We start from the raw sequence: 135800 nt of genomic DNA, 5'->3' as shown, positions 1-135800 counted from the left end.
TCCGGCGTGCACGGCACGTGGTTCTGGTACGTCTCAGAGGTGGTTGCGTATGCCCAACAGGTGATTCCGGACTGTCCGCCACGTGCTTCTGGCACGTCTGAGAGGTGATTCCAACATGCCCGGCAGGTCATTTCGGAGAGTCGACCAAGTGGTTCTGGCGTAGCCCGCAGGTGATTTTGGCGTGTCCGGCAGGTGGTTCCGCCGTGCTCGGCAGGTGGTTCAGGCATGGGCGTCACGTGGTTCCAGTCTGTCCAGGACGTGTTTCCAGCTTCTCCGGCAGGTGGTTCTGGTACGTCTGAGAGGTGGTTCCGCCATGGCTGGCAGGTGATCCCGGACTGTCCCCCAGGTGGTTCTGGCATAGCCAGCAGTTGATATTGGCCTGTCCGGCAGGTGGTTCCAGCGAGTCGAACAGGTGGCTCCGGCGGTCTTGGCAGGTGGTTCCGGTCTGTCCGGTAGGTGTTTCCGGCGTGTCTGGCACGTGCTTCCGGCGCGTCTGAGAGGTGGTTCCGGCATGCGCGGCAGGTGATTCCGTAGTGTCCGACAGGTGGTTCTGGCATACCCGGCAGGTGATTTTGGCGTGTCCGGCAGGTGTTTCTGGCGAGTCGAGCAGGTGGCTCCGGCATCCTCGGCAGGTGCTTCCGGCGTCTCCGGCACTTGGTTCTGGTGTGTCTGAGAGCTGGTTCCGGCATGTCCGGCAGATGATTCCGGAGTGTCCGCCAAGTGGTTCTGGCATACCCAGCAGGTGATTTTGGCGTGTCAGGGAGGTGGTACCGGTGAGTCGAGCAGGTGGTTCCGGCGTGCTCAGCAGGTGGTTCAGGCGGTTCTGGCAGGTGGTATCCGTCTGTTCGGGGTGTGGTTCCAGCATCTCATGAACACGTTTCTGGCACGTCTGAGATGTGGTTCCAGCCAGCCCGACAGGTGTTTCCGCAGTGTCCGCCAAGCGGTTCTGGCGTAGTTGGCAGGTGATTTTGGCATGACTGGTAGGTGGTTCCAGCAAGCCCGGCAGGTGATTCCAAAGTGTTCACCAGCTGGTTGTGGCGTAGCCGGCAGGTGATTTTTGCGTGATCGGCAGGTGGTTCTGGCGAGTCGAGCAGGTGGTTCCGGCGTGCTCGGCTGGTGCTTCCGGGGTCATTGGCACGGGGTTCTGGCATGTCTGAGAGGTGGTTCCTGCATGCCCGGCAAGTGATTCCGGAGTGTTCGCCAAGTGGTTCTGGCATAGTCGGCAGGTGATTTTGGCATGTCCGGCAGGTGGTTCAGGCGAGTTGAGCAGGTGGTTCCAACGTGCTTGGCAGGTGCTTCCGGCGTCTCCGGCACGTGTTTCTGGCACATCTGACAGGTGGTTCCGGCATGCCCGAAAGGTGATTCAGGTCTGTCCGGTAGGTGATTCCAGCCGGCACGGCATGTGGTTCCGGTACGTCTCAGAGGTGGTTGCGCATGCCCACCAGGTGATTCCGGACTGTCCGCCACATGGTTCTGGCACGTCTGAGAGGTGGTTCCGGCATGCCCGGCACGTCATCCCAGAGAGTCCTCCAAGTGGTTCTGGCATAGCACGCAGGTGATTTTGGCGTGTCTTGCAGGTTGTTCCGTCGTGCCTGGCAGGTGGTTCAGGCTTGGCCGGCAGGTGGTTCCAGACTGTCCAGGACGTGTTTCCAGCTTCTCCGGAAGGTGGTTCTGGTACGTCTGAGAGGTGTTTCCGCAATGGCTGGCAGGTTATTCCGGACTGTCCGCCACGTGCTTCTGGCACGTCTGAGAGGTGGTTCCAACAAGCCCGGCAGGTCATTTCGGAGAGTCGTCTAAGTGGTTCTGGCGTAGCCCGCAGGTGATTTTGGCGTGTCCGGCAGGTGGTTCCTCCGTGCTCGGCAGGTGGTTCAGGCATGGCCATCACGTGGTTCCAGTCTGTCCAGGTCGTGTTTCCAGCTTCTCCGGCAGGTGGTTCTGGTACGTCTGAGAGGTGGTTCCGCCATGGCTGGCAGGTGATCCCGGACTGTCCCCCAGGTGGTTCTGGCATAGCCAGCAGTTGATATTGGCCTGTCCGGCAGGTGGTTCCAGCGAGTCGAACAGGTGGCTCCGGCGTGCTCGGCAGGTGGTTCCGGTCTGTCCGGTAGGTGATTCCGGCGTGTCCGGCACGTGCTTCCGGCACGTCTGAGAGGTGGTTCCGGCATGCGCGACAGGTGATTTCGGAGTGTCCGCCAGGTGGTTCTGGCGTACCCGGCAGGTGATTTTGGCGTGTCCGGCAGCTGTTTCTGGCGAGTCGAGCAGGTGGCTCCGGCATGCTCGGCAGGTGCTTCCGGGGTCTCTGGCACGTGGTTCTGGTGTGTCTGAGAGCTGGTTCCGGCATGTCCGGCAGATGATTCCGGAGTGTCCGCCAAGTGGTTCTGGCATACCCGGCTGGTGATTTGGGCATGTCAGGCAGGTGGTTGCGGCGAGTCGAGCAGGTGGCTCTGGCGTGCTCGGCAGGTTGTTCAGACGGGTCTGGCAGGTGTTTTCCATCTGTTCGGGGTGTGGTTCCAGCATCTCATGCACATGGTTCTGGCACGTCTGAGAAGTGGTTCCGTCATGCCCGGCAGGTCATCGCAGAGAGTCCTCCAACTGTTTCTGGCATAGCACGCAGGTGATTTTGGCGTGTCTGGCAGGTTGTTCCGTTGTGCTTGGCAGGTGGTTCAGGCTTGGCCGGCAGGTGGTTCCAGACTGTCCAGGACGTGTTTCCAGCTTCTCCGGCAGGTGGTTCTGCTACGTCTGAGAGGTGGTTCCGCCATGGCTGGCAGGTGATCCCGGACTGTCCCCCAGGTGGTTCTGGCATAGCCAGCAGTTGATATTGGCCTGTCCGGCAGGTGGTTCCAGCGAGTCGAACAGGTGGCTCCGGCGTGCTCGGCAGGTGGTTCCGGTCTGTCCGGTAGGTGTTTCCGGCGTGTCTGGCACGTGCTTCCGGCACGTCTGAGAGGTGGTTCCGGCATGCGCGGCAGGTGATTCCGTAGTGTCCGCCAGGTGGTTCTGGCATACCCGGCAGGTGATTTTGGCGTGTCCGGCAGGTGTTTCTGGCGAGTCGAGCAGGTGGCTCCGGCATGCTCGGCAGGTGCTTCCGGCGTCTCCGGCACTTGGTTCTGGTGTGTCTGAGAGCTGGTTCCGGCATGTCCGGCAGATGATTCCGGAGTGTCCGCCAAGTGGTTCTGGCATACCCAGCAGGTGATATTCGCATGACCGGAAGGTGGTTCCAGCAAGCCCGGCAGGTGATTCCGAAGTGTTCCCCAACTGGTTGTGGCGTAGCCGGCAGGTGATTTTTGCGTGTCCGGCAGGTGGTTCTGGCCATTCGAGCAGGTGGTTCCGGCGTGCTCGGCAGGTGCTTCCGGGGTCATTGGCACGTGGTTCTGGCATATCTGAGAGGTGGTTCAGGCATGCCCGGCAGGTGATTCTGGAGTGTTCGCCAAGTGTTTCCGGCGTAGCCGGCAGGTGATTTTGCATGTCCAGCGGTCGTTCCGGCGGGTGGAGCCGGTGGTTCCGGCGTGTCCGGCAGGTGGTTCCGGTCTGTCCGGCAGGTGGTTCTGTGGTGTCCGGGACGAGGTTCAGTCTGAGAGGCTGTGCCGGCATGCCCCTCACGTGATTCCGGCTTGTCCCCGAAGTGGTGCTGGTGTAGCGGGCAGGTGATTTTGGCGTGTCCGGCAGGTGGTTCAGGCGAGTTGAGCAGGTGGTTGCGATGTGCTGGGCATGTGCTTCCGGCGTCTCTGGCACGTGTTTCTGGCACATCTGACTGGTGGTTCCGGCATGCCCAAAAGTTGATTCCGGTCTGTCCGGTAGGTGGTTCCGGCGTGCACGGCACGTGGTTCTGGTACGTCTCAGAGGTGGTTGCGTATGCCCAACAGGTGATTCCGGACTGTCCGCCACGTGCTTCTGGCACGTCTGAGAGGTGATTCCAACATGCCCGGCAGGTCATTTCGGAGAGTCGACCAAGTGGTTCTGGCGTAGCCCGCAGGTGATTTTGGCGTGTCCGGCAGGTGGTTCCGCCGTGCTCGGCAGGTGGTTCAGGCATGGGCGTCACGTGGTTCCAGTCTGTCCAGGACGTGTTTCCAGCTTCTCCGGCAGGTGGTTCTGGTACGTCTGAGAGGTGGTTCCGCCATGGCTGGCAGGTGATCCCGGACTGTCCCCCAGGTGGTTCTGGCATAGCCAGCAGTTGATATTGGCCTGTCCGGCAGGTGGTTCCAGCGAGTCGAACAGGTGGCTCCGGCGGTCTTGGCAGGTGGTTCCGGTCTGTCCGGTAGGTGTTTCCGGCGTGTCTGGCACGTGCTTCCGGCGCGTCTGAGAGGTGGTTCCGGCATGCGCGGCAGGTGATTCCGTAGTGTCCGACAGGTGGTTCTGGCATACCCGGCAGGTGATTTTGGCGTGTCCGGCAGGTGTTTCTGGCGAGTCGAGCAGGTGGCTCCGGCATCCTCGGCAGGTGCTTCCGGCGTCTCCGGCACTTGGTTCTGGTGTGTCTGAGAGCTGGTTCCGGCATGTCCGGCAGATGATTCCGGAGTGTCCGCCAAGTGGTTCTGGCATACCCAGCAGGTGATTTTGGCGTGTCAGGGAGGTGGTACCGGTGAGTCGAGCAGGTGGTTCCGGCGTGCTCAGCAGGTGGTTCAGGCGGTTCTGGCAGGTGGTATCCGTCTGTTCGGGGTGTGGTTCCAGCATCTCATGAACACGTTTCTGGCACGTCTGAGATGTGGTTCCAGCCAGCCCGACAGGTGTTTCCGCAGTGTCCGCCAAGCGGTTCTGGCGTAGTTGGCAGGTGATTTTGGCATGACTGGTAGGTGGTTCCAGCAAGCCCGGCAGGTGATTCCAAAGTGTTCACCAGCTGGTTGTGGCGTAGCCGGCAGGTGATTTTTGCGTGATCGGCAGGTGGTTCTGGCGAGTCGAGCAGGTGGTTCCGGCGTGCTCGGCTGGTGCTTCCGGGGTCATTGGCACGGGGTTCTGGCATGTCTGAGAGGTGGTTCCTGCATGCCCGGCAAGTGATTCCGGAGTGTTCGCCAAGTGGTTCTGGCATAGTCGGCAGGTGATTTTGGCATGTCCGGCAGGTGGTTCAGGCGAGTTGAGCAGGTGGTTCCAACGTGCTTGGCAGGTGCTTCCGGCGTCTCCGGCACGTGTTTCTGGCACATCTGACAGGTGGTTCCGGCATGCCCGAAAGGTGATTCAGGTCTGTCCGGTAGGTGATTCCAGCCGGCACGGCATGTGGTTCCGGTACGTCTCAGAGGTGGTTGCGCATGCCCACCAGGTGATTCCGGACTGTCCGCCACATGGTTCTGGCACGTCTGAGAGGTGGTTCCGGCATGCCCGGCACGTCATCCCAGAGAGTCCTCCAAGTGGTTCTGGCATAGCACGCAGGTGATTTTGGCGTGTCTTGCAGGTTGTTCCGTCGTGCCTGGCAGGTGGTTCAGGCTTGGCCGGCAGGTGGTTCCAGACTGTCCAGGACGTGTTTCCAGCTTCTCCGGAAGGTGGTTCTGGTACGTCTGAGAGGTGTTTCCGCAATGGCTGGCAGGTTATTCCGGACTGTCCGCCACGTGCTTCTGGCACGTCTGAGAGGTGGTTCCAACAAGCCCGGCAGGTCATTTCGGAGAGTCGTCTAAGTGGTTCTGGCGTAGCCCGCAGGTGATTTTGGCGTGTCCGGCAGGTGGTTCCTCCGTGCTCGGCAGGTGGTTCAGGCATGGCCATCACGTGGTTCCAGTCTGTCCAGGTCGTGTTTCCAGCTTCTCCGGCAGGTGGTTCTGGTACGTCTGAGAGGTGGTTCCGCCATGGCTGGCAGGTGATCCCGGACTGTCCCCCAGGTGGTTCTGGCATAGCCAGCAGTTGATATTGGCCTGTCCGGCAGGTGGTTCCAGCGAGTCGAACAGGTGGCTCCGGCGTGCTCGGCAGGTGGTTCCGGTCTGTCCGGTAGGTGATTCCGGCGTGTCCGGCACGTGCTTCCGGCACGTCTGAGAGGTGGTTCCGGCATGCGCGACAGGTGATTTCGGAGTGTCCGCCAGGTGGTTCTGGCGTACCCGGCAGGTGATTTTGGCGTGTCCGGCAGCTGTTTCTGGCGAGTCGAGCAGGTGGCTCCGGCATGCTCGGCAGGTGCTTCCGGGGTCTCTGGCACGTGGTTCTGGTGTGTCTGAGAGCTGGTTCCGGCATGTCCGGCAGATGATTCCGGAGTGTCCGCCAAGTGGTTCTGGCATACCCGGCTGGTGATTTGGGCATGTCAGGCAGGTGGTTGCGGCGAGTCGAGCAGGTGGCTCTGGCGTGCTCGGCAGGTTGTTCAGACGGGTCTGGCAGGTGTTTTCCATCTGTTCGGGGTGTGGTTCCAGCATCTCATGCACATGGTTCTGGCACGTCTGAGAAGTGGTTCCGTCATGCCCGGCAGGTCATCGCAGAGAGTCCTCCAACTGTTTCTGGCATAGCACGCAGGTGATTTTGGCGTGTCTGGCAGGTTGTTCCGTTGTGCTTGGCAGGTGGTTCAGGCTTGGCCGGCAGGTGGTTCCAGACTGTCCAGGACGTGTTTCCAGCTTCTCCGGCAGGTGGTTCTGCTACGTCTGAGAGGTGGTTCCGCCATGGCTGGCAGGTGATCCCGGACTGTCCCCCAGGTGGTTCTGGCATAGCCAGCAGTTGATATTGGCCTGTCCGGCAGGTGGTTCCAGCGAGTCGAACAGGTGGCTCCGGCGTGCTCGGCAGGTGGTTCCGGTCTGTCCGGTAGGTGATTCCGGCGTGTCCGGCACGTGCTTCCGGCACGTCTGAGAGGTGGTCCCGGCATGCGCGACAGGTGATTTTGGCGTGTCCGGCAGGTGTTTCTGGCGAGTCGAGCAGGTGGCTCCGGCGTGCTCGGCAGGTGCTTCCGGCGTCTCCGGCACTTGGTTCTGGTGTGTCTGAGAGCTGGTTCCGGCATGTCCGGCAGATGATTCGGGAGTGTCCGCCAAGTGGTTCTGGCATACCCGGCTGGTGATTTGGGCATGTCAGGTAGGTGGTTCCGGCGAGTCGAGCAGGTGGCTCCGGCGTGCTCGGCAGGTTGTTCAGACGGGTCTGGCAGGTGTTTTCCGTCTCTTCGGTTTGTGGTTCCAGCATCTCATGCACATGGTTCTGGCTCGTCTGAGATGTGGTTCCGGCCGGCCCGACAGGTGTTTCCACAGTGTCCGCCAAGTGGTACTGGCGTAGTTGGCAGGTGATTTTGGCATGACCGGCATGTGGTTCCAGCAAGCCCGGCAGGTGATTCCGAAGTGTTCCCCAACTGGTTGTGGCGTAGCCGGCAGGTGATTTCTGCGTGTCCGGCAGGTGGTTCTTGCGAGTCGAGCAGGTGGTTCCGCCGTGCTCGGCAGGTGGTTCAGGCATGGCCGTCACGTGGTTCCAGTCTGTCCAGGACGTGTTTCCAGCTTCTCCGGCAGGTGGTTCTGGTACGTCTGAGAGGTGGTTCCGCCATGGCTGGCAGGTGATCCCGGACTGTCCCCCAGGTGGTTCTGGCATAGCCAGCAGTTGATATTGGCCTGTCCGGCAGGTGGTTCCAGCGAGTCGAACAGGTGGCTCCGGCATGCTCGGCAGGTGGTTCCGGTCTGTCCCGTAGGTGATTCCGGCGTGTCCGGCACCTGCTTCCGGCACGTCTGAGAGGTGGTTCCGGCATGCGCGACAGGTGATTTCGGAGTGTCCGCCAGGTGGTTCTGGCGTACCCGGCAGGTGATTCTGGCGTGTCCGGCAGGTGTTTCTGGCGAGTCGAGCAGGTGGCTCCGGCATTCTCGGCAGGTGCTTGCGGCGTCTCCGGCACGTGGTTCTGGTGTGTCTGAGAGCTGGTTCCGGCATGTCCGGCAGATGATTCCGGAGTGCCCGCCAAGTGGTTCTGGCATACCCAGCTGGTGATTTTGGCATGTCAGTTAGGAGGTTCCGGCGAGTCATGCAGGTGGCTCCGGCGTGCTCGGCAGTTTGTTCAGACGGGTCTGGCAGGTGTTTTCCGTCTGTTCGGGGTGTGGTTCCAGCATCTCATGCACATGGTTCTGGCACGTCTGAGATGTGGTTCCGGCCGGCCCGACAGGTGTATCCATAGTGTCCGCCAACTGGTACTGGCGTAGTTGGCAGGTGATTTTGGCATGACCGGCAGGTGGTTCCAACAAGCCCGGCAGGTGATTCCGAAGTGATCCCCAACTGGTTGTGGCGTAGCCGGCAGGTGATTTTTGCGTGTCCGGCAGGTGTTTCTGGCGAGTCGAGCAGGGGGCTCCGGCATGCTCGGCAGGTGCTTCCGGCGTCTCCGGCACGTGGTTCTGGTGTGTCTGAGAGCTGGTTCCGGCATGTCCGGCAGATGATTCCGGAGTGTCCGCCAAGTGGTTCTGGCATACCCGGCTGGTGATTTGGGCATGTCAGGTAGGTGGTTCCGGCGAGTCGAGCAGGTGGTTCCGGCGTGCTCGGCAGGTGCTTCCGGGGTCATTGGCACGTGGTTCTGGCATATCTGAGAGGTGGTTCCGGCATGCCCGGCAGGTGTTTCCGGAGTGTTCGCCAAGTGTTTCCGGCGTAGCCGGCAGGTGATTTTGCATGTCCAGCGGTCGTTCCGGCGGGTCGAGCCGGTGGTTCCGGCGTGTCCGGCAGGTGGTTCCGGTCTGTCCGGCAGGTGGTTCTGTGGTGTCCGGCACGAGGTTCAGTCTGAGAGGCTGTGCCGGCATGCCCCTCACGTGATTCCGGCTTGACCCCGAAGTGGTTCTGGCATACCCGGCAGGTGATTTTGGCGTGTCCGGCAGGTGTTTCTGGCGAGTCGAGCAGGTGGCTCCGGCATGCTCGGCAGGTGCTTCCGGCGTCTCCGGCACTTGGTTCTGGTGTGTCTGAGAGCTGGTTCCGGCATGTCCGGCAGATGATTCCGGAGTGTGCGCCAAGTGGTTCTGGCATACCCAGCAGGTGATTTTGGCGTGTCAGGGAGGTGGTACCGGTGAGTCGAGCAGGTGGTTCCGGCGTGCTCAGCAGGTGGTTCAGGCGGTTCTGGCAGGTGGTATCCGTCTGTTCGGGGTGTGGTTCCAGCATCTCATGAACACGTTTCTCTCACGTCTGAGATGTGGTTCCAGCCGGCCCGACAGGTGTTTCCGCAGTGTCCGCCAAGCGGTTCTGGCGTAGTTGGCAGGTGATTTTGGCATGACTGGCAGGTGGTTCCAGCAAGCCTGGCAGGTGATTCCAAAGTGTTCACCAACTGGTTGTGGCGTAGCCGGCAGGTGATTTTTGCGTGATCGGCAGGTGGTTCTGGCGAGTCGAGCAGGTGGTTCCGGCGTGCTCGGCTGGTGCTTCCGGGGTCATTGGCACGGGGTTCTGGCATGTCTGAGAGGTGGTTCCTGCATGCCCGGCAAGTGATTCCGGAGTGTTCGCCAAGTGGTTCTGGCATAGTCGGCAGGTGATTTTGGCATGTCCGGCAGGTGGTTCAGGCGAGTTGAGCAGGTGGTTCCAACGTGCTTGGCAGGTGCTTCCGGCGTCTCCGGCACGTGTTTCTGGCACATCTGACAGGTGGTTCCGGCATGCCCGAAAGGTGATTCCGGTCTGTCCGGTAGGTGGTTCCAGCCTGCATGGCATGTGGTTCTGGTACGTCTCAGAGGTGGTTGCGCATGCCCAACAGGTGATTCCGGACTGTCCGCCACATGGTTCTGGCACGTCTGAGAGGTGGTTCCGGCATGCCCGGCAGGTCATCCCAGAGAGTCCTCCAAGTGGTTCTGGCATAACACGCAGGTGATTTTGGCGTGTCTGGCAGGTTGTTCCGTTGTGCTTGGCAGGTGGTTCAGGCTTGGCCGGCAGGTGGTTCCAGACTGTCCAGGACGTGTTTCCAGCTTCTCCGGCAGGTGGTTCTGGTACTTCTGAGAGGTGGTTCCGCCATGGCTGGCAGGTGATTCCGGACCGTCCCCCAGGTGGTTCTGGCATAGCCAGCAGTTGATATTGGCCTGTCCGGCAGGTGGTTCCAGCGAGTCGAACAGGTGGCTCCGGCGTGCTCGGCAGGTGGTTCCGGTCTGTCTGGTAGGTGATTCCGGCGTGTCCGGCACGTGCTTCCGGCACGTCTGAGAGGTGGTTCCGGCATGCGCGACAGGTCATTTCGTAGTGTCCGCCAGGTGGTTCTGGCGTACCCGGCAGGTGATTTTGGCGTGTCCGACAGGTGTTTCTGGCGAGTCGAGCAGGTGGCTCCGGCATGCTCGGCAGGTGCTTCCGGCGTCTCCGGCACGTGGTTCTGGTGTGTCTGAGAGCTGGTTCCGGCATGTCCGGCAGATGATTCCGGAGTGTCCGCCAAGTGGTTCTGGCATACCCGGCTGGTGATTTTGGCGTGTCAGGTAGGTGGTTCCGGCGAGTCGAGCAGGTGGCTCCGGCGTGCTCGGCAGTTGTTCAGACGGGTCTGGCATGTGTTTTCCGTCTGTTCAGGGTGTGGTTCCAGCATCTCATGCACATGGTTCTGGCACGTCTGAGATGTGGTTCCGGCCGGCCCGACAGGTGTTTCCACAGTGTCCGCCAAGTGGTACTGGCGTAGTTGGCAGGTGATTTTGGCATGACCGGCAGGTGGTTCCAGCAAGCCCGGCAGGTGATTCCGAAGTTTTCCCCAACTGGTTGTGGCGTAGACGGCAGGTGATTTTTGCGTGTCCGGCATGTGGTTCTGGTGAGTCGAGCAGGTGGTTCCGGCGTGCTCGGCAGGTGCTTCCGGGGTCATTGGCATGTGGTTCTGGCATATCTGAGAGGTGGTTCCGGCATGCCCGGCAGGTGATTCTGGAGTGTTCGCCAAGTGTTTCCAGCGTAGCGGGCAGGTGATTTTGCATGTCCCGCGGTCGTTCCGGCGGGTCGAGCCGGTGGTTCCGGCCTGTCCGGCAGGTGGTTCCGGTCTGTCCGGCAGGTGGTTCTGTGGTGTCCGGCACGAGGTTCAGTCTGAGAGGCTGTGCCGGCATGCCCCTCACGTGATTCCGGCTTTTCCCCGAAGTGGTGCTGGTGTAGCGGGCAGGTGATTTTGGCGTGTCCGGCAGGTGGTTCAGGCGAGTTGAGCAGGTGGTTGCGACGTGCTCGGCAGGTGCTTCCGGCGTCTCCGGCACGTGTTTCTGGCACATCTGACTGGTGGTTCCGGCATGCCCAAAAGTTGAATCCGGTCTGTCCGGTAGGTGGTTCCGGCGTGCACGGCACGTGGTTCTGGTACGTGTCAGAGGTGGTTGCGTATGCCCAACAGGTGATTCCGGACTGTCCGCCACGTGCTTCTGGCACGTCTGAGAGGTGGTTCCAACATGCCCGGCAGGTCATTTCGGAGAGTCGTCCAAGTGGTTCTGGCGTAGCCCGCAGGTGATTTCGGAGTGTCCGCCAGTTGGTTCTGGCGTACCCGGCAGGTGCTTTTGGCGTGTCATACAGGTGTTTCTGGCGAGTCGAGCAGGTGGCTCCGGCATGCTCGGCAGGTGCTTCCGGCGTCTCCGGCACGTGGTTCTGGTGTGTCTGAGAGCTGGTTCCGGCATGTCCGGCAGATGATTCCGGAGTGTCCGCCAAGTGGTTCTGGCATACCCAGCAGGTGATATTCGCATGACCGGAAGGTGGTTCCAGCAAGCCCGGCAGGTGATTCCGAAGTGTTCCCCAACTGGTTGTGGCGTAGCCGGCAGGTGATTTTGGCGTGTCCGGCAGGTGGTTCTGGCGAGTCGAGCAGGTGGTTCCGGCGTGCTCGGCAGGTGCTTCCGGGGTCATTGGCACGTGGTTCTGGCATATCTGAGAGGTGGTTCCGGCATGCCCGGCAGGTGTTTCCGGAGTGTTCGCCAAGTGTTTCCGGCGTAGCCGGCAGGTGATTTTGCATGTCCAGTGGTCGTTGCGGCGGGTCGAGCCGGTGGTACCGGCGTGTCCGGCAGGTGGTTCCGGTCTGTCCGGCAGGTGGTTCTGTGGTGTCCGGCACGAGGTTCAGTCTGAGAGGCTGTGCCGGCATGCCCCTCACGTGATTCCGGCTTGTCCCCGAAGTGGTTCTGGCATACCCGGCAGGTGATTTTGGCGTGTCCGGCAGGTGTTTCTGGCGAGTCGAGCAGGTGGCTCCGGCATTCTCGGCAGGTGCTTCCGGCGTCTCCGGCACTTGGTTCTGGTGTGTCTGAGAGCTGGTTCCGGCATGTCCGGCAGATGATTCCGGAGTGTCCGCCAAGTGGTTCTGGCATACCCAGCAGGTGATTTTGGCGTGTCAGGGAGGTGGTACCGGTGAGTCGAGCAGGTGGTTCCGGCGTGCTCAGCAGGTGGTTCAGGCGGTTCTGGCAGGTGGTATCCGTCTGTTCGGGGTGTGGTTCCAGCATCTCATGAACACGTTTCTGGCACGTCTGAGATGTGGTTCCAGCCGGCCCGACAGGTGTTTCCGCAGTGTCCGCCAAGCGGTTCTGGCGTAGTTGGCAGGTGATTTTGGCATGACTGGCAGGTGGTTCCAGCAAGCCTGGCAGGTGATTCCAAAGTGTTCACCAACTGGTTGTGGCGTAGCCGGCAGGTGATTTTTGTGTGATCGGCAGGTGGTTCTGGCGAGTCGAGCAGGTGGTTCCGGCGTGCTCGGCTGGTGCTTCCGGGGTCATTGGCACGGGGTTCTGGCATGTCTGAGAGGTGGTTCCTGCATGCCCGGCAAGTGATTCCGGAGTGTTCGCCAAGTGGTTCTGGCATAGTCGGCAGGTGATTTTGGCATGTCCGGCAGGTGGTTCAGGTGAGTTGAGCAGGTGGTTCCAACGTGCTTGGCAGGTGCTTCCGGCGTCTCCGGCACGTGTTTCTGGCACATCTGACAGGTGGTTCCGGCATGCCCGAAAGGTGATTCCGGTCTGTCCGGTAGGTGGTTCCAGCCTGCACGGCATGTGGTTCTGGTACGTCTCAGAGGTGGTTGCGCATGCCCAACAGGTGATTCCGGACTGTCCTCCACATGGTTCTGGCACGTCTGAGAGGTGGTTCCGGCATGCCCGGCAGGTCATCCCAGAGAGTCCTCCAAGTGGTTCTGGCATAACACGCAGGTGATTTTGGCGTGTCTGGCAGGTTGTTCCGTTGTGCTTGGCAGGTGGTTCAGGCTTGGCCGGCAGGTGGTTCCAGACTGTCCAGGACGTGTTTCCAGCTTCTCCGGCAGGTGGTTCTGGTACGTCTGAGAGGTGGTTCCGCCATGGCTGGCAGGTGATTCCGGACCGTCCCCCAGGTGGTTCTGGCATAGCCAGCAGTTGATATTGGCCTGTCCGGCAGGTGGTTCCAGCGAGTCGAACAGGTGGCTCCGGCGTGCTCGGCAGGTGGTTCCGGTCTGTCTGGTAGGTGATTCCGGCGTGTCCGGCACATGCTTCCGGCACGTCTGAGAGGTGGTTCCGGCATGCGCGACAGGTCATTTCGTAGTGTCCGCCAGGTGGTTCTGGCGTACCCGGCAGGTGATTTTGGCGTGTCCGACAGGTGTTTCTGGCGAGTCGAGCAGGTGGCTCCGGCATGCTCGGCAGGTGCTTCCGGCGTCTCCGGCACGTGGTTCTGGTGTGTCTGAGAGCTGGTTCCGGCATGTCCGGCAGATGATTCCGGAGTGTCCGCCAAGTGGTTCTGGCATACCCTGCTGGTGATTTGGGCATGTCAGGTAGGTGGTTCCGGCGAGTCGAGCAGGTGGCTCCGGCGTGCTCGGCAGGTTGTTCAGACGGGTCTGGCATGTGTTTTCCGTCTGTTCAGGGTGTGGTTCCAGCATCTCATGCACATGGTTCTGGCTCGTCTGAGATGTGGTTCCGGCCGGCCCGACATGTGTTTCCACAGTGTCCGCCAAGTGGTACTGGCGTAGTTGGCAGGTGATTTTGGCATGACCGGCAGGTGGTTCCAGCAAGCCCGGCAGGTGATTCCGAAGTTTTCCCCAACTGGTTGTGGCGTAGCCGGCAGGTGATTTTTGCGTGTCCGGCAGGTGGTTCTGGCGAGTTGAGCAGGTGGTTCCGGCGTGCTCGGCAGGTGCTTCCGGGGTCATTGGCACGTGGTTCTGGCATATCTGAGAGGTGGTTCCGGCATGCCCGGCAGGTGATTCCGGAGTGTTCGCCAAGTGTTTCCGGCGTAGCCGGCAGGTGATTTTGCATGTCCAGCGGTCGTTCCGGCGGGTCGAGCCGGTGGTTCCGGCGTGTCCGGCAGGTGGTTCCGGTCTGTCCGGCAGGTGGTTCTGTGGTGTCCGGCACGAGGTTCAGTCTGAGAGGCTGTGCCGGCATGCCCCTCACGTGATTCCGGCTTGTCCCCGAAGTGGTGCTGGTGTAGCGGGCAGGTGATTTTGGCGTGTCCGGCAGGTGGTTCAGGCGAGTTGAGCAGGTGGTTGCGACGTGCTCGGCAGGTGCTTCCGGCGTCTCCGGCACGTGTTTCTGGCACATCTGACTGGTGGTTCCGGCATGCCCAAAAGTTGATTCCGGTCTGTCCGGTAGGTGGTTCCGGCGTGCACGGCACGTGGTTTTGGTACGTGTCAGAGGTGGTTGCGTATGCCCAACAGGTGATTCCGGACTGTCCGCCACGTGCTTCTGGCACGTCTGAGAGGTGGTTCCAACATGCCCGGCAGGTCATTTCGGAGAGTCGTCCAAGTGGTTCTGGCGTAGCCCGCAGGTGATTTCGGAGTGTCCGCCAGTTGGTTCTGGCGTACCCGGCAGGTGATTTTGGCGTGTCATACAGGTGTTTCTGGCGAGTCGAGCAGGTGGCTCCGGCATGCTCGGCAGGTGCTTCCGGCGTCTCCGGCACGTGGTTCTGGTGTGTCTGAGAGCTGGTTCCGGCATGTCCGGCAGATGATTCCGGAGTGTCCGCCAAGTGGTTCTGGCATACCCGGCTGGTGATTTGGGCATGTCAGGTAGGTGGTTCCGGCGAGTCGAGCAGGTGCTCCGGCGTGCTCGGAAGGTTGTTCACACGGGTCTGGCAGGTGTTTTCCGTCTGTTCGGGGTGTGGTTCCAGCATCTCATGCACATGGTTCTGGCACGTCTGAGATGTGGTTCCGGCCGGCCCGACAGGTGTTTCCACAGTGTCCGCCAAGTGGTACTGGCGTAGTTGGCAGGTGATTTTGGCATGACCGGCAGGTGGTTCCAGCAAGCCCGGCAGGTGATTCCGAAGTTTTCCCCAACTGGTTGTGGCGTAGCCGGCAGGTGATTTTTGCGTGTCCGGCCGGTGGTTCTGGCGAGTCGAGCAGGTGGTTCCGGCGTGCTCGGCAGGTGCTTCCGGGGTCATTGGCACGTGGTTCTGGCATATCTGAGAGGTGGTTCCGGCATGCCCGGCAGGTGATTCTGGAGTGTTCGCCAAGTGTTTCCGGCGTAGCCAGCAGGTGATTATGCATGTCCAGCGGTCGTTCCGGCGGGTCGAGCCGGTGGTTCCGGCGTGTCCGGCAGGTGGTTCCGGTCTGTCCGGCAGGTGGTTCTGTGGTGTCCGGCACGAGGTTCAGTCTGAGAGGCTGTGCCGGCATGCCCCTCACGTGATTCCGGCTTGTCCCCGAAGTGGTGCTGGTGTAGCGGGCAGGTGATTTTGGTGTGTCCGGCAGGTGGTTCAGGCGAGTTGAGCAGGTGGTTGCGACGTGCTCGGCAGGTGCTTCCGGCGTCTCCGGCACGTGTTTCTGGCACATCTGACTGGTGGTTCCGGCATGCCCAAAAGTTGATTCCGGTCTGTCCGGTAGGTGGTTCCGGCGTGCACGGCACGTGGTTCTGGTACGTGTCAGAGGTGGTTGCCTATGCCCAACAGGTGATTCCGGACTGTCCGCCACGTGCTTCTGGCACGTCTGAGGGGTGGTTCCAACATGCCCGGCAGGTCATTTCGGAGAGTCGTCCAAGTGGTTCTGTGGTAGCCCACAGGCGATTTTGGCGTGTCCGGCAGGTGGTTCCGCCGTGCTCGGCAGGTGGTTCAGGCATGGCCGTCACGTGGTTCCAGTCTGTCCAGGACGTGTTTCCAGCTTCTCCGGCAGGTGGTTCTGGTACGTCTGAGAGGTGGTTCCGCCATGGCTGGCAGGTGATCCCGGACCGTCCCCCAGGTGGTTCTGGCATAGCCAGCAGTTGATATTGGCCTGTCCGGCAGGTGGTTCCAGCGAGTCGAACAGGTGGCTCCGGCGTGCTCGGCAGGTGGTTCCGGTCTGTCCGGTAGGAGATTCCGGCGTTTCCGGCACGTGCTTCCGGCACGTCTGAGAGGTGGTTCCGGCATGCGCGACAGGTGGTTTCGGAGTGTCCGCCAGGTGGTTCTGGCGTATCCGGCAGGTGATTTTGGCGTGTCCGGCAGGTGTTTCTGGCGAGTCGAGCAGGTGGCTCCGGCATGCTCGGCAGGTGCTTCCGGCGTCTCCGGCACTTGGTTCTTGTGTGTCTGAGAGCTGGTTCCGGCATGTCCGACAGATGATTCCGGAGTGTCCGCCAAGTGTTTCTGGCATACCCAGCAGGTGATTTTGGCGTGTCAGGGAGGTGGTACCGGTGAGTCGAGCAGGTGGTTCCGGCGTGCTCAGCAGGTGGTTCAGGCGGTTCTGGCAGGTGGTATCCGTCTGTTCGGGGTGTGGTTCCAGCATCTCATGAACACGTTTCTGGCACGTCTGAGATGTGGTTCCAGCCGGCCCGACAGGTGTTTCCGCAGTGTCCGCCAAGCGGTTCTGGCGTAGTTGGCAGGTGATTTTGGCATGACTGGCAGGTGGTTCCAGCAAGCCTGGCAGGTGATTCCAAAGTGTTCACCAACTGGTTGTGGCGTAGCCGGCAGGTGATTTTTGCGTGATCGGCAGGTGGTTCTGGCGAGTCGAGCAGGTGGTTCCGGCGTGCTCGGCTGGTGCTTCTGGGGTCATTGGCCCGGGGTTCTGGCATGTCTGAGAGGTGGTTCCTGCATGCCCGGCAAGTGATTCCGGAGTGTTCGCCAAGTGGTTCTGGCATAGTCGGCAGGTGATTTTGGCATGTCCGGCAGGTGGTTCAGGCGAGTTGAGCAGGTGGTTCCAACGTGCTTGGCAGGTGCTTCCGGCGTCTCCGGCACGTGTTTCTGGCACATCTGACAGGTGGTTCCGGCATGCCCGGCAGGTGATTCCGGAGTGTTCGCCAAGTGTTTCCGGCGTAGCCGGCAGGTGATTTTGCATGTCCCGCGGTCATTCCGGCGGGTCGAGCCGGTGGTTCAGGCTTGGCCGGCAGGTGGTTCCAGACTGTCCAGGAAGTGTTTCCAGCTTCTCCGGCAGGTGGTTCTGGTACGTCTGAGAGGTGGTTCCGCCATGGCTGGCAGGTGATTCCGGACCGTCCCCCAGGTGGTTCTGGCATAGCCAGCAGTTGATATTGGCCTGTCCGGCAGGTGGTTCCAGCGAGTCGAACAGGTGGCTCCGGCGTGCTCGGCAGGTGGTTCCGGTCTGTCTGGTAGGTGATTCCGGCGTGTCCGGCACGTGCTTCCGGCACGTCTGAGAGGTGGTTCCGGCATGCGCGACAGGTCATTTCGTAGTGTCCGCCAGTTGGTTCTGGCGTACCCGGCAGGTGATTTTGGCGTGTCCGACAGGTGTTTCTGGCGAGTCGAGCAGGTGGCTCCGGCATGCTCGGCAGGTGCTTCCGGCGTCTCCGGCACGTGGTTCTGGTGTGTCTGAGAGCTGGTTCCGGCATGTCCGGCAGATGATTCCGGAGTGTCCGCCAAGTGGTTCTGGCATACCCGGCTGGTGATTTGGGCATGTCAGGGAGGTGGTTCCGGCGAGTCGAGCAGGTGGCTCCGGCGTGCTCGGCAGGTTGTTCAGACGGGTGTGGCAGGTGTTTTCCGTCTGTTCAGGCATCTCATGCACATGGTTCTGGCACGTCTGAGTTGTGGTTCCGGCCGGCCCGACAGGTGTTTCCACAGTGTCCGCCAAGTGGTACTGGCGTAGTTGGCAGGTGATTTTGGCATGACCGGCAGGTGGTTCCAGCAAGCCCGGCAGGTGATTCCAAAGTGTTCCCCAACTGGTTGTGGCGTAGCCGGCAGGTGATTTTGGCGTGTCCGGCAGGTGGTTCTGGCGAGTCGAGCAGGTGGTTCCGGCGTGCTCGGCAGGTGCTTCCGGGGTCATTGGCACGTGGTTCTGGCATATCTGAGAGGTGGTTCTGGCATGCCCGGCAGGTGATTCCGGAGTGTTCGCCAAGTGTTTCCGGCGTAGCCGGCAGGTGATTTTGCATGTCCCGCGGTCGTTCCGGCGGGTCGAGCCGGTGGTTCCGGCGTGTCCGGCAGGTGGTTCCGGTCTGTCCGGCAGGTGGTTCTGTGGTGTCCGGCACGAGGTTCAGTCTGAGAGGCTGTGCCGGCATGCCCCTCACGTGATTCCGGCTTGTCCCCGAAGTGGTGCTGGTGTAGCGGGCAGGTGATTTTGGCGTGTACGGCAGGTGGTTCAGGCGAGTTGAGCAGGTGGTTGCGACGTGCTCCGCAGGTGCTTCCGGCGTCTCCGGCACGTGTTTCTGGCACATCTGACTGGTGGTTCCGGCATGCCAAAAAGTTGATTCCGGTCTGTCCGGTAGGTGGTTCCGGCGTGCACGGCACGTGGTTCTGGTACGTGTCAGAGGTGGTTGCGTATGCCCAACAGGTGATTCCGGACTGTCCGCCACGTGCTTCTGGCAGGTCTGAGAGGTGGTTCCAACGTGCCCGGCAGGTCATTTCGGAGAGTCATCCAAGTGGTTCTGGCGTAGCCCGCAGGTGATTTTGGCGTGTCCGGCAGGTGGTTCCGCCGTGCTCGGCAGGTGGTTCAGGCATGGCCGTCACGTGGTTCCAGTCTGTCCAGGACGTGTTTCCAGCTTCTCCGGCAGGTGGTTCTGGTACGTCTGAGAGGTGGTTCCGCCATGGCTGGCAGGTGATCCCGGACTGTCCCCCAGGTGGTTCTGGCATAGCCAGCAGTTGATATTGGCCTGTCCGGCAGGTGGTTCCAGCGAGTCAAACAGGTGGCTCTGGCGTTCTTGGCAGGTGGTTCCGGTCTGTCCGGTAGGTGTTTCCGGCGTGTCTGACACGTGCTTCCGGCAATGCTGAGAGGTGGTTCCGGCATGCGCGGCAGGTGATTCCGTAGTGTCCGCCAGGTGGTTCTGGCGTACCCGGCAGGTGATTTTGGCGTGTCCGGCAGGTGTTTCTGGCGAGTCGAGCAGGTGGCTCCGGCATGCTCGGCAGGTGCTTCCGGCGTCTCCGGCACTTGGTTCTGGTGTGTCTGAGAGCTGGTTCCGGCATGTCCGGCAGATGATTCCGGAGTATCCGCCATGTGGTTCTGGCATACCCAGCAGGTGATTTTGGCGTGTCAGGGAGGTGGTACCGGTGAGTCGAGCAGGTGGTTCCGGCGTGCTCAGCAGGTGGTTCAGGCGGTTCTGGCAGGTGGTATCCGTCTGTTCGGGGTGTGGTTCCAGCATCTCATGAACACGTTTCTGGCACGTCTGAGATGTGGTTCCAGCCGGCCCGACAGGTGTTTCCGCAGTGTCCGCCAAGCGGTTCTGGCGTAGTTGGCAGGTGATTTTGGCATGACTGGCAGGTGGTTCCAGCAAGCCTGGCAGGTGATTCCAAAGTGTTCACCAACTGGTTGTGGCGTAGCCGGCAGGTGATTTTTGCGTGATCGGCAGGTGGTTCTGGCGAGTCGAGCAGGTGGTTCCGGCGTGCTCGGCTGGTGCTTCCGGGGTCATTGGCACGGGGTTCTGGCATGTCTGAGAGGTGGTTCCTGCATGCCCGGCAAGTGATTCCGGAGTGTTCGCCAAGTGGTTCTGGCATAGTCGGCAGGTGATTTTGGCATGTCCGGCAGGTGGTTCAGGCGAGTTGAGCAGGTGGTTCCAACGTGCTTGGCAGGTGCTTCCGGCGTCTCTGGCACGTGTTTCTGGCACATCTGACAGGTGGTTCCGGCATGCCCGAAAGGTGATTCCGGTCTGTCCGGTAGGTGGTTCCAGCCTGCACGGCATGTGGTTCTGGTACGTCTCAGAGGTGGTTGCGCATGCCCAACAGGTGATTCCGGACTGTCCGCCACATGGTTCTGGCACGTCTGAGAGGTGGTTCCGGCATGCCCGGCAGGTCATCCCAGAGAGTCCTCCAAGTGGTTCTGGCATAACACGCAGGTGATTTTGGCGTGTCTGGCAGGTTGTTCTGTTGTGCTTGGCAGGTGGTTCAGGCTTGGCCGGCAGGTGGTTCCAGACTGTCCAGGACGTGTTTCCAGCTTCTCCGGCAGGTGGTTCTGGTACGTCTGAGAGGTGGTTCCGCCATGACTGGCAGGTGATTCCGGACCGTCCCCCAGGTGGTTCTGGCATAGCCAGCAGTTGATATTGGCCTGTCCGGCAGGTGGTTCCAGCGAGTCGAACAGGTGGCTCCGGCGTGCTCGGCAGGTGGTTGCGGTCTGTCCGGTAGGTGATTCCGGCGTGTCCGGCACGTGCTTCCGGCACGTCTGAGATGTGGTTCCGGCATGCGCGACAGGTGATTTCGGAGTGTCCGCCAGTTGGTTCTGGCGTACCCGGCAGGTGATTTTGCATGTCGAGCGGTCGTTCCGGCGGGTCGAGCCGGTGGTTCCGGCGTGTCCGTCAGGTGGATCCGGTCTGTCCGGCAGGTGGATCTGCGGTGTCCGGCACGAGGTTCAGTCTGAGAGGCTGTGCCGGCATGCCCCTCATGTGATTCCGGCTTGTCCCCGAAGTGGTGCTGGTGTAGCGGGCAGGTGATTTTGGCGTGTCCGGCAGGTGGTTCAGGCGAGTTGAGCAGGTGGTTGCGACGTGCTCGGCAGGTGCTTCCGGCGTCTCCGGCACGTGTTTCTGGCACATCTGACTGGTGGTTCCGGCATGCCCAAAAGTTGATTCCGGTCTGTCCGGTAGGTGGTTCCGGCGTGCACGGCATGTGGTTCTGGTACGTGTCAGAGGTGGTTGCGTATGCCCAACAGGTGATTCCGGACTGTCCGCCACGTGCTTCTGGCACGTCTGAGAGGTGGTTCCAACATGCCCGGCAGGTCATCTCGGAGAGTCGTCCAAGTGGTTCTGGCGTAGCCCGCAGGTGATTTTGGCGTGTCCGGCAGGTGGTTCCGCCGTGCTCGGCAGGTGGTTCAGGCATGGCCGTCACGTGGTTCCAGTCTGTCCAGGACGTGTTTCCAGCTTCTCCGGCAGGTGGTTCTGGTACGTCTGAGAGGTGGTTCCACCATGGCTGGCAGGTGATCCCGGACTGTCCCCCAGGTGGTTCTGGCATAGCCAGCAGTTGATATTGGACTGTCCGGCAGGTGGTTCCAGCGAGTCGAACAGGTGGATCCGGCGTTCTTGGCAGGTGGTTCAGGTCTGTCCGGTAGGTGTTTCCGGCGTGTCTGGCACGTTCTTCCGGCACGTCTGAGAGGTGGTTCCGGTATGCGCAGCAGGTGATTCCGGAGTGTCCGCCAGGTGGTTCTGGCGTACCCGGCAGGTGATTTTGGCGTGTCCGGCAGGTGTTTCTGGCGAGTCGAGCAGGTGGCTCCGGCATGCTCGGCAGGTGCTTCCGGCGTCTGCGGCACTTGGTTCTGGTGTGTCTGAGAGCTGGTTCCGGCATGTCCGGCAGATGACTCCGGAGTGTCCGTCAAGTGGTTCTGGCATACCCAGCAGGTGATTTTGGCGTGTCAGGGAGGTGGTACCGGTGAGTCGAGCAGGTGGTTCCGGCGTGCTCAGCAGGTGGTTCAGGCGGTTATGGCAGGTGGTATCCGTCTGTTCGGGGTGTGGTTCCAGCATCTCATGAACACGTTTCTGGCACCTCTGAGATGTGGTTCCAGCCGGCCCGACAGGTGTTTCCGCAGTGTGTGCCAAGCGGTTCTGGCGTAGTTGGCAGGTGATTTTGGCATGACTGGCAGGTGGTTCCAGCAAGCCCGGCAGGTGATTCCAAAGTGTTCCCGAACTGGTTGTGGCGTAGCCGGCAGGTGATTTTTGCGTGATCGGCAGGTGGTTCTGGCGAGTCGAGCAGGTGGTTCCGGCGTGCTCGGCTGGTGCTTCCGGGGTCATTGGCACGTGGTTCTGGCATATCTGAGAGGTGGTTACGGCATGCCCGGCAGGTGATTCCGGAGTGTTTGCCAAGTGTTTCCGGCGTAGCCGGCAGGTGATTTTGCATGTCCAGCGGTACTTCCGGCGGGTCGAGCCGGTGGTTCCGGCGTGTCCGGCAGGTGGTTCCGGTCTGTCCGGCAGGTGGTTCTGTGGTGTGGGGCACGAGGTTCAGTCTGAGAGGCTGTGCCGGCATGCCCCTCACATGATTCCGGCTTGTCCCCGACGTGGTGCTGGTGTCGCGGGCAGGTGCTTCCGGCGTCTCCGGCACGTGTTTCTGGCACATCTGACTGGTGGTTCCGGCATGCCCGAAAGGTGATTCCGGTCTGTCCGGTAGGTGGTTCCGGCGTGCACGGCACGTGGTTCTGGTACGTGTCAGAGGTGGTTGCGTATGCCCAACAGGTGATTCCGGACTGTCCGCCACGTGCTTCTGGCACGTCTGAGAGGTGGTTCCAACATGCCCGGCAGGTCATTTCGGAGAGTCGTCCAAGTGGTTCTGGCGTAGCCCGCAGGTGATTTTGGCGTGTCCGGCAGGTGGTTCCGCCGTGCTCGGCAGGTGGTTCAGGCATGGCCGTCACGTGGTTCCAGTCTGTCCAGGACGTGTTTCCAGCTTCTCCGGCAGGTGGTTCTGGTACGTCTGAGAGGTGGTTCCGCCATGGCTGGCAGGTGATCCCGGACTGTCCCCCAGGTGGTTCTGGCATAGCCAGCAGTTGATATTGGCCTGTCCGGCAGGTGGTTCCAGCGAGTCGAACAGGTGGCTCCGGCGTGCTCGGCAGGTGGTTCCGGTCTGTCCGGTAGGAGATTCCGGCGTTTCCGGCACGTGCTTCCGGCACGTCTGAGAGGTGGTTCCGGCATGCGCGACAGGTGGTTTCGGAGTGTCCGCCAGGTGGTTCTGGCGTATCCGGCAGGTGATTTTGGCGTGTCCGGCAGGTGTTTCTGGCGAGTCGAGCAGGTGGCTCCGGCATGCTCGGCAGGTGCTTCCGGCGTCTCCGGCACTTGGTTCTGGTGTGTCTGAGAGCTGCTTCCGGCATGTCCGGCAGATGATTCCGGAGTGTCCGCCAAGTGGTTCTGGCATACCCAGCAGGTGATATTCGCATGACCGGAAGGTGGTTCCAGCAAGCCCGGCAGGTGATTCCGAAGTGTTCCCCAACTGGTTGTGGCGTAGCCGGCAGGTGATTTTGGCGTGTCCGGCAGGTGGTTCTGGCGAGTCGAGCAGGTGGTTCCGGCGTGCTCGGCAGGTGCTTCCGGGGTCATTGGCACGTGGTTCTGGCATATCTGAGAGGTGGTTCCGGCATGCCCGGCAGGTGTTTCCGGAGTGTTCGCCAAGTGTTTCCGGCGTAGCCGGCAGGTGATTTTGCATGTCCAGTGGTCGTTGAGGCGGGTCGAGCCGGTGGTACCGGCGTGTCCGGCAGGTGGTTCCGGTCTGTCCGGCAGGTGGTTCTGTGGTGTCCGGCACGAGGTTCAGTCTGAGAGGCTGTGCCGGCATGCCCCTCACGTGATTCCGGCTTGTCCCCGAAGTGGTTCTGGCATACCCGGCAGGTGATTTTGGCGTGTCCGACAGGTGTTTCTGGCGAGTCGAGCAGGTGGCTCCGGCATGCTCGGCAGGTGCTTCCGGCGTCTCCGGCACGTGGTTCTGGTGTGTCTGAGAGCTGGTTCCGGCATGTCCTGCAGATGATTCCGGAGTGTCCGACAAGTGGTTCTGGCATACCCGGCTGGTGATTTGGGCATGTCAGGTAGGTGGTTCCGGCGAGTCGAGCAGGTGGCTCCGGCGTGCTCGGCAGGTTGTCCAGACGGGTCTGGCATGTGTTTTCCGTCTGTTCAGGGTGTGGTTCCAGCATCTCATGCACATGGTTCTGGCTCGTCTGAGATGTGGTTCCGGCCGGCCCGACAGGTGTTTCCACAGTGTCCGCCAAGTGGTACTGGCGTAGTTGGCAGGTGATTTTGGCATGACCGGCAGGTGGTTCCAGCAAGCCCGGCAGGTGATTCCGAAGTTTTCCCCAACTGGTTGTGGCGTAGACGGCAGGTGATTTTTGCGTGTCCGGCAGGTGGTTCTGGCGAGTCGAGCAGGTGGTTCCGGCGTGCTCGGCAGGTGCTTCCGGGGTCATTGGCACGTGGTTCTGGCATATCTGAGAGGTGGTTCCGGCATGCCCGGCAGGTGATTCTGGAGTGTTCGCCAAGTGTTTCCGGCGTAGCGGGCAGGTGATTTTGCATGTCCCGCGGTCGTTCCGGCGGGTCGAGCCGGTGGTTCCGGCGTGTCCGGCAGGTGGTTCCGGTCTGTCCGGCAGGTGGTTCTGTGGTGTCCGGCACGAGGTTCAGTCTGAGAGGCTGTGCCGGCATGCCCCTCACGTGATTCCGGCTTGTCCCCGAAGTGGTGCTGGTGTAGCGGGCAGGTGATTTTGGCGTGTCCGGCAGGTGGTTCAGGCGAGTTGAGCAGGTGGTTGCGACGTGCTCGGCAGGTGCTTCCGGCGTCTCCGGCACGTGTTTCTGGCACATCTGACTGGTGGTTCCGGCATGCCCAAAAGTTGATTCCGGTCTGTCCGGTAGGTGGTTCCGGCGTGCACGGCACGTGGTTCTGGTACGTGTCAGAGGTGGTTGCGTATGCCCAACAGGTGATTCCGGACTGTCCGCCACGTGCTTCTGGCACGTCTGAGAGGTGGTTCCAACATGCCCGGCAGGTCATTTCGGAGAGTCGTCCAAGTGGTTCTGGCGTAGCCCGCAGGTGATTTTGGCGTGTCCGGCAGGTGGTTCCGCCGTGCTCGGCAGTTGGTTCAGGCATGGCCGTCACGTGGTTCCAGTCTGTCCAGGACGTGTTTCCAGCTTCTCCGGCAGGTGGTTCTGGTACGTCTGAGAGGTGGTTCCGCCATGGCTGGCAGGTGATCCCGGACTGTCCCCCAGGTGGTTCTGGCATAGCCAGCAGTTGATATTGGCCTGTCCGGCAGGTGGTTCCAGCGAGTCAAACAGGTGGCTCCGGCGTTCTTGGCAGGTGGTTCCGGTCTGTCCGGTAGGTGTTTCCGGCGTGTTTGGCACGTGCTTCCGGCACGTCTGAGAGGTGGTTCCGGCATGCGCGGCAGGTGATTCCGCAGTGTCCGCCAGGTGGTTCTGGCATACCCGGCAGGTGATTTTGGCGTGTCCGGCAGGTGTTTCTGGCGAGTCGAGCAGGTGGCTCCGGCATGCTCGGCAGGTGCTTCCGGCGTCTCCGGCACTTGGTTCTGGTGTGTCTGAGAGCTGGTTCCGGCATGTCCGGCAGATGATTCCGGAGTGTCCGCCAAGTGGTTCTGGCATACCCAGCAGGTGATATTCGCATGACCGGAAGGTGGTTCCAGCAAGCCCGGCAGGTGATTCCGAAGTGTTCCCCAACTGGTTGTGGCGTAGCCGGCAGGTGATTTTGGCGTGTCCGGCAGGTGGTTCTGGCGAGTCGAGCAGGTGGTTCCGGCGTGCTCGGCAGGTGCTTCCGGGGTCATTGGCACGTGGTTCTGGCATATCTGAGAGGTGGTTCCGGCATGCCCGGCAGGTGTTTCCGGAGTGTTCGCCAAGTGTTTCCGGCGTAGCCGGCAAGTAATTTTGCATGTCCAGCGGTCGTTCCGGCGGGTCGAGCCGGTGGTACCGGCGTGTCCGGCAGGTGGTTCCGGTCTGTCCGGCAGGTGGTTCTGTGGTGTCCGGCACGAGGTTCAGTCTGAGAGGCTGTGCCGGCATGCCCCTCACGTGATTCCGGCTTGTCCCCGAAGTGGTTCTGGCATACCCGGCAGGTGATTTTGGCGTGTCCGGCAGGTGTTTCTGGCGAGTCGAGCAGGTGGCTCCGGCATGCTCGGCAGGTGCTTCCGGCGTCTCCGGCACTTGGTTCTGGTGTGTCTGAGAGCTGGTTCCGGCATGTCCGGCAGATGATTCCGGAGTGTCCGCCAAGTGGTTCTGGCATACCCAGCAGGTGATTTTGGCGTGTCAGGGAGGTGGTACCGGTGAGTCGAGCAGATGTTTCCGGCGTGCTCAGCAGGTGGTTCAGGCGGTTCTGGCAGGTGGTATCCGTCTGTTCGGGGTGTGGTTCCAGCATCTCATGAACACATTTCTGGCACGTCTGAGATGTGGTTCCAGCCGGCCCGACAGGTGTTTCCGCAGTGTCCGCCAAGCGGTTCTGGCATAGTTGGCAGGTGATTTTGGCATGACTGGCAGGTGGTTCCAGCAAGCCTGGCAGGTGATTGCAAAGTGTTCACCATCTGGTTGTGGCGTAGCCGGCAGGTGATTTTTGTGTGATCGGCAGGTGGTTCTGGCGAGTCGAGCAGGTGGTTCCGGCGTGCTCGGCTGGTGCTTCCGGGGTCATTGGCACGGGGTTCTGGCATGTCTGAGAGGTGGTTCCTGCATGCCCGGCAAGTGATTCCGGAGTGTTCGCCAAGTGGTTCTGGCATAGTCGGCAGGTGATTTTGGCATGTCCGGCAGGTGGTTCAGGCGAGTTGAGCAGGTGGTTCCAACGTGCTTGGCAGTTGCTTCCGGCGTCTCCGGCACGTGTTTCTGGCACATCTGACAGGTGGTTCCGGCATGCCCGAAAGGTGATTCCGGTCTGTCCGGTAGGTGGTTCCAGCCTGCACGGCATGTGGTTCTGGTACGTCTCAGAGGTGGTTGCGCATGCCCAACAGGTGATTCCGGACTGTCCGCCACATGGTTCTGGCACGTCTGAGACGTGGTTCCGGCATGCCCGGCAGGTCATCCCAGAGAGTCCTCCAAGTGGTTCTGGCATAACACGCAGGTGATTTTGGCGTGTCTGGCAGGTTGTTCCGCCGTGCTCGGCAGGTGGTTCAGGCATGGGCGTCACGTGGTTCCAGGCTGTCCAGGACGTGTTTCCAGCTTCTCCGGCAGGTGGTTCTGGTACGTCTGAGAGGTGGTTCCGCCATGGCTGGCAGGTGATTCCGGACCGTCCCCCAGGTGGTTCTGGCATAGCCAGCAGTTGATATTGGCCTGTCCGGCAGGTGGTTCCAGCGAGTCGAGCAGGTGGCTCCGGCATGCTCGGCAGGTGCTTCCGGCGTCTCCGGCACTTGGTTCTGGTGTATCTGAGAGCTGGTTCCGGCATGTCCGGCAGATGATTCCGGAGTGTCCGCCAAGTGGTTCTGGCATACCCAGCAGGTGATATTCGCATGACCGGAAGGTGGTTCCAGCAAGCCCGGCAGGTGATTCCGAAGTGTTCCCCAACTGGTTGTGGCGTAGCCGGCAGGTGATTTTGGCGTGTCCGGCAGGTGGTTCTGGCGAGTCGAGCAGGTGGTTCCGGCGTGCTCGGCAGGTGCTTCCGGGGTCATTGGCACGTGGTTCTGGCATATCTGAGAGGTGGTTCCGGCATGCCCGGCAGGTGTTTCCGGAGTGTTCGCCAAGTGTTTCCGGCGTAGCCGGCAAGTGATTTTGCATGTCCAGCGGTCGTTCCGGCGGGTCGAGCCGGTGGTACCGGCGTGTCCGGCAGGTGGTTCCGGTCTGTCCGGCAGGTGGTTCTGTGGTGTCCGGCACGAGGTTCAGTCTGAGAGGCTGTGCCGGCATGCCCCTCACGTGATTCCGGCTTGTCCCCGAAGTGGTTCTGGCATACCCGGCAGGTGATTTTGGCGTGTCCGGCAGGTGTTTCTGGCGAGTCGAGCAGGTGGCTCCGGCATGCTCGGCAGGTGCTTCCGGCGTCTCCGGCACTTGGTTCTGGTGTGTCTGAGAGCTGGTTCCGGCATGTCCGGCAGATGATTCCGGAGTGTCCGCCAAGTGGTTCTGGCATACCCAGCAGGTGATTTTGGCGTGTCAGGGAGGTGGTACCGGTGAGTCGAGCAGGTGGTTCCGGCGTGCTCAGCAGGTGGTTCAGGCGGTTCTGGCAGGTGGTATCCGTCTGTTCGGGGTGTGGTTCCAGCATCTCATGAACACGTTTCTCTCTCGTCTGAGATGTGGTTCCAGCCGGCCCGACAGGTGTTTCCGCAGTGTCCGCCAAGCGGTTCTGGCGTAGTTGGCAGGTGATTTTGGCATGACTGGCAGGTGGTTCCAGCAAGCCTGGCAGGTGATTCCAAAGTGTTCACCAACTGGTTGTGGCGTAGCCGGCAGGTGATTTTTGTGTGATCGGCAGGTGGTTCTGGCGAGTCGAGCAGGTGGTTCCGGCGTGCTCGGCTGGTGCTTCCGGGGTCATTGGCACGGGGTTCTGGCATGTCTGAGAGGTGGTTCCTGCATGCCCGGCAAGTGATTCCGGAGTGTTCGCCAAGTGGTTCTGGCATAGTCGGCAGGTGATTTTGGCATGTCCGGCAGGTGGTTCAGGCGAGTTGAGCAGGTGGTTCCGACGAGCTTGGCAGGTGCTTCCGGCGTCTCCGGCACGTGTTTCTGGCACATCTGACAGGTGGTTCCGGCATGCCCGAAAGGTGATTCCGGTCTGTCCGGTAGGTGGTTCCAGCCTGCACGGCATGTGGTTCTGGTACGTCTCAGAGGTGGTTGCGCATGCCCAACAGGTGATTCCGGACTGTCCGCCACATGGTTCTGGCACGTCTGAGAGGTGGTTCCGGCATGCCCGGCAGGTCATCCCAAAGAGTCCTCCAAGTGGTTCTGGCATAACACGCAGGTGATTTTGGCGTGTCTGGCAGGTTGTTGCGTTGTGCTTGGCAGGTGGTTCAGGCTTGGCCGGCAGGTGGTTCCAGACTGTCCAGGACGTGTTTCCAGCTTCTCCGGCAGGTGGTTCTGCTACGTCTGAGAGGTGGTTCCGCCATGGCTGGCAGGTGATTCCGGACCGTCCCCCAGGTGGTTCTGGCATAGCCAGCAGTTGATATTGGCCTGTCCGGCAGGTGGTTCCAGCGAGTCGAACAGGTGGCTCCGGCGTGCTCGGCAGGTGGTTCCGGTCTGTCCGGTAGGTGATTCCGTCGTGTCCGGCACGTGCTTCCGGCACGTCTGAGAGGTGGTTCCGGCATGCGCGACAGGTGATTTCGGAGTGTCCGCCAGGTGGTTCTGGCGTACCCGGCAGGTGATTTTGGCGTGTCATACAGGTGTTTCTGGCGAGTCGAGCAGGTGGCTCCGGCATGCTCTGCAGGTGCTTCCGGCGTCTCCGGCACGTGGTTCTGGTGTGTCTGAGAGCTGGTTCCGGCATGTCCGGCAGATGATTCCGGAGTGTCCGCCAAGTGGTTCTGGCATACCCGGCTGGTGATTTGGGCATGTCAGGTAGGTGGTTCCGGCGAGTCGAGCAGGTGGCTCCGGCGTGCTCGGCAGGTTTTTCAGACGGGTGTGGCAGGTGTTTTCCGTCTGTTCAGGGTGTGGTTCCAGCATCTCATGCACATGGTTCTGGCACGTCTGAGTTGTGGTTCCGGCCGGCCAGACAGGTGTTTCCACAGTGTCCGCCAAGTGGTACTGGCGTAGTTGGCAGGTGATTTTGGCATGACCGGCAGGTGGTTCCAGCAAGCCCGGCAGGTGATTCCGAAGTTTTCCCCAACTGGTTATGGCGTAGCCGGCAGGTGATTTTTGCGTGTCCGGCAGGTGGTTCTGGCGAGTCGAGCAGGTGGTTCCGGCGTGCTCGGCAGGTGCTTCCGGGGTCATTGGCACGTGGTTCTGGCATATCTGAGAGGTGGTTCCGGCATGCCCGGCAGGTGATTCCAGAGTGTTCGCCAAGTGTTTCCGGCGTAGCCGGCAGGTGATTTTGCATGTCCAGCGGTCGTTCCGGCGGGTCGAGCCGGTGGTTCCGGCGTGTCCGGCAGGTGGTTCCGGTCTGTCCGGCAGGTGGTTCTGTGGTGTCCGGCACGAGGTTCAGTCTGAGAGGCTGTGCCGGCATGCCCCTCACGTGATTCCGGCTTGTCCCCGAAGTGGTGCTGGTGTAGCGGGCAGGTGATTTTGGCGTGTCCGGCAGGTGGTTCAGGCGAGTTGAGCAGGTGGTTCCGACGTGCTCGGCAGGTGCTTCCGGCGTCTCCGGCACGTGTTTCTGGCACATCTGACTGGTGGTTCCGGCATGCCCAAAAGTTGATTCCGGTCTGTCCGGTAGGTGGTTCCGGCGTGCACGGCACGTGGTTCTGGTACGTGTCAGAGGTGGTTGCGTATGCCCAACAGGTGATTCCGGACTGTCCGCCACGTGCTTCTGGCACGTCTGAGAGGTGGTTCCAACATGCCCGGCAGGTCATTTCGGAGAGTCGTCCAAGTGGTTCTGGCGTAGCCCGCAGGTGATTTTGGCGTGTCCGGCAGGTGGTTCCGCCGTGCTCGGCAGGTGGTTCAGGCATGGCCGTCACGTGGTTCCAGTCTGTCCAGGACGTGTTTCCAGCTTCTCCGGCAGGTGGTTCTGGTACGTCTGAGAGGTGGTTCCGCCATGGCTGGCAGGTGATCCCGGACTGTCCCCCAGGTGGTTCTGGCATAGCCAGCAGTTGATATTGGCCTGTCCGGCAGGTGGTTCCAGCGAGTCAAACAGGTGGCTCCGGCGTTCTTGGCAGGTGGTTCCGGTCTGTCCGGTAGGTGTTTCCGGCGTGTCTGGCACGTGCTTCCGGCACGTCTGAGAGGTGGTTCCGGCATGCGCGGCAGGTGATTCCGTAGTGTCCGCCAGGTGGTTCTGGCATACCCGGCAGGTGATTTTGGCGTGTCCGGCAGGTGTTTCTGGCGAGTCGAGCAGGTGGCTCCGGCATGCTCGGCAGGTGCTTCCGGCGTCTCCGGCACTTGGTTCTGGTGTGTCTGAGAGCTGGTTCCGGCATGTCCGGCAGATGATTCCGGAGTGTCCGCCAAGTGGTTCTGGCATACCCAGCAGGTGATATTCGCATGACCGGAAGGTGGTTCCAGCAAGCCCGGCAGGTGATTCCGAAGTGTTCCCCAACTGGTTGTGGCGTAGCCGGCAGGTGATTTTTGCGTGATCGGCAGGTGGTTCTGGCGAGTCGAGCAGGTGGTTCCGGCGTGCTCGGCTGGTGCTTCCGGGGTCATTGGCACGGGGTTCTGGCATGTCTGAGAGGTGGTTCCTGCATGCCCGGCAAGTGATTCCGGAGTGTTCGCCAAGTGGTTCTGGCATAGTCGGCAGGTGATTTTGGCATGTCCGGCAGGTGGTTCAGGCGAGTTGAGCAGGTGGTTCCAACGTGCTTGGCAGGTGCTTCCGGCGTCTCCGGCACGTGTTTCTGGCACATCTGACAGGTGGTTCCGGCATGCCCGAAAGGTGATTCCGGTCTGTCCGGTAGGTGGTTCCAGCCTGCACGGCATGTGGTTCTGGTACGTCTCAGAGGTGGTTGCGCATGCCCAACAGGTGATTCCGGACTGTCCGCCACATGGTTCTGGCACGTCTGAGAGGTGGTTCCGGCATGCCCGGCAGGTCATCCCAGAGAGTCCTCCAAGTGGTTCTGGCATAACACGCAGGTGATTTTGGCGTGTCTGGCAGGTTGTTCCGTTGTGCTTGGCAGGTGGTTCAGGCTTGGCCGGCAGGTGGTTCCAGACTGTCCAGGACGTGTTTCCAGCTTCTCCGGCAGGTGGTTCTGCTACGTCTGAGAGGTGGCTCCGCCATGGCTGGCAGGTGATTCCGGACCGTCCCCCAGGTGGTTCTGGCATAGCCAGCAGTTGATATTGGTCTGTCCGGCAGGTGGTTCCAGCGAGTCGAACAGGTGGCTCCGGCGTGCTCGGCAGGTGGTTCCGGTCTGTCTGGTAGGTGATTCCGGCGTGTCCGGCACGTGCTTCCGGCACGTCTGAGATGTGGTTCCGGCATGCGCGACAGGTGATTTCGGAGTGTCCGCCAGGTGGTTCTGGCGTACCCGGCAGGTGATTTTGGCGTGTCCGACAGGTGTTTCTGGCGAGTTGAGCAGGTGGCTCCGGCATGCTCGGCAGGTGCTTCCGGCGTCTCCGGCACGTGGTTCTGGTGTGTCTGAGAGCTGGTTCCGGCATGTCCGGCAGATGATTCCGGAGTGTCCGCCAAGTGGTTCTGGCATACCCGGCTGGTGATTTGGGCATGTCAGGTAGGTGGTTCCGGCGAGTCGAGCAGGTGGCTCCGGCGTGCTCGGCAGGTTGTTCAGACGGGTCTGGCAGGTGTTTTCCGTCTGTTCAGGGTGTGGTTCCAGCATCTCATGCACATGGTTCTGGCACGTCTGAGATGTGGTTCCGGCCGGCCCGACAGGTGTTTCCACAGTGTTCGCCAAGTGGTACTGGCGTAGTTGGCAGGTGATTTTGGCATGACCGGCAGGTGGTTCCAGCAAGCCCGGCAGGTGATTCCGAAGTGTTCCCCAACTGGTTGTGGCGTAGCCGGCAGGTGATTTTGGCGTGTCCGGCAGGTGGTTCTGGCGAGTCGAGCAGGTGGTTCCAGCGTGCTCGGCAGGTGCTTCCGGGGTCATTGGCTCGTGGTTCTGGCATATCTGAGAGGTGGTTCCGGCATGCCCGGCAGGTGTTTCCGGAGTGTTCGCCAAGTGTTTCCGGCGTAGCCGGCAAGTGATTTTGCATGTCCAGCGGTCGTTCCGGCGGGTCGAGCCGGTGGTACCGGCGTGTCCGGCAGGTGGTTCCGGTCTGTCCGGCAGGTGGTTCTGTGGTGTCCGGCACGAGGTTCAGTCTGAGAGGCTGTGCCGGCATGCCCCTCACGTGATTCCGGCTTGTCCCCGAAGTGGTTCTGGCATACCCAGCAGGTGATTTTGGCGTGTCCGGCAGGTGTTTCTGGCGAGTCGAGCAGGTGGCTCCGGCATGCTCGGCAGGTGCTTCCGGCGTCTCCGGCACTTGGTTCTGGTGTGTCTGAGAGCTGGTTCCGGCATGTCCGGCAGATGATTCCGGAGTGTCCGCCAAGTGGTTCTGGCATACCCAGCAGTTGATTTTGGCGTGTCAGGGAGGTGGTACCGGTGAGTCGAGCAGGTGGTTCCGGCGTGCTCAGCAGGTGGTTCAGGCGGTTCTGGCAGGTGGTATCCGTCTGTTCGGGGTGTGGTTCCAGCATCTCATGAACACGTTTCTCTCTCGTCTGAGATGTGGTTCCAGCCGGCCCGACAGGTGTTTCCGCAGTGTCCGCCAAGCGGTTCTGGCGTAGTTGGCAGGTGATTTTGGCATGACTGGCAGGTGGTTCCAGCAAGCCTGGCAGGTGATTCCAAAGTGTTCACCAACTGGTTGTGGCGTAGCCGGCAGGTGATTTTTGTGTGATCGGCAGGTGGTTCTGGCGAGTCGAGCAGGTGGTTCCGGCGTGCTCGGCTGGTGCTTCCGGGGTCATTGGCACGGGGTTCTGGCATGTCTGAGAGGTGGTTCCTGCATGCCCGGCAAGTGATTCCGGAGTGTTCGCCAAGTGGTTCTGGCATAGTCGGCAGGTGATTTTGGCATGTCCGGCAGGTGGTTCAGGCGAGTTGAGCAGGTGGTTCCAACGTGCTTGGCAGGTGCTTCCGGCGTCTCCGGCACGTGTTTCTGGCACATCTGACAGGTGGTTCCGGCATGCCCGAAAGGTGATTCCGGTCTGTCCGGTAGGTGGTTCCAGCCTGCACGGCATGTGGTTCTGGTACGTGTCAGAGGTGGTTGCGCATGCCCAACAGGTGATTCCGGACTGTCCGCCACATGGTTCTGGCACGTCTGAGAGGTGGTTCCGGCATGCCCGGCAGGTCATCCCAGAGAGTCCTCCAAGTGGTTCTGGCATAACACGCAGGTGATTTGGCGTGTCTGGCAGGTTGTTCCGTTGTGCTTGGCAGGTGGTTCAGGCTTGGCCGGCAGGTGGTTCCAGACTGTCCAGGACGTGTTTCCAGCTTCTCCGGCAGGTGGTTCTGCTACGTCTGAGAGGTGGTTCCGCCATGGCTGGCAGGTGATTCCGGACCGTCCCCCAGGTGGTTCTGGCATAGCCAGCAGTTGATATTGGTCTGTCCGGCAGGTGGTTCCAGCGAGTCGAACAGGTGGCTCCGGCGTGCTCGGCAGGTGGTTCCGGTCTGTCTGGTAGGTGATTCCGGCGTGTCCGGCACGTGCTTCCGGCACGTCTGAGATGTGGTTCCGGCATGCGCGACAGGTGATTTCGGAGTGTCCGCCAGGTGGTTCTGGCGTACCCGGCAGGTGATTTTGGCGTGTCCGACAGGTGTTTCTGGCGAGTCGAGCAGGTGGCTCCGGCATGCTCGGCAGGTGCTTCCGGCGTCTCCGGCACGTGGTTCTGTTGTGTCTGAGAGCTGGTTCCGGCATGTCCGGCAGATGATTCCGGAGTGTCCGCCAAGTGGTTCTGGCATACCCGGCTGGTGATTTGGGCATGTCAGGTAGGTGGTTCCGGCGAGTCGAGCAGGTGGCTCCGGCGTGCTCGGCAGGTTGTTCAGACGGGTCTGGCAGGTGTTTTCCGTCTGTTCAGGGTGTGGTTCCAGCATCTCATGCACATGGTTCTGGCACGTCTGAGATGTGGTTCCGGCCGGCCCGACAGGTGTTTCCACAGTGTCCGCCAAGTGGTACTGGCGTAGTTGGCAGGTGATTTTGGCATGACCGGCAGGTGGTTCCAGCAAGCCCGGCAGGTGATTCCGAAGTTTTCCCCAACAGGTTGTGGCGTAGCCGGCAGGTGATTTTTGCGTGTCCGGCAGGTGGTTCTGGCGAGTCGAGCAGGTGGTTCCGGCGTGCTCGGCAGGTGCTTCCGGGGTCATTGGCACGTGGTTCTGGCATATCTGAGAGGTGGTTCCGGCATGTCTGGCAGATGATTCCGGAGTGTGCGCCAAGTGGTTCTGGCATACCCAGCAGGTGATTTTGGCGTGTCAGGGAGGTGGTACCGGTGAGTCGAGCATTTGGTTCTGGCGTGCTCAGCAGGTGGTTCAGGCGGTTCTGGCAGGTGGTATCCGTCTGTTCGGGGTGTGGTTCCAGCATCTCATGAACACGTTTCTGGCACGTCTGAGATGTGGTTCCAGCCGGCCCGACAGGTGTTTCCGCAGTGTCCGCCAAGCGGTTCTGGCGTAGTTGGCAGGTGATTTTGGCATGACTGGCAGGTGGTTCCAGCAAGCCTGGCAGGTGATTCCAAAGTGTTCACCAACTGGTTGTGGCGTAGCCGGCAGGTGATTTTTGTGTGATCGGCAGGTGGTTCTGGCGAGTCGAGCATGTGGTTCCCGCGTGCTCGGCTGGTGCTTCCGGGGTCATTGGCACGGGGTTCTGGCATGTCTGAGAGGTGGTTCCTGCATGCCCGGCAAGTGATTCCGGAGTGTTCGCCAAGTGGTTCTGGCATAGTCGGCAGGTGATTTTGGCATGTCCGGCAGGTGGTTCAGGCGAGTTGAGCAGTTGGTTCCGACGTGCTTGGCAGGTGCTTCCGGCGTCTCCGGCACGTGTTTCTGGCACATCTGACAGGTGGTTCCGGCATGCCCGAAAGGTGATTCCGGTCTGTCCGGTAGGTGGTTCCAGCCTGCACGGCATGTGGTTCTGGTACGTCTCAGAGGTGGTTGCGCATGCCCAACAGGTGATTCCGGACTGTCCGCCACATGGTTCTGGCACGTCTGAGAGGTGGTTCCGGCATGCCCGGCAGGTCATCCCAGAGAGTCCTCCAAGTGGTTCTGGCATAACACGCAGGTGATTTGGCGTGTCTGGCAGGTTGTTCCGTTGTGCTTGGCAGGTGGTTCAGGCTTGGCCGGCAGGTGGTTCCAGACTGTCCAGGACGTGTTTCCAGCTTCTCCGGCAGGTGGTTCTGCTACGTCTGAGAGGTGGTTCCGCCATGGCTGGCAGGTGATTCCGGACCGTCCCCCAGGTGGTTCTGGCATAGCCAGCAGTTGATATTGGCCTGTCCGGCAGGTGGTTCCAGCGAGTCGAACAGGTGGCTCCGGCGTGCTCGGCAGGTGGTTCCGGTCTGTCCGGTAGGTGATTTCGGCGTGTCCGGCACGTGCTTCAGGCACGTCTGAGAGGTGGTTCCGGCATGCGCGACAGGTGATTTCGGAGTGTCCGCCAGGTGGTTCTGGCGTACCCGGCAGGTGATTTTGGCGTGTCCGACAGGTGTTTCTGACGAGTCGAGCAGGTGGCTCCGGCATGCTCGGCAGGTGCTTCCGGCGTCTCCGGCACGTGGTTCTGTTGTGTCTGAGAGGTGGTTCCGGCATGTCCGGCAGATGATTCCGGAGTGTCCGCCAAGTGGTTCTGGCATACCCGGCTGGTGATTTGGGCATGTCAGGTAGGTGGTTCCGGCGAGTCGAGCAGGTGGCTCCGGCGTGCTCGGCAGGTTGTTCAGACGGGTCTGGCAGGTGTTTTCCGTCTGTTCAGGGTGTGGTTCCAGCATCTCATGCACATGGTTCTGGCACGTCTGAGATGTGGTTCCGGCCGGCCCGACAGGTGTTTCCACAGTGTCCGCCAAGTGGTACTGGCGTAGTTGGCAGGTGATTTTGGCATGACCGGCAGGTGGTTCCAGCAAGCCCGGCAGGTGATTCTGAAGTTTTCCCCAACTGGTTGTGGCGTAGCCGGCAGGTGATTTTTGCGTGTCCGGCAGGTGGTTCTGGCGAGTCGAGCAGGTGGTTCCGGCGTGCTCGGCAGGTGCTTCCGGGGTCATTGGCACGTGGTTCTGGCATATCTGAGAGGTGGTTCCGGCATGCCCGGCAGGTGATTCCGGAGTGTTCGCCAAGTGTTTCCGGCATAGCCGGCAGGTGATTTTGCATGTCCAGCGGTCGTTCCGGCGGGTCGAGCCTGTGGTTCCGGCGTGTCCGGCAGGTGGTTCCGGTCTGTCCGGCAGGTGGTTCTGTGGTGTCCGGCACGAGGTTCAGTCTGAGAGGCTGTGCCGGCATGCCCCTCACGTGATTCCGGCTTGTCCCCGAAGTGGTGCTGGTGTAGCGGGCAGGTGATTTTGGCGTGTCCGGCAGGTGGTTCAGGCGAGTTGAGCAGGTGGTTGCGACGTGCTCGGCAGGTGCTTCCGGCGTCTCCGGCACGTGTTTCTGGCACATCTGACTGGTGGTTCCGGCATGCCCAAAAGTTGATTCCGGTCTGTCCGGTAGGTGGTTCCGGCGTGCACGGCACGTGGTTCTGGTACGTGTCAGAGGTGGTTGCGTATGCCCAACAGGTGATTCCGGACTGTCCGCCACGTGCTTCTGGCACGTCTGAGAGGTGGTTCCAACGTGCCCGGCAGGTCATTTCGGAGAGTCGTCCAAGTGGTTCTGGCGTAGCCCGCAGGTGATTTTGGCGTGTCCGGCAGGTGGTTCCGCCGTGCTCGGCAGGTGGTTCAGGCATGGCCGTCACGTGGTTCCAGTCTGTCCAGGACGTGTTTCCAGCTTCTCCGGCAGGTGGTTCTGGTACGTCTGAGAGGTGGTTCCGCCATGGCTGGCAGGTGATCCCGGACTGTCGCCCAGGTGGTTCTGGCATAGCCAGCAGTTGATATTGGCCTGTCCGGCAGGTGGTTCCAGCGAGTCAAACAGGTGGCTCCGGCGTTCTTGGCAGGTGGTTCCGGTCTGTCCGGTAGGTGTTTCCGGCGTGTCTGGCACGTGCTTCCGGCACGTCTGAGAGGTGGTTCCGGTATGCGCGGCAGGTGATTCCGTAGTGTCCGACAGGTCGTTCTGGCATACCCGGCAGGTGATTTTGGCGTGTCCGGCAGGTGTTTCTGGCGAGTCGAGCAGGTGGCTCCGGCATGCTCGGCAGGTGCTTCCGGCGTCTCCGGCACTTGGTTCTGGTGTGTCTGAGAGCTGGTTCCGGCATGTCCGGCAGATGATTCCGGAGTGTCCGCCAAGTGGTTCTGGCATACCCAGCAGGTGATTTTCGCATGACCGGCAGTTGGTTCAGGCAAGCCCGGCAGGTGATTCCGAAGTGTTCCCCAACTGGTTGTGGCGTAGCCGGCAGGTGATTTTTGCGTGTCCGGCAGGTGGTTCTGGCGAGTCGAGCAGGTGGTTCCGGCGTGCTCGGCAGGTGCTTCCGGGGTCATTGGCACGTGGTTCTGGCATATCTGAGAGGTGGTTCCGGCATGTCTGGCAGATGATTCCGGAGTGTGCGCCAAGTGGTTCTGGCATACCCAGCAGGTGATTTTGGCGTGTCAGGGAGCTGGTACCGGTGAGTCGAGCATTTGGTTCTGGCGTGCTCAGCAGGTGGTTCAGGCGGTCTGGCAGGTGGTATCCGTCTGTTCGGGGTGTGGTTCCAGCATCTCATGAACACGTTTCTGGCACGTCTGAGATGTGGTTCCAGCCGGCCCGACAGGTGTTTCCGCAGTGTCCGCCAAGCGGTTCTGGCGTAGTTGGCAGGTGATTTTGGCATGACTGGCAGGTGGTTCCAGCAAGCCTGGCAGGTGATTCCAAAGTGTTCACCAACTGGTTGTGGCGTAGCCGGCAGGTGATTTTTGTGTGATCGGCAGGTGGTTCTGGCGAGTCGAGCAGGTGGTTCCCGCGTGCTCGGCTGGTGCTTCCGGGGTCATTGGCACGGGGTTCTGGCATGTCTGAGAGGTGGTTCCTGCATGCCCGGCAAGTGATTCCGGAGTGTTCGCCAAGTGGTTCTGGCATAGTCGGCAGGTGATTTTGGCATGTCCGGCAGGTGGTTCAGGCGAGTTGAGCAGTTGGTTCCGACGTGCTTGGCAGGTGCTTCCGGCGTCTCCGGCACGTGTTTCTGGCACATCTGACAGGTGGTTCCGGCATGCCCGAAAGGTGATTCCGGTCTGTCCGGTAGGTGGTTCCAGCCTGCACGGCATGTGGTTCTGGTACGTCTCAGAGGTGGTTGCGCATGCCCAACAGGTGATTCCGGACTGTCCGCCACATGGTTCTGGCACGTCTGAGAGGTGGTTCCGGCATGCCCGGCAGGTCATCCCAGAGAGTCCTCCAAGTGGTTCTGGCATAACACGCAGGTGATTTGGCGTGTCTGGCAGGTTGTTCCGTTGTGCTTGGCAGGTGGTTCAGGCTTGGCCGGCAGGTGGTTCCAGACTGTCCAGGACGTGTTTCCAGCTTCTCCGGCAGGTGGTTCTGCTACGTCTGAGAGGTGGTTCCGCCATGGCTGGCAGGTGATTCCGGACCGTCCCCCAGGTGGTTCTGGCATAGCCAGCAGTTGATATTGGCCTGTCCGGCAGGTGGTTCCAGCGAGTCGAACAGGTGGCTCCGGCGTGCTCGGCAGGTGGTTCCGGTCTGTCCGGTAGGTGATTTCGGCGTGTCCGGCACGTGCTTCAGGCACGTCTGAGAGGTGGTTCCGGCATGCGCGACAGGTGATTTCGGAGTGTCCGCCAGGTGGTTCTGGCGTACCCGGCAGGTGATTTTGGCGTGTCCGACAGGTGTTTCTGACGAGTCGAGCAGGTGGCTCCGGCATGCTCGGCAGGTGCTTCCGGCGTCTCCGGCACGTGGTTCTGTTGTGTCTGAGAGGTGGTTCCGGCATGTCCGGCAGATGATTCCGGAGTGTCCGCCAAGTGGTTCTGGCATACCCGGCTGGTGATTTGGGCATGTCAGGTAGGTGGTTCCGGCGAGTCGAGCAGGTGGCTCCGGCGTGCTCGGCAGGTTGTTCAGACGGGTCTGGCAGGTGTTTTCCGTCTGTTCAGGGTGTGGTTCCAGCATCTCATGCACATGGTTCTGGCACGTCTGAGATGTGGTTCCGGCCGGCCCGACAGGTGTTTCCACAGTGTCCGCCAAGTGGTACTGGCGTAGTTGGCAGGTGATTTTGGCATGACCGGCAGGTGGTTCCAGCAAGCCCGGCAGGTGATTCTGAAGTTTTCCCCAACTGGTTGTGGCGTAGCCGGCAGGTGATTTTTGCGTGTCCGGCAGGTGGTTCTGGCGAGTCGAGCAGGTGGTTCCGGCGTGCTCGGCAGGTGCTTCCGGGGTCATTGGCACGTGGTTCTGGCATATCTGAGAGGTGGTTCCGGCATGCCCGGCAGGTGATTCCGGAGTGTTCGCCAAGTGTTTCCGGCATAGCCGGCAGGTGATTTTGCATGTCCAGCGGTCGTTCCGGCGGGTCGAGCCGGTGGTTCCGGCGTGTCCGGCAGGTGGTTCCGGTCTGTCCGGCAGGTGGTTCTGTGGTGTCCGGCACGAGGTTCAGTCTGAGAGGCTGTGCCGGCATGCCCCTCACGTGATTCCGGCTTGTCCCCGAAGTGGTGCTGGTGTAGCGGGCAGGTGATTTTGGCGTGTCCGGCAGGTGGTTCAGGCGAGTTGAGCAGGTGGTTGCGACGTGCTCGGCAGGTGCTTCCGGCGTCTCCGGCACGTGTTTCTGGCACATCGAACTGGTGGTTCCGGCATGCCCAAAAGTTGATTCCGGTCTGTCCGGTAGGTGGTTCCGGCGTGCACGGCACGTGGTTCTGGTACGTGTCAGAGGTGGTTGCGTATGCCCAACAGGTGATTCCGGACTGTCCGCCACGTGCTTCTGGCACGTCTGAGAGGTGGTTCCAACGTGCCCGGCAGGTCATTTCGGAGAGTCGTCCAAGTGGTTCTGGCGTAGCCCGCAGGTGATTTTGGCGTGTCCGGCAGGTGGTTCCGCCGTGCTCGGCAGGTGGTTCAGGCATGGCCGTCACGTGGTTCCAGTCTGTCCAGGACGTGTTTCCAGCTTCTCCGGCAGGTGGTTCTGGTACGTCTGAGAGGTGGTTCCGCCATGGCTGGCAGGTGATCCCGGACTGTCGCCCAGGTGGTTCTGGCATAGCCAGCAGTTGATATTGGCCTGTCCGGCAGGTGGTTCCAGCGAGTCAAACAGGTGGCTCCGGCGTTCTTGGCAGGTGGTTCCGGTCTGTCCGGTAGGTGTTTCCGGCGTGTCTGGCACGTGCTTCCGGCACGTCTGAGAGGTGGTTCCGGTATGCGCGGCAGGTGATTCCGTAGTGTCCGACAGGTCGTTCTGGCATACCCGGCAGGTGATTTTGGCGTGTCCGGCAGGTGTTTCTGGCGAGTCGAGCAGGTGGCTCCGGCATGCTCGGCAGGTGCTTCCGGCGTCTCCGGCACTTGGTTCTGGTGTGTCTGAGAGCTGGTTCCGGCATGTCCGGCAGATGATTCCGGAGTGTCCGCCAAGTGGTTCTGGCATACCCAGCAGGTGATTTTCGCATGACCGGCAGTTGGTTCAGGCAAGCCCGGCAGGTGATTCCGAAGTGTTCCCCAACTGGTTGTGGCGTAGCCGGCAGGTGATTTTTGCGTGATCGGCAGTTGGTTCTGGCGAGTCGAGCAGGTGGTTCCGGCGTGCTCGGCAGGTGCTTCCGGGGTTATTGGCACGTGGTTCTGGCATATCTGAGAGGTGGTTCCGGCATGCCCGGCAGGTGATTCCGGAGTGCTCGCCAAGTGTTTCCGGCGTAGCCGGCAGGTGATTTTGCATGTCCAGCGGTCGTTCCGGCGGGTCGAGCCGGTGGTTCCGGCGTGTCCGGCAGGTGGTTCCGGTCTGTCCGGCAGGTGGTTCTGTGGTGTCCGGCACGAGGTTCAGTCTGAGAGGCTGTGCCGGCATGCCCCTCACGTGATTCCGGCTTGTCCCCGAAGTGGTGCTGGTGTAGCGGGCAGGTGATTTTGGCGTGTCCGGCAGGTGGTTCAGGCGAGTTGAGCAGGTGGTTGCGACGTGCTCGGCAGGTGCTTCCGGCGTCTCCGGCACGTGTTTCTGGCACATCTGACTGGTGGTTCCGGCATGCCCAAAAGTTGATTCCGGTCTGTCCGGTAGGTGGTTCCGGCGTGCATGGCACGTTGTTCTGGTACGTGTCAGAGGTGGTTGCGTATGCCCAACAGGTGATTCCGGACTGTCCGCCACATGGTTCTGACACGTCTGAGAGGTGGTTCCGGCATGCCCGGCAGGTCATCCCAGAGAGTCCTCCAAGTGGTTCTGGCATAACACGCAGGTGATTTTGGCGTGTCTGGCAGGTTGTTCCGCCGTGCTCGGCAGGTGGTTCAGGCATGGGCGTCACGTGGTTCCAGTCTGTCCAGGACGTGTTTCCAGCTTCTCCGGCAGGTGGTTCTGGTACGTCTGTGAGGTGGTTCCGCCATGGCTGGCAGGTGATTCCGGACCGTCCCCCAGGTGGTTCTGGCATAGCCAGCAGTTGATATTGGCCTGTCCGGCAGGTGGTTCCAGCGAGTCGGGCAGGTGGCTCCGGCATGCTCGGCAGGTGCTTCCGGCGTCTCCGGCACTTGGTTCTGGTGTATCTGAGAGCTGGTTCCGGCATGTCCGGCAGATGATTCCGGAGTGTCCGCCAAGTGGTTCTGGCATACCCAGCAGGTGATATTCGCATGACCGGAAGGTGGTTCCAGCAAGCCCGGCAGGTGATTCCGAAGTGTTCCCCAACTGGTTGTGGCGTAGCCGGCAGGTGATTTTGGCGTGTCCGGCAGGTGGTTCTGGCGAGTCGAGCAGGTGGTTCCGGCGTGCTCGGCAGGTGCTTCCGGGGTCATTGGCACGTGGTTCTGGCATATCTGAGAGGTGGTTCCGGCATGCCCGGCAGGTGTTTCCGGAGTGTTCCCCAAGTGTTTCCGGCGTAGCCGGCAAGTGATTTTGCATGTCCAGCGGTCGTTCCGGCGGGTCGAGCCGGTGGTACCGGCGTGTCCGGCAGGTGGTTCCGGTCTGTCCGGCAGGTGGTTCTGTGGTGTCCGGCACGAGGTTCAGTCTGAGAGGCTGTGCCGGCATGCCCCTCACGTGATTCCGGCTTTCCCCGAAGTGGTTCTGGCATACCCGGCAGGTGATTTTGGCGTGTCCGGCAGGTGTTTCTGGCGAGTCGAGCAGCTGGCTCCGGCATGCTCGGCAGGTGCTTCCGGCGTCTCCGGCACTTGGTTCTGGTGTGTCTGAGAGCTGGTTCCGGCATGTCCGGCAGATGATTCCGGAGTGTCCGCCAAGTGGTTCTGGCATACCCAGCAGGTGATTTTGGCGTGTCAGGGAGGTGGTACCGGTGAGTCGAGCAGGTGGTTCCGGCGTGCTCAGCAGGTGGTTCAGGCGGTTCTGGCAGGTGGTATCCGTCTGTTCGGGGTGTGGTTCCAGCATCTCATGAACACGTTTCTGGCACGTCTGAGATGCGGTTCCAGCCGGCCCGACAGGTGTTTCCGCAGTGTCCGCCAAGCGGTTCTGGCGTAGTTGGCAGGTGATTTTGGCATGACTGGCAGGTGGTTCCAGCAAGCCTGGCAGGTGATTCCAAAGTGTTCACCAACTGGTTGTGGCGTAGCCGGCAGGTGATTTTTGCGTGATCGGCAGGTGGTTCTGGCGAGTCGAGCAGGTGGTTCCGGCGTGCTCGGCTGGTACTTCCGGGGTCATTGGCACGGGGTTCTGGAATGTCTGAGAGGTGGTTCCTGCATGCCCGGCAAGTGATTCCGGAGTGTTCGCCAAGTGGTTCTGGCATAGTCGGCAGGTGATTTTGGCATGTCCGGCAGGTGGTTCAGGCGAGTTGAGCAGGTGGTTCCGACGAGCTTGGCAGGTGCTTCCGGCATCTCCGGCACGTGTTTCTGGCACATCTGACAGGTGGTTCCGGCATGCCCGAAAGGTGATTCCGGTCTGTCCGGTAGGTGGTTCCAGCCTGCACGGCATGTGGTTCTGGTACGTCTCAGAGGTGGTTGCGCATGCCCAACAGGTGATTCCGGACTGTCCGCCACATGGTTCTGGCACGTCTGAGAGGTGGTTCCGGCATGCCCGGCAGGTCATCCCAGAGAGTCCTCCAAGTGGTTCTGGCATAACACGCAGGTGATTTTGGCGTGTCTGGCAGGTTGTTCCGTTGTGCTTGGCAGGTGGTTCAGGCTTGGCCGGCAGGTGGTTCCAGACTGTCCAGGACGTGTTTCCAGCTTCTCCGGCAGGTGGTTCTGCTACGTCTGAGAGGTGGTTCCGCCATGGCTGGCAGGTGATTCCGGACCGTCCCCCAGGTGGTTCTGGCATAGCCAGCAGTTGATATTGGCCTGTCCGGCAGGTGGTTCCAGCGAGTCGAACAGGTGGCTCCGGCGTGCTCGGCAGGTGGTTCCGGTCTGTCCGGTAGGTGATTCCGGCGTGTCCGGCACGTGCTTCCGGCACGTCTGAGAGGTGGTTCCGGCATGCGCGACAGGTGATTTCGGAGTGTCCGCCAGGTGGTTCTGGCGTACCCGGCAGGTGATTTTGGCGTGTCCGGCAGGTGTTTCTGGCGAGTCGAGCAGGTGGCTCCGGCATGCTCTGCAGGTGCTTCCAGCGTCTCCGGCACGTGGTTCTGGTGTGTCTGAGAGCTGGTTCCGGCATGTCCGGCAGATGATTCCGGAGTGTCCGCCAAGTGGTTCTGGCATACCCGGCTGGTGATTTGGGCATGTCAGGTAGGTGGTTCCGGCGAGTCGAGCAGGTGGCTCCGGCGTGCTCGGCAGGTTTTTCAGACGGGTGTGGCAGGTGTTTTCCGTCTGTTCAGGGTGTGGTTCCAGCATCTCATGCACATGGTTCTGGCACGTCTGAGTTGTGGTTCCGGCCGGCCAGACAGGTGTTTCCACAGTGTCCGCCAAGTGGTACTGGCGTAGTTGGCAGGTGATTTTGGCATGACCGGCAGGTGGTTCCAGCAAGCCCGGCAGGTGATTCCGAAGTTTTCCCCAACTGGTTATGGCGTAGCCGGCAGGTGATTTTTGCGTGTCCGGCAGGTGGTTCTGGCGAGTCGAGCAGGTGGTTCCGGCGTGCTCGGCAGGTGCTTCCGGGGTCATTGGCACGTGGTTCTGGCATATCTGAGAGGTGGTTCCGGCATGCCCAGCAGGTGATTCCGGAGTGTTCGCCAAGTGTTTCCGGCGTAGCCGGCAGGTGATTTTGCATGTCCAGCGGTCGTTCCGGCGGGTCGAGCCGGTGGTTCCGGCGTGTCCGGCAGGTGGTTCCGGTCTGTCCGGCAGGTGGTTCTGTGGTGTCCGGCACGAGGTTCAGTCTGAGAGGCTGTGCCGGCATGCCCCTCACGTGATTCCGGCTTGTCCCCGAAGTGGTGCTGGTGTAGCGGGCAGGTGATTTTGGCGTGTCCGGCAGGTGGTTCAGGCGAGTTGAGCAGGTGGTTCCGACGTGCTCGGCAGGTGCTTCCGGCGTCTCCGGAACGTGTTTCTGGCACATCTGACTGGTGGTTCCGGCATGCCCAAAAGTTGATTCCGGTCTGTCCGGTAGGTGGTTCCGGCGTGCACGGCACGTGGTTCTGGTACGTGTCAGAGGTGGTTGCGTATGCCCAACAGGTGATTCCGGACTGTCCGCCACGTGCTTCTGGCACGTCTGAGAGGTGGTTCCAACATGCCCGGCAGGTCATTTCGGAGAGTCGTCCAAGTGGTTCTGGCGTAGCCCGCAGGTGATTTTGGCGTGTCCGGCAGGTGTTTCTGGCGAGTCGAGCAGGTGGCTCCGGCATGCTCGGCAGGTGCTTCCGGCGTCTCCGGCACTTGGTTCTGGTATGTCTGAGAGCTGGTTCGGGCATGTCCGGCAGATGATTCCGGAGTGTCCGCCAAGTGCTTCTGGCATACCCAGCAGGTGATTTTCGCATGACCGGCAGTTGGTTCCAGCAAGCCCGGCAGGTGATTCCGAAGTGTTCCCCAACTGGTTGTGGCGTAGCCGGCAGGTGATTTTTGCGTGTCCGGCAGGTGGTTCTGGCGAGTCGAGCAGGTGGTTCCGGCGTGCTCGGCAGGTGCTTCCGGGGTCATTGGCACGTGGTTCTGGCATATCTGAGAGGTGGTTCCGGCATGCCCGGCAGGTGATTCCGGAGTGCTCGCCAAGTGTTTCCGGCGTAGCCGGCAGGTGATTTTGCATGTCCAGCGGTCGTTCCGGCGGGTCGAGCCGGTGGTTCCGGCGTGTCCGGCAGGTGGTTCCGGTCTGTCCGGCAGGTGGTTCTGTGGTGTCCGGCACGAGGTTCAGTCTGAGAGGCTGTGCCGGCATGCCCCTCACGTGATTCCGGCTTGTCCCCGAATTGGTGCTGGTGTAGCGGGCAGGTGATTTGGCGTGTCCGGCAGGTGGTTCAGGCGAGTTGAGCAGGTGGTTGCGACGTGCTCGGCAGGTGCTTCCGGCGTCTCCGGCACGTGTTTCTGGCACATCTGACTGGTGGTTCCGGCATGCCCAAAAGTTGATTCCGGTCTGTCCGGTAGGTGGTTCCGGCGTGCACGGCACGTGGTTCTGGTACGTGTCAGAGGTGGTTGCGTATGCCCAACAGGTGATTCCGGACTGTCCGCCACGTGCTTCTGGCACGTCTGAGAGGTGGTTCCAACATGCCCGGCAGGTCATTTCGGAGAGTCGTCCAAGTGGTTCTGGCGTAGCCCGCAGGTGATTTTGGCGTGTCCGGCAGGTGGTTCTGCCGTGCCTGGCAGGTGGTTCAGGCATGGCCGTCACGTGGTTTCAGTCTGTCCAGGACGTGTTTCCAGCTTCTCCGGCAGGTGGTTCTGGTACATCTGAGAGGTGGTTCCGCCATGGCTGGCAGGTGATCCCGGACTGTCCCCCAGGTGGTTCTGGCATAGCCAGCAGTTGATATTGGCCTGTCCGGCAGGTGGTTCCAGCGAGTCGAACAGGTGGCTCCGGCGTGCTCGGCAGGTGGTTCCGGTCTGTCCGGTAGGAGATTCCGGCGTTTCCGGCACGTGCTTCCGGCACGTCTGAGAGGTGGTTCCGGCATGCGCGACAGGTGGTTTCGGAGTGTCCGCCAGGTGGTTCTGGCGTATCCGGCAGGTGATTTTGGCGTGTCTGGCAGGTGTTTCTGGCGAGTCGAGCAGGTGGCTCCGGCATGCTCGGCAGGTGCTTCCGGCGTCTCCGGCACTTGGTTCTGGTGTGTCTGAGAGCTGGTTCTGGCATGTCCGGCAGATGATTCCGGAGTGTCCGCCAAGTGGTTCTGGCATACTCAGCAGGTGATTTTGGCGTGTCAGGGAGGTGGTACCGGTGAGTCAAGCAGATGTTTCCGGCGTGCTCAGCTGGTGGTTCAGGCGGTTCTGGTAGGTGGTATCCGTCTGTTCGGGGTGTGGTTCCAGCATCTCATGAACACATTTCTGGCACGTCTGAGATGTGGTTCCAGCCGGCCCGACAGGTGTTTCCGCAGTGTCCGCCAAGCGGTTCTGGCATAGTTGGCAGGTGATTTTGTCATGACCGGCAGGTGGTTCCAGCAAGCCTGGCAGGTGATTCCAAAGTGTTCACCAACTGGTTGTGGCGTAGCCGGCAGGTGATTTTTGCATGATCGGCAGGTGGTTCTGGCGAGTCGAGCAGGTGGTTCCGGCATGCTTGGCTGGTGCTTCTGGGGTCATTGGCACGGGGTTCTGGCATGTCTGAGAGGTGGTTCCTGCATGCCCGGCAAGTGATTCCGGAGTGTTCGCCAAGTGGTTCTGGCATAGTCGGCAGGTGATTTTGGCATGTCCGGCAGGTGGTTCAGGCGAGTTGAGCAGGTGGTTCCAATGTGCTTGGCAGGTGCTTCCGGCGTCTCCGGCACGTGTTTCTGGCACATCTGACTGGTGGTTCCAGCATGCCCGAAAGGTGATTCCAGTCTGTCCGGTAGGTGGTTCCAGCCTGCACGGCATGTGGTTCTGGTACGTCTCAGAGGTGGTTGCGCATGCCCAACAGGTGATTCCAGACTGTCCGCCACATGGTTCTGGCACGTCTGAGAGGTGGTTCCGGCATGCCCGGCAGGTCATCCCAGAGAGTCCTCCAAGTGGTTCTGGCATAACACGCAGGAGATTTTGGCGTGTCTGGCAGGTTGTTCCGTTGTGCTTGGCAGGTGGTTCAGGCTTGGCCGGCAGGTGGTTCCAGACTGTCCAGGACGTGTTTCCAGCTTCTCCGGCAGGTGGTTCTGCTACGTCTGAGAGGTGGTTCCGCCATGGCTGGCAGGTGACTCCGGACCGTCCCCCAGGTGGTTCTGGCATAGCCAGCAGTTGATATTGGCCTGTCCGGCAGGTGGTTCCAGCGAGTCGAACAGGTGGCTCCGGCGTGCTCGGCAGGTGGTTCCAGTCTGTCTGGTAGGTGATTCCGGCGTGTCCGGCACGTGCTTCCGGCACGTCTGAGAGGTGGTTCCGGCATGCGCGACAGGTCATTTCGTAGTGTCCGCCAGGTGGTTCTGGCGTACCCGGCAGGTGATTTTGGCGTGTCCGACAGGTGTTTCTGACGAGTCGAGCAGGTGGCTCCGGCATGCTCGGCAGGTGCTTCCGGCGTCTCCGGCACGTGGTTCTGGTGTGTCTGAGAGCTGGTTCCGGCATGTCCGGCAGATGATTCCGGAGTGTCCGCCAAGTGGTTCTGGCATACCCGGCTGGTGATTTGGGCATGTCAGGTAGGTGGTTAAGGCGAGTCGAGCAGTGGGCTCCGGCGTGCTCGGCAGGTTGTTCAGACGGGTCTGGCAGGTGTTTTCCGTCTGTTCAGGGTGTGGTTCCAGCATCTCATGCACATGGTTCTGGCACGTCTGAGATGTGGTTCCGGCCGGCCCGACAGGTGTTTCCACAGTGTCCGCCAAGTGGTACTGGCGTAGTTGGCAGGTGATTTTGGCATGACCGGCAGGTGGTTCCAGCAAGCCCGGCAGGTGATTCCGAAGTTTTCCCCAACTGGTTGTGGCGTAGACGGCAGGTGATTTTTGCGTGTCCGGCAGGTGGTTCTGGCGAGTCGAGCAGGTGGTTCCGGCGTGCTCGGCAGGTGCTTCCGGGGTCATTGGCACGTGGTTCTGGCATATCTGAGAGGTGGTTCCGGCATGCCCGGCAGGTGATTCCGGAGTGCTCGCCAAGTGTTTCCGGCGTAGCCGGCAGGTGATTTTGCATGTCCAGCGGTTGTTCCGGCGGGTCGAGCCGGTGGTTCCGGCGTGTCCGGCAGGTGGTTCCGGTCTGTCCGGCAGGTGGTTCTGTGGTGTCCGGCACGAGGTTCAGTCTGAGAGGCTGTGCCGGCATGCCCCTCACGTGATTCCGGCTTGTCCCCGAATTGGTGCTGGTGTAGCGGGCAGGTGATTTTGGCGTGTCCGGCAGGTGGTTCAGGCGAGTTGAGCAGGTGGTTGCGACGTGCTCGGCAGGTGCTTCCGGCGTCTCCGGCACGTGTTTCTGGCACATCTGACTGGTGGTTCCGGCATGCCCAAAAGTTGATTCCGGTCTGTCCGGTAGGTGGTTCCGGCGTGCACGGCACGTGGTTCTGGTACGTGTCAGAGGTGGTTGCGTATGCCCAACAGGTGATTCCGGACTGTCCGCCACGTGCTTCTGGCACGTCTGAGAGGTGGTTCCAACATGCCCGGCAGGTCATTTCGGAGAGTCGTCCAAGTGGTTCTGGCGTAGCCCGCAGGTGATTTTGGCGTGTCCGGCAGGTGGTTCTGCCGTGCCTGGCAGGTGGTTCAGGCATGGCCGTCACGTGGTTTCAGTCTGTCCAGGACGTGTTTCCAGCTTCTCCGGCAGGTGGTTCTGGTACATCTGAGAGGTGGTTCCGCCATGGCTGGCAGGTGATCCCGGACTGTCCCCCAGGTGGTTCTGGCATAGCCAGCAGTTGATATTGGCCTGTCCGGCAGGTGGTTCCAGCGAGTCGAACAGGTGGCTCCGGCGTGCTCGGCAGGTGGTTCCGGTCTGTCCGGTAGGAGATTCCGGCGTTTCCGGCACGTGCTTCCGGCACGTCTGAGAGGTGGTTCCGGCATGCGCGACAGGTGGTTTCGGAGTGTCCGCCAGGTGGTTCTGGCGTATCCGGCAGGTGATTTTGGCGTGTCCGGCAGGTGTTTCTGGCGAGTCGAGCAGGTGGCTCCGGCATGCTCGGCAGGTGCTTCCGGCGTCTCCGGCACTTGGTTCTGGTGTGTCTGAGAGCTGGTTCCGGCATGTCCGGCAGATGATTCCGGAGTGTCCGCCAAGTGGTTCTGGCATACTCAGCAGGTGATTTTGGCGTGTCAGGGAGGTGGTACCGGTGAGTCAAGCAGATGTTTCCGGCGTGCTCAGCTGGTGGTTCAGGCGGTTCTGGCAGGTGGTATCCGTCTGTTCGGGGTGTGGTTCCAGCATCTCATGAACACATTTCTGGCACGTCTGAGATGTGGTTCCAGCCGGCCCGACAGGTGTTTCCGCAGTGTCCGCCAAGCGGTTCTGGCATAGTTGGCAGGTGATTTTGTCATGACCGGCAGGTGGTTCCAGCAAGCCTGGCAGGTGATTCCAAAGTGTTCACCAACTGGTTGTGGCGTAGCCGGCAGGTGATTTTTGCATGATCGGCAGGTGGTTCTGGCGAGTCGAGCAGGTGGTTCCGGCATGCTTGGCTGGTGCTTCTGGGGTCATTGGCACGGGGTTCTGGCATGTCTGAGAGGTGGTTCCTGCATGCCCGGCAAGTGATTCCGGAGTGTTCGCCAAGTGGTTCTGGCATAGTCGGCAGGTGATTTTGGCATGTCCGGCAGGTGGTTCAGGCGAGTTGAGCAGGTGGTTCCAATGTGCTTGGCAGGTGCTTCCGGCGTCTCCGGCACGTGTTTCTGGCACATCTGACTGGTGGTTCCAGCATGCCCGAAAGGTGATTCCAGTCTGTCCGGTAGGTGGTTCCAGCCTGCACGGCATGTGGTTCTGGTACGTCTCAGAGGTGGTTGCGCATGCCCAACAGGTGATTCCAGACTGTCCGCCACATGGTTCTGGCACGTCTGAGAGGTGGTTCCGGCATGCCCGGCAGGTCATCCCAGAGAGTCCTCCAAGTGGTTCTGGCATAACACGCAGGAGATTTTGGCGTGTCTGGCAGGTTGTTCCGTTGTGCTTGGCAGGTGGTTCAGGCTTGGCCGGCAGGTGGTTCCAGACTGTCCAGGACGTGTTTCCAGCTTCTCCGGCAGGTGGTTCTGCTACGTCTGAGAGGTGGTTCCGCCATGGCTGGCAGGTGACTCCGGACCGTCCCCCAGGTGGTTCTGGCATAGCCAGCAGTTGATATTGGCCTGTCCGGCAGGTGGTTCCAGCGAGTCGAACAGGTGGCTCCGGCGTGCTCGGCAGGTGGTTCCAGTCTGTCTGGTAGGTGATTCCGGCGTGTCCGGCACGTGCTTCCGGCACGTCTAAGAGGTGGTTCCGGCATGCGCGACAGGTCATTTCGTAGTGTCCGCCAGGTGGTTCTGGCGTACCCGGCAGGTGATTTTGGCGTGTCCGACAGGTGTTTCTGGCGAGTCGAGCAGGTGGCTCCGGCATGCTCGGCAGGTGCTTCCGGCGTCTCCGGCACGTGGTTCTGGTGTGTCTGAGAGCTGGTTCCGGCATGTCCGGCAGATGATTCCGGAGTGTCCGCCAAGTGGTTCTGGCATACCCGGCTGGTGATTTGGGCATGTCAGGTAGGTGGTTAAGGCGAGTCGAGCAGTTGGCTCCGGCGTGCTCGGCAGGTTGTTCAGACGGGTCTGGCAGGTGTTTTCCGTCTGTTCAGGGTGTGGTTCCAGCATCTCATGCACATGGTTCTGGCACGTCTGAGATGTGGTTCCGGCCGGCCCGACAGGTGTTTCCACAGTGTCCGCCAAGTGGTACTGGCGTAGTTGGCAGGTGATTTTGGCATGACCGGCAGGTGGTTCCAGCAAGCCCGGCAGGTGATTCCGAAGTTTTCCCCAACTGGTTGTGGCGTAGACGGCAGGTGATTTTTGCGTGTCCGGCAGGTGGTTCTGGCGAGTCGAGCAGGTGGTTCCGGCGTGCTCGGCAGGTGCTTCCGGGGTCATTGGCACGTGGTTCTGGCATATCTGAGAGGTGGTTCCGGCATGCCCGGCAGGTGATTCTGGAGTGTTCGCGAAGTGTTTCCGGCGTAGCCGGCAGGTGATTTTGCATGTCCCGCGGTCGTTCCGGCGGGTCGAGCCGTTGGTTCCGGCGTGTCCGGCTGGTGGTTCCGGTCTGTCCGGCAGGTGGTTCTGTGGTGTCCGGCACGAGGTTCAGTCTGAGAGGCTGTGCCGGCATGCCCCTCACGTGATTCCGGCTTGTCCCCGAAGTGGTGCTGGTGTAGCTGGCAGGTGATTTTGGCGTGTCCGGCAGGTGGTTCAGGCGAGTTGAGCAGGTGGTTGCGACGTGCTCGGCAGGTGCTTCCGGCGTCTCCGGCACGTGTATCTGGCACATCTGACTGGTGGTTCCGGCATGCCCAAAAGTTGATTCCGGTCTGTCCGGTAGGTGGTTCCGGCGTGCACGGCACGTGGTTCTGGTACGTGTCAGAGGTGGTTGCGTATGCCCAACAGGTGATTCCGGACTGTCCGCCACGTGCTTCTGGCACGTCTGAGAGGTGGTTCCAACATGCCCGGCAGGTCATTTCGGAGAGTCGTCCAAGTGGTTCTGGCGTAGCCCGCAGGTGATTTTGGCGTGTCCGGCAGGTAGTTCCGCCGTGCACGGCAGGTGGTTCAGGCATGGCCGTCACGTGGTTCCAGTCTGTCCAGGACGTGTTTCCAGCTTCTCCGGCAGGTGGTTCTGGTACGTCTGAGAGGTGGTTCTGCCATGGCTGGCAGGTGATCCCGGACTGTCCCCCAGGTGGTTCTGGCATAGCCAGCAGTTGATATTGGCCTGTCCGGCAGGTGGTTCCAGCGAGTCAAACAGGTGGCTCCGGCGTTCTTGGCAGGTGGTTCCGGTCTGTCCGGTAGGTGTTTCCGGCGTGTCTGGCACGTGCTTCCGGCACGTCTGAGAGGTGGTTCCGGCATGCGCGGCAGGTGATTCCGTAGTGTCCGCCAGGTGGTTCTGGCATACCCGGCAGGTGATTTTGGCGTGTCCGGCAGGTGTTTCTGGCGAGTCGAGCAGGTGGCTCCGGCATGCTCGGCAGGTGCTTCCGGCGTCTCCGGCACTTGGTTCTGGTGTGTCTGAGAGCTGGTTCCGGCATGTCCGGCAGATGATTCCGGAGTGTCCGCCAAGTGGTTCTGGCATACCCAGCGGGTGATATTCGCATGACCGGAAGGTGGTTCCAGCAAGCCCGGCAGGTGATTCCGAAGTGTTCCCCAACTGGTTGTGGCGTAGCCGGCAGGTGACTTTGGCGTGTCCGGCAGGTGGTTCTGGCGAGTCGAGAAGGTGGTTCCGGCGTGCTCGGCAGGTGCTTCCGGGGTCATTGGCACGTGGTTCTGGCATATCTGAGAGGTGGTTCCGGCATGCCCGGCAGGTGTTTCCGGAGTGTTCGCCAAGTGTTTCCGGCGTAGCCGGCAAGTGATTTTGCATGTCCAGCGGTCGTTCCGGCGGGTCGAGCCGGTGGTACCGGCGTGTCCGGCAGGTGGTTCCGGTCTGTCCGGCAGGTGGTTCTGTGGTGTCCGGCACGAGGTTCAGTCTGAGAGGCTGTGCCGGCATGACCCTCACGTGATTCCGGCTGGTCCCCGAAGTGGTTCTGGCATACCCGGCAGGTGATTTTGGCGTGTCCGGCAGGTGGTTCTGGCGAGTCGAGCAGGTGGTTCCGGCGTGCTCGGCAGGTGCTTCCGGGGTCATTGGCACGTGGTTCTGGCATATCTGAGAGGTGGTTCCGGCATGCCCGGCAGGTGATTCCGGAGTGCTCGCCAAGTGTTTCCGGCGTAGCCGGCAGGTGATTTTGCATGTCCAGCGGTCGTTCCGGAGGGTCGAGCCGGTGGTTCCGGCGTGTCCGGCAGGTGGTTCCGGTCTGTCCGGCAGGTGGTTCTGTGGTGTCCGGCACGAGGTTCAGTCTGAGAGGCTGTGCCGGCATGCCCCTCACGTGATTCCGGCTTGTCCCCGAAGTGGTTCTGGCATACCCGGCAGGTGATTTTGGCGTGTCCAGCAGGTGTTTCTGGCGAGTCGAGCAGGTGGCTCCGGCATGCTTGGCAGGTGCTTCCGGCGTCTCCGGCACTTGGTTCTGGTGTATCTGAGAGCTGGTTCCGGCATGTCTGGCAGATGATTCCGGAGTGTGCGCCAAGTGGTTCTGGCATACCCAGCAGGTGATTTTGGCGTGTCAGGGAGGTGGTACCGGTGAGTCGAGCATTTGGTTCTGGCGTGCTCAGCAGGTGGTTCAGGCGGTTCTGGCAGGTGGTATCCGTCTGTTCGGGGTGTGGTTCCAGCATCTCATGAACACGTTTCTGGCACGTCTGAGATGTGGTTCCAGCCGGCCCGACAGGTGTTTCCGCAGTGTCCGCCAAGCGGTTCTGGCGTAGTTGGCAGGTGATTTTGGCATGACTGGCAGGTGGTTCCAGCAAGCCTGGCAGGTGATTCCAAAGTGTTCACCAACTGGTTGTGGGGTAGCCGGCAGGTGATTTTTGCGTGATCGGCAGGTGGTTCTGGCGAGTCGAGCAGGTGGTTCCGGCGTGCTCGGCTGGTGCTTCCGGGGTCATTGGCACGGGGTTCTGGCATGTCTGAGAGGTGGTTCCTGCATGCCCGGCAAGTGATTCCGGAGTGTTCGCCAAGTGGTTCTGGCATAGTCGGCAGGTGATTTTGGCATGTCCGGCAGGTGGTTCAGGCGAGTTGAGCAGTTGGTTCCGACGTGCTTGGCAGGTGCTTCCGGCGTCTCCGGCACGTGTTTCTGGCACATCTGACAGGTGGTTCCGGCATGCCCGAAAGGTGATTCCGGTCTGTCCGGTAGGTGGTTCCAGCCTGCACGGCATGTGGTTCTGGTACGTCTCAGAGGTGGTTGCGCATGCCCAACAGGTGATTCCGGACTGTCCGCCACATGGTTCTGGCACGTCTGAGAGGTGGTTCCGGCATGCCCGGCAGGTCATCCCAGAGAGTCCTCCAAGTGGTTCTGGCATAACACGCAGGTGATTTTGGCGTGTCTGGCAGGTTGTTCCGTTGTGCTTGGCAGGTGGTTCAGGCTTGGCCGGCAGGTGGTTCCAGACTGTCCAGGACGTGTTTCCAGCTTCTCCGGCAGGTGGTTCTGCTACGTCTGAGAGGTGGTTCCGCCATGGCTGGCAGGTGATTCCGGACCGTCCCCCAGGTGGTTCTGGCATAGCCAGCAGTTGATATTGGCCTGTCCGGCAGGTGGTTCCCGCGAGTCGAACAGGTGGCTCCGGCGTGCTTGGCAGGTGGTTCCGGTCTGTCTGGTAGGTGATTTCGGCGTGTCCGGCACGTGCTTCAGGCACGTCTGAGAGGTGGTTCCGGCATGCGCGACAGGTGATTTCGGAGTGTCCGCCAGGTGGTTCTGGCGTACCCGGCAGGTGATTTTGGCGTGTCCGACAGGTGTTTCTGACGAGTCGAGCAGGTGGCTCCGGCATGCTCGGCAGGTGCTTCCGGCGTCTCCGGCACGTGGTTCTCTTGTGTCTGAGAGCTGGTTCCGGCATGTCCGGCAGATGATTCCGGAGTGTCCGCCAAGTGGTTCTGGCATACCCGGCTGGTGATTTGGGCATGTCAGGTAGGTGGTTCCGGCGAGTCGAGCAGGTGGCTCCGGCGTGCTCGGCAGGTTGTTCAGACGGGTCTGGCAGGTGTTTTCCGTCTGTTCAGGGTGTGGTTCCAGCATCTCATGCACATGGTTCTGGCACGTCTGAGATGTGGTTCCGGCCGGCCCGACAGGTGTTTCCACAGTGTCCGCCAAGTGGTACTGGCGTAGTTGGCAGGTGATTTTGGCATGACCGGCAGGTGGTTCCAGCAAGCCCGGCAGGTGATTCTGAAGTTTTCCCCAACTGGTTGTGGCGTAGCCGGCAGGTGATTTTTGCGTGTCCGGCAGGTGGTTCTGGCGAGTCGAGCAGGTGGTTCCGGCGTGCTCGGCAGGTGATTCCGGGGTCATTGGCACGTGGTTCTGGCATATCTGAGAGGTGGTTCCGGCATGTCCGGCAGGTGATTCCGGAGTGTTCGCCAAGTGTTTCCGGCATAGCCGGCAGGTGATTTTGCATGTCCAGCGGTCGTTCCGGCGGGTCGAGCCGGTGGTTCCGGCGTGTCCGGCAGGTGGTTCCGGTCTGTCCGGCAGGTGGTTCTGTGGTGTCCGGCACGAGGTTCAGTCTGAGAGGCTGTGCCGGCATGCCCCTCACGTGATTCCGGCTTGTCCCCGAAGTGGTGCTGGTGTAGCGGGCAGGTGATTTTGGCGTGTCCGGCAGGTGGTTCAGGCGAGTTGAGCAGGTGGTTGCGACGTGCTCGGCAGGTGCTTCCGGCGTCTCCGGCACGTGTTTCTGGCACATCTGACTGGTGGTTCCGGCATGCCCAAAAGTTGATTCCGGTCTGTCCGGTAGGTGGTTCCGGCGTGCACGGCACGTGGTTCTGGTACGTGTCAGAGGTGGTTGCGTATGCCCAACAGGTGATTCCGGACTGTCCGCCACGTGCTTCTGGCACGTCTGAGAGGTGGTTCCAACGTGCCCGGCAGGTCATTTCGGAGAGTCGTCCAAGTGGTTCTGGCGTAGCCCGCAGGTGATTTTGGCGTGTCCGGCAGGTGGTTCCGCCGTGCTCGGCAGGTGGTTCAGGCATGGCCGTCACGTGGTTCCAGTCTGTCCAGGACGTGTTTCCAGCTTCTCCGGCAGGTGGTTCTGGTACGTCTGAGAGGTGGTTCCGCCATGGCTGGCAGGTGATCCCGGACTGTCGCCCAGGTGGTTCTGGCATAGCCAGCAGTTGATATTGGCCTGTCCGGCAGGTGGTTCCTGCGAGTCAAACAGGTGGCTCCGGCGTTCTTGGCAGGTGGTTCCGGTCTGTCCGATAGGTGTTTCCGGCGTGTCTGGCACGTGCTTCCGGCACGTCTGTGAGGTGGTTCCGGTATGCGCGGCAGGTGATTCCATAGTGTCCGACAGGTGGTTCTGGCATACCCGGCAGGTGATTTTGGCGTGTCCGGCAGGTGTTTCTGGCGAGTCGAGCAGGTGGCTCCGGCATGCTCGGCAGGTGCTTCCGGCGTCTCCGGCACTTGGTTCTGGTGTGTCTGAGAGCTGGTTCCGGCATGTCCGGCAGATGATTCCGGAGTGTCCGCCAAGTGGTTCTGGCATACCCAGCAGGTGATATTCGCATGACCGGAAGGTGGTTCCAGCGAGCCCGGCAGGTGATTCCGAAGTGTTCCCCAACGGGTTGTGGCGTAGCCGGCAGGTGATTTTGGCGTGTCTGGCACGTGGTTCTGGCGAGTCGAGCAGGTGGTTCCGGCGTGCTCGGCAGGTGCTTCCGGGGTCATTGGCACGTGGTTCTGGCATATCTGAGAGGTGGTTCCGGCATGCCCGGCAGGTGTTTCCGGAGTGTTCGCCAAGTGTTTCCGGCGTAGCCGGCAGGTGATTTTGCATGTCCAGCGGTCGTTCCGGCGGGTCGAGCCGGTGGTTCCGGCGTGTCCGGCAGGTGGTTCCGGTCTGTCCGGCAGGTGGTTCTGTGGTGTCCGGCACGAGATTCAGTCTGAGAGGCTGTGCCGGCATGCCCCTCACGTGATTCCGGCTTGTCCGCGAAGTGGTGCTGGTGTAGCGGGCAGGTGATTTTTGCGTGTCCGGCAGGTGGTTCTGGCGAGTCGAGCAGGTGGTTCCGGCGTGCTCGGCAGGTGCTTCCGGGGTCATTGGCACGTGGTTCTGGCATATCTGAGAGGTGGTTCCGGCATGCCCGGCAGGTGATTCCGGAGTGCTCGCCAAGTGTTTCCGGCGTAGCCGGCAGGTGATTTTGCATGTCCAGCGGTCGTTCCGGAGGGTCGAGCCGGTGGTTCCGGCGTGTCCGGCAGGTGGTTCCGGTCTGTCCGGCAGGTGGTTCTGTGGTGTCCGGCACGAGGTTCAGTCTGAGAGGCTGTGCCGGCATGCCCCTCACGTGATTCCGGCTTGTCCCCGAAGTGGTTCTGGCATACCCGGCAGGTGATTTTGGCGTGTCCGGCAGGTGTTTCTGGCGAGTCGAGCAGGTGGCTCCGGCATGCTCGGCAGGTGCTTCCGGCGTCTCCGGCACTTGGTTCTGGTGTGTCTGAGAGCTGGTTCCGGCATGTCCGGCAGATGATTCCGGAGTGTCCGCCAAGTGGTTCTGGCATACCCAGCAGGTGATTTTCGCATGACCGGCAGGTCGTTCCAGCAAGCCCGGCAGGTGATTCCGAAGTGTTCCCCAACTGGTTGTGGCGTAGCCGGCAGGTGATTTTTGCGTTTCCGGCAGGTGGTTCTGGCGAGTCGAGTAGGTGGTTCCGGCGTGCTCGGCAGGTGCTTCCGGGGTCATTGGCACGTGGTTCTGGCATATCTGAGAGGTGGTTCCGGCATGCCCGGCAGGTGATTCCGGAGTGCTCGCCAAGTGGTTCTGGCATAGTCGGCAGGTGATTTTGGCATGTCCGGCAGGTGGTTCAGGCGAGTTGAGCAGTTGGTTCCGACGTGCTTGGCAGGTGCTTCCGGCGTCTCCGGCACGTGTTTCTGGCACATCTGACAGGTGGTTCCGGCATGCCCGAAAGGTGATTCCGGTCTGTCCGGTAGGTGGTTCCAGCCTGCACGGCATGTGGTTCTGGTACGTGTCAGAGGTGGTTGCGCATGCCCAACAGGTGATTCCGGACTGTCCGCCACATGGTTCTGGCACGTCTGAGAGGTGGTTCCGGCATGCCCGGCAGGTCATCCCAGAGAGTCCTCCAAGTGGTTCTGGCATAACACGCAGGTGATTTTGGCGTGTCTGGCAGGTTGTTCCGTTGTGCTTGGCAGGTGGTTCAGGCTTGGCCGGCAGGTGGTTCCAGACTGTCCAGGACGTGTTTCCAGCTTCTCCGGCAGGTGGTTCTGCTACGTCTGAGAGGTGGTTCCGCCATGGCTGGCAGGTGATTCCGGACCGTCCCCCAGGTGGTTCTGGCATAGCCAGCAGTTGATATTGGCCTGTCCGGCAGGTGGTTCCAGCGAGTCGAACAGGTGGCTCCGGCGTGCTCGGCAGGTGGTTCCGGTCTGTCTGGTAGGTGATTTCGGCGTGTCCGGCACGTGCTTCAGGCACGTCTGAGAGGTGGTTCCGGCATGCGCGACAGGTGATTTCGGAGTGTCCGACAGGTGGTTCTGGCGTACCCGGCAGGTGATTTTGGCGTGTCCGACAGGTGTTTCTGACGAGTCGAGCAGGTGGCTCCGGCATGCTCGGCAGGTGCTTCCGGCGTCTCCGGCACGTGGTTCTGTTGTGTCTGAGAGCTGGTTCCGGCATGTCCGGCAGATGATTCCGGAGTGTCCGCCAAGTGGTTCTGGCATACCCGGCTGGTGATTTGGGCATGTCAGGTAGGTGGTTCCGGCGAGTCGAGCAGGTGGCTCCGGCGTGCTCGGCAGGTTTTTCAGACGGGTCTGGCAGGTGTTTACCGTCTGTTCAGGGTGTGGTTCCAGCATCTCATGCACATGGTTCTGGCACGTCTGAGATGTGGTTCCGGCCGGCCCGACAGGTGTTTCCACAGTGTCCGCCAAGTGGTACTGGCGTAGTTGGCAGGTGATTTTGGCATGACCGGCAGGTGGTTCCAGCAAGCCCGGCAGGTGATTCTGAAGTTTTCCCCAACTGGTTGTGGCGTAGCCGGCAGGTGATTTTTGCGTGTCCGGCAGGTGGTTCTGGCGAGTCGAGCAGGTGGTTCCGGCGTGCTCGGCAGGTGCTTCCGGGGTCATTGGCACGTGGTTCTGGCATATCTGAGAGGTGGTTCCGGCATGCCCGGCAGGTGATTCCGGAGTGTTCGCCAAGTGTTTCCGGCATAGCCGGCAGGTGATTTTGCATGTCCAGCGGTCGTTCCGGCGGGTCGAGCCGGTGGTTCCGGCGTGTCCGGCAGGTGGTTCCGGTCTGTCCGGCAGGTGGTTCTGTGGTGTCCGGCACGAGGTTCAGTCTGAGAGGCTGTGCCGGCATGCCCCTCACGTGATTCCGGCTTGTCCCCGAAGTGGTGCTGGTGTAGCGGGCAGGTGATTTTGGCGTGTCCGGCAGGTGGTTCAGGCGAGTTGAGCAGGTGGTTGCGACGTGCTCGGCAGGTGCTTCCGGCGTCTCCGGCACGTGTTTCTGGCACATCTGACTGGTGGTTCCGGCATGCCCAAAAGTTGATTCCGGTCTGTCCGGTAGGTGGTTCCGGCGTGCACGGCACGTGGTTCTGGTACGTGTCAGAGGTGGTTGCGTATGCCCAACAGGTGATTCCGGATTGTCCGCCACGTGCTTCTGGCACGTCTGAGAGGTGGTTCCAACGTGCCCGGCAGGTCATTTCGGAGAGTCGTCCAAGTGGTTCTGGCGTAGCCCGCAGGTGATTTTGGCGTGTCCGGCAGGTGGTTCCGCCGTGCTCGGCAGGTGGTTCAGGCATGGCCGTCACGTGGTTCCAGTCTGTCCAGGACGTGTTTCCAGCTTCTCCGGCAGGTGGTTCTGCTACGTCTGAGAGGTGGTTCCGCCATGGCTGGCAGGTGATCCCGGACTGTCGCCCAGGTGGTTCTGGCATAGCCAGCAGTTGATATTGGCCTGTCCGGCAGGTGGTTCCAGCGAGTCAAACAGGTGGCTCCGGCGTTCTTGGCAGGTGGTTCCGGTCTGTCCGGTAGGTGTTTCCGGCGTGTCTGGCACGTGCTTCCGGCACGTCTGAGAGGTGGTTCCGGTATGCGCGGCAGGTGATTCCGTAGTGTCCGACAGGTGGTTCTGGCATACCCGGCAGGTGATTTTGGCGTGTCCGGCAGGTGTTTCTGGCGAGTCGAGCAGGTGGCTCCGGCATGCTCGGCAGGTGCTTCCGGCGTCTCCGGCACTTGGTTCTGGTGTGTCTGAGAGCTGGTTCCGGCATGTCCGGCAGATGATTCCGGAGTGTCCGCCAAGTGGTTCTGGCATACCCAGCAGGTGATATTCGCATGACCGGAAGGTGGTTCCAGCGAGCCCGGCAGGTGATTCCGAAGTGTTCCCCAACTGGTTGTGGCGTAGCCGGCAGGTGATTTTGGCGTGTCCGGCAGGTGGTTCTGGCGAGTCGAGCAGGTGGTTCCGGCGTGCTCGGCAGGTGCTTCCGGGGTCATTGGCACGTGGTTCTGGCATATCTGAGAGGTGGTTCCGGCATGCCCGGCAGGTGTTTCCGGAGTGTTCGCCAAGTGTTTCCGGCGTAGCCGGCAGGTGATTTTGCATGTCCAGCGGTCGTTCCGGCGGGTCGAGCCGGTGGTTCCGGCGTGTCCGGCAGGTGGTTCCGGTCTGTCCGGCAGGTGGTTCTGTGGTGACCGGCACGAGGTTCAGTCTGAGAGGCTGTGCCGGCATGCCCCTCACGTGATTCCGGCTTGTCCGCGAAGTGGTGCTGGTGTAGCGGGCAGGTGATTTTTGCGTGTTCGGCAGGTGGTTCTGGCGAGTCGAGCAGGTGGTTCCGGCGTGCTCGGCAGGTGCTTCCGGGGTCATTGGCACGTGGTTCTGGCATATCTGAGAGGTGGTTCCGGCATGCCCGGCAGGTGATTCCGGAGTGCTCGCCAAGTGTTTCCGGCGTAGCCGGCAGGTGATTTTGCATGTCCAGCGGTCGTTCCGGAGGGTCGAGCCGGTGGTTCCGGCGTGTCCGGCAGGTGGTTCCGGTCTGTCCGGCAGGTGGTTCTGTGGTGTCCGGCACGAGGTTCAGTCTGAGAGGCTGTGGCGGCATGCCCCTCACGTGATTCCGGCTTGTCCCCGAAGTGGTTCTGGCATACCCGGCAGGTGATTTTGGCGTGTCCGGCAGGTGTTTCTGGCGAGTCGAGCAGGTGGCTCCGGCATGCTCGGCAGGTGCTTCCGGCGTCTCCGGCACTTGGTTCTTGTGTCTGAGAGCTGGTTCCGGCATGTCCGGCAGATGATTCCGGAGTGTCCGCCAAGTGGTTCTGGCATACCCAGCAGGTGATTTTGGCGTGTCAGGGAGGTGGTACCGGTGAGTCGAGCAGGTGGTTCCGGCGTGCTCAGCAGGTGGTTCAGGCGGTTCTGGCAGGTGGTATCCGTCTGTTCGGGGTGTGGTTCCAGCATCTCATGAACACGTTTCTCTCTCGTCTGAGATGCGGTTCCAGCCGGCCCGACAGGTGTTTCCGCAGTGTCCGCCAAGCGGTTCTGGCGTAGTTGGCAGGTGATTTTGGCATGACTGGCAGGTGGTTCCAGCAAGCCTGGCAGGTGATTCCAAAGTGTTCACCAACTGGTTGTGGCGTAGCCGGCAGGTGATTTTTGTGTGATCGGCAGGTGGTTCTGGCGAGTCGAGCAGGTGGTTCCGGCGTGCTCGGCTGGTGCTTCCGGGGTCATTGGCACGGGGTTCTGGCATGTCTGAGAGGTGGTTCCTGCATGCCCGGCAAGTGATTCCGGAGTGTTCGCCAAGTGGTTCTGGCATAGTCGGCAGGTGATTTTGGCATGTCCGGCAGGTGGTTCAGGCGAGTTGAGCAGGTGGTTCCAACGTGCTTGGCAGGTGCTTCCGGCGTCTCCGGCACGTGTTTCTGGCACATCTGACAGGTGGTTCCGGCATGCCCGAAAGGTGATTCCGGTCTGTCCGGTAGGTGGTTCCAGCCTGCACGGCATGTGGTTCTGGTACGTCTCAGAGGTGGTTGCGCATGCCCAACAGGTGATTCCGGACTGTCCGCCACATGGTTCTGGCACGTCTGAGAGGTGGTTCCGGCATGCCCGGCAGGTCATCCCAGAGAGTCCTCCAAGTGGTTCTGGCATAACACGCAGGTGATTTGGCGTGTCTGGCAGGTTGTTCCGTTGTGCTTGGCAGGTGGTTCAGGCTTGGCCGGCAGGTGGTTCCAGACTGTCCAGGACGTGTTTCCAGCTTCTCCGGCAGGTGGTTCTGCTACGTCTGAGAGGTGGTTCCGCCATGGCTGGCAGGTGATTCCGGACCGTCCCCCAGGTGGTTCTGGCATAGCCAGCAGTTGATATTGGTCTGTCCGGCAGGTGGTTCCAGCGAGTCGAACAGGTGGCTCCGGCGTGCTCGGCAGGTGGTTCCGGTCTGTCTGGTAGGTGATTCCGGCGTGTCCGGCACGTGCTTCCGGCACGTCTGAGATGTGGTTCCGGCATGCGCGACAGGTGATTTCGGAGTGTCCGCCAGGTGGTTCTGGCGTACCCGGCAGGTGATTTTGGCGTGTCCGGCAGGTGTTTCTGGCGAGTCGAGCAGGTGGCTCCGGCATGCTCGGCAGGTGCTTCCGGCGTCTCCGGCACGTGGTTCTGGTGTGTCTGAGAGCTGGTTCCGGCATGTCCGGCAGATGATTCCGGAGTGTCCGCCAAGTGGTTCTGGCATACCCGGCTGGTGATTTGGGCATGTCAGGTAGGTGGTTCCGGCGAGTCGAGCAGGTGGCTCCGGCGTGCTCGGCAGGTTGTTCAGACGGGTCTGGCAGGTGTTTTCCGTCTGTTCAGGGTGTGGTTCCAGCATCTCATGCACATGGTTCTGGCACGTCTGAGATGTGGTTCCGGCCGGCCCGACAGGTGTTTCCACAGTGTCCGCCAAGTGGTACTGGCGTAGTTGGCAGGTGATTTTGGCATGACCGGCAGGTGGTTCCAGCAAGCCCGGCAGGTGATTCCGAAGTTTTCCCCAACAGGTTGTGGCGTAGCCGGCAGGTGATTTTTGCGTGTCCGGCAGGTGGTTCTGGCGAGTCGAGCAGGTGGTTCCGGCGTGCTCGGCAGGTGCTTCCGGGGTCATTGGCACGTGGTTCTGGCATATCTGAGAGGTGGTTCCGGCATGCCCGGCAGGTGATTCCGGAGTGTTCGCGAAGTGTTTCCGGCGTAGCCGGCAGGTGATTTTGCATGTCCAGCGGTCGTTCCGGCGGGTCGAGCTGGTGGTTCCGGCGTGTCCGGCAGGTGGTTCCGGTCTGTCCGGCAGGTGGTTCTGTGGTGTCCGGCACGAGGTTCAGTCTGAGAGGCTGTGCCGGCATGCCCCTCACGTGATTCCGGCTTGTCCCCGAAGTGGTGCTGGTGTAGCGGGAAGGTGATTTTGGCGTGTCCGGCAGGTGGTTCTGGCGAGTCGAGCAGGTGGTTCCGGCGTGCTCGGCAGGTGCTTCCGGGGTCATTGGCACGTGGTTCTGGCATATCTGAGAGGTGGTTCCGGCATGCCCGGCAGGTGATTCCGGAGTGCTCGCCAAGTGTTTCCGGCGTAGCCGGCAGGTGATTTTGCATGTCCAGCGGTCGTTCCGGAGGGTCGAGCAGGTGGTTCCGGCGTGTCCGGCAGGTGGTTCCGGTCTGTCCGGCAGGTGGTTCTGTGGTGTCTGGCACGAGGTTCAGTCTGAGAGGCTGTGCCGGCATGCCCCTCACGTGATTCCGGCTTGTCCCCGAAGTGGTTCTGGCATACCCGGCAGGTGATTTTGGCGTGTCCGGCAGGTGTTTCTGGCGAGTCGAGCAGGTGGCTCCGGCATGCTCGGCAGGTGCTTCCGGCGTCTCCGGCACTTGGTTCTGGTGTGTCTGAGAGCTGGTTCCGGCATGTCCGGCAGATGATTCCGGAGTGTCCGCCAAGTGGTTCTGGCATACCCAGCAGGTGATTTTGGCGTGTCAGGGAGGTGGTACCGGTGAGTCGAGCAGGTGGTTCCGGCGTGCTCAGCAGGTGGTTCAGGCGGTTCTGGCAGGTGGTATCCGTCTGTTCGGGGTGTGGTTCCAGCATCTCATGAACACGTTTCTCTCTCGTCTGAGATGCGGTTCCAGCCCGCCCGACAGGTGTTTCCGCAGTGTCCGCCAAGAGGTTCTGGCGTAGTTGGCAGGTGATTTTGGCATGACTGGCAGGTGGTTCCAGCAAGCCTGGCAGGTGATTCCAAAGTGTTCACCAACTGGTTGTGGCGTAGCCGGCAGGTGATTTTTGCGTGATCGGCAGGTGGTTCTGGCGAGTCGAGCAGGTGGTTCCCGCGTGCTCGGCTGGTGCTTCCGGGGTCATTGGCACGGGGTTCTGGCATGTCTGAGAGGTGGTTCCTGCATGCCCGGCAAGTGATTCCGGAGTGTTCGCCAAGTGGTTCTGGCATAGTCGGCAGGTGATTTTGGCATGTCCGGCAGGTGGTTCAGGCGAGTTGAGCAGTTGGTTCCGACGTGCTTGGCAGGTGCTTCCGGCGTCTCCGGCACGTGTTTCTGGCACATCTGACAGGTGGTTCCGGCATGCCCGAAAGGTGATTCCGGTCTGTCCGGTAGGTGGTTCCAGCCTGCACGGCATGTGGTTCTGGTACGTCTCAGAGGTGGTTGCGCATGCCCAACAGGTGATTCCGGACTGTCCGCCACATGGTTCTGGCACGTCTGAGAGGTGGTTCCGGCATGCCCGGCAGGTCATCCCAGAGAGTCCTCCAAGTGGTTCTGGCATAACACGCAGGTGATTTTGGCGTGTCTGGCAGGTTGTTCCGTTGTGCTTGGCAGGTGGTTCAGGCTTGGCCGGCAGGTGGTTCCAGACTGTCCAGGACGTGTTTCCAGCTTCTCCGGCAGGTGGTTCTGCTACGTCTGAGAGGTGGTTCCGCCATGGCTGGCAGGTGATTCCGGACCGTCCCCCAGGTGGTTCTGGCATAGCCAGCAGTTGATATTGGCCTGTCCGGCAGGTGGTTCCAGCGAGTCGAACAGGTGGCTCCGGCGTGCTCGGCAGGTGGTTCCGGTCTGTCTGGTAGGTGATTTCGGCGTGTCCGGCACGTGCTTCAGGCACGTCTGAGAGGTGGTTCCGGCATGCGCGACAGGTGATTTCGGAGTGTCCGCCAGGTGGTTCTGGCGTACCCGGCAGGTGATTTTGGCGTGTCCGACAGGTGTTTCTGACGAGTCGAGCAGGTGGCTCCGGCATGCTCGGCAGGTGCTTCCGGCGTCTCCGGCACGTGGTTCTGTTGTGTCTGAGAGGTGGTTCCGGCATGTCCGGCAGATGATTCCGGAGTGTCCGCCAAGTGGTTCTGGCATACCCGGCTGGTGATTTGGGCATGTCAGGTAGGTGGTTCCGGCGAGTCGAGCAGGTGGCTCCGGCGTGCTCGGCAGGTTGTTCAGACGGGTCTGGCAGGTGTTTTCCGTCTGTTCAGGGTGTGGTTCCAGCATCTCATGCACATGGTTCTGGCACGTCTGAGATGTGGTTCCGGCCGGCCCGACAGGTGTTTCCACAGTGTCCGCCAAGTGGTACTGGCGTAGTTGGCAGGTGATTTTGGCATGACCGGCAGGTGGTTCCAGCAAGCCCGGCAGGTGATTCTGAAGTTTTCCCCAACTGGTTGTGGCGTAGCCGGCAGGTGATTTTGGCGTGTCCGGCAGGTGGTTCTGGCGAGTCGAGCAGGTGGTTCCGGCGTGCTCGGCAGGTGCTTCCGGGGTCATTGGCACGTGGTTCTGGCATATCTGAGAGGTGGTTCCGGCATGCCCGGCAGGTGATTCCGGAGTGTTCGCCAAGTGTTTCCGGCATAGCCGGCAGGTGATTTTGCATGTCCAGCGGTCGTTCCGGCGGGTCGAGCCGGTGGTTCCGGCGTGTCCGGCAGGTGGTTCCGGTCTGTCCGGCAGGTGGTTCTGTGGTGTCCGGCACGAGGTTCAGTCTGAGAGGCTGTGCCGGCATGCCCCTCACGTGATTCCGGCTTGTCCCCGAAGTGGTGCTGGTGTAGCGGGCAGGTGATTTTGGCGTGTCCGGCAGGTGGTTCAGGCGAGTTGAGCAGGTGGTTGCGACGTGCTCGGCAGGTGCTTCCGGCGTCTCCGGCACGTGTTTCTGGCACATCTGACTGGTGGTTCCGGCATGCCCAAAAGTTGATTCCGGTCTGTCCGGTAGGTGGTTCCGGCGTGCACGGCACGTGGTTCTGGTACGTGTCAGAGGTCGTTGCGTATGCCCAACAGGTGATTCCGGACTGTCCGCCACGTGCTTCTGGCACGTCTGAGAGGTGGTTCCAACGTGCCCGGCAGGTCATTTCGGAGAGTCGTCCAAGTGGTTCTGGCGTAGCCCGCAGGTGATTTTGGCGTGTCCGGCAGGTGGTTCCGCCGTGCTCGGCAGGTGGTTCAGGCATGGCCGTCACGTGGTTCCAGTCTGTCCAGGACGTGTTTCCAGCTTCTCCGGCAGGTGGTTCTGGTACGTCTGAGAGGTGGTTCCGCCATGGCTGGCAGGTGATCCCGGACTGTCGCCCAGGTGGTTCTGGCATAGCCAGCAGTTGATATTGGCCTGTCCGGCAGGTGGTTCCAGCGAGTCAAACAGGTGGCTCCGGCGTTCTTGGCAGGTGGTTCCGGTCTGTCCGGTAGGTGTTTCCGGCGTGTCTGGCACGTGCTTCCGGCACGTCTGAGAGGTGGTTCCGGTATGCGCGGCAGGTGATTCCGTAGTGTCCGACAGGTGGTTCTGGCATACCCAGCAGGTGATATTCGCATGACCGGAAGGTGGTTCCAGCGAGCCCGGCAGGTGATTCCGAAGTGTTCCCCAACTGGTTGTGGCGTAGCCGGCAGGTGATTTTGGCGTGTCCGGCAGGTGGTTCTGGCGAGTCGAGCAGGTGGTTCCGGCGTGCTCGGCAGGTGCTTCCGGGGTCATTGGCACGTGGTTCTGGCATATCTGAGAGGTGGTTCCGGCATGCCCGGCAGGTGTTTCCGGAGTGTTCGCCAAGTGTTTCCGGCGTAGCCGGCAGGTGATTTTGCATGTCCAGCGGTCGTTCCGGCGGGTCGAGCCGGTGGTTCCGGCGTGTCCGGCAGGTGGTTCCGGTCTGTCCGGCAGGTGGTTCTGTGGTGTCCGGCACGAGGTTCAGTCTGAGAGGCTGTGCCGGCATGCCCCTCACGTGATTCCGGCTTTTCCCCGAAGTGGTGCTGGTGTAGCGGGCAGGTGATTTTTGCGTGTCCGGCAGGTGGTTCTGGCGAGTCGAGCAGGTGGTTCCGGCGTGCTCGGCAGGTGCTTCCGGGGTCATTGGCACGTGGTTCTGGCATATCTGAGAGGTGGTTCCGGCATGCCCGGCAGGTGATTCTGGAGTGTTCGCCAAGTGTTTCCGGCGTAGCCGGCAGGTGATTTTGCATGTCCAGCGGTCGTTCCGGCGGGTCGAGCCTGTGGTTCCGGCGTGTCCGGCAGGTGGTTCCGGTCTGTCCGGCAGGTGGTTCTGGGGTGTCCGGCACGAGGTTCAGTCTGAGAGGCTGTGCCGGCATGCCCCTCACGTGATTCCGGCTTGTCCCCGAAGTGGTGCTGGTGTAGCGGGCAGGTGATTTTGGCGTGTCCGGCAGGTGGTTCAGGCGAGTTGAGCAGGTGGTTGCGACGTGCTCGGCAGGTGCTTCCGGCGTCTCCGGCACGTGTTTCTGGCACATCTGACTGGTGGTTCCGGCATGCCCAAAAGTTGATTCCGGTCTGTCCGGTAGGTGGTTCCGGCGTGCACGGCACGTGGTTCTGGTACGTGTCAGAGGTGGTTGCGTATGCCCAACAGGTGATTCCGGACTGTCCGCCACGTGCTTTTGGCACGTCTGAGAGGTGGTTCCAACGTGCCCGGCAGGTCATTTCGGAGAGTCGTCCAAGTGGTTCTGGCGTAGCCCGCGGGTGATTTTGGCGTGTCCGGCAGGTGGTTCCGCCGTGCTCGGCAGGTGGTTCAGGCATGGCCGTCACGTGGTTCCAGTCTGTCCAGGACGTGTTTCCAGCTTCTCCGGCAGGTGGTTCTGGTACGTCTGAGAGGTGGTTCCGCCATGGCTGGCAGGTGATCCCGGACTGTCCCCCAGGTGGTTCTGGCATAGCCAGCAGTTGATATTGGCCTGTCCGGCAGGTGGTTCCAGCGAGTCGTACAGGTGGCTCCGGCGTTATTGGCAGGTGGTTCCGGTCTGTCCGGTAGGTGTTTCCGGCGTGTCTGGCACGTGCCTCCGGCACGTCGGAGAGGTGGTTCCGGCATGCGCGGCAGGTGATTTCGTAGTGTCCGCCAGGTGGTTCTGGCGTACCCGGCAGGTGATTTTGGCGTGTCCGGCAGGTGTTTCTGGCGAGTCGAGCAGGTGGCTCCGGCATGCTCGGCAGGTGCTTCCGGCGTCTTCGGCACTTGGTTCTGGTGTGTCTGAGAGCTGGTTCCGGCATGTCCGGCAGATGATTCCGGAGTGTCCGCCAAGTGGTTCTGGCATACCCAGCAGGTGATTTTCGCATGACCGGCAGGTGGTTCCAGCAAGCCCGGCAGGTGATTCCGAAGTGTTCCCCAACTGGTTGTGGCGTAGCCGGCAGGTGATTTTTGCGTGTCCGGCAGGTGGTTCTGGCGAGTCGAGCAGGTGGTTCCGGCGTGCTCGGCAGGTGCTTCCGGAGTCATTGGCACGTGGTTCTGGCATATCTGAGAGGTGGTTCCGGCATGCCCGGCAGGTGATTCCGGAGTGCTCGCCAAGTGTTTCCGGCGTAGCCGGCAGGTGATTTTGCATGTCCAGCGGTCGTTCCGGAGGGTCGAGCCGGTGGTTCCGGCGTGTCCGGCAGGTGGTTCCGGTCTGTCCGGCAGGTGGTTCTGTGGTGTCCGGCACGAGGTTCAGTCTGAGAGGCTGTGCCGGCATGCCCCTCACGTGATTCCGTCTTGTCCCCGATGTGGTTCTGGCATACCCGGCAGGTGATTTTGGCGTGTCCGGCAGCTGTTTCTGGAGAGTCGAGCAGGTGGCTCCGGCATGCTCGGCAGGTGCTTCCGGCGTCTCCGGCACTTGGTTCTGGTGTGTCTGAGAGCTGGTTCCGGCATGTCCGGCAGATGATTCCGGAGTGTCCGCCAAGTGGTTCTGGCATACCCAGCAGGTGATTTTGGCGTGTCAGGGAGGTGGTACCGGTGAGTCGAGCAGGTGGTTCCGGCGTGCTCAGCAGGTGGTTCAGGCGGTTCTGGCAGGTGGTATCCGTCTGTTCGGCGTGTGGTTCCAGCATCTCATGAACACGTTTCTGGCACGTCTGAGATGTGGTTCCAGCCGGCCCGACAGGTGTTTCCGCAGTGTCCGCCAAGCGTTTCTGGCGTAGTTGGCAGGTGATTTTGGCATGACTGGCAGGTGGTTCCAGCAAGCCTGGCAGGTGATTCCAAAGTGTTCACCAACTGGTTGTGGCGTAGCCGGCAGGTGATTTTTGCGTGATCGGCAGGTGGTTCTGGCGAGTCGAGCAGGTGGTTCCGGCGTGCTCGGCTGGTGCTTCCGGGGTCATTGGCACGGGGTTCTGGCATGTCTGAGAGGTGGTTCCTGCATGCCCGGCAAGTGATTCCGGAGTGTTCGCCAAGTGGTTCTGGCATAGTCGGCAGGTGATTTTGGCATGTCCGGCAGGTGGTTCAGGCGAGTTGAGCAGGTGGTTCCAACGTGCTTGGCAGGTGCTTCCGGCGTCTCCGGCACGTGTTTCTGGCACATCTGACAGGTGGTTTCGTCATGCCCGAAAGGTGATTCCGGTCTGTCCGGTAGGTGGTTCCAGCCTGCACGGCATGTGGTTCTGGTACGTCTCAGAGGTGGTTGCGCATGCCCAACAGGTGATTCCGGACTGTCCGCCACATGGTTCTGGCACGTCTGAGAGGTGGTTCCGGCATGCCCGGCAGGTCATCCCAGAGAGTCCTCCAAGTGGTTCTGGCATAACACGCAGGTGATTTTGGCGTGTCTGGCAGGTTGTTCCGTTGTGCTTGGCAGGTGGTTCAGGCTTGGCCGGCAGGTGGTTCCAGACTGTCCAGGACGTGTTTCCAGCTTCTCCGGCAGGTGGTTCTGCTACGTCTAAGAGGTGGTTCCGCCATGGCTGGCAGGTGATTCCGGACCGTCCCCCAGGTGGTTCTGGCATAGCCAGCAGTTGATATTGGCCTGTCCGGCAGGTGGTTCCAGCGAGTCGAACAGGTGGCTCCGGAGTGCTCGGCAGGTGGTTCCGGTCTGTCCGGTAGGTGATTCCGGCGTGTCCGGCACGTGCTTCCAGCACGTCTGAGAGGTGGTTCCAGCATGCGCGACAGGTGATTCCGTAGTGTCCGCCAGGTGGTTCTGGCGTACCCGGCAGGTGATTTTGGCGTGTCCGACAGGTGTTTCTGGCGAGTCGAGCAGGTGGCTCCGGCATGCTCGGCAGGTGCTTCCGGCGTCTCCGGCACGTGGTTCTGGTGTGTCTGAGAGCTGGTTCCGGCATGTCCGGCACATGATTCTGGAGTGTCCGCCAAGTGGTTCTGGCATACCCGGCTGGTGATTTGGGCATGTCAGGTAGGTGGTTCCGGCGAGTCGAGCAGGTGGCTCCGGCGTGCTCGGCAGGTTGTTCAGACGGGTCTGGCAGGTGTTTTCCGTCTGTTCAGGGTGTGGTTCCAGCATCTCATGCACATGGTTCTGGCACGTCTGAGATGTGGTTCCGGCCGGCCCGACAGGTGTTTCCACAGTGTCCGCCAAGTGGTACTGGCGTAGTTGGCAGGTGATTTTGGCATGACCGGCAGGTGGTTCCAGCAAGCCCGGCAGGTGATTCCGAAGTTTTCCCCAACTGGTTGTGGTGTAGCCGGCAGGTGATTTTTGCGTGTCCGGCAGGTGGTTCTGGCGAGTCGAGCAGGTGGTTCCGGCGTGCTCGGCAGGTTGTTCCTGTCTGTCTGGTAGGTGATTCCGGCGTGTCCGGCACGTGCTTCCGGCACGTCTGAGAGGTGGTTCCGGCATGCGCGACAGGTGGTTTCGGAGTGTTCGCCAGGTGCTTCTGGCGTACCCGGCAGGTGATTTTGGCGTGTCCGACATGTGTTTCTGGCGAGTTGAGCAGGTGGCTCCGGAATGCTCGGCAGGTGCTTCCGGCGTCTCCGGCACTTGGTTCTGGTGTGTCTGAGAGCTGGTTCCGGCATGTCCGGCAGATGATTCCGGAGTGTCCGCCAAGCGGTTCTGGCATACCCAGCAGGTGATTTTCGCATGACCAGCAGGTGGTTCCAGCAAGCCCGGCAGGTGATTCCGAAGTGTTCCCCAACTGGTTGTGGCGTAGCCGGCAGGTGATTTCTGCGTGTCCGGCAGGTGGTTCTGGCGAGTCGAGCAGGTGGTTCCGGCGTGCTCGGCAGGTGCTTCCGGGGTCATTGGCACGTGGTTCTGGCATATCTGAGAGGTGGTTCCGGCATGCCCGGCAGGTGATTCCGGAGTGTTCGCCAAGTGTTTCCGGCGTAGCCGGCAGGTGATTTTGCATGTCCAGCGGTCGTTCCGGCGGGTCGAGCCGGTGGTTCCGGCGTGTCCGGCAGGTGGTTCCGGTCTGTCTGGCAGGTGGTTCTGTGGTGTCCGGCACGAGGTTCAGTCTGAGAGGCTGTGCTGGCATGCCCCTCACGTGATTCCGGCTTGTCCCCGAAGTGGTGCTGGCGTAGCGGGCAGGTGATTTTGGCGTGTCCGGCAGGTGGTTCTGGCGAGTCGAGCAGGTGGCTCCGGCGTGCTCGGCAGGTGCTTCCGGCGTCTCCGGCACTTGGTTCTGGTGTGTCTGAGACCTGGTTCCGGCATGTCCGGCAGATGATTCCGGAGTGTGCGCCAAGTGGTTCTGGCATACCCAGCAGGTGATTTTGGCGTGTCAGGGAGGTGGTACCGGTGAGTCGAGCAGGTGGTTCCGGCGTGCTCAGCAGGTGGTTCAGGCGGTTCTGGCAGGTGGTATCCGTCTGTTCGGGGTGTGGTTCCAGCATCTCATGAACACGTTTCTGGCACGTCTGAGATGTGGTTCCAGCCGGCCCGACAGGTGTTTCCGCAGTGTCCGCCAAGCGGTTCTGGCGTAGTTGGCAGGTGATTTTGGCATGACTGGCAGGTGGTTCCAGCAAGCCTGGCAGGTGATTCCAAAGTGTTCCCCAACTGGTTGTGGCGTAGCCGGCAGGTGATTTTTGCGTGTCCGGCAGGTGGTTCTGGCGAGTCGAGCAGGTGGTTCCAGCGTGCTCGGCAGGTGCTTCCGGGGTCATTGGCACGTGGTTCTGGCATATCTGAGAGGTGGTTCCGGCATGCCCGGCAGGTGATTCCGGAGTGTTCGCCAAGTGTTTCCGGCGTAGCCGGCAGGTGATTTTGCATGTCAAGCGGTCGTTCCGGCGGGTCGAGCCAGTGGTTCCGGCGTGTCCGGCAGGTGGTTCCGGTCTGTCCGGCAGGTGGTTCTGTGGTGTCCGGCACGAGGTTCAGTCTGAGAGGCTGTGCCAGCATGCCCCTCACGTGATTCCGGCTTGTCCCCGAAGTGGTGCTGGTGTAGCGGGCAGGTGATTTTGGCGTGTCCGGCAGGTGGTTCAGGCGAGTTGATCAGGTGGTTGCGACGTGCTCCGCAGGTGCTTCCGGCGTCTCCGGCACGTGTTTCTGGCACATCTGACTGGTGGTTCCGGCATGCCCAAAAGTGGATTCCGGTCTGTCCGGTAGGTGGTTCCGGCGTGCACGGCACGTGGTTCTGGTACGTGTCAGAGGTGGTTGCGTATGCCCAACAGGTGATTCCGGACTGTCCGCCACGTGCTTCTGGCATGTCTGAGAGGTGGTTCCAACATGCCCGGCAGGTCATTTCGGAGAGTCGTCCAAGTGGTTCTGGCGTAGCCCGCAGGTGATTTTGGCGTGTCCGGCAGGTGGTTCCGCCGTGCTCGGCAGGTGGTTCAGGCATGGCCGTCACGTGGTTCCAGTCTGTCCAGGACGTGTTTCCAGCTTCTCCGGCAGGTGGTTCTGGTACGTCTGAGAGGTGGTTCCGCCATGGCTGGCAGGTGATCCCGGACTGTCCCCCAGGTGGTTCTGGCATAGCCAGCAGTTGATATTGGCCTGTCTGGCAGGTTGTTCCAGCGAGTCAAACAGGTGGCTCTGGCGTTCTTGGCAGGTGGTTCCGGTCTGTCCGGTAGGTGTTTCCAGCGTGTCTGGCACGTGCTTCCGGCACGTCTGAGAGGTGGTTCCGGCATGCGCGGCAGGTGATTCCGTAGTGTCCGACAGGTGGTTCTGGCATACCCGGCAGGTGATTTTGGCGTGTCCGGCAGGTGTTTCTGGCGAGTCGAGCAGGTGGCTCCGGCATGCTCGGCAGGTGCTTCCGGCGTCTCCGGCACTTGGTTCTGGTGTGTCTGAGAGCTGGTTCCGGCATGTCCGGCAGATGATTCCGGAGTGTCCGCCAAGTGGTTCTGGCATACCCAGCAGGTGATTTTGGCGTGTCAGGGAGGTGGTACCGGTGAGTCGAGCAGGTGGTTCCGGCGTGCTCAGCAGGTGGTTCAGGCGGTTCTGGCAGGTGGTATCCGTCTGTTCGGGGTGTGGTTCCAGCATCTCATGAACACGTTTCTCTCTCGTCTGAGATGTGGTTCCAGCCGGCCCGACAGGTGTTTCCGCAGTGTCCGCCAAGCGGTTCTGGCGTAGTTGGCAGGTGATTTTGGCATGACTGGCAGGTGGTTCCAGCAAGCCTGGCAGGTGATTCCAAAGTGTTCCCCAACTGGTTGTGGCGTAACCGGCAGGTGATTTTTGCGTGTCCGGCAGGTGGTTCTGGCGAGTCGAGCAGGTGGTTCCCGCGTGCTCGGCAGGTGCTTCCGGGGTCATTGGCACGTGGTTCTGGCATATCTGAGAGGTGGTTCCGGCATGCCCGGCAGGTGATTCCGGAGTGTTCGCCAAGTGTTTCCGGCGTAGCCGGCAGGTGATTTTGCATGTCCAGCGGTCGTTCCGGCGGGTCGAGCCGGTGGTTCCGGCGTGTCCGGCAGGTGGTTCCGGTCTGTCCGGCAGGTGGTTCTGTGGTGTCCGGCACGAGGTTCAGTCTGAGAGGCTGTGCCGGCATGCCCCTCACGTGATTCCGGCTTGTCCCCGAAGTGGTGCTGGTGTAGCGGGCAGGTGATTTTGGCGTGTCCGGCAGGTGGTTCAGGCGAGTTGATCAGGTGGTTGCGACGTGCTCCGCAGGTGCTTCCGGCGTCTCCGGCACGTGTTTCTGGCACATCTGACTGGTGGTTCCAGCATGCCCAAAAGTGGATTCCGGTCTGTCCGGTAGGTGGTTCCGGCGTGCACGGCACGTGGTTCTGGTACGTGTCAGAGGTGGTTGCGTATGCCCAACAGGTGATTCCGGACTGTCCGCCACGTGCTTCTGGCATGTCTGAGAGGTGGTTCCAACATGCCCGGCAGGTCATTTCGGAGAGTCGTCCAAGTGGTTCTGGCGTAGCCCGCAGGTGATTTTGGCGTGTCCCGCAGGTGGTTCCGCCGTGCTCGGCAGGTGGTTCAGGCATGGCCGTCACGTGGTTCCAGTCTGTCCAGGACGTGTTTCCAGCTTCTCTGGCAGGTGGTTCTGGTACGTCTGAGAGGTGGTTCCGCCATGGCTGGCAGGTGATCCCGGACTGTCCCCCAGGTGGTTCTGGCATAGCCAGCAGTTGATATTGGTCTGTCTGGGAGGTGGTTCCAGCGAGTCAAACAGGTGGCTCCGGCGTTCTTGGCAGGTGGTTCCGGTCTGTCCGGTAGGTGTTTCCGGCGTGTCTGGCACGTGCTTCCGGCACGTCTGAGAGGTGGTTCCGGCATGCGCGGCAGGTGATTCCGTAGTGTCCGACAGGTGGTTCTGGCATACCCGGCAGGTGATTTTGGCGTGTCCGGCAGGTGTTTCTGGCGAGTCGAGCAGGTGGCTCCGGCATGCTCGGCAGGTGCTTCCGGCGTCTCCGGCACGTGGTTCTGGTGTGTCTGAGAGCTGGTTCCGGCATGTCCGGCAGATGATTCCGGAGTGTCCGCCAAGTGGTTCTGGCATACCCGGCTGGTGATTTGGGCATGTCAGGTAGGTGGTTCCGGCGAGTCGAGCAGGTGGCTCCGGCGTGCTCGGCAGGTTGTTCAGACGGGTCTGGCAGGTGTTTTCCGTCTGTTCAGGGTGTGGTTCCAGCATCTCATGCACATGGTTCTGGCACGTCTGAGATGTGGTTCCGGCCGGCCCGACAGGTGTTTCCACAGTGTCCGCCAAGTGGTACTGGCGTAGTTGGCAGGTGATTTTGGCATGACCGGCAGGTGGTTCCAGCAAGCCCGGCAGGTGATTCCGAAGTTTTCCCCAACTGGTTGTGGCGTAGCCGGCAGGTGATTTTTGTGTGTCCGGCAGGTGGTTCTGGCGAGTCGAGCAGGTGGTTCCGGCGTGCTCGGCAGGTGGTTCCGGTCTGTCTGGTAGGTGATTCCGGCGTGTCCGGCACGTGCTTCCGGCACGTCTGAGAGGTGGTTCCGGCATGCGCGACAGGTGGTTTCGGAGTGTTCGCCAGGTGGTTCTGGCGTACCCGGCAGGTGATTTTGGCGTGTCCGACATGTGTTTCTGGCGAGTTGAGCAGGTGGCTCCGGAATGCTCGGCAGGTGCTTCCAGCGTCTCCGGCACTTGGTTCTGGTGTGTCTGAGAGCTGGTTCCGGCATGTCCGGCAGATGATTCCGGAGTGTCCGCCAAGCGGTTCTGGCATACCCAGCAGGTGATTTTCGCATGACCAGCAGGTGGTTCCAGCAAGCCCGGCAGTTGATTCCGAAGTGTTCCCCAACTGGTTGTGGCGTAGCCGGCAGGTGATTTTTGCGTGTCCGGCAGGTGGTTCTGGCGAGTCGAGCAGGTGGTTCCGGCGTGCTAGGCAGGTGCTTCCGGGGTCATTGGCACGTGGTTCTGGCATATCTGAGAGGTGGTTCCGGCATGCCCGGCAGGTGATTCCGGAGTGTTCGCCAAGTGTTTCCGGCGTAGCCGGCAGGTGATTTTGCATGTCCAGCGGTCGTTCCGGCGGGTCGAGCCGGTGGTTCCGGCGTGTCCGGCAGGTGGTTCCGGTCTGTCTGGCAGGTGGTTCTGTGGTGTCCGGCACGAGGTTCAGTCTGAGAGGCTGTGCTGGCATGCCCCTCACGTGATTCCGGCTTGTCCCCGAAGTGGTGCTGGCGTAGCGGGCAGGTGATTTTGGCGTGTCCGGCAGGTGGTTCTGGCGAGTCGAGCAGGTGGCTCCGGCGTGCTCGGCAGGTGCTTCCGGCGTCTCCGGCACTTGGTTCTGGTGTGTCTGAGACCTGGTTCCGGCATGTCCGGCAGATGATTCCGGAGTGTGCGCCAAGTGGTTCTGGCATACCCAGCAGGTGATTTTGGCGTGTCAGGGAGGTGGTACCGGTGAGTCGAGCAGGTGGTTCCGGCGTGCTCAGCAGGTGGTTCAGGCGGTTCTGGCAGGTGGTATCCGTCTGTTCGGGGTGTGGTTCCAGCATCTCATGAACACGTTTCTGGCACGTCTGAGATGTGGTTCCAGCCGGCCCGACAGGTGTTTCCGCAGTGTCCGCCAAGCGGTTCTGGCGTAGTTGGCAGGTGATTTTGGCATGACTGGCAGGTGGTTCCAGCAAGCCTGGCAGGTGATTCCAAAGTGTTCCCCAACTGGTTGTGGCGTAGCCGGCAGGTGATTTTTGCGTGTCCGGCAGGTGGTTCTGGCGAGTCGAGCAGGTGGTTCCAGCGTGCTCGGCAGGTGCTTCCGGGGTCATTGGCACGTGGTTCTGGCATATCTGAGAGGTGGTTCCGGCATGCCCGGCAGGTGATTCCGGAGTGTTCGCCAAGTGTTTCCGGCGTAGCCGGCAGGTGATTTTGCATGTCAAGCGGTCGTTCCGGCGGGTCGAGCCAGTGGTTCCGGCGTGTCCGGCAGGTGGTTCCGGTCTGTCCGGCAGGTGGTTCTGTGGTGTCCGGCACGAGGTTCAGTCTGAGAGGCTGTGCCAGCATGCCCCTCACGTGATTCCGGCTTGTCCCCGAAGTGGTGCTGGTGTAGCGGGCAGGTGATTTTGGCGTGTCCGGCAGGTGGTTCAGGCGAGTTGATCAGGTGGTTGCGACGTGCTCCGCAGGTGCTTCCGGCGTCTCCGGCACGTGTTTCTGGCACATCTGACTGGTGGTTCCGGCATGCCCAAAAGTGGATTCCGGTCTGTCCGGTAGGTGGTTCCGGCGTGCACGGCACGTGGTTCTGGTACGTGTCAGAGGTGGTTGCGTATGCCCAACAGGTGATTCCGGACTGTCCGCCACGTGCTTCTGGCATGTCTGAGAGGTGGTTCCAACATGCCCGGCAGGTCATTTCGGAGAGTCGTCCAAGTGGTTCTGGCGTAGCCCGCAGGTGATTTTGGCGTGTCCGGCAGGTGGTTCCGCCGTGCTCGGCAGGTGGTTCAGGCATGGCCGTCACGTGGTTCCAGTCTGTCCAGGACGTGTTTCCAGCTTCTCCGGCAGGTGGTTCTGGTACGTCTGAGAGGTGGTTCCGCCATGGCTGGCAGGTGATCCCGGACTGTCCCCCAGGTGGTTCTGGCATAGCCAGCAGTTGATATTGGCCTGTCTGGCAGGTTGTTCCAGCGAGTCAAACAGGTGGCTCTGGCGTTCTTGGCAGGTGGTTCCGGTCTGTCCGGTAGGTGTTTCCAGCGTGTCTGGCACGTGCTTCCGGCACGTCTGAGAGGTGGTTCCGGCATGCGCGGCAGGTGATTCCGTAGTGTCCGACAGGTGGTTCTGGCATACCCGGCAGGTGATTTTGGCGTGTCCGGCAGGTGTTTCTGGCGAGTCGAGCAGGTGGCTCCGGCATGCTCGGCAGGTGCTTCCGGCGTCTCCGGCACTTGGTTCTGGTGTGTCTGAGAGCTGGTTCCGGCATGTCCGGCAGATGATTCCGGAGTGTCCGCCAAGTGGTTCTGGCATACCCAGCAGGTGATTTTGGCGTGTCAGGGAGGTGGTACCGGTGAGTCGAGCAGGTGGTTCCGGCGTGCTCAGCAGGTGGTTCAGGCGGTTCTGGCAGGTGGTATCCGTCTGTTCGGGGTGTGGTTCCAGCATCTCATGAACACGTTTCTCTCTCGTCTGAGATGTGGTTCCAGCCGGCCCGACAGGTGTTTCCGCAGTGTCCGCCAAGCGGTTCTGGCGTAGTTGGCAGGTGATTTTGGCATGACTGGCAGGTGGTTCCAGCAAGCCTGGCAGGTGATTCCAAAGTGTTCCCCAACTGGTTGTGGCGTAACCGGCAGGTGATTTTTGCGTGTCCGGCAGGTGGTTCTGGCGAGTCGAGCAGGTGGTTCCCGCGTGCTCGGCAGGTGCTTCCGGGGTCATTGGCACGTGGTTCTGGCATATCTGAGAGGTGGTTCCGGCATGCCCGGCAGGTGATTCCGGAGTGTTCGCCAAGTGTTTCCGGCGTAGCCGGCAGGTGATTTTGCATGTCCAGCGGTCGTTCCGGCGGGTCGAGCCGGTGGTTCCGGCGTGTCCGGCAGGTGGTTCCGGTCTGTCCGGCAGGTGGTTCTGTGGTGTCCGGCACGAGGTTCAGTCTGAGAGGCTGTGCCGGCATGCCCCTCACGTGATTCCGGCTTGTCCCCGAAGTGGTGCTGGTGTAGCGGGCAGGTGATTTTGGCGTGTCCGGCAGGTGGTTCAGGCGAGTTGATCAGGTGGTTGCGACGTGCTCCGCAGGTGCTTCCGGCGTCTCCGGCACGTGTTTCTGGCACATCTGACTGGTGGTTCCAGCATGCCCAAAAGTGGATTCCGGTCTGTCCGGTAGGTGGTTCCGGCGTGCACGGCACGTGGTTCTGGTACGTGTCAGAGGTGGTTGCGTATGCCCAACAGGTGATTCCGGACTGTCCGCCACGTGCTTCTGGCATGTCTGAGAGGTGGTTCCAACATGCCCGGCAGGTCATTTCGGAGAGTCGTCCAAGTGGTTCTGGCGTAGCCCGCAGGTGATTTTGGCGTGTCCCGCAGGTGGTTCCGCCGTGCTCGGCAGGTGGTTCAGGCATGGCCGTCACGTGGTTCCAGTCTGTCCAGGACGTGTTTCCAGCTTCTCTGGCAGGTGGTTCTGGTACGTCTGAGAGGTGGTTCCGCCATGGCTGGCAGGTGATCCCGGACTGTCCCCCAGGTGGTTCTGGCATAGCCAGCAGTTGATATTGGTCTGTCTGGGAGGTGGTTCCAGCGAGTCAAACAGGTGGCTCCGGCGTTCTTGGCAGGTGGTTCCGGTCTGTCCGGTAGGTGTTTCCGGCGTGTCTGGCACGTGCTTCCGGCACGTCTGAGAGGTGGTTCCGGCATGCGCGGCAGGTGATTCCGTAGTGTCCGACAGGTGGTTCTGGCATACCCGGCAGGTGATTTTGGCGTGTCCGGCAGGTGTTTCTGGCGAGTCGAGCAGGTGGCTCCGGCATGCTCGGCAGGTGCTTCCGGCGTCTCCGGCACGTGGTTCTGGTGTGTCTGAGAGCTGGTTCCGGCATGTCCGGCAGATGATTCCGGAGTGTCCGCCAAGTGGTTCTGGCATACCCGGCTGGTGATTTGGGCATGTCAGGTAGGTGGTTCCGGCGAGTCGAGCAGGTGGCTCCGGCGTGCTCGGCAGGTTGTTCAGACGGGTCTGGCAGGTGTTTTCCGTCTGTTCAGGGTGTGGTTCCAGCATCTCATGCACATGGTTCTGGCACGTCTGAGATGTGGTTCCGGCCGGCCCGACAGGTGTTTCCACAGTGTCCGCCAAGTGGTACTGGCGTAGTTGGCAGGTGATTTTGGCATGACCGGCAGGTGGTTCCAGCAAGCCCGGCAGGTGATTCCGAAGTTTTCCCCAACTGGTTGTGGCGTAGCCGGCAGGTGATTTTTGTGTGTCCGGCAGGTGGTTCTGGCGAGTCGAGCAGGTGGTTCCGGCGTGCTCGGCAGGTGGTTCCGGTCTGTCTGGTAGGTGATTCCGGCGTGTCCGGCACGTGCTTCCGGCACGTCTGAGAGGTGGTTCCGGCATGCGCGACAGGTGGTTTCGGAGTGTTCGCCAGGTGGTTCTGGCGTACCCGGCAGGTGATTTTGGCGTGTCCGACATGTGTTTCTGGCGAGTTGAGCAGGTGGCTCCGGAATGCTCGGCAGGTGCTTCCAGCGTCTCCGGCACTTGGTTCTGGTGTGTCTGAGAGCTGGTTCCGGCATGTCCGGCAGATGATTCCGGAGTGTCCGCCAAGCGGTTCTGGCATACCCAGCAGGTGATTTTCGCATGACCAGCAGGTGGTTCCAGCAAGCCCGGCAGTTGATTCCGAAGTGTTCCCCAACTGGTTGTGGCGTAGCCGGCAGGTGATTTTTGCGTGTCCGGCAGGTGGTTCTGGCGAGTCGAGCAGGTGGTTCCGGCGTGCTAGGCAGGTGCTTCCGGGGTCATTGGCACGTGGTTCTGGCATATCTGAGAGGTGGTTCCGGCATGCCCGGCAGGTGATTCCGGAGTGTTCGCCAAGTGTTTCCGGCGTAGCCGGCAGGTGATTTTGCATGTCCAGCGGTCGTTCCGGCGGGTCGAGCCGGTGGTTCCGGCGTGTCCGGCAGGTGGTTCCGGTCTGTCCGGCAGGTGGTTCTGTGGTGTCCGGCACGAGGTTCAGTCTGAGAGGCTGTGCCGGCATGCCCCTCACGTGATTCCGGCTTGTCCCCGAAGTGGTGCTGGTGTAGCGGGCAGGTGATTTTGGCGTGTCCGGCAGGTGGTTCAGGCGAGTTGATCAGGTGGTTGCGACGTGCTCCGCAGGTGCTTCCGGCGTCTCCGGCACGTGTTTCTGGCACATCTGACTGGTGGTTCCGGCATGCCCAAAAGTGGATTCCGGTCTGTCCGGTAGGTGGTTCCGGCGTGCACGGCACGTGGTTCTGGTACGTGTCAGAGGTGGTTGCGTATGCCCAACAGGTGATTCCGGACTGTCCGCCACGTGCTTCTGGCATGTCTGAGAGGTGGTTCCATCATGCCCGGCAGGTCATTTCGGAGAGTCGTCCAAGTGGTTCTGGCGTAGCCCGCAGGTGATTTTGGCGTGTCCGGCAGGTGGTTCCGCCGTGCTCGGCAGGTGGTTCAGGCATGGCCGTCACGTGGTTCCAGTCTGTCCAGGACGTGTTTCCAGCTTCTCTGGCAGGTGGTTCTGGTACGTCTGAGAGGTGGTTCCGCCATGGCTGGCAGGTGATCCCGGACTGTCCCCCAGGTGGTTCTGGCATAGCCAGCAGTTGATATTGGTCTGTCTGGGAGGTGGTTCCAGCGAGTTAAACAGGTGGCTCCGGCGTTCTTGGCAGGTGGTTCCGGTCTGTCCGGTAGGTGTTTCCGGCGTGTCTGGCACGTGCTTCCGGCACGTCTGAGAGGTGGTTCCGGCATGCGCGGCAGGTGATTCCGTAGTGTCCGACAGGTGGTTCTGGCATACCCGGCAGGTGATTTTGGCGTGTCCGGCAGGTGTTTCTGGCGAGTCGAGCAGGTGGCTCCGGCATGCTCGGCAGGTGCTTCCGGCGTCTCCGGCACGTGGTTCTGGTGTGTCTGAGAGCTGGTTCCGGCATGTCCGGCAGATGATTCCGGAGTGTCCGCCAAGTGGTTCTGGCATACCCGGCTGGTGATTTGGGCATGTCAGGTAGGTGGTTCCGGCGAGTCGAGCAGGTGGCTCCGGCGTGCTCGGCAGGTTGTTCAGACGGGTCTGGCAGGTGTTTTCCGTCTGTTCAGGGTGTGGTTCCAGCATCTCATGCACATGGTTCTGGCACGTCTGAGATGTGGTTCCGGCCGGCCCGACAGGTGTTTCCACAGTGTCCGCCAAGTGGTACTGGCGTAGTTGGCAGGTGATTTTGGCATGACCGGCAGGTGGTTCCAGCAAGCCCGGCAGGTGATTCCGAAGTTTTCCCCAACTGGTTGTGGCGTAGCCGGCAGGTGATTTTTGTGTGTCCGGCAGGTGGTTCTGGCGAGTCGAGCAGGTGGTTCCGGCGTGCTCGGCAGGTGGTTCCGGTCTGTCTGGTAGGTGATTCCGGCGTGTCCGGCACGTGCTTCCGGCACGTCTGAGAGGTGGTTCCGGCATGCGCGACAGGTGGTTTGGGAGTGTTCGCCAGGTGGTTCTGGCGTACCCGGCAGGTGATTTTGGCGTGTCCGACATGTGTTTCTGGCGAGTTGAGCAGGTGGCTCCGGAATGCTCGGCAGGTGCTTCCAGCGTCTCCGGCACTTGGTTCTGGTGTGTCTGAGAGCTGGTTCCGGCATGTCCGGCAGATGATTCCGGAGTGTCCGCCAAGCGGTTCTGGCATACCCAGCAGGTGATTTTCGCATGACCAGCAGGTGGTTCCAGCAAGCCCGGCAGTTGATTCCGAAGTGTTCCCCAACTGGTTGTGGCGTAGCCGGCAGGTGATTTTTGCGTGTCCGGCAGGTGGTTCTGGCGAGTCGAGCAGGTGGTTCCGGCGTGCTCGGCAGGTGCTTCCGGGGTCATTGGCACGTGGTTCTGGCATATCTGAGAGGTGGTTCCGGCATGCCCGGCAGGTGATTCCGGAGTGTTCGCCAAGTGTTTCCGGCGTAGCCGGCAGGTGAATTTGCATGTCCCGCGGTCGTTCCGGCGGGTCGAGCCGGTGGTTCCGGCGTGTCCGGCAGGTGGTTCCGGTCTGTCTGGCAGGTGGTTCTGTGGTGTCCGGCACGAGGTTCAGTCTGAGAGGCTGTGCTGGCATGCCCCTCACGTGATTCCGGCTTGTCCCCGAAGTGGTTCTGGCATACCCGGCAGGTGATTTTGGCGTGTCCGGCAGGTGTTTCTGGCGAGTCGAGCAGGTGGCTCCGGCATGCTCGGCAGGTGCTTCCGGCGTCTCCGGCACTTGGTTCTGGTGTGTCTGAGACCTGGTTCCGGCATGTCCGGCAGATGATTCCGGAGTGTCCGCCAAGTGGTTCTGGCATACCCAGCAGGTGATTTTGGCGTGTCAGGGAGGTGGTACCGGTGAGTCGAGCAGGTGGTTCCGGCGTGCTCAGCAGGTGGTTCAGGCGGTTCTGGCAGGTGGTATCCGTCTGTTCGGGGTGTGGTTCCAGCATCTCATGAACACGTTTCTGGCACGTCTGAGATGTGGTTCCAGCCGGCCCGACAGGTGTTTCCGCAGTGTCCGCCAAGCGGTTCTGGCGTAGTTGGCAGGTGATTTTGGCATGACTGGCAGGTGGTTCCAGCAAGCCTGGCAGGTGATTCCAAAGTGTTCCCCAACTGGTTGTGGCGTAGCCGGCAGGTGATTTTTGCGTGTCCGGCAGGTGGTTCTGGCGAGTCGAGCAGGTGGTTCCAGCGTGCTCGGCAGGTGCTTCCGGGGTCATTGGCACGTGGTTCTGGCATATCTGAGAGGTGGTTCCGGCATGCCCGGCAGGTGATTCCGGAGTGTTCGCCAAGTGTTTCCGGCGTAGCCGGCAGGTGATTTTGCATGTCCAGCGGTCGTTCCGGCGGGTCGAGCCGGTGGTTCCGGCGTGTCCGGCAGGTGGTTCCGGTCTGTCCGGCAGGTGGTTCTGTGGTGTCCGGCACGAGGTTCAGTCTGAGAGGCTGTGCCGGCATGCCCCTCACGTGATTCCGGCTTGTCCCCGAAGTGGTGCTGGTGTAGCGGGCAGGTGATTTTGGCGTGTCCGGCAGGTGGTTCAGGCGAGTTGATCAGGTGGTTGCGACGTGCTCCGCAGGTGCTTCCGGCGTCTCCGGCACGTGTTTCTGGCACATCTGACTGGTGGTTCCGGCATGCCCAAAAGTGGATTCCGGTCTGTCCGGTAGGTGGTTCCGGCGTGCACGGCACGTGGTTCTGGTACGTGTCAGAGGTGGTTGCGTATGCCCAACAGGTGATTCCGGACTGTCCGCCACGTGCTTCTGGCATGTCTGAGAGGTGGTTCCAACATGCCCGGCAGGTCATTTCGGAGAGTCGTCCAAGTGGTTCTGGCGTAGCCCGCAGGTGATTTTGGCGTGTCCGGCAGGTGGTTCCGCCGTGCTCGGCAGGTGGTTCAGGCATGGCCGTCACGTGGTTCCAGTCTGTCCAGGACGTGTTTCCAGCTTCTCCGGCAGGTGGTTCTGGTACGTCTGAGAGGTGGTTCCGCCATGGCTGGCAGGTGATCCCGGACTGTCCCCCAGGTGGTTCTGGCATAGCCAGCAGTTGATATTGGCCTGTCCGGCAGGTTGTTCCAGCGAGTCAAACAGGTGGCTCTGGCGTTCTTGGCAGGTGGTTCCGGTCTGTCCGGTAGGTGTTTCCAGCGTGTCTGGCACGTGCTTCCGGCACGTCTGAGAGGTGGTTCCGGCATGCGCGGCAGGTGATTCCGTAGTGTCCGACAGGTGGTTCTGGCATACCCGGCAGGTGATTTTGGCGTGTCCGGCAGGTGTTTCTGGCGAGTCGAGCAGGTGGCTCCGGCATGCTCGGCAGGTGCTTCCGGCGTCTCCGGCACTTGGTTCTGGTGTGTCTGAGAGCTGGTTCCGGCATGTCCGGCAGATGATTCCGGAGTGTCCGCCAAGTGGTTCTGGCATACCCAGCAGGTGATTTTGGCGTGTCAGGGAGGTGGTACCGGTGAGTCGAGCAGGTGGTTCCGGCGTGCTCAGCAGGTGGTTCAGGCGGTTCTGGCAGGTGGTATCCGTCTGTTCGGGGTGTGGTTCCAGCATCTCATGAACACGTTTCTGGCACGTCTGAGATGTGGTTCCAGCCGGCCCGACAGGTGTTTCCGCAGTGTCCGCCAAGCGGTTCTGGCGTAGTTGGCAGGTGATTTTGGCATGACTGGCAGGTGGTTCCAGCAAGCCTGGCAGGTGATTCCAAAGTGTTCCCCAACTGGTTGTGGCGTAACCGGCAGGTGATTTTTGCGTGTCCGGCAGGTGGTTCTGGCGAGTCGAGCAGGTGGTTCCAGCGTGCTCGGCAGGTGCTTCCGGGGTCATTGGCACGTGGTTCTGGCATATCTGAGAGGTGGTTCCGGCATGCCCGGCAGGTGATTCCGGAGTGTTCGCCAAGTGTTTCCGGCGTAGCCGGCAGGTGATTTTGCATGTCCAGCGGTCGTTCCGGCGGGTCGAGCCGGTGGTTCCGGCGTGTCCGGCAGGTGGTTCCGGTCTGTCCGGCAGGTGGTTCTGTGGTGTCCGGCACGAGGTTCAGTCTGAGAGGCTGTGCCGGCATGCCCCTCACGTGATTCCGGCTTGTCCCCGAAGTGGTGCTGGTGTAGCGGGCAGGTGATTTTGGCGTGTCCGGCAGGTGGTTCAGGCGAGTTGATCAGGTGGTTGCGACGTGCTCCGCAGGTGCTTCCGGCGTCTCCGGCACGTGTTTCTGGCACATCTGACTGGTGGTTCCGGCATGCCCAAAAGTGGATTCCGGTCTGTCCGGTAGGTGGTTCCGGCGTGCACGGCACGTGGTTCTGGTACGTGTCAGAGGTGGTTGCGTATGCCCAACAGGTGATTCCGGACTGTCCGCCACGTGCTTCTGGCACGTCTGAGAGGTGGTTCCAACATGCCCGGCAGGTCATTTCGGAGAGTCGTCCAAGTGGTTCTGGCGTAGCCCGCAGGTGATTTTGGCGTGTCCGGCAGGTGGTTCCGGCGTGCACGGCAGGTGCTTCCGGAGTCATTGGCACGTGGTTCTGGCATATCTGAGAGGTGGTTCCGGCATGCCCGGCAGGTGATTCCGCAGTGCTCGCCAAGTGTTTCCGGCGTAGCCAGCAGGTGATTTTGCATGTCCAGCGGTCGTTCCGGAGGGTCGAGCCGGTGGTTCCGGCGTGTCCGGCAGGTGGTTCCGGTCTGTCCGGCAGGTGGTTCTGTGGTGTCCGGCACGAGGTTCAGTCTGAGAGGCTGTGCCGGCATGCCCCTCACGTGATTCCGGCTTGTCCCCGAAGTGGTTCTGGCATACCCGGCAGGTGATTTTGGCGTGTCCGGCAGGTGTTTCTGGCGAGTCGAGCAGGTGGCTCCGGCATGCTCGGCAGGTGCTTCCGGCGTCTCCGGCACTTGGTTCTGGTGTGTCTGAGAGCTGGTTCCGGCATGTCCGGCAGATGATTCCGGAGTGTGCGCCAAGTGGTTCTGGCATGCCCAGCAGGTGATTTTGGCGTGTCAGGGAGGTGGTACCGGTGAGTCGAGCAGGTGGTTCCGGCGTGCTCAGCAGGTGGTTCAGGCGGTTCTGGCAGGTGGTATCCGTCTGTTCGGGGTGTGGTTCCAGCATCTCATGAACACGTTTCTGGCACGTCTGAGATGTGGTTCCAGCCGGCCCGACAGGTGTTTCCGCAGTGTCCGCCAAGCGGTTCTGGCGTAGTTGGCAGGTGATTTTGGCATGACTGGCAGGTGGTTCCAGCAAGCCTGGCAGGTGATTCCAAAGTGTTCACCAACTGGTTGTGGCGTAGCCGGCAGGTGATTTTTGCGTGATCGGCAGGTGGTTCTGGCGAGTCGAGCAGGTGGTTCCGGCGTGCTCGGCTGGTGCTTCCGGGGTCATTGGCACGGGGTTCTGGCATGTCTGAGAGGTGGTTCCTGCATGCCCGGCAAGTGATTCCGGAGTGTTCGCCAAGTGGTTCTGGCATAGTCGGCAGGTGATTTTGGCATGTCCGGCAGGTGGTTCAGGCGAGTTGAGCAGGTGGTTCCAACGTGCTTGGCAGGTGCTTCCGGCGTCTCCGGCACGTGTTTCTGGCACATCTGACAGGTGGTTCCGGCATGCCCGAAAGGTGATTCAGGTCTGTCCGGTAGGTGGTTCCAGCCTGCACAGCATGTGGTTCTGGTACGTGTCAGAGGTGGTTGCGCATGCCCAACAGGTGATTCCGGACTGTCCGCCACATGGTTCTGGCACGTCTGAGAGGTGGTTCCGGCATGCCCGGCAGGTCATCCCAGAGAGTCCTCCAAGTGGTTCTGGCATAACACGCAGGTGATTTTGGCGTGTCTGGCAGGTTGTTCCGTTGTGCTTGGCAGGTGGTTCAGGCTTGGCCGGCAGGTGGTTCCAGACTGTCCAGGACGTGTTTCCAGCTTCTCCGGCAGGTGGTTCTGGTACGTCTGAGAGGTGGTTCCGCCATGGCTGGCAGGTGATTCCGGACCGTCCCCCAGGTGGTTCTGGCATAGCCAGCAGTTGATATTGGCCTGTCCGGCAGGTGGTTCCAGCGAGTCGAACAGGTGGCTCCGGCGTGCTCGGCAGGTGGTTCCGGTCTGTCCGGTAGGTGATTCCGGCGTGTCCGGCACGTGCTTCCGGCACGTCTGAGAGGTGGTTCCGGCATGCGCGACAGGTGATTTCGGAGTGTCCGCCAGGTGATTCTGGCGTACCCGGCAGGTGATTTTGGCGTGTCCGACAGGTGTTTCTGGCGCGTCGAGCAGGTGGCTCCGGCATGCTCGGCAGGTGCTTCCGGCGTCTCCGGCACGTGGTTCTGGTGTGTCTGAGAGCTGGTTCCGGCATGTCCGGCAGATGATTCCGGAGTGTCCGCCAAGTGGTTCTGGCATACCCGGCTGGTGATTTGGGCATGTCAGGTAGGTGGTTCCGGCGAGTCGAGCAGGTGGCTCCGGCGTGCTCGGCAGGTTGTTCAGACGGGTCTGGCAGGTGTTTTCCGTCTGTTCAGGGTGTGGTTCCAGCATCTCATGCACATGGTTCTGGCACGTCTGAGATGTGGTTCCGGCCGGCCCGACAGGTGTTTCCACAGTGTCCGCCAAGTGGTACTGGCGTAGTTGGCAGGTGATTTTGGCATGACCGGCAGGTGGTTCCAGCAAGCCCGGCAGGTGATTCCGAAGTTTTCCCCAACTGGTTGTGGCGTAGCCGGCAGGTGATTTTTGCGTGTCCGGCAGGTGGTTCTGGCGAGTCGAGCAGGTGGTTCCGGCGTGCTCGGCAGGTGGTTCCGGTCTGTCCGGTAGGAGATTCCGGCGTTTCCGGCACGTGCTTCCGGCACGTCTGAGAGGTGGTTCCGGCATGCGCGACAGGTGGTTTCGGAGTGTCCGCCAGGTGGTTCTGGCGTATCCGGCAGGTGATTTTGGCGTGTCCGGCAGGTGTTTCTGGCGAGTCGAGCAGGTGGCTCCGGCATGCTCGGCAGGTGCTTCCGGCGTCTCCGGCACTTGGTTCTTGTGTGTCTGAGAGCTGGTTCCGGCATGTCCGACAGATGATTCCGGAGTGTCCGCCAAGTGTTTCTGGCATACCCAGCAGGTGATTTTGGCGTGTCAGGGAGGTGGTACCGGTGAGTCGAGCAGGTGGTTCCGGCGTGCTCAGCAGGTGGTTCAGGCGGTTCTGGCAGGTGGTATCCGTCTGTTCGGGGTGTGGTTCCAGCATCTCATGAACACGTTTCTGGCACGTCTGAGATGTGGTTCCAGCCGGCCCGACAGGTGTTTCCGCAGTGTCCGCCAAGCGGTTCTGGCGTAGTTGGCAGGTGATTTTGGCATGACTGGCAGTTGGTTCCAGCAAGCCTGGCAGGTGATTCCAAAGTGTTCACCAACTGGTTGTGGCGTAGCCGGCAGGTGATTTTTGCGTGATCGGCAGGTGGTTCTGGCGAGTCGAGCAGGTGGTTCCGGCGTGCTCGGCTGCTGCTTCCGGGGTCATTGGCACGGGGTTCTGGCATGTCTGAGAGGTGGTTCCTGCATGCCCGGCAAGTGATTTCGGAGTGTTCGCCAAGTGGTTCTGGCATAGTCGGCAGGTGATTTTGGCATGTCCGGCAGGTGGTTCAGGCGAGTTGAGCAGGTGGTTCCAACGTGCTTGGCAGGTGCTTCCGGCGTCTCCGGCACGTGTTTCTGGCACATCTGACAGGTGGTTCCGGCATGCCCGTCAGGTGATTCCGGAGTGTTCGCCACTTGTATCCGGTGTAGCCGGCAGGTGATTTTGCATGTCAAGCGGTCGTTCCGGCTGGTCGAGCCGGTGGTTCCGGCGTGTCCGGCAGGTGGTTCCGGTCTGTCCGGCAGGTGGTTCTGTGGTGTCCGGCACGAGGTTCAGTCTGAGAGGCTGTGCCGGCATGCCCCTCACGTGATTCCGGCTTGTCCCCGAAGTGGTGCTGGTGTAGCGGGCAGGTGATTTTGGCGTGTCCGGCAGGTGGTTCAGGCGAGTTGAGCAGGTGGTTCCAACGTGCTTGGCAGGTGCTTCCGGCGTCTCCGGCACGTGTTTCTGGCACATCTGACAGGTGGTTCCGGCATGCCCGAAAGGTGATTCCCGTCTGTCCGGTAGGTGGTTCCAGCCTGCACGGCATGTGGTTCTGGTACGTCTCAGAGGTGGTTGCGCAAGCCCAACTGGTGATTCCGGACTGTCCACCACATGGTTCTGGCACGTCTGAGAGGTGGTTCCGGCATGCCTGGCACGTCATCCCAGAGAGTCCTCCAAGTGGTTCTGGCATAACACACAGGTGATTTTGACGTGTCTGGCAGGTTGTTCCGTTGTGCTTGGCAGGTGGTTCAGGCTTGGCCGGCAGGTGGTTCCAGACTGTCCAGGACGTGTTTCCAGCTTCTCCGGAAGGTGGTTCTGGTACGTCTGAGAGGTGTTTCCGCAATGGCTGGCAGGTTATTCCGGACTGTCCGCCACGTGCTTCTGGCACGTCTGAGAGGTGGTTCCAACAAGCCCGGCAGGTCATTTCGGAGAGTCGTCTAAGTGGTTCTGGCGTAGCCCGCAGGTGATTTTGGCGTGTCCGGCAGGTGGTTCCTCCGTGCTCGGCAGGTGGTTCAGGCATGGCCATCACGTGGTTCCAGTCTGTCCAGGTCGTGTTTCCAGCTTCTCCGGCAGGTGGTTCTGGTACGTCTGAGAGGTGGTTCCGCCATGGCTGGCAGGTGATCCCGGACTGTCCCCCAGGTGGTTCTGGCATAGCCAGCAGTTGATATTGGCCTGTCCGGCAGGTGGTTCCAGCGAGTCGAACAGGTGGCTCCGGCGTGCTCGGCAGGTGGTTCCGGTCTGTCCGGTAGGTGATTCCGGCGTGTCCGGCACGTGCTTCCGGCACGTCTGAGAGCTGGTTCCGGCATGTCCAGCAGATGATTCCGGAGTGTCCGCCAAGTGGTTCTGGCATACCCGGCTGGTGATTTGGGCATGTCAGGCAGGTGGTTGCGGCGAGTCGAGCAGGTGGATCTGGCGTGCTCGGCAGGTTGTTCAGACGGGTCTGGCAGGTGTTTTCCGTCTGTTCGGGGTGTGGTTCCAGCATCTCATGCACATGGTTCTGGCACGTCTGAGAAGTGGTTCCGTCATGCCCGGCAGGTCATCGCAGAGAGTCCTCCAACTGTTTCTGGCATAACACGCAGGTGATTTTGGCGTGTCTGGCAGGTTGTTCCGTTGTGCTTGGCAGGTGGTTCAGGCTTGGCCGGCAGGTGGTTCCAGACTGTCCAGGACGTGTTTCCAGCTTCTCCGGCAGGTGGTTCTGCTACGTCTGAGAGGTGGTTCCGCCATGGCTGGCAGGTGATCCCAGACTGTCCCCCAGGTGGTTCTGGCATAGCCAGCAGTTGATATTGGCCTGTCCGGCAGGTGGTTCCAGCGAGTCGAACAGGTGGCTCCGGCGTGCTCGGCAGGTGGTTCCGGTCTGTCCGGTAGGTGATTCCGGCGTGTCCGGCAATTCTTCCGGCACGTCTGAGAGGTGGTCCCGGCATGCGCGACAGGTGATTTTGGCGTGTCCGGCAGGTGTTTCTGGCGAGTCGAGCAGGTGGCTCCGGCGTGCTCGGCAGGTGCTTCCGGCGTCTCCGGCACTTGGTTCTGGTGTGTCTGAGAGCTGGTTCCGGCATGTCCGGCAGATGATTCCGGAGTGTCCGCCAAGTGGTTCTGGCATACCCGGCTGGTGATTTGGGCATGTCAGGTAGGTGGTTCCGGCGAGTCGAGCAGGTGGCTCCGGCGTGCTCGGCAGGTTGTTCAGACGGGTCTGGCAGGTGTTTTCCGTCTCTTCGGTTTGTGGTTCCAGCATCTCATGCACATGGTTCTGGCTCGTCTGAGATGTGGTTCCGGCCGGCCCGACAGGTGTTTCCACAGTGTCCGCCAAGTGGTACTGGCGTAGTTGGCAGGTGATTTTGGCATGACCGGCATGTGGTTAAAGCAAGCCCGGCAGGTGATTCCGAAGTGTTCCCCAACTGGTTGTGGCGTAGCCGGCAGGTGATTTCTGCGTGTCCGGAAGGTGGTTCTTGCGAGTCGAGCAGGTGGTTCCGCCGTGCTCGGCAGGTGGTTCAGTCATGGCCGTCACGTGGTTCCAGTCTGTCCAGGACGTGTTTCCAGCTTCTCCGGCAGGTGGTTCTGGTACGTCTGAGAGGTGGTTCCGCCATGGCTGGCAGGTGATCCCGGACTGTCCCCCAGGTGGTTCTGGCATAGCCAGCAGTTGATATTGGCCTGTCCGGCAGGTGGTTCCAGCGAGTCGTACAGGTGGCTCCGGCGTTCTTGGCAGGTGGTTCCGGTCTGTCCGGTAGGTGATTCCGGCGTGTACGGCACGTGCTTCCGGGACGTCTGAGAGGTGGTTCCGGCATGCGCGACAGGTGGTTTCGGAGCGTCCGCCAGGTGGTTCTGGCGTACCCGGCACGTGATTTTGGCGTGTCCGGCAGGTGTTTCTGGCGAGTCGAGCAGGTGGCTCCGGCGTGCTCGGTAGGTGGTTCAGACGGGTCTGGCAGGTGTTTTCCGTCTGTTCAGGGTGTGGTTCCAGCATCTCATGCACATGGTTCTGGCTCCTCTGAGATGTGGTTCCAGCCGGCCCGACAGGTGTTTCCACAGTGTCCGCCAAGTGGTACTGGCGTAGTTGGCAGGTGATTTTGGCATGACCGGCAGGTGGTTCCAGCAAGCCCGGCAGGTGATTCCGAAGTGCTCCCCAACTGGTTGTGGCGTAGCCGGCAGGTGATTTCTGCGTGTCCGGCAGGTGGTTCTGGCGAGTCGAGCAGGTGGTTCCGGCGTGCTCGGCAGGTGCTTCCGGGGTCATTGGCACGTGGTTCTGGCATATCTGAGAGGTGGTTCCTTCATGCCCGGCAGGTGATTCCGGAGTGTTCGCCAAGTGTTTCCGGGGTAGCCAGCAGGTGATTTTGCATGTCCAGTGGTCGTTCCGGCGGGTCGAGCCGGTGGTTCCGGCGTGTCCGGCAGGTGGTTCCGGTCTGTCCGGCAGGTGGTTCTGTGGTGTCCGGCACGAGGTTCAGTCTGAGAGGCTGTCCCGGCATGCCCCTCACGTGATTCCGGCTTGTCCCCGAAGTGGTGCTGGTGTAGCGGGCAGGTGATTTTGGCGTGTCCGGCAGGTGGTTCAGGCGAGTTGAGCAGGTGGTTGCGACGTGCTCGGCAGCTGCTTCCGGCGTCTCCGGCACGCGTTTCTGGCACATCTGACTGGTGGTTCCGGCATGCCCAAAAGTTGATTCCGGTCTGTCCGGTAGGTGGTTCCGGCGTGCACGGCACGTGCTTCTGGTACGTTTCAGAGGTGGTTGCGTATGCCGAACAGGTGATTCCGGACTGTCCGCCACGTGCTTCTGGCACGTCTGAGAGGTGGTTCCAACATGCCCGGCAGGTCATTTCGGAGAGTCGTCCAAGTGGTTCTGGCGTAGCCCGCAGGTGATTTTGGCGTGATCGGCAGGTGGTTCTGGCGAGTCGAGCAGGTGGTTCCGGCGTGCTCGGCTGGTGCCTCCGGGGTCATTGGCACGGGGTTCTGGCATTTCTGAGAGGTGGTTCCTGCATGCACGGCAAGTGATTCCGGAGTGTTCGCCAAGTGGTTCTGGCATAGTCGGCAGGTGATTTTGGCATGTCCGGCAGGTGGTTCAGGCGAGTTGAGCAGGTGGTTCCAACGTGCTTGGCAGGTGCTTCCGGCGTCTCCGGCACGTGTTTCTGGCACATCTGACAGGTGGTTCCGGCATGCCCGAAAGGTGATTCCGGTCTGTCCGGTAGGTGGTTCCGGCCTGCACGGCATTTGGTTCTGGTACGTCTCAGAGGTGGTTGCGCATGCCCAACAGGTGATTCCGGACTGTCCTCCACATGGTTCTGGCACGTCTGAGAGGTGGTTCCGGCATGCCCGGCAGGTCATCCCAGAGAGTCCTCCAAGTGGTTCTGGCATAACACGCAGGTGATTTTGGCGTGTCCGGCAGGTGGTTCCGCCGTGCTCGGCATGTGGTTCAGGCATGGGCGTCACGTGGTTCCAGTCTGTCCAGGACGTGTTTCCAGCTTCTCCGCCAGGTGGTTCTGGTACGTCTGAGAGGTGGTTCCGCCATGGCTGGCAGGTGATCCCGGACTGTCCCCCAGGTGGTTCTGGCATAGCCAGCAGTTGATATTGGCCTGTCCGGCAGGTGGTTCCAGCGAGTCGAACAGGTGGCTCCGGCGTTCTTGGCAGGTGGTTCCGGTCTGTCCGGTAGGTGTTTCCGGCGTGTCTGGCACGTGCTTCCGGCGCGTCTGAGAGGTGGTTCCGGCATGCGCGGCAGGTGATTCCGTAGTGTCCGCCAGGTGGTTCAGGCATACCCGGCAGGTGATTCAGGCGTGTCCGGCAGGTGTTTCTGGCGAGTCGAGCAGGTGGCTCCAGCATGCTCGGCAGGTGCTTCCGGCGTCTCCGGCACTTGGTTCTGGTGTGTCTGAGAGCTGGTTCCGGCATGTCCGGCAGATGATTCCGGAGTGTCCGCCAAGTGGTTCTGGCATACCCAGGAGGTGATTTTGGCGTGTCAGGTACGTGGTACCGGTGAGTCGAGCAGGTGGTTCCGGCGTGCTCAGCAGGTGGTTCAGGCGGTTCTGGCAGGTGGTATCCGTCTGTTCGGGGTGTGGTTCCAGCATCTCATGAACACGTTTCTGCCACGTCTGAGATGTGGTTCCAGCCGGCCCGACAGGCGTTTCCGCAGTGTCCGCCAAGCGGTTCTGGCGTAGTTGGCAGGTGATTTTGGCATGACTGGCAGGTGGTTCCAGCAAGCCTGGCAGGTGATTCCAAAGTGTTCCCCAACTGGTTGTGGCGTAGCCGGCAGGTGATTCTTGCGTGCCCGGCAGTTGCTTCCGGCGTCTCCGGCACTTGGTTCTGGTGTGTCTCAGAGCTGGTTCCGGCATGTCCGGCAGATGATTCCGGAGTGTCCGACAAGTGGTTCTGGCATACCTAGCAGGTGATTTTGGCGTGTCAGGGAGGTGGTACCGGTGAGTCGAGCAGGTGGTTCCGGCGTGCTCAGCAGGTGGTTCAGGCGGTTCTGGCAGGTGGTATCCGTGTGTTCGGGGTGTGGTTCCAGCATCTCATGAACACGTTTCTGGCACGTCTGAGATGTGGTTCCAGCCAGCCCGACAGGTGTTTCCGCAGTGTCCGCCAAGCGGTTCTGGCGTAGTTGGCAGGTGATTTTGGCATGACTGGCAGGTGGTTCCAGCAAGCCTGGCAGGTGATTCCAAAGTGTTCACCAGCTGGTTGTGGCGTAGCCGGCAGGTGATTTTTGCGTGATCGGCAGGTGGTTCTGTCGAGTCGAGCAGGTGGTTCCGGCGTGCTCGGCTGGTGCTTCCGGGGTCATTGGCACGGGGTTCTGGCATGTCTGAGAGGTGGTTCCTGCATGCCCGGCAAGTGATTCCGGAGTGTTCGCCAAGTGGTTCTGGCATAGTCGGCAGGTGATTTTGGCATGTCCGGCAGGTGGTTCAGGCGAGTTGAGCAGGTGGTTCCAACGTGCTTGGCAGGTGCTTCCGGCGTCTCCGGCACGTGTTTCTGGCACATCTGACAGGTGGTTCCGGCATGCCCGAAAGGTGATTCCGGTCTGTCCGGTAGGTGGTTCCAGCCTGCACGGCATGTGGTTCTGGTACGTCTCAGAGGTGGTTGCGCATGCCCAACAGGTGATTCCGGACTGTCCGCCACATGGTTCTGGCACGTCTGAGAGGTGGTTCCGGCATGCCCGGCAGGTCATCCCAGAGAGTCCTCCAAGTGGTTCTGGCATAACACGCAGGTGATTTTGGCGTGTCTGGCAGGTTGTTCCGTTGTGCTTGGCAGGTGGTTCAGGCTTGGCCGGCAGGTGGTTCCAGACTGTCCAGGACGTGTTTCCAGCTTCTCCGGCAGGTGGTTCTGGTACGTCTGAGAGGTGGTTCCGCCATGGCTGGCAGGTGATTCCGGACCGTCCCCCAGGTGGTTCTGGCATAGCCAGCAGTTGATATTGGCCTGTCCGGCAGGTGGTTCCAGCGAGTCGAACAGGTGGCTCCGGCGTGCTCGGCAGGTGGTTCCGGTCTGTCCGGTAGGTGATTCCGGCGTGTCCGGCACGTGCTTCCGGCACGTCTGAGAGGTGGTTCCGGCATGCGCGACAGGTGATTTCGGAGTGTCCGCCAGGTGGTTCTGGCGTACCCGGCAGGTGATTTTGGCGTGTCATACAGGTGTTTCTGGCGAGTCGAGCAGGTGGCTCCGGCATGCTCGGCAGGTGCTTCCGGCGTCTCCGGCACGTGGTTCTGGTGTGTCTGAGAGCTGGTTCCGGCATGTCCGGCAGATGATTCCGGAGTGTCCGCCAAGTGGTTCTGGCATACCCGGCTGGTGATTTGGGCATGTCAGGTAGGTGGTTCCGGCGAGTCGAGCAGGTGGCTCCGGCGTGCTCGGCAGGTGGTTCAGACGGGTCTGGCAGGTGTTTTCCGTCTGTTCGGGGTGTGGTTCCAGCATCTCATGCACATGGTTCTGGCACGTCTGAGATGTGGTTCCGGCCGGCCCGACAGGTGTTTCCACAGTGTCCGCCAAGTGGTACTGGCGTAGTTGGCAGGTGATTTTGGCATGAAAGGCAGGTGGTTCCAGCAAGCCCGGCAGGTGATTCCGAAGTGTTCCCCAACTGGTTGTGGCGTAGCCGGCAGGTGATTTTTGCGTGTCCGGCAGGTGGTTCTGGCGAGTCGAGCAGGTGTTTCCTGCATACTCGGCAGGTGCTTCCGGGGTCATTGGCACGTGGTTCTGGCATATCTGAGAGGTGGTTCCGGCATGCCCGGCAGGTGATTCCGGAGTGTTCGCCAAGTGTTTCCGGCGTAGCCGGCAGGTGATTTTGCATGTCCCGCGGTCGTTCCGGCGGGTCGAGCCGGTGGTTCCGGCGTGTCCGGCAGGTGGTTCCGGTCTGTCCGGCAGGTGGTTCTGTGGTGTCCGGCACGAGGTTCAGTCTGAGAGGCTGTGCCGGCATGCCCCTCACGTGATTCCGGCTTGTCCCCGAAATGGTGCTGATGTAGCGGGCAGGTGATTTTGGCGTGTCCGGCAGGTGGTTCAGGCGAGTTGAGCAGGTGGTTGCGACGTGCTCGGCAGGTGCTTCCGGCGTCTCCGGCACGTGTTTCTGGCACATCTGACTGGTGGTTCCGGCATGCCCAAAAGTTGATTCCGGTCTGTCCGGTAGGTGGTTCCGGCGTGCACGGCACGTGGTTCTGGTACGTGTCAGAGGTGGTTGCGTATGCCCAACAGGTGATTCCGGACTGTCCGCCACGTGCTTCTGGCACGTCTGAGAGGTGGTTCCAACGTGACCGGAAGGTCATTTCGGAGAGTCGTCTAAGTGGTTCTGGCGTAGCCCGCAGGTGATTTTGGCGTGTCCGGCAGGTGGTTCCGCCGTGCTCGGCAGGTGGTTCAGGCATGGCCGTCACGTGGTTCCAGTCTGTCCAGGACGTGTTTCCAGCTTCTCCGGCAGGTGGTTCTGGTACGTCTGAGAGGTGGTTCCGCCATGGCTGGCAGGTGATCCCGGACTGTCCCCCAGGTGGTTCTGGCATAGCCAGCAGTTGATATTGGCCTGTCCGGCAGGTGGTTCCAGCGAGTCGAACAGGTGGCTCCGGCGTTCTTGGCAGGTGGTTCCGGTCTGTCCGGAAGGTGTTTCCGGCGTGTCTGGCACGTGCTTCCGGCACGTCTGAGAGGTGGTTCCGGCATGCGCGGCAGGTGATTCCGTAGTGTCCGACAGGTGGTTCTGGCATACCCGGCAGGTGATTTTGGCGTGTCCGGCAGGTGTTTCTGGCGAGTCGAGCAGGTGGCTCCGGCATGCTCGGCAGGTGCTTCCGGCGTCTCCGGCACTTGGTTCTGGTGTGTCTGAGAGCTGGTTCCGGCATGTCCGGCAGATGATTCCGGAGTGTCCGCCAAGTGGTTCTGGCATACCCAGCAGGTGATTTTCGCATGACCGGCAGGTGGTTCCAGCAAGCCCGGCAGGTGATTCCGAAGTGTTCCCCAACTGGTTGTGGCGCAGCCGGCAGGTGATTTTTGCGTGTCCGGCAGGTGGTTCTGGCTAGTCGAGCAGGTGGTTCCGGCGTGCTCGGCAGGTGCTTCCGGGGTCATTGGCACGTGGTTCTGGCATATCTGAGAGGTGGTTCCGGCATGCCCGGCAGGTGATTCTGGAGTGTTCGCCAAGTGTTTCCGGCGTAGCCGGCAGGTGATTTTGCATGTCCAGCGGTCGTTCCGGCGGGTCGAGCCGGTGGTTCCGGCGTGTCCGGCAGGTGGTTCCGGTCTGTCCGGCAGGTGGTTCTGTGGTGTCTGGCACGAGGTTCAGTCTGAGAGGCTGTGCCGGCATGCCCCTCACGTGATTCCGGCTTGTCCCCGAAGTGGTGCTGGTGTAGCGGGCAGGTGATTTTGGCGTGTCCGGCAGGTGGTTCAGGCGAGTTGAGCAGGTGGTTGCGACGTGCTCGGCAGGTGCTTCCGGCGTCTCCGGCACGTGTTTCTGGCACATCTGACTGGTGGTTCCGGCATGCCCAAAAGTTGATTCCGGTCTGTCCGGTAGGTGGTTCCGGCGTGCACGGCACGTGGTTCTGGTACGTGTCAGAGGTGGTTGCGTATGCCCAACAGGTGATTCCGGACTGTCCGCCACGTGCTTCTGGCACGTCTGAGAGGTGGTTCCAACATGCCCGGCAGGTCATTTCGGAGAGTCGTCCAAGTGGTTCTGGCGTAGCCCGCAGGTGATTTTGGCGTGTCCGGCAGGTGGTTCTGCCGTGCTCGGCAGGTGGTTCAGGCATGGCCGTCACGTGGTTTCAGTCTGTCCAGGACGTGTTTCCAGCTTCTCCGGCAGGTGGTTCTGGTACGTCTGAGAGGTGGTTCCGCCATGGCTGGCAGGTGATCCCGGACTGTCCCCCAGGTGGTTCTGGCATAGCCAGCAGTTGATATTGGCCTGTCCGGCAGGTGGTTCCAGCGAGTCGAACAGGTGGCTCCGGCGTGCTCGGCAGGTGGTTCCGGTCTGTCCGGTAGGAGATTCCGGCGTTTCCGGCACGTGCTTCCGGCACGTCTGAGAGGTGGTTCCGGCATGCGCGACAGGTGGTTTCGGAGTTTCCGCCAGATTGTTCTGGCGTACCCGGCAGGTGATTTTGGCGTGTCCGGCAGGTGTTTCTGGCGAGTCGAGCAGGTGGCTCCTGCATGCTCGGCAGGTGCTTCCGGCGTCTCCGGCACTTGGTTCTGGTGTGTCTGAGAGCTGGTTCCGGCATGTCCGGCAGACGATTCCGGAGTGTCCGCCAAGTGGTTCTGGCATACCCAGCAGGTGATTTTGGCGTGTCAGTGAGGTGGTACCGGTGAGTCGAGCAGGTGGTTCCGGCGTGCTCAGCAGTTGGTTCAGGCGGTTCTGGCAGGTGGTATCCGTCTGTTCGGGGTGTGGTTCCAGCATCTCATGAACACGTTTCTGGCACGTCTGAGATGTGGTTCCAGCCGGCCCGACAGGTGTTTCCGCCGTGTCCGCCAAGCGGTTCTGGCGTAGTTGGCAGGTGATTTTGGCATGACTGGCAGGTGGTTCCAGCAAGCCTGGCAGGTGATTCCAAAGTGTTCACCAACTGGTTGTGGCGTAGCCGGCAGGTGATTTTTGCGTGATCGGCAGGTGGTTCTTGCGAGTCGAGCAGGTGGTTCTGGCGTGCTCGGCTGGTGCTTCCGGGGTCATTGGCACGGGGTTCTGGCATGTCTGAGAGGTGGTTCCTGCATGCCCGGCAAGTGATTCCGGAGTGTTCGCCAAGTGGTTCTGGCATAGTCGGCAGGTGATTTTGGCATGTCCGGCAGGTGGTTCAGGCGAGTTGAGCAGGTGGTTCCAACGTGCTTGGCAGGTGCTTCCGGCGTCTCCGGCACGTGTTTCTGGCACATCTGACAGGTGGTTCCGGCATGCCCGAAAGGTGATTCCGGTCTGTCCGGTAGGTGGTTCCAGCCTGCACGGCATGTGGTTCCGGTACGTCTCAGAGGTGGTTGCGCATGCCCAACAGGTGATTCCGGACTGTCCGCCACATGGTTCTGGCACGTCTGAGAGGTGGTTCCGGCATGCCCGGCAGGTCATCCCAGAGAGTCCTCCAAGTGGTTCTGGCATAACACGCAGGTGATTTTGGCGTGTCTGGCAGGTTGTTCCGTTGTGCTTGGCAGGTGGTTCAGGCTTGGCCGGCAGGTGGTTCCAGACTGTCCAGGACGTGTTTCCAGCTTCTCCGGCAGGTGGTTCTGCTACGTCTGAGAGGTGGTTCCGCCATGGCTGGCAGGTGATTCCGGACCGTCCCCCAGGTGGTTCTGGCATAGCCAGCAGTTGATATTGGCCTGTCCGGCAGGTGGTTCCAGCGAGTCGAACAGGTGGCTCCGGCGTGCTCGGCAGGTGGTTCCGGTCTGTCCGGTAGGTGATTCCGGCGTGTCCGGCACGTGCTTCCGGCACGTCTGAGAGGTGGTTCCGGCATGCGCGACAGGTGATTTCGGAGTGTCCGCCAGGTGGTTGTGGCGTACCCGGCAGGTGATTTTGGCGTGTCATACAGGTGTTTCTGGCGAGTCGAGCAGGTGGCTCCGGCATGCTCGGCAGGTGCTTCCGGCGTCTCCGGCACGTGGTTCTGGTGTGTCTGAGAGCTGGTTCCGGCATGTCCGGCAGATGATTCCGGAGTGTCCGCCAAGTGGTTCTGGTATACCCGGCTGGTGATTTGGGCATGTCAGGTAGGTGGTTCCGGCGAGTCGAGCAGGTGGCTCCGGCGTGCTCGGCAGGTTGTTCAGACGGGTCTGGCAGGTGTTTTCCGTCTGTTCGGGGTGTGGTTCCAGCATCTCATGCACATGGTTCTGGCACGTCTGAGATGTGGTTCCGGCCGGCCCGACAGGTGTTTCCACAGTGTCCGCCAAGTGGTACTGGCGTAGTTGGCAGGTGATTTTGGCATGAAAGGCAGGTGGTTCCAGCAAGCCCGGCAGGTGATTCCGAAGTGTTCCCCAACTGGTTGTGGCGTAGCCGGCAGGTGATTTTTGCGTGTCCGGCAGGTGGTTCTGGCGAGTCGAGCAGGTGGTTCCTGCATGCTCGGCAGGTGCTTCCGGGGTCATTGGCACGTGGTTCTGGCATATCTGAGAGGTGGTTCCGGCATGCCCGGCAGGTGATTCCGGAGTGTTCGCCAAGTGTTTCCGGCGTAGCCGGCAGGTGATTTTGCATGTCCCGCGGTCGTTCCGGCGGGTCGAGCCGGTGGTTCCGGCGTGTCCGGCAGGTGGTTCTGGTCTGTCCAGCAGGTGGTTCTGTGGTGTCCGGCACGAGGTTCAGTCTGAGAGGCTGTGCCGGCATGCCCCTCACGTGATTCCGGCTTGTCCCCGAAGTGGTGCTGGTGTAGCGGGCAGGTGATTTTGGCGTGTCCGTCAGGTGGTTCAGGCGAGTTGAGCAGGTGGTTGCGACGTGCTCGGCAGGTGCTTCCGGCGTCTCCGGCACGTGTTTCTGGCACATCTGACTGGTGGTTCCGGCATGCCCAAAAGTTGATTCCGGTCTGTCCGGTAGGTGGTTCCGGCGTGCACGGCACGTGGTTCTGGTACGTGTCAGAGGTGGTTGCGTATGCCCAACAGGTGATTCCGGACTGTCCGCCACGTGCTTCTGGCACGTCTGAGAGGTGGTTCCAACGTGACCGGAAGGTCATTTCGGAGAGTCGTCTAAGTGGTTCTGGCGTAGCCCGCAGGTGATTTTGGCGTGTCCGGCAGGTGGTTCCGCCGTGTTCGGCAGGTGGTTCAGGCATGGCCGTCACGTGGTTCCAGTCTGTCCAGGACGTGTTTCCAGCTTCTCCGGCAGGTGGTTCTGGTACGTCTGAGAGGTGGTTCCGCCATGGCTGGCAGGTGATCCCGGACTGTCCCCCAGGTGGTTCTGGCATAGCCAGCAGTTGATATTGGCCTGTCCGTCAGGTGGTTCCAGCGAGTCGAACAGGTGGCTCCGGCGTTCTTGGCAGGTGGTTCCGGTCTGTCCGGAAGGTGTTTCCGGCGTGTCTGGCACGTGCTTCCGGCACGTCTGAGAGGTGGTTCCGGCATGCGCGGCAGGTGATTCCGTAGTGTCCGACAGGTGGTTCTGGCATACCCGGCAGGTGATTTTGGCGTGTCCGGCAGGTGTTTCTGGCGAGTCGAGCAGGTGGCTCCGGCATGCTCGGCAGGTGCTTCCGGCGTCTCCGGCACTTGGTTCTGGTGTGTCTGAGAGCTGGTTCCGGCATGTCCGGCAGATGATTCCGGAGTGTCCGCCAAGTGGTTCTGGCATACCCAGCAGGTGATTTTCGCATGACCGGCAGGTGGTTCCAGCAAGCCCGGCAGGTGATTCCGAAGTGTTCCCCAACTGGTTGTGGCGCAGCCGGCAGGTGATTTTTGCGTGTCCGGCAGGTGGTTCTGGCTAGTCGAGCAGGTGGTTCCGGCGTGCTCGGCAGGTGCTTCCGGGGTCATTGGCACGTGGTTCTGGCATATCTGAGAGGTGGTTCCGGCATGCCCGGCAGGTGATTCCGGAGTGTTCGCCAAGTGTTTCCGGCGTAGCCTGCAGGTGATTTTGCATGTCCAGCGGTCGTTCCGGCGGGTCGAGCCGGTGGTTCCGGCGTGTCCGGCAGGTGGTTCCGGTCTGTCCGGCAGGTGGTTCTGTGGTGTCCGGCACGAGGTTCAGTCTGAGAGGCTGTGCCGGCATGCCCCTCACGTGATTCCGGCTTGTCCCCGAAGTGGTGCTGGTGTAGCGGGCAGGTGATTTTGGCGTGTCCGGCAGGTGGTTCAGGCGAGTTGAGCAGGTGGTTGCGACGTGCTCGGCAGGTGCTTCCGGCGTCTCTGGCACGTGGTTCTGGTGTGTCTGAGAGCTGGTTCCGGCATGTCCGGCAGATGATTCCGGAGTGTCCGCCAAGTGGTTCTGGCATACCCAGCAGGTGATTTTGGCGTGTCAGGTAGGTGGTACCGGTGAGTCGAGCAGGTGGTTCTGGCGTGCTCAGCAGGTGGCTCAGGCGGTTCTGGCAGGTGGTATCCGTCTGTTCGGGGTGTGGTTCCAGCATCTCATGAACACGTTTCAGGCACTTCTGAGATGTGGTTCCACCCGGCCCTACAGGTGTTTCCGCAATGTCCGCCAAGCGGGTCTGGCGTAGTTGGCAGGCGATTTTGGCATGAGTGGCAGGTGGTTCCAGCAAGCCTGGCAGGTGATTCCAAAGTGTTCACCAACTGGTTGTGGCGTAGCCGGCAGGTGATATTTGCGTGATCGGCAGGTGGTTCTGGCGAGTCGAGCAGGTGGTTCCAGCGTGCTCGGCTGGTGCTTCCGGGGTCATTGGCACGGGGTTCTGGCATGTCTGAGAGGTGGTTCCTGCATGCCCGGCAAGTGATTCCGGAGTGTTCGCCAAGTGGTTCTGGCATAGACGGCAGGTGATTTTGGCATGTCCGGCAGGTGGTTCAGGCGAGTTGAGCAGGTGGTTCCAACGTGCTTGGCAGGTGCTTCCGGCGTCTCCGGCACGTGTTTCTGGCACATCTGACAGGTGGTTCCGGCATGCCCGAAAGGTGATTCCCGTCTGTCCGGTAGGTGGTTCCAGCCTGCACGGCATGTGGTTCTGGTACGTCTCAGAGGTGGTTGCGCAAGCCCAACTGGTGATTCCGGACTGTCCACCACATGGTTCTGGCACGTCTGAGAGGTGGTTCCGGCATGCCCGGCACGTCATCCCAGAGAGTCCTCCAAGTGGTTCTGGCATAACACACAGGTGATTTTGACGTGTCTGGCAGGTTGTTCTGTTGTGCTTGGCAGGTGGTTCAGGCTTGGCCGGCAGGTGGTTCCAGACTGTCCAGGACGTGTTTCCAGCTTCTCCAGAAGGTGGTTCTGGTACGTCTGAGAGGTGTTTCCGCAATGGCTGGCAGGTTATTCCGGACTGTCCGCCACGTGCTTCTGGCACGTCTGAGAGGTGGTTCCAACAAGCCCGGCAGGTCATTTCGGAGAGTCGTCTAAGTGGTTCTGGCGTAGCCCGCAGGTGATTTTGGCGTGTCCGGCAGGTGGTTCCTCCGTGCTCGGCAGGTGGTTCAGGCATGGCCATCACGTGGTTCCAGTCTGTCCAGGTCGTGTTTCCAGCTTCTCCGGCAGGTGGTTCTGGTACGTCTGAGAGGTGGTTCCGCCATGGCTGGCAGGTGATCCCGGACTGTCCCCCAGGTGGTTCTGGCATAGCCAGCAGTTGATATTGGCCTGTCCGGCAGGTGGTTCCAGCGAGTCGAACAGGTGGCTCCGGCGTGCTCGGCAGGTGGTTCCGGTCTGTCCGGTAGGTGATTCCGGCGTGTCCGGCACGTGCTTCCGGCACGTCTGAGAGGTGGTTCCGGCATGCGCGACAGGTGATTTCGGAGTGTCCGCCAGGTGGTTCTGGCGTACCCGGCAGGTGATTTTGGCGTGTCCGGCAGCTGTTTCTGGCGAGTCGAGCAGGTGGCTCCGGCATGCTCGGCAGGTGCTTCCGGGGTCTCTGGCACGTGGTTCTGGTGTGTCTGAGAGCTGGTTCCGGCATGTCCAGCAGATGATTCCGGAGTGTCCGCCAAGTGGTTCTGGCATACCCGGCTGGTGATTTGGGCATGTCAGGCAGGTGGTTGCGGCGAGTTGAGCAGGTGGCTCTGGCGTGCTCGGCAGGTTGTTCAGACGGGTCTGGCAGGTGTTTTCCGTCTGTTCGGGGTGTGGTTCCAGCATCTCATGCACATGGTTCTGGCACGTCTGAGAAGTGGTTCCGTCATGCCCGGCAGGTCATCGCAGAGAGTCCTCCAACTGTTTCTGGCATAACACGCAGGTGATTTTGGCGTGTCTGGCAGGTTGTTCCGTTGTGCTTGGCAGGTGGTTCAGGCTTGGCCGGCAGGTGGTTCCAGACTGTCCAGGACGTGTTTCCAGCTTCTCCGGCAGGTGGTTCTGCTACGTCTGAGAGGTGGTTCCGCCATGGCTGGCAGGTGGTCCCGGACTGTCCCCCAGGTGGTTCTGGCATAGCCAGCAGTTGATATTGGCCTGTCCGGCAGGTGGTTCCAGCGAGTCGAACAGGTGGCTCCGGCGTGCTCGGCAGGTGGTTCCGGTCTGTCCGGTAGGTGATTCCGGCGTGTCCGGCACGTGCTTCCGGCACGTCTGAGAGGTGGTCCCGGCATGCGCGACAGGTGATTTTGGCGTGTCCGGCAGGTGTTTCTGGCGAGTCGAGCAGGTGGCTCCGGCGTGCTCGGCAGGTGCTTCCGGCGTCTCCGGCACTTGGTTCTGGTGTGTCTGAGAGCTGGTTCCGGCATGTCCGGCAGATGATTCCGGAGTGTCCGCCAAGTGGTTCTGGCATACCCAGGAGGTGATTTTGGCGTGTCAGGTACGTGGTACCGGTGAGTCGAGCAGGTGGTTCCGGCGTGCTCAGCAGGTGGTTCAGGCGGTTCTGGCAGGTGGTATCCGTCTGTTCGGGGTGTGGTTCCAGCATCTCATGAACACGTTTCTGCCACGTCTGAGATGTGGTTCCAGCCGGCCCGACAGGCGTTTCCGCAGTGTCCGCCAAGCGGTTCTGGCGTAGTTGGCAGGTGATTTTGGCATGACTGGCAGGTGGTTCCAGCAAGCCTGGCAGGTGATTCCAAAGTGTTCCCCAACTGGTTGTGGCGTAGCCGGCAGGTGATTCTTGCGTGCCCGGCAGTTGCTTCCGGCGTCTCCGGCACTTGGTTCTGGTGTGTCTCAGAGCTGGTTCCGGCATGTCCGGCAGATGATTCCGGAGTGTCCGACAAGTGGTTCTGGCATACCTAGCAGGTGATTTTGGCGTGTCAGGGAGGTGGTACCGGTGAGTCGAGCAGGTGGTTCCGGCGTGCTCAGCAGGTGGTTCAGGCGGTTCTGGCAGGTGGTATCCGTGTGTTCGGGGTGTGGTTCCAGCATCTCATGAACACGTTTCTGGCACGTCTGAGATGTGGTTCCAGCCAGCCCGACAGGTGTTTCCGCAGTGTCCGCCAAGCGGTTCTGGCGTAGTTGGCAGGTGATTTTGGCATGACTGGCAGGTGGTTCCAGCAAGCCTGGCAGGTGATTCCAAAGTGTTCACCAGCTGGTTGTGGCGTAGCCGGCAGGTGATTTTTGCGTGATCGGCAGGTGGTTCTGTCGAGTCGAGCAGGTGGTTCCGGCGTGCTCGGCTGGTGCTTCCGGGGTCATTGGCACGGGGTTCTGGCATGTCTGAGAGGTGGTTCCTGCATGCCCGGCAAGTGATTCCGGAGTGTTCGCCAAGTGGTTCTGGCATAGTCGGCAGGTGATTTTGGCATGTCCGGCAGGTGGTTCAGGCGAGTTGAGCAGGTGGTTCCAACGTGCTTGGCAGGTGCTTCCGGCGTCTCCGGCACGTGTTTCTGGCACATCTGACAGGTGGTTCCGGCATGCCCGAAAGGTGATTCCGGTCTGTCCGGTAGGTGGTTCCAGCCTGCACGGCATGTGGTTCTGGTACGTCTCAGAGGTGGTTGCGCATGCCCAACAGGTGATTCCGGACTGTCCGCCACATGGTTCTGGCACGTCTGAGAGGTGGTTCCGGCATGCCCGGCAGGTCATCCCAGAGAGTCCTCCAAGTGGTTCTGGCATAACACGCAGGTGATTTTGGCGTGTCTGGCAGGTTGTTCCGTTGTGCTTGGCAGGTGGTTCAGGCTTGGCCGGCAGGTGGTTCCAGACTGTCCAGGACGTGTTTCCAGCTTCTCCGGCAGGTGGTTCTGGTACGTCTGAGAGGTGGTTCCGCCATGGCTGGCAGGTGATTCCGGACCGTCCCCCAGGTGGTTCTGGCATAGCCAGCAGTTGATATTGGCCTGTCCGGCAGGTGGTTCCAGCGAGTCGAACAGGTGGCTCCGGCGTGCTCGGCAGGTGGTTCCGGTCTGTCCGGTAGGTGATTCCGGCGTGTCCGGCACGTGCTTCCGGCACGTCTGAGAGGTGGTTCCGGCATGCGCGACAGGTGATTTCGGAGTGTCCGCCAGGTGGTTCTGGCGTACCCGGCAGGTGATTTTGGCGTGTCATACAGGTGTTTCTGGCGAGTCGAGCAGGTGGCTCCGGCATGCTCGGCAGGTGCTTCCGGCGTCTCCGGCACGTGGTTCTGGTGTGTCTGAGAGCTGGTTCCGGCATGTCCGGCAGATGATTCCGGAGTGTCCGCCAAGTGGTTCTGGCATACCCGGCTGGTGATTTGGGCATGTCAGGTAGGTGGTTCCGGCGAGTCGAGCAGGTGGCTCCGGCGTGCTCGGCAGGTGGTTCAGACGGGTCTGGCAGGTGTTTTCCGTCTGTTCGGGGTGTGGTTCCAGCATCTCATGCACATGGTTCTGGCACGTCTGAGATGTGGTTCCGGCCGGCCCGACAGGTGTTTCCACAGTGTCCGCCAAGTGGTACTGGCGTAGTTGGCAGGTGATTTTGGCATGAAAGGCAGGTGGTTCCAGCAAGCCCGGCAGGTGATTCCGAAGTGTTCCCCAACTGGTTGTGGCGTAGCCGGCAGGTGATTTTTGCGTGTCCGGCAGGTGGTTCTGGCGAGTCGAGCAGGTGTTTCCTGCATACTCGGCAGGTGCTTCCGGGGTCATTGGCACGTGGTTCTGGCATATCTGAGAGGTGGTTCCGGCATGCCCGGCAGGTGATTCCGGAGTGTTCGCCAAGTGTTTCCGGCGTAGCCGGCAGGTGATTTTGCATGTCCCGCGGTCGTTCCGGCGGGTCGAGCCGGTGGTTCCGGCGTGTCCGGCAGGTGGTTCCGGTCTGTCCGGCAGGTGGTTCTGTGGTGTCCGGCACGAGGTTCAGTCTGAGAGGCTGTGCCGGCATGCCCCTCACGTGATTCCGGCTTGTCCCCGAAATGGTGCTGATGTAGCGGGCAGGTGATTTTGGCGTGTCCGGCAGGTGGTTCAGGCGAGTTGAGCAGGTGGTTGCGACGTGCTCGGCAGGTGCTTCCGGCGTCTCCGGCACGTGTTTCTGGCACATCTGACTGGTGGTTCCGGCATGCCCAAAAGTTGATTCCGGTCTGTCCGGTAGGTGGTTCCGGCGTGCACGGCACGTGGTTCTGGTACGTGTCAGAGGTGGTTGCGTATGCCCAACAGGTGATTCCGGACTGTCCGCCACGTGCTTCTGGCACGTCTGAGAGGTGGTTCCAACGTGACCGGAAGGTCATTTCGGAGAGTCGTCTAAGTGGTTCTGGCGTAGCCCGCAGGTGATTTTGGCGTGTCCGGCAGGTGGTTCCGCCGTGCTCGGCAGGTGGTTCAGGCATGGCCGTCACGTGGTTCCAGTCTGTCCAGGACGTGTTTCCAGCTTCTCCGGCAGGTGGTTCTGGTACGTCTGAGAGGTGGTTCCGCCATGGCTGGCAGGTGATCCCGGACTGTCCCCCAGGTGGTTCTGGCATAGCCAGCAGTTGATATTGGCCTGTCCGGCAGGTGGTTCCAGCGAGTCGAACAGGTGGCTCCGGCGTTCTTGGCAGGTGGTTCCGGTCTGTCCGGAAGGTGTTTCCGGCGTGTCTGGCACGTGCTTCCGGCACGTCTGAGAGGTGGTTCCGGCATGCGCGGCAGGTGATTCCGTAGTGTCCGACAGGTGGTTCTGGCATACCCGGCAGGTGATTTTGGCGTGTCCGGCAGGTGTTTCTGGCGAGTCGAGCAGGTGGCTCCGGCATGCTCGGCAGGTGCTTCCGGCGTCTCCGGCACTTGGTTCTGGTGTGTCTGAGAGCTGGTTCCGGCATGTCCGGCAGATGATTCCGGAGTGTCCGCCAAGTGGTTCTGGCATACCCAGCAGGTGATTTTCGCATGACCGGCAGGTGGTTCCAGCAAGCCCGGCAGGTGATTCCGAAGTGTTCCCCAACTGGTTGTGGCGCAGCCGGCAGGTGATTTTTGCGTGTCCGGCAGGTGGTTCTGGCTAGTCGAGCAGGTGGTTCCGGCGTGCTCGGCAGGTGCTTCCGGGGTCATTGGCACGTGGTTCTGGCATATCTGAGAGGTGGTTCCGGCATGCCCGGCAGGTGATTCTGGAGTGTTCGCCAAGTGTTTCCGGCGTAGCCGGCAGGTGATTTTGCATGTCCAGCGGTCGTTCCGGCGGGTCGAGCCGGTGGTTCCGGCGTGTCCGGCAGGTGGTTCCGGTCTGTCCGGCAGGTGGTTCTGTGGTGTCTGGCACGAGGTTCAGTCTGAGAGGCTGTGCCGGCATGCCCCTCACGTGATTCCGGCTTGTCCCCGAAGTGGTGCTGGTGTAGCGGGCAGGTGATTTTGGCGTGTCCGGCAGGTGGTTCAGGCGAGTTGAGCAGGTGGTTGCGACGTGCTCGGCAGGTGCTTCCGGCGTCTCCGGCACGTGTTTCTGGCACATCTGACTGGTGGTTCCGGCATGCCCAAAAGTTGATTCCGGTCTGTCCGGTAGGTGGTTCCGGCGTGCACGGCACGTGGTTCTGGTACGTGTCAGAGGTGGTTGCGTATGCCCAACAGGTGATTCCGGACTGTCCGCCACGTGCTTCTGGCACGTCTGAGAGGTGGTTCCAACATGCCCGGCAGGTCATTTCGGAGAGTCGTCCAAGTGGTTCTGGCGTAGCCCGCAGGTGATTTTGGCGTGTCCGGCAGGTGGTTCTGCCGTGCTCGGCAGGTGGTTCAGGCATGGCCGTCACGTGGTTTCAGTCTGTCCAGGACGTGTTTCCAGCTTCTCCGGCAGGTGGTTCTGGTACGTCTGAGAGGTGGTTCCGCCATGGCTGGCAGGTGATCCCGGACTGTCCCCCAGGTGGTTCTGGCATAGCCAGCAGTTGATATTGGCCTGTCCGGCAGGTGGTTCCAGCGAGTCGAACAGGTGGCTCCGGCGTGCTCGGCAGGTGGTTCCGGTCTGTCCGGTAGGAGATTCCGGCGTTTCCGGCACGTGCTTCCGGCACGTCTGAGAGGTGGTTCCGGCATGCGCGACAGGTGGTTTCGGAGTTTCCGCCAGATTGTTCTGGCGTACCCGGCAGGTGATTTTGGCGTGTCCGGCAGGTGTTTCTGGCGAGTCGAGCAGGTGGCTCCTGCATGCTCGGCAGGTGCTTCCGGCGTCTCCGGCACTTGGTTCTGGTGTGTCTGAGAGCTGGTTCCGGCATGTCCGGCAGACGATTCCGGAGTGTCCGCCAAGTGGTTCTGGCATACCCAGCAGGTGATTTTGGCGTGTCAGTGAGGTGGTACCGGTGAGTCGAGCAGGTGGTTCCGGCGTGCTCAGCAGTTGGTTCAGGCGGTTCTGGCAGGTGGTATCCGTCTGTTCGGGGTGTGGTTCCAGCATCTCATGAACACGTTTCTGGCACGTCTGAGATGTGGTTCCAGCCGGCCCGACAGGTGTTTCCGCCGTGTCCGCCAAGCGGTTCTGGCGTAGTTGGCAGGTGATTTTGGCATGACTGGCAGGTGGTTCCAGCAAGCCTGGCAGGTGATTCCAAAGTGTTCACCAACTGGTTGTGGCGTAGCCGGCAGGTGATTTTTGCGTGATCGGCAGGTGGTTCTTGCGAGTCGAGCAGGTGGTTCTGGCGTGCTCGGCTGGTGCTTCCGGGGTCATTGGCACGGGGTTCTGGCATGTCTGAGAGGTGGTTCCTGCATGCCCGGCAAGTGATTCCGGAGTGTTCGCCAAGTGGTTCTGGCATAGTCGGCAGGTGATTTTGGCATGTCCGGCAGGTGGTTCAGGCGAGTTGAGCAGGTGGTTCCAACGTGCTTGGCAGGTGCTTCCGGCGTCTCCGGCACGTGTTTCTGGCACATCTGACAGGTGGTTCCGGCATGCCCGAAAGGTGATTCCGGTCTGTCCGGTAGGTGGTTCCAGCCTGCACGGCATGTGGTTCCGGTACGTCTCAGAGGTGGTTGCGCATGCCCAACAGGTGATTCCGGACTGTCCGCCACATGGTTCTGGCACGTCTGAGAGGTGGTTCCGGCATGCCCGGCAGGTCATCCCAGAGAGTCCTCCAAGTGGTTCTGGCATAACACGCAGGTGATTTTGGCGTGTCTGGCAGGTTGTTCCGTTGTGCTTGGCAGGTGGTTCAGGCTTGGCCGGCAGGTGGTTCCAGACTGTCCAGGACGTGTTTCCAGCTTCTCCGGCAGGTGGTTCTGCTACGTCTGAGAGGTGGTTCCGCCATGGCTGGCAGGTGATTCCGGACCGTCCCCCAGGTGGTTCTGGCATAGCCAGCAGTTGATATTGGCCTGTCCGGCAGGTGGTTCCAGCGAGTCGAACAGGTGGCTCCGGCGTGCTCGGCAGGTGGTTCCGGTCTGTCCGGTAGGTGATTCCGGCGTGTCCGGCACGTGCTTCCGGCACGTCTGAGAGGTGGTTCCGGCATGCGCGACAGGTGATTTCGGAGTGTCCGCCAGGTGGTTGTGGCGTACCCGGCAGGTGATTTTGGCGTGTCATACAGGTGTTTCTGGCGAGTCGAGCAGGTGGCTCCGGCATGCTCGGCAGGTGCTTCCGGCGTCTCCGGCACGTGGTTCTGGTGTGTCTGAGAGCTGGTTCCGGCATGTCCGGCAGATGATTCCGGAGTGTCCGCCAAGTGGTTCTGGTATACCCGGCTGGTGATTTGGGCATGTCAGGTAGGTGGTTCCGGCGAGTCGAGCAGGTGGCTCCGGCGTGCTCGGCAGGTTGTTCAGACGGGTCTGGCAGGTGTTTTCCGTCTGTTCGGGGTGTGGTTCCAGCATCTCATGCACATGGTTCTGGCACGTCTGAGATGTGGTTCCGGCCGGCCCGACAGGTGTTTCCACAGTGTCCGCCAAGTGGTACTGGCGTAGTTGGCAGGTGATTTTGGCATGAAAGGCAGGTGGTTCCAGCAAGCCCGGCAGGTGATTCCGAAGTGTTCCCCAACTGGTTGTGGCGTAGCCGGCAGGTGATTTTTGCGTGTCCGGCAGGTGGTTCTGGCGAGTCGAGCAGGTGGTTCCTGCATGCTCGGCAGGTGCTTCCGGGGTCATTGGCACGTGGTTCTGGCATATCTGAGAGGTGGTTCCGGCATGCCCGGCAGGTGATTCCGGAGTGTTCGCCAAGTGTTTCCGGCGTAGCCGGCAGGTGATTTTGCATGTCCCGCGGTCGTTCCGGCGGGTCGAGCCGGTGGTTCCAGCGTGTCCGGCAGGTGGTTCTGGTCTGTCCAGCAGGTGGTTCTGTGGTGTCCGGCACGAGGTTCAGTCTGAGAGGCTGTGCCGGCATGCCCCTCACGTGATTCCGGCTTGTCCCCGAAGTGGTGCTGGTGTAGCGGGCAGGTGATTTTGGCGTGTCCGTCAGGTGGTTCAGGCGAGTTGAGCAGGTGGTTGCGACGTGCTCGGCAGGTGCTTCCGGCGTCTCCGGCACGTGTTTCTGGCACATCTGACTGGTGGTTCCGGCATGCCCAAAAGTTGATTCCGGTCTGTCCGGTAGGTGGTTCCGGCGTGCACGGCACGTGGTTCTGGTACGTGTCAGAGGTGGTTGCGTATGCCCAACAGGTGATTCCGGACTGTCCGCCACGTGCTTCTGGCACGTCTGAGAGGTGGTTCCAACGTGACCGGAAGGTCATTTCGGAGAGTCGTCTAAGTGGTTCTGGCGTAGCCCGCAGGTGATTTTGGCGTGTCCGGCAGGTGGTTCCGCCGTGTTCGGCAGGTGGTTCAGGCATGGCCGTCACGTGGTTCCAGTCTGTCCAGGACGTGTTTCCAGCTTCTCCGGCAGGTGGTTCTGGTACGTCTGAGAGGTGGTTCCGCCATGGCTGGCAGGTGATCCCGGACTGTCCCCCAGGTGGTTCTGGCATAGCCAGCAGTTGATATTGGCCTGTCCGTCAGGTGGTTCCAGCGAGTCGAACAGGTGGCTCCGGCGTTCTTGGCAGGTGGTTCCGGTCTGTCCGGAAGGTGTTTCCGGCGTGTCTGGCACGTGCTTCCGGCACGTCTGAGAGGTGGTTCCGGCATGCGCGGCAGGTGATTCCGTAGTGTCCGACAGGTGGTTCTGGCATACCCGGCAGGTGATTTTGGCGTGTCCGGCAGGTGTTTCTGGCGAGTCGAGCAGGTGGCTCCGGCATGCTCGGCAGGTGCTTCCGGCGTCTCCGGCACTTGGTTCTGGTGTGTCTGAGAGCTGGTTCCGGCATGTCCGGCAGATGATTCCGGAGTGTCCGCCAAGTGGTTCTGGCATACCCAGCAGGTGATTTTCGCATGACCGGCAGGTGGTTCCAGCAAGCCCGGCAGGTGATTCCGAAGTGTTCCCCAACTGGTTGTGGCGCAGCCGGCAGGTGATTTTTGCGTGTCCGGCAGGTGGTTCTGGCTAGTCGAGCAGGTGGTTCCGGCGTGCTCGGCAGGTGCTTCCGGGGTCATTGGCACGTGGTTCTGGCATATCTGAGAGGTGGTTCCGGCATGCCCGGCAGGTGATTCCGGAGTGTTCGCCAAGTGTTTCCGGCGTAGCCTGCAGGTGATTTTGCATGTCCAGCGGTCGTTCCGGCGGGTCGAGCCGGTGGTTCCGGCGTGTCCGGCAGGTGGTTCCGGTCTGTCCGGCAGGTGGTTCTGTGGTGTCCGGCACGAGGTTCAGTCTGAGAGGCTGTGCCGGCATGCCCCTCACGTGATTCCGGCTTGTCCCCGAAGTGGTGCTGGTGTAGCGGGCAGGTGATTTTGGCGTGTCCGGCAGGTGGTTCAGGCGAGTTGAGCAGGTGGTTGCGACGTGCTCGGCAGGTGCTTCCGGCGTCTCTGGCACGTGGTTCTGGTGTGTCTGAGAGCTGGTTCCGGCATGTCCGGCAGATGATTCCGGAGTGTCCGCCAAGTGGTTCTGGCATACCCGGCTGGTGATTTGGGCATGTCAGGTAGGTGGTTCCGGCGAGTCGAGCAGGTGGCTCCGGCGTGCTCGGCAGGTTGTTCAGACGGGTCTGGCAGGTGTTTTCCGTCTGTTCGGGGTGTGGTTCCAGCATCTCATGCACATGGTTCTGGCACGTCTGAGATGTGGTTCCGGCCGGCCCGACAGGTGTTTCCACAGTGTCCGCCAAGTGGTACTGGCGTAGTTGGCAGGTGATTTTGGCATGACCGGCAGGTGGTTCCAGCAAGCCCGGCAGGTGATTCCGAAGTTTTCCCCAACTGGTTGTGGCGTAGCCGGCAGGTGATTTTGGCGTGTCCGGCAGGTGGTTCTGGCGAGTCGAGCAGGTGGTTCCGGCGTGCTCGGCTGGTGCTTCCGGGGTCATTGGCACGGGGTTCTGGCATGTCTGAGAGGTGGTTCCTGCATGCCCGGCAAGTGATTCCGGAGTGTTCGCCAAGTGGTTCTGGCATAGTCGGCAGGTGATTTTGGCATGTCCGGCAGGTGGTTCAGGCGAGTTGTGCAGGTGGTTCCAACGTGCTTGGCAGGTGCTTCCGGCGTCTCCGGCACGTGTTTCTGGCACATCTGACAGGTGGTTCCGGCATGCCCGAAAGGTGATTCCGGTCTGTCCGGTAGGTGGTTCCAGCGAGTCAAACAGGTGGCTCCGGCGTTCTTGGCAGGTGGTTCCGGTCTGTCCGGTAGGTGTTTCCGGCGTGTCTGGCACGTGCTTCCGGCACGTCTGAGAGGTGGTTCCGGCATGCGCGGCAGGTGATTCCGTAGTGTCCGCCAGGTGGTTCTGGCATACCCGGCAGGTGATTTTGGCGTGTCCGGCAGGTGTTTCTGGCGAGTCGAGCAGGTGGCTCCGGCATGCTCGGCAGGTGCTTCCGGCGTCTCCGGCACTTGGTTCTGGTGTGTCTGAGAGCTGGTTCCGGCATGTCCGGCAGATGATTCCGGAGTGTCCGCCAAGTGGTTCTGGCATACCCAGCAGGTGATATTCGCATGACCGGAAGGTGGTTCCAGCAAGCCCGGCAGGTGATTCCGAAGTGTTCCCCAACTGGTTGTGGCGTAGCCGGCAGGTGATTTTTGCGTGTCCGGCAGGTGGTTCTGGCGAGTCGAGCAGGTGGTTCCGGCGTGCTCGGCAGGTGCTTCCGGGGTCATTGGCACGTGGTTCTGGCATATCTGAGAGGTGGTTCAGGCATGCCCGGCAGGTGATTCTGGAGTGTTCGCCAAGTGTTTCCGGCGTAGCCGGCAGGTGATTTTGCATGTCCAGCGGTCGTTCCGGCGGGTGGAGCCGGTGGTTCCGGCGTGTCCGGCAGGTGGTTCCGGTCTGTCCGGCAGGTGGTTCTGTGGTGTCCGGGACGAGGTTCAGTCTGAGAGGCTGTGCCGGCATGCCCCTCACGTGATTCCGGCTTGTCCCCGAAGTGGTGCTGGTGTAGCGGGCAGGTGATTTTGGCGTGTCCGGCAGGTGGTTCAGGCGAGTTGAGCAGGTGGTTGCGATGTGCTGGGCATGTGCTTCCGGCGTCTCTGGCACGTGTTTCTGGCACATCTGACTGGTGGTTCCGGCATGCCCAAAAGTTGATTCCGGTCTGTCCGGTAGGTGGTTCCGGCGTGCACGGCACGTGGTTCTGGTACGTCTCAGAGGTGGTTGCGTATGCCCAACAGGTGATTCCGGACTGTCCGCCACGTGCTTCTGGCACGTCTGAGAGGTGATTCCAACATGCCCGGCAGGTCATTTCGGAGAGTCGACCAAGTGGTTCTGGCGTAGCCCGCAGGTGATTTTGGCGTGTCCGGCAGGTGGTTCCGCCGTGCTCGGCAGGTGGTTCAGGCATGGGCGTCACGTGGTTCCAGTCTGTCCAGGACGTGTTTCCAGCTTCTCCGGCAGGTGGTTCTGGTACGTCTGAGAGGTGGTTCCGCCATGGCTGGCAGGTGATCCCGGACTGTCCCCCAGGTGGTTCTGGCATAGCCAGCAGTTGATATTGGCCTGTCCGGCAGGTGGTTCCAGCGAGTCGAACAGGTGGCTCCGGCGGTCTTGGCAGGTGGTTCCGGTCTGTCCGGTAGGTGTTTCCGGCGTGTCTGGCACGTGCTTCCGGCGCGTCTGAGAGGTGGTTCCGGCATGCGCGGCAGGTGATTCCGTAGTGTCCGACAGGTGGTTCTGGCATACCCGGCAGGTGATTTTGGCGTGTCCGGCAGGTGTTTCTGGCGAGTCGAGCAGGTGGCTCCGGCATCCTCGGCAGGTGCTTCCGGCGTCTCCGGCACTTGGTTCTGGTGTGTCTGAGAGCTGGTTCCGGCATGTCCGGCAGATGATTCCGGAGTGTCCGCCAAGTGGTTCTGGCATACCCAGCAGGTGATTTTGGCGTGTCAGGTAGGTGGTACCGGTGAGTCGAGCAGGTGGTTCTGGCGTGCTCAGCAGGTGGCTCAGGCGGTTCTGGCAGGTGGTATCCGTCTGTTCGGGGTGTGGTTCCAGCATCTCATGAACACGTTTCAGGCACTTCTGAGATGTGGTTCCACCCGGCCCTACAGGTGTTTCCGCAATGTCCGCCAAGCGGGTCTGGCGTAGTTGGCAGGCGATTTTGGCATGAGTGGCAGGTGGTTCCAGCAAGCCTGGCAGGTGATTCCAAAGTGTTCACCAACTGGTTGTGGCGTAGCCGGCAGGTGATATTTGCGTGATCGGCAGGTGGTTCTGGCGAGTCGAGCAGGTGGTTCCAGCGTGCTCGGCTGGTGCTTCCGGGGTCATTGGCACGGGGTTCTGGCATGTCTGAGAGGTGGTTCCTGCATGCCCGGCAAGTGATTCCGGAGTGTTCGCCAAGTGGTTCTGGCATAGACGGCAGGTGATTTTGGCATGTCCGGCAGGTGGTTCAGGCGAGTTGAGCAGGTGGTTCCAACGTGCTTGGCAGGTGCTTCCGGCGTCTCCGGCACGTGTTTCTGGCACATCTGACAGGTGGTTCCGGCATGCCCGAAAGGTGATTCCCGTCTGTCCGGTAGGTGGTTCCAGCCTGCACGGCATGTGGTTCTGGTACGTCTCAGAGGTGGTTGCGCAAGCCCAACTGGTGATTCCGGACTGTCCACCACATGGTTCTGGCACGTCTGAGAGGTGGTTCCGGCATGCCCGGCACGTCATCCCAGAGAGTCCTCCAAGTGGTTCTGGCATAACACACAGGTGATTTTGACGTGTCTGGCAGGTTGTTCTGTTGTGCTTGGCAGGTGGTTCAGGCTTGGCCGGCAGGTGGTTCCAGACTGTCCAGGACGTGTTTCCAGCTTCTCCAGAAGGTGGTTCTGGTACGTCTGAGAGGTGTTTCCGCAATGGCTGGCAGGTTATTCCGGACTGTCCGCCACGTGCTTCTGGCACGTCTGAGAGGTGGTTCCAACAAGCCCGGCAGGTCATTTCGGAGAGTCGTCTAAGTGGTTCTGGCGTAGCCCGCAGGTGATTTTGGCGTGTCCGGCAGGTGGTTCCTCCGTGCTCGGCAGGTGGTTCAGGCATGGCCATCACGTGGTTCCAGTCTGTCCAGGTCGTGTTTCCAGCTTCTCCGGCAGGTGGTTCTGGTACGTCTGAGAGGTGGTTCCGCCATGGCTGGCAGGTGATCCCGGACTGTCCCCCAGGTGGTTCTGGCATAGCCAGCAGTTGATATTGGCCTGTCCGGCAGGTGGTTCCAGCGAGTCGAACAGGTGGCTCCGGCGTGCTCGGCAGGTGGTTCCGGTCTGTCCGGTAGGTGATTCCGGCGTGTCCGGCACGTGCTTCCGGCACGTCTGAGAGGTGGTTCCGGCATGCGCGACAGGTGATTTCGGAGTGTCCGCCAGGTGGTTCTGGCGTACCCGGCAGGTGATTTTGGCGTGTCCGGCAGCTGTTTCTGGCGAGTCGAGCAGGTGGCTCCGGCATGCTCGGCAGGTGCTTCCGGGGTCTCTGGCACGTGGTTCTGGTGTGTCTGAGAGCTGGTTCCGGCATGTCCAGCAGATGATTCCGGAGTGTCCGCCAAGTGGTTCTGGCATACCCGGCTGGTGATTTGGGCATGTCAGGCAGGTGGTTGCGGCGAGTTGAGCAGGTGGCTCTGGCGTGCTCGGCAGGTTGTTCAGACGGGTCTGGCAGGTGTTTTCCGTCTGTTCGGGGTGTGGTTCCAGCATCTCATGCACATGGTTCTGGCACGTCTGAGAAGTGGTTCCGTCATGCCCGGCAGGTCATCGCAGAGAGTCCTCCAACTGTTTCTGGCATAACACGCAGGTGATTTTGGCGTGTCTGGCAGGTTGTTCCGTTGTGCTTGGCAGGTGGTTCAGGCTTGGCCGGCAGGTGGTTCCAGACTGTCCAGGACGTGTTTCCAGCTTCTCCGGCAGGTGGTTCTGCTACGTCTGAGAGGTGGTTCCGCCATGGCTGGCAGGTGGTCCCGGACTGTCCCCCAGGTGGTTCTGGCATAGCCAGCAGTTGATATTGGCCTGTCCGGCAGGTGGTTCCAGCGAGTCGAACAGGTGGCTCCGGCGTGCTCGGCAGGTGGTTCCGGTCTGTCCGGTAGGTGATTCCGGCGTGTCCGGCACGTGCTTCCGGCACGTCTGAGAGGTGGTCCCGGCATGCGCGACAGGTGATTTTGGCGTGTCCGGCAGGTGTTTCTGGCGAGTCGAGCAGGTGGCTCCGGCGTGCTCGGCAGGTGCTTCCGGCGTCTCCGGCACTTGGTTCTGGTGTGTCTGAGAGCTGGTTCCGGCATGTCCGGCAGATGATTCCGGAGTGTCCGCCAAGTGGTTCTGGCATACCCGGCTGGTGATTTGGGCATGTCAGGTAGGTGGTTCCGGCGAGTCGAGCAGGTGGCTCCGGCGTGCTCGGCAGGTTGTTCAGACGGGTCTGGCAGGTGTTTTCCGTCTCTTCGGTTTGTGGTTCCAGCATCTCATGCACATGGTTCTGGCTCGTCTGAGATGTGGTTCCGGCCGGCCCGACAGGTGTTTCCACAGTGTCCGCCAAGTGGTACTGGCGTAGTTGGCAGGTGATTTTGGCATGACCGGCATGTGGTTCCAGCAAGCCCGGCAGGTGATTCCGAAGTGTTCCCCAACTGGTTGTGGCGTAGCCGGCAGGTGATTTCTGCGTGTCCGGCAGGTGGTTCTTGCGAGTCGAGCAGGTGGTTCCGCCGTGCTCGGCAGGTGGTTCAGGCATGGCCGTCACGTGGTTCCAGTCTGTCCAGGACGTGTTTCCAGCTTCTCCGGCAGGTGGTTCTGGTACGTCTGAGAGGTGGTTCCGCCATGGCTGGCAGGTGATCCCGGACTGTCCCCCAGGTGGTTCTGGCATAGCCAGCAGTTGATATTGGCCTGTCCAGCAGGTGGTTCCAGCGAGTCGTACAGGTGGCTCCGGCGTTCTTGGCAGGTGGTTCCGGTCTGTCCGGTAGGTGATTCCGGCGTGTCCGGCACGTGCTTCCGGCACGTCTGAGAGGTGGTTCCGGCATGCGCGACAGGTGGTTTCGGAGCGTCCGCCAGGTGGTTCTGGTGTACCCGGCACGTGATTTTGGCGTGTCCGGCAGGTGTTTCTGGCGAGTCGAGCAGGTGGCTCCGGCGTGCTCGGCAGGTGGTTCAGACGGGTATGGCAGGTGTTTTCCGTCTGTTCAGGGTGTGGTTCCAGCATCTCATGCACATGGTTCTGGCTCCTCTGAGATGTGGTTCCAGCCGGCCCGACAGGTGTTTCCACAGTGTCCGCCAAGTGGTACTGGCGTAGTTGGCAGGTGATTTTGGCATGACCGGCAGTTGGTTCCAGCAAGCCCGGCAGGTGATTCCGAAGTGCTCCCCAACTGGTTGTGGCGTAGCCGGCAGGTGATTTCTGCGTGTCCGGCAGGTGGTTCTGGCGAGTCGAGCAGGTGGTTCCGGCGTGCCCGGCAGGTGATTCCGGAGTGTTCGCCAAGTGTTTCCGGGGTAGCCAGCAGGTGATTTTGCATGTCCAGCGGTCGTTCCGGCGGGTCGAGCCGGTGGTTCCGGCGTGTCCGGCAGGTGGTTCCGGTCTGTCCGGCAGGTGGTTCTGTGGTGTCCGGCACGAGATTCAGTCTGAGAGGCTGTGCCGGCATGCCCCTCACGTGATTCCGGCTTGTCCCCGAAGTGGTGCTGGTGTAGCGGGCAGGTGATTTTGGCGTGTCCGGCAGGTGGTTCAGGCGAGTTGAGCAGGTGGTTGCGACGTGCTCGGTAGCTGCTTCCGGCGTCTCCGGCACGCGTTTCTGGCACATCTGACTGGTGGTTCCGGCATGCCCAAAAGTTGATTCCGGTCTGTCCCGTAGGTGGTTCCGGCGTGCACGGCACGTGCTTCTGGTACGTTTCAGAGGTGGTTGCGTATGCCGAACAGGTGATTCCGGACTGTCCGCCACGTGCTTCTGGCATGTCTGAGAGGTGGTTCCAACATGCCCGGCAGGTCATTTCGGAGAGTCGTCCAAGTCGTTCTGGCGTAGCCCGCAGGTGATTTTGGCGTGTCGGGCAGGTGGTTCCGCCGTGCTCGGCAGGTGGTTCAGGCATGGCCGTCACGTGGTTCCAGTCTCTCCAGGACGTGTTTCCACCTTCTCCGGCAGGTGGTTCTGGTACGTCTGAGAGGTGGTTCCGCCATGGCTGGCAGGTGATCCCGGACTGTCCCCCAGGTGGTTCTGGCATAGCCAGCAGTTGATATTGGCCTGTCCGGCAGGTGGTTCCAGCGAGTCGAACAGGTGGCTCCGGCGTTCTTGGCAGGTGGTTCCGGTCTGTCCGGTAGGTGTTTCCGGCGTGTCTGGCACGTGCTTCCAGCGCGTCTGAGAGGTGGATCTGGCATCCGCGGCAGGTGATTCCGCAGTGTCCGCCAGGTGGTTCTGGCATACCCGGCAGGTGATTTTGGAGTTTCCGGCAGGTGTTTCTGGCGAGTCGAGAAGGTAGCTCCGGCATGCTCGGCAGGTGCTTCCGGCATCTCCGGCACTTGGTTCTGGTGTGTCTGAGAGCTGGTTCCGGCATGTCCGGCAGATGATTCCGGAGTGTCCGCCAAGTGGTTCTGGCATACCCAGCAGGTGATTTTGGCGTGTCAGGGAGGTGGTACCGGTGAGTCGAGCAGGTGGTTCCGGCGTGCTCAGCAGGTGGTTCAGGCGGTTCTGGCAGGTGGTATCCGTCTGTTCGGGGTGTGGTTCCAGCATCTCATGAACACGTTTCTGGCACGTCTGAGATGTGGTTCCAGCCGGCCCGACAGGTGTTTCCGCAGTGTGTGCCAAGCGGTTCTGGCGTAGTTGGCAGGTGATTTTGGCATGACTGGCAGGTGGTTCCAGCAAGCCTGGCAGGTGATTCCAAAGTGTTCACCAACTGGTTGTGGCGTAGCCGGCAGGTGATTTTTGCGTGATCGGCAGGTGGTTCTGGCGAGTCGAGCAGGTGGTTCCGGCGTGCTCGGCTGGTGCTTCCGGGGTCATTGGCACGGGGTTCTGGCATGTCTGAGAGGTGGTTCCTGCATGCCCGGCAAGTGATTCCGGAGTGTTCGCCAAGTGGTTCTGGCATAGTCGGCAGGTGATTTTGGCATGTCCGGCAGGTGGTTCAGGCGAGTTGAGCAGGTGGTTCCAACGTGCTTGGCAGGTGCTTCCGGCGTCTCCGGCACGTGTTTCTGGCACATCTGACAGGTGGTTCCGGCATGCCCGAAAGGTGATTCCGGTCTGTCCGGTAGGTGATTCCAGCCGGCACGGCATGTGGTTCCGGTACGTCTCAGAGGTGGTTGCGCATGCCCACCAGGTGATTCCGGACTGTCCGCCACATGGTTCTGGCACGTCTGAGAGGTGGTTCCGGCATGCCCGGCAGGTCATCCCAGAGAGTCCTCCAAGTGGTTCTGGCATAGCACGCAGGTGATTTTGGCGTGTCTTGCAGGTTGTTCCGTCGTGCCTGGCAGGTGGTTCAGGCTTGGCCGGCAGGTGGTTCCAGACTGTCCAGGACGTGTTTCCAGCTTCTCCGGCAGGTGGTTCTGGTACGTCTGAGAGGTGGTTCCGCCATGGCTGGCAGGTGATTCCGGACCGTCCCCCAGGTGGTTCTGGCATAGCCAGCAGTTGATATTGGCCTGTCCGGCAGGTGGTTCCAGCGAGTCGAACAGGTGGCTCCGGCATGCTCGGCAGGTGGTTCCGGTCTGTCCCGTAGGTGATTCCGGCGTGTCCGGCACCTGCTTCCGGCACGTCTGAGAGGTGGTTCCGGCATGCGCGACAGGTGATTTCGGAGTGTCCGCCAGGTGGTTCTGGCGTACCCGGCAGGTGATTCTGGCGTGTCCGGCAGGTGTTTCTGGCGAGTCGAGCAGGTGGCTCCGGCATTCTCGGCAGGTGCTTGCGGCGTCTCCGGCACGTGGTTCTGGTGTGTCTGAGAGCTGGTTCCGGCATGTCCGGCAGATGATTCCGGAGTGCCCGCCAAGTGGTTCTGGCATACCCAGCTGGTGATTTTGGCATGTCAGGTAGGAGGTTCCGGCGAGTCATGCAGGTGGCTCCGGCGTGCTCGGCAGTTTGTTCAGACGGGTCTGGCAGGTGTTTTCCATCTTTTCGGGGTGTGGTTCCAGCATCTCATGCACATGGTTCTGGCACGTCTGAGATGTGGTTCCGGCCGGCCCGACAGGTGTTTCCACAGTGTCTGCCAAGTGGTACTGGCGTAGTTGGCAGGTGATTTTGGCATGACCGGCAGGTGGTTCCAGCAAGCCCGGCAGGTGATTCCGAAGTTTTCCCCAACTGGTTGTGGCGTAGCCGGCAGGTGATTTTTGCGTGTCCGGCAGGTGGTTCTGGCGAGTCGAGCAGGTGGTTCCGGAGTGCTCGGCAGGTGCTTCCGGGGTCATTGGCACGTGGTTCTGGCATATCTGAGAGGTGGTTCCGGCATGCCCGGCAGGTGATTCCGGAGTGTTCGGCAAGTTTTTCCGGCGTGGCCGACACGTGATTTTGCATGTCCAGCGGTCGTTCCGGCGGGTCGAGCCGGTGGTTCCGGCGTGTCCGGCAGGTGGTTCCGGTCTGTCCGGCAGGTGGTTCTGTGGTGTCCGGCACGAGGTTCAGTCTGAGAGGCTGTGCCGGCATGCCCCTCACGTGATTCCGGCTTGTCCCCGAAGTGGTGCTGGTGTAGCGGGCAGGTGATTTTGGCGTGTCCGGCAGGTGGTTCAGGCGAGTTGAGCAGGTGGTTGCGACGTGCTCGGCAGGTGCTTCCGGCGTCTCCGGCACGTGTTTCTGGCACATCTGACTGGTGGTTCCGGCATGCCCAAAAGTTGATTCCGGTCTGTCCGGTAGGTGGTTCCGGCGTGCATGGCACGTGGTTCTTGTACGTGTCAGAGGTGGTTGCGTATGCCCAACAGGTGATTCCGGACTGTCCGCCACGTGCTTCTGGCACGTCTGAGAGGTGGTTCCAACATGCCCGGCAGGTCATTTCGGAGAGTCGTCCAAGTGGTTCTGGCGTAGCCCGCAGGTGATTTTGGCGTGTCCGGCAGGTGGTTCCGCCGTGCTCGGCAGGTGGTTCAGGCATGGCCGTCACGTGGTTCCAGTCTGTCCAGGACGTGTTTCCAGCTTCTCCGGCAGGTGGTTCTGGTACGTCTGAGAGGTGGTTCCGCCATGGCTGGCAGGTGATCCCGGACCGTCCCCCAGGTGGTTCTGGCATAGCCAGCAGTTGATATTGGCCTGTCCGGGAGGAGGTTCCAGCGAGTCGAACAGGTGGCTCCGGCGTTCTTGGCAGGTGGTTCCGGTCTGTCCGGTAGGTGTTTCCGGCGTGTCTGGCACGTGCTTCCGGCACATCTGAGAGGTGGCTCCGGCGTGCTCGGCAGGTGGTTCCGGTCTGTCCGGTAGGTGATTCCGGCGTGTCCGGCACGTGCTTCCGGCACGTCTGAGAGGTGGTTCCGTCATGCGCGACAGGTGGTTTCGGAGTGTCCGCCAGGTGGTTCTGGCGTACCCGGCAGGTGATTTTGGCGTGTCCGGCAGGTGTTTCTGGCGAGTCGAGTAGGTGGCTCCGGCATGCTCGGCAGGTGCTTCGTGCGTCTGCGGCACGTGGTTCTGGTGTGTCTGAGAGCTGGTTCCGGCATGTCCGGAAGATGATTCCGGAGTGTCCGCCAAGTGGTTCTGGCATACCCGGCTGGTGATTTGGGCATGTCAGGTAGGTGTTTCTGGCGAGTCGAGCAGGTGGCTCCGGCGTGCTCGGCAGGTTGTTCAGACGGGTCTGGCAGGTGTTTTCCGTCTGTTCGGGGTGTGGTTCCAGCATCTCATGCACATGGTTCTGGCACGTCTGAGAGGTGGTTCCGGCCGGCCCGACAGGTGTTTCCACAGTGTCCGCCAAGTGGTACTGGCGTAGTTGGCAGGTGATTTTGGCATGACCGGCAGGTGGTTCCAGCAAGCCCGGCAGGTGATTCCGAAGTTTTCCCCAACTGGTTGTGGCGTAGCCGGCAGGTGATTTTTGCGTGTCCGGCAGGTGGTTCTGGCGAGTCGAGCAGGTGGTTCCGGCGTGCTCGGCTGGTGCTTCCGGGGTCATTGGCACGGGGTTCTGGCATGTCTGAGAGGTGGTTCCTGCATGCCCGGCAAGTGATTCCGGAGTGTTCGCCAAGTGGTTCTGGCATAGTCGGCAGGTGATTTTGGCATGTCCGGCAGGTGGTTCAGGCGAGTTGAGCAGGTGGTTCCAACGTGCTTGGCAGGTGCTTCCGGCGTCTCCGGCACGTGTTTCTGGCACATCTGACAGGTGGTTCCGGCATGCCCGAAAGGTGATTCCGGTCTGTCCGGTAGGTGGTTCCAGCGAGTCAAACAGGTGGCACCGGCGTTCTTGGCAGGTGGTTCCGGTCTGTCCGGTAGGTGTTTCCGGCGTGTCTGGCACGTGCTTCCGGCACGTCTGAGAGGTGGTTCCGGCATGCGCGGCAGGTGATTCCGTAGTGTCCGCCAGGTGGTTCTGGCATACCCGGCAGGTGATTTTGGCGTGTCCGGCAGGTGTTTCTGGCGAGTCGAGCAGGTGGCTCCGGCATGCTCGGCAGGTGCTTCCGGCGTCTCCGGCACTTGGTTCTGGTGTGTCTGAGAGCTGGTTCCGGCATGTCCGGCAGATGATTCCGGAGTGTCCGCCAAGTGGTTCTGGCATACCCAGCAGGTGATATTCGCATGACCGGAAGGTGGTTCCAGCAAGCCCGGCAGGTGATTCCGAAGTGTTCCCCAACTGGTTGTGGCGTAGCCGGCAGGTGATTTTTGCGTGTCCGGCAGGTGGTTCTGGCGAGTCGAGCAGGTGGTTCCGGCGTGCTCGGCAGGTGCTTCCGGGGTCATTGGCACGTGGTTCTGGCATATCTGAGAGGTGGTTCAGGCATGCCCGGCAGGTGATTCTGGAGTGTTCGCCAAGTGTTTCCGGCGTAGCCGGCAGGTGATTTTGCATGTCCAGCGGTCGTTCCGGCGGGTGGAGCCGGTGGTTCCGGCGTGTCCGGCAGGTGGTTCCGGTCTGTCCGGCAGGTGGTTCTGTGGTGTCCGGGACGAGGTTCAGTCTGAGAGGCTGTGCCGGCATGCCCCTCACGTGATTCCGGCTTGTCCCCGAAGTGGTGCTGGTGTAGCGGGCAGGTGATTTTGGCGTGTCCGGCAGGTGGTTCAGGCGAGTTGAGCAGGTGGTTGCGATGTGCTGGGCATGTGCTTCCGGCGTCTCTGGCACGTTTTTCTGGCACATCTGACTGGTGGTTCCGGCATGCCCAAAAGTTGATTCCGGTCTGTCCGGTAGGTGGTTCCGGCGTGCACGGCACGTGGTTCTGGTACGTGTCAGAGGTGGTTGCGTATGCCCAACAGGTGATTCCGGACTGTCCGCCACGTGCTTCTGGCACGTCTGAGAGGTGATTCCAACATGCCCGGCAGGTCATTTCGGAGAGTCGTCCAAGTGGTTCTGGCGTAGCCCGCAGGTGATTTTGGCGTGTCCGGCAGGTGGTTCCGCCGTGCTCGGCAGGTGGTTCAGGCATGGGCGTCACGTGGTTCCAGTCTGTCCAGGACGTGTTTCCAGCTTCTCCGGCAGGTGGTTCTGGTACGTCTGAGAGGTGGTTCTGCCATGGCTGGCAGGTGATCCCGGACTGTCCCCCAGGTGGTTCTGGCATAGCCAGCAGTTGATATTGGCCTGTCCGGCAGGTGGTTCCAGCGAGTCGAACAGGTGGCTCCGGCGGTCTTGGCAGGTGGTTCCGGTCTGTCCGGTAGGTGTTTCCGGCGTGTCTGGCACGTGCTTCCGGCGCGTCTGAGAGGTGGTTCCGGCATGCGCGGCAGGTGATTCCGTAGTGTCCGACAGGTGGTTCTGGCATACCCGGCAGGTGATTTTGGCGTGTCCGGCAGGTGTTTCTGGCGAGTCGAGCAGGTGGCTCCGGCATCCTCGGCAGGTGCTTCCGGCGTCTCCGGCACTTGGTTCTGGTGTGTCTGAGAGCTGGTTCCGGCATGTCCGGCAGATGATTCCGGAGTGTCCGCCAAGTGGTTCTGGCATACCCAGCAGGTGATTTTGGCGTGTCAGGTAGGTGGTACCGGTGAGTCGAGCAGGTGGTTCTGGCGTGCTCAGCAGGTGGCTCAGGCGGTTCTGGCAGGTGGTATCCGTCTGTTCGGGGTGTGGTTCCAGCATCTCATGAACACGTTTCAGGCACTTCTGAGATGTGGTTCCACCCGGCCCTACAGGTGTTTCCGCAATGTCCGCCAAGCGGGTCTGGCGTAGTTGGCAGGCGATTTTGGCATGACTGGCAGGTGGTTCCAGCAAGCCTGGCAGGTGATTCCAAAGTGTTCACCAACTGGTTGTGGCGTAGCCGGCAGGTGATATTTGCGTGATCGGCAGGTGGTTCTGGCGAGTCGAGCAGGTGGTTCCAGCGTGCTCGGCTGGTGCTTCCGGGGTCATTGGCACGGGGTTCTGGCATGTCTGAGAGGTGGTTCCTGCATGCCCGGCAAGTGATTCCGGAGTGTTCGCCAAGTGGTTCTGGCATAGTCGGCAGGTGATTTTGGCATGTCCGGCAGGTGGTTCAGGCGAGTTGAGCAGGTGGTTCCAACGTGCTTGGCAGGTGCTTCCGGCATCTCCGGCACGTGTTTCTGGCACATCTGACAGGTGGTTCCGGCATGCCCGAAAGGTGATTCCCGTCTGTCCGGTAGGTGGTTCCAGCCTGCACGGCATGTGGTTCTGGTACGTCTCAGAGGTGGTTGCGCAAGCCCAACTGGTGATTCCGGACTGTCCACCACATGGTTCTGGCACGTCTGAGAGGTGGTTCCGGCATGCCCGGCACGTCATCCCAGAGAGTCCTCCAAGTGGTTCTGGCATAACACACAGGTGATTTTGACGTGTCTGGCAGGTTGTTCTGTTGTGCTTGGCAGGTGGTTCAGGCTTGGCCGGCAGGTGGTTCCAGACTGTCCAGGACGTGTTTCCAGCTTCTCCGGAAGGTGGTTCTGGTACGTCTGAGAGGTGTTTCCGCAATGGCTGGCAGGTTATTCCGGACTGTCCGCCACGTGCTTCTGGCACGTCTGAGAGGTGGTTCCAACAAGCCCGGCAGGTCATTTCGGAGAGTCGTCTAAGTGGTTCTGGCGTAGCCCGCAGGTGATTTTGGCGTGTCCGGCAGGTGGTTCCTCCGTGCTCGGCAGGTGGTTCAGGCATGGCCATCACGTGGTTCCAGTCTGTCCAGGTCGTGTTTCCAGCTTCTCCGGCAGGTGGTTCTGGTACGTCTGAGAGGTGGTTCCGCCATGGCTGGCAGGTGATCCCGGACTGTCCCCCAGGTGGTTCTGGCATAGCCAGCAGTTGATATTGGCCTGTCCGGCAGGTGGTTCCAGCGAGTCGAACAGGTGGCTCCGGCGTGCTCGGCAGGTGGTTCCGGTCTGTCCGGTAGGTGATTCCGGCGTGTCCGGCACGTGCTTCCGGCACGTCTGAGAGGTGGTTCCGGCATGCGCGACAGGTGATTTCGGAGTGTCCGCCAGGTGGTTCTGGCGTACCCGGCAGGTGATTTTGGCGTGTCCGGCAGCTGTTTCTGGCGAGTCGAGCAGGTGGCTCCGGCATGCTCGGCAGGTGCTTCCGGGGTCTCTGGCACGTGGTTCTGGTGTGTCTGAGAGCTGGTTCCGGCATGTCCAGCAGATGATTCCGGAGTGTCCGCCAAGTGGTTCTGGCATACCCGGCTGGTGATTTGGGCATGTCAGGCAGGTGGTTGCGGCGAGTTGAGCAGGTGGCTCTGGCGTGCTCGGCAGGTTGTTCAGACGGGTCTGGCAGGTGTTTTCCGTCTGTTCGGGGTGTGGTTCCAGCATCTCATGCACATGGTTCTGGCACGTCTGAGAAGTGGTTCCGTCATGCCCGGCAGGTCATCGCAGAGAGTCCTCCAACTGTTTCTGGCATAACACGCAGGTGATTTTGGCGTGTCTGGCAGGTTGTTCCGTTGTGCTTGGCAGGTGGTTCAGGCTTGGCCGGCAGGTGGTTCCAGACTGTCCAGGACGTGTTTCCAGCTTCTCCGGCAGGTGGTTCTGCTACGTCTGAGAGGTGGTTCCGCCATGGCTGGCAGGTGATCCCGGACTGTCCCCCAGGTGGTTCTGGCATAGCCAGCAGTTGATATTGGCCTGTCCGGCAGGTGGTTCCAGCGAGTCGAACAGGTGGCTCCGGCGTGCTCGGCAGGTGGTTCCGGTCTGTCCGGTAGGTGATTCCGGCGTGTCCGGCACGTGCTTCCGGCACGTCTGAGAGGTGGTCCCGGCATGCGCGACAGGTGATTTTGGCGTGTCCGGCTGGTGTTTCTGGCGAGTCGAGCAGGTGGCTCCGGCGTGCTCGGCAGGTGCTTCCGGCGTCTCCGGCACTTGGTTCTGGTGTGTCTGAGAGCTGGTTCCGGCATGTCCGGCAGATGATTCCGGAGTGTCCGCCAAGTGGTTCTGGCATACCCGGCTGGTGATTTGGGCATGTCAGGTAGGTGGTTCCGGCGAGTCGAGCAGGTGGCTCCGGCGTGCTCGGCAGGTTGTTCAGACGGGTCTGGCAGGTGTTTTCCGTCTCTTCGGTTTGTGGTTCCAGCATCTCATGCACATGGTTCTGGCTCGTCTGAGATGTGGTTCCGGCCGGCCCGACAGGTGTTTCCACAGTGTCCGCCAAGTGGTACTGGCGTAGTTGGCAGGTGATTTTGGCATGACCGGCATGTGGTTCCAGCAAGCCCGGCAGGTGATTCCGAAGTGTTCCCCAACTGGTTGTGGCGTAGCCGGCAGGTGATTTCTGCGTGTCCGGCAGGTGGTTCTTGCGAGTCGAGCAGGTGGTTCCGCCGTGCTCGGCAGGTGGTTCAGGCATGGCCGTCACGTGGTTCCAGTCTGTCCAGGACGTGTTTCCAGCTTCTCCGGCAGGTGGTTCTGGTACGTCTGAGAGGTGGTTCCGCCATGGCTGGCAGGTGATCCCGGACTGTCCCCCAGGTGGTTCTGGCATAGCCAGCAGTTGATATTGGCCTGTCCGGCAGGTGGTTCCAGCGAGTCGTACAGGTGGCTCCGGCGTTCTTGGCAGGTGGTTCCGGTCTGTCCGGTAGGTGATTCCGGCGTGTCCGGCACGTGCTTCCGGCACGTCTGAGAGGTGGTTCCGGCATGCGCGACAGGTGGTTTCGGAGCGTCCGCCAGGTGGTTCTGGTGTACCCGGCACGTGATTTTGGCGTGTCCGGCAGGTGTTTCTGGCGAGTCGAGCAGGTGGCTCCGGCGTGCTCGGCAGGTGGTTCAGACGGGTATGGCAGGTGTTTTCCGTCTGTTCAGGGTGTGGTTCCAGCATCTCATGCACATGGTTCTGGCTCCTCTGAGATGTGGTTCCAGCCGGCCCGACAGGTGTTTCCACAGTGTCCGCCAAGTGGTACTGGCGTAGTTGGCAGGTGATTTTGGCATGACCGGCAGGTGGTTCCAGCAAGCCCGGCAGGTGATTCCGAAGTGCTCCCCAACTGGTTGTGGCGTAGCCGGCAGGTGATTTCTGCGTGTCCGGCAGGTGGTTCTGGCGAGTCGAGCAGGTGGTTCCGGCGTGCCCGGCAGGTGATTCCGGAGTGTTCGCCAAGTGTTTCCGGGGTAGCCAGCAGGTGATTTTGCATGTCCAGCGGTCGTTCCGGCGGGTCGAGCCGGTGGTTCCGGCGTGTCCGGCAGGTGGTTCCGGTCTGTCCGGCAGGTGGTTCTGTGGTGTCCGGCACGAGGTTCAGTCTGAGAGGCTGTGCCGGCATGCCCCTCACGTGATTCCGGCTTGTCCCCGAAGTGGTGCTGGTGTAGCGGGCAGGTGATTTTGGCGTGTCCGGCAGGTGGTTCAGGCGAGTTGAGCAGGTGGTTGCGACGTGCTCGGTAGCTGCTTCCGGCGTCTCCGGCACGCGTTTCTGGCACATCTGACTGGTGGTTCCGGCATGCCCAAAAGTTGATTCCGGTCTGTCCCGTAGGTGGTTCCGGCGTGCACGGCACGTGCTTCTGGTACGTTTCAGAGGTGGTTGCGTATGCCGAACAGGTGATTCCGGACTGTCCGCCACGTGCTTCTGGCATGTCTGAGAGGTGGTTCCAACATGCCCGGCAGGTCATTTCGGAGAGTCGTCCAAGTCGTTCTGGCGTAGCCCGCAGGTGATTTTGGCGTGTCGGGCAGGTGGTTCCGCCGTGCTCGGCAGGTGGTTCAGGCATGGCCGTCACGTGGTTCCAGTCTCTCCAGGACGTGTTTCCACCTTCTCCGGCAGGTGGTTCTGGTACGTCTGAGAGGTGGTTCCGCCATGGCTGGCAGGTGATCCCGGACTGTCCCCCAGGTGGTTCTGGCATAGCCAGCAGTTGATATTGGCCTGTCCGGCAGGTGGTTCCAGCGAGTCGAACAGGTGGCTCCGGCGTTCTTGGCAGGTGGTTCCGGTCTGTCCGGTAGGTGTTTCCGGCGTGTCTGGCACGTGCTTCCAGCGCGTCTGAGAGGTGGATCTGGCATCCGCGGCAGGTGATTCCGCAGTGTCCGCCAGGTGGTTCTGGCATACCCGGCAGGTGATTTTGGAGTTTCCGGCAGGTGTTTCTGGCGAGTCGAGAAGGTAGCTCCGGCATGCTCGGCAGGTGCTTCCGGCATCTCCGGCACTTGGTTCTGGTGTGTCTGAGAGCAAGTTCCGGCATGTCCGGCAGATGATTCCGGAGTGTCCGCCAAGTGGTTCTGGCATACCCAGCAGGTGATTTTGGCGTGTCAGGGAGGTGGTACCGGTGAGTCGAGCAGGTGGTTCCGGCGTGCTCAGCAGGTGGTTCAGGCGGTTCTGGCAGGTGGTATCCGTCTGTTCGGGGTGTGGTTCCAGCATCTCATGAACACGTTTCTGGCACGTCTGAGATGTGGTTCCAGCCGGCCCGACAGGTGTTTCCGCAGTGTGTGCCAAGCGGTTCTGGCGTAGTTGGCAGGTGATTTTGGCATGACTGGCAGGTGGTTCCAGCAAGCCTGGCAGGTGATTCCAAAGTGTTCACCAACTGGTTGTGGCGTAGCCGGCAGGTGATTTTTGCGTGATCGGCAGGTGGTTCTGGCGAGTCGAGCAGGTGGTTCCGGCGTGCTCGGCTGGTGCTTCCGGGGTCATTGGCACGGGGTTCTGGCATGTCTGAGAGGTGGTTCCTGCATGCCCGGCAAGTGATTCCGGAGTGTTCGCCAAGTGGTTCTGGCATAGTCGGCAGGTGATTTTGGCATGTCCGGCAGGTGGTTCAGGCGAGTTGAGCAGGTGGTTCCAACGTGCTTGGCAGGTGCTTCCGGCGTCTCCGGCACGTGTTTCTGGCACATCTGACAGGTGGTTCCGGCATGCCCGAAAGGTGATTCCGGTCTGTCCGGTAGGTGATTCCAGCCGGCACGGCATGTGGTTCCGGTACGTCTCAGAGGTGGTTGCGCATGCCCACCAGGTGATTCCGGACTGTCCGCCACATGGTTCTGGCACGTCTGAGAGGTGGTTCCGGCATGCCCGGCAGGTCATCCCAGAGAGTCCTCCAAGTGGTTCTGGCATAGCACGCAGGTGATTTTGGCGTGTCTTGCAGGTTGTTCCGTCGTGCCTGGCAGGTGGTTCAGGCTTGGCCGGCAGGTGGTTCCAGACTGTCCAGGACGTGTTTCCAGCTTCTCCGGCAGGTGGTTCTGGTACGTCTGAGAGGTGGTTCCGCAATGGCTGGCAGGTGATTCCGGACCGTCCCCCAGGTGGTTCTGGCATAGCCAGCAGTTGATATTGGCCTGTCCGGCAGGTGGTTCCAGCGAGTCGAACAGGTGGCTCCGGCATGCTCGGCAGGTGGTTCCGGTCTGTCCCGTAGGTGATTCCGGCGTGTCCGGCACCTGCTTCCGGCACGTCTGAGAGGTGGTTCCGGCATGCGCGACAGGTGATTTCGGAGTGTCCGCCAGGTGGTTCTGGCGTACCCGGCAGGTGATTCTGGCGTGTCCGGCAGGTGTTTCTGGCGAGTCGAGCAGGTGGCTCCGGCATTCTCGGCAGGTGCTTGCGGCGTCTCCGGCACGTGGTTCTGGTGTGTCTGAGAGCTGGTTCCGGCATGTCCGGCAGATGATTCCGGAGTGCCCGCCAAGTGGTTCTGGCATACCCAGCTGGTGATTTTGGCATGTCAGGTAGGAGGTTCCGGCGAGTCATGCAGGTGGCTCCGGCGTGCTCGGCAGTTTGTTCAGACGGGTCTGGCAGGTGTTTTCCATCTTTTCGGGGTGTGGTTCCAGCATCTCATGCACATGGTTCTGGCACGTCTGAGATGTGGTTCCGGCCGGCCCGACAGGTGTTTCCACAGTGTCTGCCAAGTGGTACTGGCGTAGTTGGCAGGTGATTTTGGCATGACCGGCAGGTGGTTCCAGCAAGCCCGGCAGGTGATTCCGAAGTTTTCCCCAACTGGTTGTGGCGTAGCCGGCAGGTGATTTTTGCGTGTCCGGCAGGTGGTTCTGGCGAGTCGAGCAGGTGGTTCCGGCATGCCCGGCAGGTGATTCCGGAGTGTTCGGCAAGTTTTTCCGGCGTGGCCGACACGTGATTTTGCATGTCCAGCGGTCGTTCCGGCGGGTCGAGCCGGTGGTTCCGGCGTGTCCGGCAGGTGGTTCCGGTCTGTCCGGCAGGTGGTTCTGTGGTGTCCGGCACGAGGTTCAGTCTGAGAGGCTGTGCCGGCATGCCCCTCACGTGATTCCGGCTTGTCCCCGAAGTGGTGCTGGTGTAGCGGGCAGGTGATTTTGGCGTGTCCGGCAGGTGGTTCAGGCGAGTTGAGCAGGTGGTTGCGACGTGCTCGGCAGGTGCTTCCGGCGTCTCCGGCACGTGTTTCTGGCACATCTGACTGGTGGTTCCGGCATGCCCAAAAGTTGATTCCGGTCTGTCCGGTAGGTGGTTCCGGCGTGCATGGCACGTGGTTCTTGTACGTGTCAGAGGTGGTTGCGTATGCCCAACAGGTGATTCCGGACTGTCCGCCACGTGCTTCTGGCACGTCTGAGAGGTGGTTCCAACATGCCCGGCAGGTCATTTCGGAGAGTCGTCCAAGTGGTTCTGGCGTAGCCCGCAGGTGATTTTGGCGTGTCCGGCAGGTGGTTCCGCCGTGCTCGGCAGGTGGTTCAGGCATGGCCGTCACGTGGTTCCAGTCTGTCCAGGACGTGTTTCCAGCTTCTCCGGCAGGTGGTTCTGGTACGTCTGAGAGGTGGTTCCGCCATGGCTGGCAGGTGATCCCGGACCGTCCCCCAGGTGGTTCTGGCATAGCCAGCAGTTGATATTGGCCTGTCCGGGAGGAGGTTCCAGCGAGTCGAACAGGTGGCTCCGGCGTTCTTGGCAGGTGGTTCCGGTCTGTCCGGTAGGTGTTTCCGGCGTGTCTGGCACGTGCTTCCGGCACATCTGAGAGGTGGCTCCGGCGTGCTCGGCAGGTGGTTCCAGTCTGTCCGGTAGGTGATTCCGGCGTGTCCGGCACGTGCTTCCGGCACGTCTGAGAGGTGGTTCCGTCATGCGCGACAGGTGGTTTCGGAGTGTCCGCCAGGTGGTTCTGGCGTACCCGGCAGGTGATTTTGGCGTGTCCGGCAGGTGTTTCTGGCGAGTCGAGTAGGTGGCTCCGGCATGCTCGGCAGGTGCTTCGTGCGTCTGCGGCACGTGGTTCTGGTGTGTCTGAGAGCTGGTTCCGGCATGTCCGGAAGATGATTCCGGAGTGTCCGCCAAGTGGTTCTGGCATACCCGGCTGGTGATTTGGGCATGTCAGGTAGGTGTTTCTGGCGAGTCGAGCAGGTGGCTCCGGCGTGCTCGGCAGGTTGTTCAGACGGGTCTGGCAGGTGTTTTCCGTCTGTTCGGGGTGTGGTTCCAGCATCTCATGCACATGGTTCTGGCACGTCTGAGAGGTGGTTCCGGCCGGCCCGACAGGTGTTTCCACAGTGTCCGCCAAGTGGTACTGGCGTAGTTGGCAGGTGATTTTGGCATGACCGGCAGGTGGTTCCAGCAAGCCCGGCAGGTGATTCCGAAGTTTTCCCCAACTGGTTGTGGCGTAGCCGGCAGGTGATTTTTGCGTGTCCGGCAGGTGGTTCTGGCGAGTCGAGCAGGTGGTTCCGGCGTGCTCGGCTGGTGCTTCCGGGGTCATTGGCACGGGGTTCTGGCATGTCTGAGAGGTGGTTCCTGCATGCCCGGCAAGTGATTCCGGAGTGTTCGCCAAGTGGTTCTGGCATAGTCGGCAGGTGATTTTGGCATGTCCGGCAGGTGGTTCAGGCGAGTTGAGCAGGTGGTTCCAACGTGCTTGGCAGGTGCTTCCGGCGTCTCCGGCACGTGTTTCTGGCACATCTGACAGGTGGTTCCGGCATGCCCGAAAGGTGATTCCGGTCTGTCCGGTAGGTGGTTCCAGCGAGTCAAACAGGTGGCTCCGGCGTTCTTGGCAGGTGGTTCCGGTCTGTCCGGTAGGTGTTTCCGGCGTGTCTGGCACGTGCTTCCGGCACGTCTGAGAGGTGGTTCCGGCATGCGCGGCAGGTGATTCCGTAGTGTCCGCCAGGTGGTTCTGGCATACCCGGCAGGTGATTTTGGCGTGTCCGGCAGGTGTTTCTGGCGAGTCGAGCAGGTGGCTCCGGCATGCTCGGCAGGTGCTTCCGGCGTCTCCGGCACTTGGTTCTTGTGTGTCTGAGAGCTGGTTCCGGCATGTCCGGCAGATGATTCCGGAGTGTCCGCCAAGTGGTTCTGGCATACCCAGCAGGTGATATTCGCATGACCGGAAGGTGGTTCCAGCAAGCCCGGCAGGTGATTCCGAAGTGTTCCCCAACTGGTTGTGGCGTAGCCGGCAGGTGATTTTTGCGTGTCCGGCAGGTGGTTCTGGCGAGTCGAGCAGGTGGTTCCGGCGTGCTCGGCAGGTGCTTCCGGGGTCATTGGCACGTGGTTCTGGCATATCTGAGAGGTGGTTCAGGCATGCCCGGCAGGTGATTCTGGAGTGTTCTCCAAGTGTTTCCGGCGTAGCCGGCAGGTGATTTTGCACGTCCAGCGGTCGTTCCGGCGGGTGGAGCCGGTGGTTCCGGCGTGTCCGGCAGGTGGTTCCGGTCTGTCCGGCAGGTGGTTCTGTGGTGTCCGGGACGAGGTTCAGTCTGAGAGGCTGTGCCGGCATGCCCCTCAGGTGATTCCGGCTTGTCCCCGAAGTGGTGCTGGTGTAGCGGGCAGGTGATTTTGGCGTGTCCGGCAGGTGGTTCAGGCGAGTTGAGCAGGTGGTTGCGATGTGCTGGGCATGTGCTTCCGGCGTCTCTGGCACGTGTTTCTGGCACATCTGACTGGTGGTTCCGGCATGCCCAAAAGTTGATTCCGGTCTGTCCGGTAGGTGGTTCCGGCGTGCACGGCCCGTGGTTCTGGTACGTCTCAGAGGTGGTTGCGTATGCCCAACAGGTGATTCCGGACTGTCCGCCACGTGCTTCTGGCACGTCTGAGAGGTGATTCCAACATGCCCGGCAGGTCATTTCGGAGAGTCGTCCAAGTGGTTCTGGCGTAGCCCGCAGGTGATTTTGGCGTGTCCGGCAGGTGGTTCCGCCGTGCTCGGCAGGTGGTTCAGGCATGGGCGTCACGTGGTTCCAGTCTGTCCAGGACGTGTTTCCAGCTTCTCCGGCAGGTGGTTCTGGTACGTCTGAGAGGTGGTTCCGCCATGGCTGGCAGGTGATCCCGGACTGTCCCCCAGGTGGTTCTGGCATAGCCAGCAGTTGATATTGGCCTGTCCGGCAGGTGGTTCCAGCGAGTCGAACAGGTGGCTCCGGCGGTCTTGGCAGGTGGTTCCGGTCTGTCCGGTAGGTGTTTCCGGCGTGTCTGGCACGTGCTTCCGGCGCGTCTGAGAGGTGGTTCCGGCATGCGCGGCTGGTGATTCCGTAGTGTCCGACAGGTGGTTTTGGCATACCCGGCAGGTGATTTTGGCGTGTCCGGCAGGTGTTTCTGGCGAGTCGAGCAGGTGGCTCCGGCATCCTCGGCAGGTGCTTCCGGCGTCTCCGGCACTTGGTTCTGGTGTGTCTGAGAGCTGGTTCCGGCATGTCCGGCAGATGATTCCGGAGTGTCCGCCAAGTGGTTCTGGCATACCCAGCAGGTGATTTTGGCGTGTCAGGTAGGTGGTACCGGTGAGTCGAGCAGGTGGTTCTGGCGTGCTCAGCAGGTGGCTCAGGCGGTTCTGGCAGGTGGTATCCGTCTGTTCGGGGTGTGGTTCCAGCATCTCATGAACACGTTTCAGGCACTTCTGAGATGTGGTTCCACCCGGCCCTACAGGTGTTTCCGCAATGTCCGCCAAGCGGGTCTGGCGTAGTTGGCAGGCGATTTTGGCATGACTGGCAGGTGGTTCCAGCAAGCCTGGCAGGTGATTCCAAAGTGTTCACCAACTGGTTGTGGCGTAGCCGGCAGGTGATATTTGCGTGATCGGCAGGTGGTTCTGGCGAGTCGAGCAGGTGGTTCCAGCGTGCTCGGCTGGTGCTTCCGGGGTCATTGGCACGGGGTTCTGGCATGTCTGAGAGGTGGTTCCTGCATGCCCGGCAAGTGATTCCGGAGTGTTCGCCAAGTGGTTCTGGCATAGTCGGCAGGTGATTTTGGCATGTCCGGCAGGTGGTTCAGGCGAGTTGAGCAGGTGGTTCCAACGTGCTTGGCAGGTGCTTCCGGCGTCTCCGGCACGTGTTTCTGGCACATCTGACAGGTGGTTCCGGCATGCCCGAAAGGTGATTCCCGTCTGTCCGGTAGGTGGTTCCAGCCTGCACGGCATGTGGTTCTGGTACGTCTCAGAGGTGGTTGCGCAAGCCCAACTGGTGATTCCGGACTGTCCACCACATGGTTCTGGCACGTCTGAGAGGTGGTTCCGGCATGCCCGGCACGTCATCCCAGAGAGTCCTCCAAGTGGTTCTGGCATAACACACAGGTGATTTTGACGTGTCTGGCAGGTTGTTCTGTTGTGCTTGGCAGGTGGTTCAGGCTTGGCCGGCAGGTGGTTCCAGACTGTCCAGGACGTGTTTCCAGCTTCTCCGGAAGGTGGTTCTGGTACGTCTGAGAGGTGTTTCCGCAATGGCTGGCAGGTTATTCCGGACAGTCCGCCACGTGCTTCTGGCACGTCTGAGAGGTGGTTCCAACAAGCCCGGCAGGTCATTTCGGAGAGTCGTCTAAGTGGTTCTGGCGTAGCCCGCAGGTGATTTTGGCGTGTCCGGCAGGTGGTTCCTCCGTGCTCGGCAGGTGGTTCAGGCATGGCCATCACGTGGTTCCAGTCTGTCCAGGTCGTGTTTCCAGCTTCTCCGGCAGGTGGTTCTGGTACGTCTGAGAGGTGGTTCCGCCATGGCTGGCAGGTGATCCCGGACTGTCCCCCAGGTGGTTCTGGCATAGCCAGCAGTTGATATTGGCCTGTCCGGCAGGTGGTTCCAGCGAGTCGAACAGGTGGCTCCGGCGTGCTCGGCAGGTGGTTCCGGTCTGTCCGGTAGGTGATTCCGGCGTGTCCGGCACGTGCTTCCGGCACGTCTGAGAGGTGGTTCCGGCATGCGCGACAGGTGATTTCGGAGTGTCCGCCAGGTGGTTCTGGCGTACCCGGCAGGTGATTTTGGCGTGTCCGGCAGCTGT

The sequence above is a fragment of the Equus caballus genome, chromosome 24 (genome assembly GCF_041296265.1).
Source record: "Equus caballus isolate H_3958 breed thoroughbred chromosome 24, TB-T2T, whole genome shotgun sequence".
Classification (NCBI taxonomy): Eukaryota; Metazoa; Chordata; class Mammalia; order Perissodactyla; family Equidae; genus Equus; species Equus caballus.
The sequence above is the reverse complement of the archived record's forward strand: the minus strand, read 5'-3'. Positions refer to the sequence as shown.